General features: G+C 42.6%; 2 protein-coding genes across 4 annotated transcripts; both read right to left on the reverse strand.

The window, feature by feature from the left end:
- Positions 1–2,708: 2,708 nt before the first annotated feature.
- FADD (Fas associated via death domain) lies at positions 2,709–8,552 on the reverse strand. Its single transcript, XM_083863178.1, has 2 exons — positions 8,013–8,552; positions 2,709–7,699 (listed from the first exon to the last, which is right to left on the reverse strand). Exons 1-2 carry the CDS (start codon positions 8,362–8,364, stop codon positions 7,413–7,415), a joined length of 639 nt encoding a protein of 212 aa, XP_083719304.1. The 5' UTR covers positions 8,365–8,552; the 3' UTR covers positions 2,709–7,412.
- Positions 8,553–17,923: 9,371 nt separating this feature from the next.
- Positions 17,924–91,081, reverse strand: ANO1 (anoctamin 1). Of its 3 annotated transcripts, none has more exons than XM_083863489.1 (27): positions 90,987–91,081; positions 59,812–59,990; positions 56,857–57,183; positions 54,375–54,473; positions 53,248–53,399; positions 51,920–51,974; positions 49,433–49,484; positions 46,894–46,959; positions 46,341–46,396; positions 44,838–44,879; positions 41,790–41,854; positions 41,105–41,239; positions 39,658–39,818; positions 37,082–37,164; positions 34,560–34,631; positions 32,620–32,667; positions 31,356–31,430; positions 29,363–29,564; positions 28,192–28,303; positions 27,971–28,028; positions 27,754–27,854; positions 27,485–27,630; positions 26,212–26,364; positions 25,022–25,074; positions 23,259–23,443; positions 21,583–21,688; positions 17,924–20,652 (listed from the first exon to the last, which is right to left on the reverse strand). In XM_083863489.1, the coding sequence occupies exons 1-27, from the start codon at positions 91,036–91,038 to the stop codon at positions 20,392–20,394; spliced, it is 3,096 nt and encodes a 1,031-aa protein (XP_083719615.1). In that variant the 5' UTR covers positions 91,039–91,081; the 3' UTR covers positions 17,924–20,391. The 3 variants fall into 3 exon arrangements, with proteins under 3 accessions (XP_083719615.1, XP_083719613.1, XP_083719614.1); XM_083863487.1 differs by lacking the exon at positions 32,620–32,667 and adding an exon at positions 35,439–35,450; XM_083863488.1 differs by lacking the exon at positions 32,620–32,667.
- Positions 91,082–144,179: the final 53,098 nt, after the last annotated feature.

Raw genomic sequence — 144,179 nt, forward strand, 5'->3', positions numbered from 1 at the left:
AAAGCCTCTGTATCCAGACACCAGCTAGGTCATAGCAAGGTTTCCGAGTGCACAAAGGAAGGGTTTTTCAGCTCCTAGGGTTCACTTTGGTTGCATGATTTAGAGGCTTTTTTTGTCTGCCTTTAATAATGCCACCTTTGTAGTACCAAAACACACGGCCGAGAGAAGCTGGCAGCTCCCCGTGGCCTGCAGCTCCCCCATTCTTTCCCTTTGCATGGGAAAAAAATAACAATAACCAAAGCAGGAAGCTGCCACTGCTGCTGTGACATCTGACATGATAATGTTGCAAAACCGGGATACTCCCTGACCTGCTTACAGGCACCGTGGCAATTCCATCCGTGCCCGTTTTTCCCTAGCCGAGGGTGTCATAGCCTATTTGAATGCATTAAAAACCACTGGAACAGGCTGGCTGAATAACCAGGGGTGACTCAAGAACTGTCAGAGTCCTCTTCAAACCACCAAGAAAAGGAGTGTTTGTCCTCCCTCAGGCCTGCGTGTTGGAATTATTCAGCATTTAATGATGAGTTGGGGGGTGAGTTTGTGGGAAGGAGATAAGGGATGAAAGTAATCTTTTAAAGGAGAAAATGGGACAAGCCTATGGGGCACTCCAGGCATCCTTTAAATAAAAGAAACTGGGATCTGATTTCTCTATAATTCCTTCTCTAATTCCTTTGAATTAGCCTGTGGGAACTTCTCAGCCCTCACGAAACAAATTGAGCTCCCCACAAGTCAGACCCGAGGAACAGACATCAGACTCACTGGTGAGGCCCCTTCTGGCAGAAGGCCTGGCTCAAACCTATTTGAATCACCCATTAGTAAAGTAAATCACCTTCAAAAAAAGTCAGTTTAACCTAAATTCCATCAAACCTAATAGTAATAAACCATAAACCAGTGAAAATACTAACCTAGGAAATGGACAAACATTGTGTGTGCAGCAAACTGGGGATTTTCAAAGTTGTTGGTTGACATTAAATTTGGTTAAGTAGCTGTGTGATGGCATCTCCTCTGAGACTGTTGGTCTAGACACCTCTGTAAACCTTAATTCACAGGAGTCGAATCTGCCTTTGGCTTTCAAACTGCAAAATGATCTGGTCCTTTCACATGCTCAGCATCTTATCTGCTGGAAGTGACTACAGAAGAATCAGGAATTTCTAGAGTTGAGGATTTCCCTCTCTGATGAGGATCCCACCTCCATTCCCAGTTTAAGGCAAATTAGGTGAAAGGAGGAGATATTCCTAGGGAGAAAATCATGATCAGGGTACCTTATGCCATGCTCCAGCTGCTTGTCTTAACATCAAAATAAGGGCTTTAAATTCTTCCTCAGCCACTGAGTCACGTGAGAAAAAGTTCAAATCCAGTCAGGGCTGGAGACCTTTAACTATGAAATTTCAGGAATTAAGGGGGGAAAAGTACTGCATGAAGTGTTTTATAAACACATTCTTCTAAGAGACAGTGCAACGTTTAATAGCCCTGAAAATTCACAGGCCAGATGTGCAATTTGACATTCTGATTTCAATATTCAGACATAAGTTTTTTCACATGAAGTTGAGGGTTTTTTGATTTTTTTTTTTTTAAAAGCAGAATATGGTCTACAGAAAACTGTATGAGCAGGTCCACAGTGAGTAACAACTTAATTAGGTGGCATGTAACAGAGCTGCACGCAGCCGTTAGCTAGAAATGTGCACTTAGCTGGCTTTAGCTCTAATTAGTTTTAATTCATCTGCATATATATTAGCTGCTTCATGCACAAACATGCAGCTACACGCAGAGGCTGGAGCTTTGCCATTCCAGCTGGAAACAGAAATGGAAGCACCATGTGCTGAACTGATGCTGAGGACAAAAACCCCATATGCGTTTCTTAATATTGAGCCCTGCTCTCTCACGTGTCTTGTTCCAGGGAGAAGTGGAACCGAGGGAATTGGCTGAGAAGTTTCATTTCCATTCCTGCCCTCCGGTTCTGGGTTCCTGACGTGGTCAGAGTGGGGAGTGCAGCAAATCCCAGTCAGTGAGAGCTCCCCAGCACTGTGTGGCTGGCTGGGATGGCAGTGTGCTGCAGCCACATGCCCCGTGGACTGCCGTGCACTGGGATTGCCATGGCAACCTTGGCTTTGGGGGGAATTCAGGCTATCCCAGCTTTCCCACGTTAGGGACTTCACAGCCAAGGAGCTGTGAATAAATTCTGCTTACGCTGAGCAGAACAGAAATTAAACAATGTGGGATGTGAGGCACAGACCTGCCAGTGCTGCACCCTTTTAATTCACATTTTCTCGGCAATTTCTGTTCAAAATCTGGCATTATGCCTGGGAGTGACAGAAAGCACCTCTTGGGAGATCACTGGGAGGGAAACAAAGATTTAGCTCAGTTGTTCACATACAGACAGACATTAATGGCAAGAACGGTTTTATAGCTTCATTTTTATGCCAAACCTTTCTCAGACTTTATATGCTCACTGTCTATAAAATCTAGTACCAGGTTTGCATACAAAAATCACTGACTCTTGTACAGAAATTTAAACTTTGTACTTCCCTTTTGCCACAGGTGGCGTGTACACTTGCAGAATTGCTGCTACAACCCTCTTAGAAGCTGGACCACAGTAAGAACTGCTCAGATTAAATTCTGCAAATATTTTTTTTTAAGTTAATACTCCTGCTGCGATCAATAGGATTAGCAGAGTTAAAAAATGGAGAAGAAAACATTTTAAAATCCTGAATATTTTTAATGGCAAGACGATTGCTTTCTGTAGAAGTTCTCCAAAGCCAGGCTCACCTGTAAATAAAACACCTCCCATAGAAAGTCCCAGTTGGGTGTTTCTTACATCTCCCATCACAATGGTCCAGTTAAAACTGTCTTTGTAACTTCACACAGCACCTGTGCCTGCTCTGAAGGCTTGAACATTATGTAGTAAATAAAAAATACCAGTCTGACAGCTTTTTGAAGCATTCAGCAGAGATACAAAGTCAAGATTAAGAAACTTTCCTTAGCAAAGGCACTTTTTTATTGCATTGTGCTGGAGACGCCTCAAGACCTCCCTTGGAGCTGTTATTTTTTTACAGAGCAGAGAACACACACAAACCCCTTCACTTTGCTACAAGAGCTGCTCAGGGTGACAGCTGCCTGGAGTTCTGTGCCCTGCCCCACCACAGCACTATAAACCAAAGGAACAGAGAGCTCAGCTGCCATCCACACAGGAACTGCACACACAGAGCACCTGGAAAAGCCTTTCAGCTTCCTCATCTGATCAAGTCAGAGAAATTACCAAATTCAGACTCAGCCAGGATGGCCAACTCCAAGGATTTTAATGGTGTCTATTACATCATGTTGCACAAGAACAAGCCTGTTGTTTTCACTTCAGCCTGCTGTAAGAGAGGCATGTGTAATGCTCTCAGGAATGAGGCAGGAGCAGGAACGGCTCTGTGGACGGGACTATTTAATGATTAAGAGTTGGTTCCACGCAGATTCCCAGGCAGAGCCCTGCATGACTCTGCCTTTCCCAGCAGCTGAGGAAAGCCTTGCTTCCTCCTCTCCCTGGACCTACAGTTCCCAGCACACATTGCAACACAGCCTGTTCCTGTAAAGCAACCCTCAGCTGTGACAGCTTTCATTGAAACACAGATTCTCAAAAAGCTCCTGAACCTCTACTCACAACTCCTTCCCCCACCCCTCAGCTCACCCCCACACTTCTGTTTTTTATGGCTGAAACAGAAATTCCTCTAAATTCCACCAGAGCACCAAAACACTGGCAGAGAAAAGCAATAAATCAAAGAGGGAAGACGACCTAGAAAAATATACGTGCTGCAACACATTTTAAGGATACAGGTGATTTGTGAAGAAGAAGAAGGGCACAAGGCAATGATTAGAAATAAATTTGAATTGAAAAATACTCAGCCAAAAAGCCTGAATTAAGAACATGCTGAGCACCAGAGAGAGCTTGGAGACACAGTCTGTGTTATTAAGCTTTCTGCATTAAACAATTAAATGAAGCAATTAGATTTCAGAAAGGAGACAATTATTTTAGGAATGAAACAAAGGCTGGAGGAAATGCAGCTGCCTGAGTGTGGAGAATGGAGAAAAGGAAACCAAAGCATTGTATTTGAAATGTTCACAACAACCAATTTGTGTAAGAGGATTGTTAATTAATGGTCTAGAAAACTTCTTTTAACTCAGTAATGAAAATAATGCAATTTGAAAAAAGAAAATCACCTCAGTATGCGATTATAATTGATATCTTCAAAAAGCATAGGCAATGGCAAGGAAGTGCTGAAAGGGACTGAGAAGTGACATGGAAAAACAACCCTCCGAGATGAGAATTCTCCCGAGATGGCGCTTTTAACTCTCCGCATGTTTTGATGTGCTGTTTTCTCAAGGCCTTGAGGAAAGATTACTCTCAGGAGACCAAAAGGAAGAAGATTTGAGTAATTCCTCACAGGCAGATACTCTTGCAGAGCATCCTAAAGGATTTGATAAAATGGGCAATTAAGTTATTTGTCTTACTCATTCACAGCTTTAAGTGCAGGCTGACACTCCACAGAACACCCAGGCCTCTGTCAATTCCTTCTGAGCACGTCCTCTAAAAGCCTGACCGAGCTTTTAGACTAAACCAGAAGCCGGGCTTTTAATTAATTATAAACCAAATCTAACATGCTTAGCACAGCCTGGCTAGTAGAGGAGAAGAGATGGAAGCCTCCCCACAGGCAGCCTGTCTCCCAAGAGCACCGGGACTGCAGTTTAGGCTCCCGAGGGCTGGCAGGGAATTTTTTTTTCCTTACACCTCTCTGAGTGACAGCATTCAAACGCTGCTGCTGCTGGCAAACTGCAGCCTGTTTAGCACTTCTGAGAAACTCAAAACACTTGGCTTTTTGTCTTTCATGTCCCAAGAAAGGCACCGGTAACACAATGCCTGTTTAGCACCACTCCTTGCTTTCAAAGTGATCTTAACATCCACTTTCTCCCAGTCAGAGATCTCACTGCAGACAGCAATCCCACCAAACCCAAGAAAAAAAAAAAAAAAAAAAAAAAACCAAAAAAAAAAAACCTGTTCCATTTATTTTGGGTTTTTTAAGGAATTATTTCTAATGAAATACACACAGAATTATACAATATAAAACTTGATAATTCATGTTATAAAAATATGTCTATGAGTTCAAGGTGTTGAATTTGAAAATAAAAGATTGTCAACTAGATGAGGAAACATTCCCTTACAAATTGCACTCTTTATCTCTCCTCCCAATAAAAAGATTTTGTTCCCTTCGTTAGAGTTGATTTTGCTTTCACACAAACAACACTAATCTCTCATAAAAACAGTCTTAATTGGCCCTGAGGTATGGCACAGATTGATGCAGTCTAGGTCATTGCTTTCAGACACAGTAAAAGGATGTACAAAATCCTTAAAAAAAACAAGAGGTTTTTATCTCCTGAAGCAGAAAATTTCTTGTAGCTGATGAGTGCTTGGCTACAACCAACAGGTTATTCCAACTGATTCCTAAAACATCCTGTCTGTGTGCAGTAGGCAGTCTACTCTTCCCATTCCACATAAATCTCCTCGGTGAAGCAGAAGACTTATTAAAAGTGGGTAAGAAAAGCACTTCAGCAGAGAGACTGGACTTGGAGCTGTTGCAGAGCTGTTTGAGCACTCACATAACTCAATCTGCTCACTTCCACTCTGTTCTGCTCCCAGGGATTGCTCAGAGGCAGGAAGGAAAAACTGCTGGAGCAATCCTTTTCTTTAAATACTGCAGAATGGATAGTCCTGGTGTCTATGAAACAAAAACCTCCAAAACACCTGAGCTGGTCATTCAGTTGAAGCTCAGCATCTCCTTCTGGAGAGCCTGGAATTGACAATTGACAGAAGGAAAGGGAGTAAGAACCTAAAGAACTCTGCCTGCCCAAAAGGCAGACAGGTGGCAACTCCTGTATTACCCTTTGCTCGGATACAACCAGTGATACTTTATATACCACGACTGGAAAGATACTGAGAATCAGCACACAATCCTGGTATGGTTTGGGCAAGGAGGGACCTAAAAGATGATCCAGTTCCAACCAGTGACTCCTTCCACTCGACCGGAATGCTCCAAGTCCCATCCAGCCTGGCCTTGAGCACTTCTAGGAATGCAGAGAAGAATCACTGAAGGGAAAAAAATAAAACCCTGACAGAAATGATTTGTCTGTCATGTGAACTTACAACAGTTTCCACTAATTACAATTAACTATTCAAGCCTGACTGTTTGAGCAAGAGGCACCACATGCAGTGAAAACCTGACAATTGTCAGTGTCACGACGTTTGTGCAGAGCAGTGACAGGTTATGTGCTGACACCCGGCCTCCACAGCAATGGCACCACATAAAAACAACTTGGAAAGGGCTGGAAGTCCCACAGGTGCAGCAGCAATAAAACCTCTTCCAGTATATAGGCAGGCACTTGGGAGATGTTTGCAGGAACACAGGATCCTGTTCAAGCTGTAATCATTTCATGGGATTCTCCCCACTGAGGCCTCTACAGCCTTGGACTGTGCAGTTGTGCAATTTTTCCAGCCTTAGGCCAGGTGTGAAGGCCACTGAGTGAAGTTTGTTGCAGATGAAAGCTGAGAGCTGAACCTGACACAGGGCCATGAATCCTGTTCCCTCTGTGAGGGGCTCACACCTTCCAGCAGGTGACACAGGCCACAGAAGAATTCCCAGCAAGGAGCCCCAGAGCATTCACAGCCTTGGAAAGAGGCTGCTGTAAACATCTGTGAGACACACAATCTCTTGCATAGTTTCAGGAGAACACTTCCTGCAGGATGCTGAAGGCACTTGGTGCAGGCATTTGGTTTCATTTTCAAACCCAGGCACGTTTTTTCCAAGAAAGCCACCACAATATTTAATGTCCCTCTTGTACTGCAGCTTGAGGTCACAGTTGTCTTAATATCCTCTCATGGAGAGCAAATATATTTGACAAATTACCTAAGATATTGTTTTGTGCCACTCCAAAAGAAAAGCTGCACCCAGCTGAAAGGTTTAATCCTTCTCCCTTTCACATTGTATTTATAATAGGCCATTAAAAAAAAAAAATACAACCTCCCTGTGAAATTTTAAATTCCAGTTGCCTCAGAAGTGCCCCAAGGATGTATTTCCAGTGGAGATGCATCTAAAAAGTGTCTGCAGCAAAGCAAATCTTTCCAGGTGAGTGGCAGAACAAAAGTGTGGTAATTTCTATAAAATGAAGTGCAGATCTTGTGAAAGCTAAAATACTTTGAAAGAACCATCAAACTACAAAAAGTTCCCTGAAAGGAATCTGTTTCCATGTGAATTATCACCTGAGCACAAATTAACTTATTAAGGCACATAAATAAATGGCATGAGAAGCAACCAGTGATGATTATTTTGGTTGAGAGGAGAAGAAGGCACTCTTTTCACATTCATAGTTTTACACTGATTTCATCTGGTTCCAGCGTTCACCTGTGAGATCTTTTCTTCCACCTTGTCTGCCACGAAATTCAGCTTGCAGGCCCGCAGGGCTTTTATCAAGTCAGCCACCTTTGCATCCTTCCCCTTCCACTTCTGCCACTCCCGCAGTGCCTGAACGAGCTGCTCGTACAATTTCCGTGGATAGGCTTCCTCTATCCTGTCCAGCTTCACCTCGGGCATCCCCAGCTCCCGCATCAGCCTCTTCCACTCTCTCCCAAGGTTGTCACAAATGACATCACGGGCTGCCCTCAGGAGACCTGAAACACCACAAGCACATCAAGTCAGCCACGGAATTGATAAGGAACACAAGAAAAGTGTTGTTATGAGTTGTTGGTTTTATTTCAGCAAAATGCCACTGCTCTTTGTTACACCGCACACGCTGAGAGTTCTACAGAAGAGAGACTTGGAATCCCAAAAGATAAAAGAAAAGGAAGATTAAAAAAGAGGGGGAAAAATTCCACCCCGGAAAGACGTTTGTGTACACATTTACTGGGGTTGCTGGGGAGCGATATATACGGGGATATAACTATATAAATACATGAAACTACATATTTATAATAATCCACCTACATCTTTCATGCTCATCTGGCTGATCCTCAAGGGCCTGAGGTCCTCCCTCTTCGAACTGCATCACCTGTGACAGCAAATCGCGCCTTTTGATGTGCTGCAGCAGCTTCTTCAGCAGCTCCAGGTTGTCTTTCGTGATCGCCTGCTGCTCCATCAGGATGTCGAAGAGCTCCTGCCCGCTCTGCACCGAGTCAAGCTTTCTCTTACCAATTTTATCGCGGCAGAGGAACTTCATTTCGGAGAGCTCCTTGACCGACAGGCTCGAGGAGATGGAGTGCAGCAGGCTCCGCAGAGGATCCAGGGCGCCGGGGGGGCTTTCATCGCCCCGTCCCAACCCTCCGGAGGGGAAATCCATCCCTGTTTGCGGAGAGACCTCCCGGGAACGCGGAGAGGCTCCGGAGGCACGGCAAAGCGCGGTACCGACCCGACACAACCCGGTATCGACCTGATACAGTGCGGTACCGGCCCAATAGAACCCGTACGGACCTGACACAGCGCGGTATCGGCCCGGCCCCGCCGCGATGGCCGCGACCCGCGCCCGGAACTGACGTGACCCGCGGCTTTCCCGCCCCGCCCGGCCCAAGATGGCGGCCGCGTCGCCGCCCCTGAGGGGGGGGCTGTGTTCCCGCGCCGCCGCCTCGCCCGGGGTTGGGGATCCCCTGCCCCGAGATCCTACTGAGGAGGACTGGCTTGTGTGGTGCTGCTGAGTGCAGAGCGTGTGTTGGAGCCGAGCTCGGCGAGGCCGGTGTCCTGCTGCAGAAGCCGGGGTGGCTCAGCGCCTCAGCCCTGGCCAGGTCACAGCATCCCAGAATTCCGGAATTCCAGAATCAATTCGCTTGGCAAAGACCTCGGAGATTATCGAGTCCAATCTATGACCGAGCACCACCATGTCAGCCAGACCGTGGCCCTGAGAGCCACATCCAGCCTGCTGTTAAACACCTCCAGGGACGGTGACTCTGCCACCTCTGGGCAGGCCATCCCAATGTCTGACCACCCTTTCTGCAAATAAATTCTGTCTAATATCAACCTAAACCTCTCCTGGTGCAGCTTGGGCTATGTCTTCTTGTCCTGTCACTTGTCTGGGAGCAGAACCCGACCCCCCGGCTGTCCCCTCCTGTCAGGGACTTGTGCAGAGCCACAGGGTCCCCCCTGAGCCTCCTTTTCTCCAGGCTGAGCCCCTTCCCAGCTCCCTCAGCTGATCCTGGGGCTCCAGACCCTTCCCCAGCTCCATCCTCTCCTCTGGACATGCCCCAGCCCCTCAGGGTCCTTCCCTGAATGGAGGAACCCAGAGCAGGGCACAAGACTGGAGGTGTGACCTCACCAGTCTAAGTCTGAAGTTGGGGGAACTGTAGATTTCCCGTTTATACTCAATCATTGGACTGGTTGTGAACACCTACCCCTATAATGGTTGATCTCTCTGGGTTTTTTTTTTTTTTTTTTTTTTTTTTTTTTTTTTTTTTTTTTTTTTTTTTTCCTTTCAAAAAGGTGGAAAGAAAAGCAGTACAAGGAGAAAAGGTTCCTCCTGGTCATGAGGAGGCTCAGGGGGTCCCTTCTGGCTCTCCACAGCTCACTGGGACGAGCGTGTAGACAGAAGGGAGTTGGTCTCTTTTCCCAAGGAAAAGGGGCTGGACAAGAGGAAAATCACCAGGAGACGTTTAGGTGGGCTGTTAGGAGAAATTTCTTCACTGAAAGGGTGGACAGGCATTGGAAGAGGCCGCCATGGGGAAATGGTGGAGTCACCATCCCTCCAGGAGGGATTTTAAAAATGTGGCACATCTGTGGTGCAGATGTGGTGCTTTGAGACATGGTGGTGGGACTTGGCAGTGCTGGGTTAATGGCTGGACTCAATGATCTCTGAGGTCCTTTCCAACCTTAATTGTTCAGTGGTTCTATGATTCTATAAAGGGCTTTTTCCACCAAGAGCAAGAAAGGCCACGGCAGAGCCCTGCTCCCAAAGAGATGCCATTCCCATGGTTTTCCTGCCTGACAGTTGCCCAGGGAAGCAGGCTCTGCCCTCCCTGTGTGGCCCCCAGAGACCCCCAGCCTTTCCCTGGAAACACAGGGCACGCAGCCTTGCCTTTGTTCCTCACGAAGATTAATTGTGACACAAAGTACCTCCTGACCTTTAAAAGGGAAGAAATAGGGCAAATGCTAAGTCCTTGTATTTTAGAGGCTACTCTTACACAAGGTGGAAGGTTGTGAACTCTTCTTAAATGGGAAGGATCAAGTTCATCCCATTGTTTTGTGGTTGCAGTTTGGCTTTTCTCCTCAGCACATGTAGATAGTTCAGAGATTTTCCTTGTTCCCTCTGTGAGCACTAGCATGTTGATTCCCCAGGCTACGCCATTCCTAAGTTGTTTCCAGCACCCTTTAATTTATTATCCTTACAACACACTCACAGACCTATGTTTTCTCATCATAAAAAGATTTCTGACTGATAAATGGACTTAAACACTATCGTCTTCCTCATCTCTGTCTCCACTCACATTCCAATGTGAAGGCCAACCCCCAAAACATTTCTAAAACTCCCACAGGCACAAGCCCTCCTCAGATAAACTCACTAGATATTTTTGGTTACTCCCTAAATGCTGCAAACTGGAGGAAATTGTTGCAGGGTCTCATGGTAAAGTAAAGAGCGAGAGGAATCGCCACTGCAAATCTGAGCTGGGACAAGATGTACCTGATTGAAGAAGTTTTTGGTTTGGGTTTTTTTTCAGCCCTGAATATACTTTAAATTCAAGCAAAGACGTTAACAAAAAGGGTAGGATAGGAGAAATACATTTGGTCTGTGTGAGCTTTAATTTATGAAGCAGGAGTAACCCTTGTAATGGTATAGGAAGCATAAAATGAGTTAAATAAAACAACTTCTAATTTTGCCAAGGAAGTTGACTCTACAAAACAGCAGGGACCAAATCACATTGTACCTGCTGATGGCAACCAGCCAAATTCAGAGACAAATCTACATGAGAGAAGTCCAAATCTTTACCTTTATTCTCTATACCCTGACATGCAGTTGAAAACAACATCAGCTGGGATTTTAATCACTTCATAGAAGCCTAGTGGCCAAATTCAGCACTGAGGTACGAGGAGTATGAAAGTGACACTGCACATTTATGTAATTCCAAAGCTGTCTAAATTAGCAACAAATGTGAAACTAAAAGACACGAATCAATATTTTATTAAGACTCCTAAACGCTTTTAAACTCACTCCTAGCAGAAGGCAGAGTGATTGAGCAGGGTCTTTTATTCTGCCCGAACCTGACTTGGACGCGTTCACTGATGAAAATACCCCAGCAATTTGCTTTATTCCAGGGATTTCCTTTGGAAGCAGCTCGTGGGGCTTTGGCAAAGAAAGTATTAGGCGAGCCTAACAGATCGTAAGCGCTCCCGCGTCCGAATAAAACTTAATAGAAATGATTTATTGGAGCAGCTCGGATTTCAGTGGAAGTTTCCCAGAAATTTAAGTGCAGCGAATGATCCGGTTCCTAACCAAATAAACCTCAGGTTTCTGGAGGCAAGACGAGTCCTTGCAAAATACTGCAGAGGGAGCTCGAAGCCCGGGAGTGCTTCAGCCTTAGCTTAGACTTCCCGGTCCCTGCTGGAGGAGCAGGGCAGAGAGAGCACGGAAAGATTAATTTCAGCAGAGCCTTCACGGAGGTGTCAATCACCAGGATATTCAGGCAAAAAAACAAAACCAAACCAAACCAAAACAAAACCAAACCAAACCAAAACCAAAACCAAAACCAAAACCAAACCAAAACAAAAAAAAAAACAAAAAACAAAACCAACCAAACAAACAAACAAACAAAAAACCCAAAAACCCTCACCATTTGGGGACTTCAAAAATGGCAAAGTGTGGGGCTGTGCTGAACTTTGGGTGACTGAGGTGTGTTTGTGTGGAAACTCGGGAAGATCCTCGTTATTTCCAGCCAAGGCAACCAACACTGCTGGTCAGGAGGAAGCGGGTATTAAAGACCTGCCGGGTTTTTAAGTGAAGCAGCTTGGATAATTTCTTTCATTTCCCGTCTGCAGTTTGATAGCAGATGACCCAGGGGGGATTTAAAATCCTCATCCTGACAGTTCTGAGACACAGGTTGGGCAAACACCTTGGCACAGACAGTGCTGAGGAGCTGTTTCTCTTTGGAGACCCTGTACACTTTGTACACTTCTTTTAATATACCTACTCCTGACTCACAAGGGAATTCATAGCACCTCCTTTTCCTTTTGCTGTCTTCAAGATAAGAGGAGATTTTGCACAGAGAAAAAAAAGCAACCTCTCCCTACCAGCAGAATTGGGCTGCTGCAAGAGGTTTTTAGTTTGCTTTTTTACTCCCATGGTGAATAAACTGATTTCCATAAAATTTCATAATGTACTTATCCAATGCCTCTCACCCATTTTTTTGCAAAACCCTAAAATGAACATTTTCAGCAAAGAGAAGACAGTTTCTGTATTTTCTTTAGTGAATGAATTGATCTGTACATGTTTATTTTGTCAGCTATCACCCCCTCTGTTGCTATAACATCCAGTCTAGAAAGAAGTGCTCTGGTAAAGAGACTCATTTGTGAAGAGACTGAGGATCTTGGGAGTAAACTGTCCCTGACAAAAGGGCCTGTAAGAAATGTCAAATTATTGTGGGTTGGGAGAGAAAATTAGAAGCAGAGTGTGGGAAAAGTAAATAAGTACTGAAAAGAGAGTGAACTCTGGCATGACTAGGTTGTATACAGATAAAAGATCTGGCCAAGTAACAACAACAACAAGCAATAAGTTGTTAACAGATGCTTGAACTTAATATTGAAACAGCAGAAGTGTTGATATAATTCTGTTGATACAGTTCTGTTGTGTTATTGTTGGCAGAAGAAGTTAGTTTAACTTTAGGGGAAGGGTAAATTGTAGACTTTTGTTTATTTACTCCGGCTAAAAACCTCTGACTTGACTTTTTACCTATTTTTGTAGCGAATTTTCATCATACCATGGCAGTATGAAATCATTCAGACAAACATTTCACATGTCAATAAGGCTGTGTGTATACATTAGCCCAGCACATCTCATTCTTCTAAACCATATTTATTACTTAAGCTCTGCAACATCAATTTTGCACTTGGCAAAAGAGAAGAACAGAGAAGACAGAGAGCAAGGGTTGTTTGCAGAGGAACGTCATTGTGAAATGACAAAATGTCCCCAAATAACAGTGAATGATCATTAGATCTCTTTTGGGGCCCTTTCTGTTTCTATTCAATTCAGCTCCTGCTCTGTGACTGGCTGAGGGCAAAGCAAAGCAAGTTAAGATCCAAACTGGAAGTTGCTATTCATCCAGGGAAATAATCCAGCAGCTCTGATTGCCAGGCTTGGAAGCTAATACTGATTAATTTCTGCAGAGTATGTATAATTTGTTCTTTATTTTCCTGACCTGCTGTATTGCCAGTTCCTAAACCAGATAAAACCATGAAAAGGTAAATACTTACCACAATAACATTTATTTTCTCTAAATTGAAGTGGTTTTTTTTCATTCTCCATCTTTGTATTAGAAAATACAATATTCTGAGCAGCTATAAAGTAAAGGTTAGGATAACAGAAATAATTCTTTTGCAGAAAATCGATCCATTTTGCAGCACTTTGGAGTATTTCTTACAAGCATGGAATGAGTTCTGTACCACAGGACTTCATCCTCCCACCCAAGGAAAGGTTTTCTTCCCCTTTCCTTACTGAGGAGCAGCACTCCATTGCCTGCTACTGAGCATTGCAGTTGAAATAATGGCAGGAGGGATATATATATTTATTTTTTTTTTTTAATTTTTTTTTTCTGGTGTCTGTGAATATTCACCTCTTATCTCTTCTGCACCAACAGACTCTGCTTTGGACCTGGTGAAAAATATAAACTTTTCCCAACTGTGTCTCTTCATCCAGCCTGCAGAGTGGCCTCCTCAGAGACCAGAAAATATCTAAATGTCTCTCAGAGGTACTGAAATTTTGCTTTAATAAATAAAAAAAATAGTGAGCCAGGTCACACTTGCTTGATTTTTTGAGTTAAACTCAGCTATTGTGAACTCACTGCTGTGACTGGAGATAATGAGAAGCCTAGAGGTGGGGGTTATTTCCTAGAAACAACTATTGCCTTAGAGATCTGTGATTTTCATTCTTCTCAGGACGTGCCAATGCAGTATTTTCCATCTGAGTCACTGTCCTGGAGGTTGGAAGGTGCAAGTTTTTTACTCAATTCCGATTAGAGAGGGAGTGCCCCGTCTGCTCGAACACAGTGCAGTTATTATCCAGTTATTTCCTTTTAAAACATGAATAGTTTTGTGTGATACAGGATATGACTGGGCAAGTTACTCACAGGGATTTAGATATAATAAATAAGAAAGCAAATCTGGTTTCATCATCCCTCTCCCTTGATTCTTTGGGGAGGAAGTATTATTTTCTGCTCTCTGAAGAAAGGCTGTAATTTGAGCTAGTCCACAGTGCTGTGGTCAGAACCAGATCCCAGCTAGGCCTAAACCACAATTAGGAGTCCATTTCCATACACAAACATGTGGGAACCTTGTTGCATTTGTTCCCAGAGATGGAAAGTCTGGGAAGGGAGCGTGACTTCCTGAGAAAAGGCTGGATGAATCCAATCCAGTATATAGCATTTATATATTTTCCCTACCACCTGTATGCTTCAGAAGGAGTGAGGAAATTACACACGCCAGAGTTTGGTGCCAGAAAAGCCACAGAATGAGTTTTCTTTTTTTTCCTTGTGTAGGTACTACCAAAATTAGATGAGTTGTAGCATAAGACCAGCCCCAAGCTCACCTTCTCTGATCACTCAAAGACACATTTAACCATACTTTGCTGTTCTTTACCAGTTTTGGAGTGAGGCTTTTGAAAGGGAGCCTGTACCACATCTTTGCCAAGTACCTAAACCTGGCAGTGATTAATTAATTGCCATTTCTTATCTCCAGGAAGCCCCAGAGGTGATTACCAGCTTTGCTCACCAGCTCTAAAAGGCAAGCCTTGTAAAGAGGCGCAGGAACTGGGTTTCAGAAGTCAAAGTCAGAAAGGAAGAAGTTCAGCAGAAGTTCAGAGCTGCCTCTCAGTTTTACTTCTTTTGCTCTTTGAAGACAGGAGGAAGATGGAGCTGATGCTCATGTTGATTTACTCGCAGGAGTTTCACTGTTCCTTCCCTGCTCACAACTCCCCTTTTCCACTCCCAGCAGTGCCTGAGGAGAGTAAAATGCCCAAACACCTCCAGGAGTCAGAGCCCAGCAGCCTGCAGACACACAGTGCACACACACCATCTCTTGCAGTGAACCCAGAGCAGTCTACCCTGCTGGGATTTATTGCTTCCCCACTTGCTGCCTAATTACTTGCAATTACATTCCTTCTTTACCTGGAGATGTATTTGAGGGATTAATACATTGAGAAATGTGAGCTGCTCCCGTAATTACAGGCTGCTGCCAAGGACAGAGGGGAATTCCAGGCTCATGAGCTCCATTCCTCCCACAGGACCAAAGACTTCCAGCTCCCCTCTCCAGACAGGACCCACAGTGTTTCCTGGCTTGGCATGGTTGGGATGGCACGAGGCTGTGGGAACACTGCCAAAGGCTGCCCCATAACCCACCTACAAGGTGGCCTTGCCTTAGGAATCCATCCTCTTTCCAGAAAAAAACACTCCAGTGGCTGATCTGTCAGCTAATTTGGCTCTGGGAACAGCAGGCAAAAAAGCCTTTTCTTCCTCTCTTCCCTACTTTGCACCATTTCCTCTGCTCCATCTCACATTTCAGTGGGAGAAGATAGCCACTATTTTTTCATTTAACATTAAAAATAGGGAATAACCTTTTCTTCTCTTACAAGATTGCTTAACCACGTGCCCCTTGCTCTGAAAAATGGACTTTATTATACTTAAGCTTGCTCAGAACAAACACTGCTAAATATTTTGTATTTTGATTCTTGTTTCTCATGGTCATCTGAACAGGTATGTTTCCTGTTCCGGTGTGAATTTTTTTTCCCGAGATGGTACTAAGATGAAAGCCATGACCTCAAAATCTTAAATTTTCTTGGATTTTCCAAGGCCTTTGCCTCATGGAAACCAGCACAATGGTGCACCCAGCTCTTTACTCCACTAACAACACATCTGCATTGATTTATTTTGGCTTTAGCTGACACTGAAGGTTAGAAAAGTAACATACAATAACTGTTTTTCTTTTATCCAAAGTGATTGAAACCAATCACTCGATAAGTACTGCTTAACCTCATGCAGAGCACACTGAAGGGAATCAATGGAAATATTTTCTTTGGCTTCAGGTGGCTGACATGGCCTTAAAAATTAAGGATAGAGTTAAAATTCAAAACAGGCACATTCATAGATTTTTTTTCTTCAGAAAGGCCTCTTGGGCTAAAAAAAGAAGTTTAAAAAAAGAACTTTGGTTTTTCTCTGCTATACTAAAAATGGCATGTTGTGTTTGGTTGTGGAATAAATAGTGCTCGAATGTGCAAAGAATTGAACCAGAGTTTGAATGGAATTCATATAAATTTTAAGACAGGGGTTTTTTTTCAGCGGCAAGAGGAAGAGAACATGTTTACTCTGAAAACTTCATAGGAAAATATAAATGCACTAAAGTGATGTATGGAACTCAGGGAGAGGTCAGACTCCGGAGGTATCAAGATGAAAAGTAAATTATTATTGCTGATTGGAAATCACAACTGCCAAAAAGATCATTAATAGCTCAGGACCTGAGAGCGTGGGCGGGGGGTTAAAAATAGAAATGTGTCTGTGCCTTGATGTGAGACTTATTCACCCTTAAGCTATTTAAGACTGCAAAATATTTGTAGGACAGTATCTTGGAAACACAATGACATGGAAATCCAGGAGAATCAGGCTTGCACTGGCAGCACTTGGGGTGGGAACAACTTCCTCCTGGGATGCACCGACTGACGTTGTGTCTCTCCTCCACATGGCAAACGGTAAACAGGGGTTCAGCAAGGGCTCAGTGATTCCATTCCCAGCAGGAATCTTCCCCGTGGTCTGCATTTTCTCTTGGACCAGGCTCATGGATTGCATGACTTTCCCCTTCAATACATTAAGTCCTTGGGTTTAGGACTTTTTTTTTTTTTCTTCCCTTTGATCAAATCGGGGCTGGGAAATGGTTTTGTGCTTAAAGAAGGCATGCCAAGAATGCATGTCATGGCCATGGTGTCACACCAACACAGAATTCAGCTTTGTATTTTCACAAGTAGAATACTTGGTTTGCTATCTTTCATCAAACCTGGTCACCATGAGTCTCATCAAGGCATGTCCAGGTATTCTTTGATCAACTTCCAGATCCCTGCTTCCCTGTTTTAAGTTTCTTTTATCTCCCCCTCTATTCTAGGAAATTCTTTCTAGCAGAATCCTGCCTCAAATTTGCTATTGGTAAGAGCCAACTTTTTTTTTTTTTGGATCCCAAATATGAAAAAACTTTCAAGAAAAGTACCCCAACTGCAAGGCAAGGGTTTTTTCTGGATGGCATTATCTTACATCTAATGAGCTCATATGTACTATTTTGTCTTTAATAACTGACAGCCCCACACAGTTACCAGCTAGACTGTGGTTTACCTGCTGCTGGTGTCCATATCCATTCTCTCAGGACACAATTCCCACCTCCTAACTACATTTCCTGGAGCATTAATATTTTCCATCAAGGAAAGGAGGGCTGGCATGAAGCCTCATGCTTTGCCTCCTCACACAACAGTTAAATGGCAGAGGGAAGAAAAAAATGGCCATCAGCGAGTGAGGTTCTGAGGCCAGCTTTGCTTGGCCAGGTCCCTCAGGGCAGTGAAAATGTGACAGCCACCACAGTGGAACCATCCTGCAGCCAAAAAAACCCTCCCTTTGTGCTCTTGGAGATGGATTTCAGGTGGGATTCACTCATCTCCAAGTGGGTCTCTAAAGCAGCTCAAGCACCAGATCTACCTGGGAGATTTTTAGGGAGATGTTTGGACACTCAGAGCACAAGGAGGGTTGGGAACAGAACCTGTCCCACAGGAGAAACTCTTGGATATTTAAGTTTATTTCAAATAAGTGTTCAAAGAAAAAGAAAAAAAAAAAAAAACCAAAATAAAACAGATTTTGTATATATTTGCTTTTCTTAAAAAATTATTTCATGAAAGAATTTTATAGATATCTAAGTAGTAATACAGATTTTTATATACAAAATTCCATTTCAAACAATTTACTGTACAAAAGAAAGTATAAGCAACTGTTACTATTCCATGATTTCAGCAAATAATGAAAAATTCGGTTAAGTATGTGTTCAGGATATAGTGCCACCATTTACAGGAATGTCAGTATTAAGTTGGGAATACTTTCAGGTCAGTATTTATAGATTAAATCCCCTTCGAGGACAATCCCTAAGATTTCTCTTCAGAATAGGTAGTTTGGCTTTCTCCTGGATCTTTTGGGCTACCAAGGAATGAGAGGAAGAACAAGTCTCCAACAAAATGTGTGGACAGAATTCTGCTTGATTTCTCCCCACTCCCAGTCCTATTGCAGTCAGTGGGCCTGATCTGGTAAACATTTACTAACCAGGCATTACATTTATGTGGGAATAAATCAGGCAGGATTTGGCCCTACAGCAACACAGCTATCAGAAGCTACAAATTTTAAAAATAGTGACATTCCTGCAAGTCAAAATACAACAGAAACAAGAGTTAACAAAATATAAGCCCTTTATTAATAAAAATCTTTGGTTGGATCAATATTTTAAATAAGCTTCAAGGATATTTGGTTAATACCATTTTCTTTCTTCCACATAATTTCTCTTCTGGTACCTTCTTTGGACAGACTACAGAAAAATATCAAGTTTATCACATACTTTAAAACAAATAAATATATCAAAAGCTATATATGGCATTCTTTTTAGAGTTCTAGCATTAATCTTTAAATTAGTTTGGCAAGGACAAAAAGAAAGAAAAAAAGAAATAACTAACTTCTCTTGAAAACAGTTTGGTTTTGTAACAAACCATACAGTAGTTAGACTTTAAAGAAATCTTTCCTTTTTATTTTCTTTTTCATTATTTTATAATGCAAGTGCCATGGACAAGACAAAGCAATAAAAGAAATTAGGTTAATTGCACCAATATTATTTGGAAGTGCAGTTTATCGGTCGACAAAGCAAAACTAAAACGTATTATGCCTAAAAGGAGCTGTACTGATGGGATTTAACTAGTCACGGGAAGTAAGGATTCCCCACTTACACTTCAGGGAAAAGCTCCTTGTACAAAAGAGAGAGGATTTTAAGACAAAAGAAAAGTCCTGTAACTAACTGAAGGTCTGGTCCTGTAGCCCCAGTGCAGGCAAAGCTTCCACTGAAGACAGTAAGTGGGATGCATTTGGGATTTACTCCTCTGGCCCAGCCTCTGGGAAGTGCCAGCCAACAGCAGAAAGTCTGGGGGGGGGAAATTGGCCATGAAACATGGGTGCAAACACTCCCTTCTCCTGCTCCAGAGGGCTACAGGGAACAGCCAGGCTGGGACAGGGCTGTGCTGAAACAACGGGGAAAAGGGAATTCCCTTGGTAACAGCAGCGTCCGAGTGCTTGGCAGGGCAGTGAGAGTCACTGGAGCTCTCCGTGTGCTCATTAACTCGGGGCATTTAACAAAATGCTCCCTGACCATGGACCTGCTGGGAGGGAGGATCTCTGGAATTGTGCTGCTGTTGCTGCTGCCAAGAAAGTACTTCCCAGATTCCCTGTGCTGATGTTTCTGGTGGCAGCAATGCCCCGGGGAGGGTCTGGGGGACACAGCAGGCTGCCTCCCACACCTGTGGGACTGCAAAACTCAGATTCACAGAGCTAAGCCCAGCCTTGGGAAGCAAGTCAGGCTGGTAGGCTTTATGGAATACTAGGGAATACTGATTTTGCATATCATTTAGCGAGTTACCCCATGGACCTTCGAACCTGGGTTTCCAAAAATAGTTCAAGTTAGCATTATCATCATTATTATCATTATTATTATTATTATTATTATTATTATAATTGTTATGACTTCAAATTTACCTTTATTTCATTAGCTAATTGATAGGCTAAGATCAGATTCTCAGAGAATATCTCTAGCAAGACTATCGTGAGTACCTGCATTTCTTAATGCACACCAACGTCGATAGTGTTACCTAAGGATGAAATACAAAAACTCCCTGCATTACTGCTTGTGCAAAAGAAAAAAATAAACAAAACAAATAAATCCAAGGTTGTCAGAAATAGAACGTGGTCCTCCATGTTTGCAAGAAGGGCATTTCTCACAAAGATGGGAGTGAATTGGCAGCACATCCTTCGACATGCAGCGGCACATCCGTTACCGGAGTCCTGCCCTTGGCGCCATGGCTTTTGTCTCTGGAATGCCCCGACAGACTCAGCTCCCTCCTCTCCTAAACGTCCAGAGGATAGGAATGGCAGGAGGACAAGCTCCCGCTGCGGCTCCTGGAGAGCCTGGGGCTGTGGTTGTTACAGTTTTCCCCTTTCCTCTTGTCCTTGTCTTTCCAGGTTTCCAGCATCTGCAGCTTCCCTTGCTCTTCCCTCATGAAGACCTCCACCATGAGAACTTTCTCCTTGTGAATCTGCTGACTAATGTCCTTAGGAATGTCTGGGATAATCCAGTCAACGAATTCACTCATGAACATGACCAAATTCTGAAAATGAAGTTGTGAGAAGGTGTCAGCAGGGGTCAAATGAAAGGGTGGCTGTAGGGAAAGGAAAGGGGCTGATTTTGGTGCACTTAGAAAGGAAAAATGAAGAGAGGACAATATTTGAGTTGGACTGCTGGACTCAATTCCCCTCAACTGCTTTGTGCATGCTAGAAGTAGAGAAATTTATCAGGCATGGACCTCTAGGATTTATGTAACAATTCCTGACACTGCAGCCACTTAAAAATCCAAAGGAATTTGCAATTGGTGAGTGGCTCATGAGATTTACATCAGGAAGGCAGAAGTAAATACAAGAGGTAAAATGGTAAAATTTGGTAGAATACATTGCAATTAATTTTTTCTGGTTGAAAAATCTTGATTCAAAGAAAGGGAGGTCTTTCCCCAAAAAAATATTTTTTAATCAAAAAACCCAATAAAAGTTTTGAAATAAGTTATTCAGATAAGGCAGACTTAAAACATTTGTCTCACAATAAGTACCATCACTGTTGTGATTAAATAATGTCTTTTAAGGACAGATTACAAGATTTCAGCTTCTTATTCAGATGCAAATTAAACTTTACCTCAGAAAACTTTGAAAATCTCATTTCTTGGCTAGCTCTAAAAATGATTTTAGATTAAACTTATGCTGCTTCAGTGAAATTGTTGTTGGCCTATGGGAGAAATTGGTGGGACCTAATTAGTATCAGCCTTGTGCTTTGCTGGTCTCTAAGGTCATTAAGTTCTTCTGCATCAAACCAGTTCAGGGAATCCCTGGGGATGAATTTTTCCACTGAAGATACACCAATGCCTGAGTGAGTGGGACAAAGAGGGTGATGAAGATGGGCAAATTTCTTTGGATTTTCCATGAAGCAATTGAGAAAGAAGATATTTCTTTGGTCCAACAACTTATTTCCAAGTGCCTGCAGTGTCACCTACCTGGAAAACTATCACAAATGCCAATCTTGCTGCTAGGACAGCCCAGAAATCCTTTGAAATGTCATATTTGTTTTCAGACCAGGGAGGTTCTCTATAATCTTTGTACCTGCAAAACAAGGCTCAGTAAATCAGGGGTGCAATTCAGAAATGTTAGCACTGGAAGGAGTTATGAACAAACAAACAGTTAATGGAACTGTCTAAAAGAAAGTTCACTGTATTAACCTCTCAGAAACAAGACACAGGTGAATCTCTCCCATAGCCTCAAAATTAAAGATTAATACATCTTATTACCCTCTGACTACTAAAAATAATATCAATTTTGCATAAGACAGAGTAAACTACACAGCTCAGGTGATTTATTTTAATACAGTTAAAAAGGCAACATATATTTTTCAGACTGATTTTAAAGACAAAAATACTAATCTCAGATTCATAGAACATGTTTAACACATGATTAGCAGAAGGTCGAAGCTAAATTTTGCCATGTGGAGAGAAGAGAATTTTTCCTTAGCTGTGGCTTATGGAAAATCTATGTGTTGATAAACAGGACCAAGAAAAATACATTAAATTCAAAACCACAGCATCCTGTCAATATTTTGAAAGAATTAGTGCTCTGCATTTTCAAATGATTTAAAAATCCTTGGGATATGGATGGGATTGGAAAAAGACAGAGGCTGGGAGTGGAAAGCAAATAAATCTGGCATTTTGCTTTTGGGTGACATTGCCAACACCTCCATTCTGTGCTGGAACATATTTGCCAACCTTGCTTAACCTCTGCCCAGAGAGCAGCAGGAGGAAACCAGGAGACAGTAAAAGCAAGCAAAGCTACTGCAAATGCAGTTTGGGTTGGTTTTGCTTTCATTTCTGAGCAAATTTTCTGTTTAGAAGTCATTTCACAGTATTAACTTGCACTATTCAAATGCATAAAGAATATAATGTTAAAAAATATGATTCAAAGGCAAGGTTTTTTACTTGGTCAGTTTATGTGATTTTTTTTAGTGTATCAAAGTCAGGTTTGTGTTTTTCTCCTCTGGAATCTCTTCCTTCCTTGCTCTCTTCTCCCTTTTCCTCCCTCCATTGTCCCCCTTTCAGCTTTGCTGGTCTAAGTACTTTCAGTGGCAATTTGGATTTGGCCCCCAGTTGTAATAATTCATAAGCTGAAATAGGTAACCATAATTGGAAAGAATAGATTGAAATTGTCAAAGGCAATGCAAGTTTCTCCTGTGTGATGGCACTTCGAATAAGTCCTAAATTCCAGTGCAGATAAGGATGCTACTGCACTCATCAGGAATTGGAAACTGGACAAAAAACAGGGTCATGTTCATTATATCATGACATGACATCAGAGTGACATAATTTTTTTCCCTTAAAGCACCATTGTGCTGTTTATGATTATTTGTTTCCTTTCCTAGAAAAGGGAGTCCATAAAAATAAAAATCTTTGCATGGACAAGCATGGAATTTAACTAATGCTAATCTCCATTTCCCAAAATAAGCAGTAAATCATATTCAGGTCTGTGATTACTTAATATGTAAGCCAGATATTCAAGGCAATGGATCCGTCTGATATAAAAGGTGCTTAAAAAAGGTATTGAAAATACAAGCAACCTGCCCCAGGAATGTCAGAATCTGCCAGCTGTGGAAACACTTTGCGTTAGGGATCATTCAAGAGAGTACCTGCATATCTGAACCTCGTAGCCAAGATCCAGGGGGTCGTTGGGAGCTGTTCCTGCTTGGAAATCGCTGACATTAAAAGAGGATAGTGTATGGTTGACGAAGCCATGCATGGTGCCATTCTCACTGTACATGTACAGGTACACGAGGCGTGGAATGAAGTCGGATGTGAATGAGATCACAAATGCCTGAGCCACAAGAGTAAAGAGTGAGCGCGGTACCCGGGCAGAGCTCGACTTCATCATCACACCCCAAACAACTCACACAGCTCAGGAGAGCCTGAGGGCCCTCAGAGTGGAGCATTCACTGCACCAGCAGGGGATTGTGCAGTGCCCACTCTCCCGAGGTGCAGCATATTCCCTGCAGTAGTGCCACACCAGCTGAGTGGGTGACAATCTGAGCCCCCCCAGAATGGAGCAGCTGTACCCCCCACAGCACGAGGGGAGAGCTACCACAGCTCTGCTTAGAGCTACCACAGCTCTGCTTCCCTGTGTCCCCATCACAGCTTCTCCCTGGTGCCTTGCACAAGGTCCAATTGATTGATTTCCAGCTGCTTTTCCGTCCTGCAAACAACCCACGGTGATTTGACTCTGTTCAAAGTCTCCTTGCATTGCATGAGGACGTTAACTGCGTGTGGTTATGAACTTCATCAGGATAAAAGGATGAGGAGACTGAGCCCAGTTTTATTTTTATGGTCACAAAAGTTGCATTTCATCCAGTTATTTAAAATTTTCTGAAAAGATGGTGGAGAAAAGGCTCGACAGCCAATTGGGCTGAGTTCCTCATGACTTTAGCCTTCCTCATTTATCATCATTATGAAACATTGCCACTGGCATAAATCTCATGTACATGTGGAACAAACACAGTACAAAATGTTTTACTTATTTTATGGTAAAGAGGAGCAGTACATTGATCAAAGAGGGAAAAATAACACTGGGTATTGACGAGGAGAGACTACGGAGAATGAAAGAGAAAAACAGAAATTATTTCCAAAGGAAAAGAGGAGAAATGGGAAAGACAAACTAAGGCAGCACACCAAAAGAATGGGTTTGCCATAGCACAACAGAACCCTGGGGACAAAGTGAAGGGATTTCAAGTCTGGATAATGTAACAAAACCACCAAAGGAGTCCATGGCCATGTGGCCATAAGCCCTACAGGGCCCCTGCTTTGCTGCACTACAAACATATTGAATTTCAGCTGGCCTTTGTTTTCATCTTTCCCCAGCTGGGGTGCAAGGAGGATGATCATTGTGGATGTCTATTCAGATAGAACAGTTTAGAACTACATGCTAAAGGGGCCTGCTAAATTTTTGTGAAATGTTGAAATGAACTTTTTTCAGGATTTTCCAAGCTCTCTGAGTGGGGACAATGCAGCTCAAGGGCAGATTTTCAATGGATAGCTCTGAGGAGCTGAACTGACTCTCATCTTGCCTAAAATAGCAAATTAAAAAACACATCTCAGCCCACTGATAGTATTTCAACAGAGTAAAAGTAAGCAGCTGTGGTCATATTTGTTTGAAGGACAGAACTGTTTTATGAAAACATTCTGGAAAAAAGCAGCCGTGACTACTTACTATTTTATATTATTGCTACTGCTATCACAGCTTGAAAATAAACACAGCAACTCATCCTCAAATATTTCCAAAGATTTCACAATCATATACTTCCACTTGATTTAAGGGCTTTTGTGCTGAAATAAAACTAATGGAGCAGAATGGAAAAGCCAGCCTATTGAATTCAAATTTAATTCATGCTGATTTACTTACATTTATGATGACAGCAAGCTTTCCAATACCTCTGAGGATATTATACCAGATTCCTAGGGAAAGAGACAAACAAGTAGATGCTGTTCTAGTCCTTAAAATTAGATATATTACATCTTTGGTTAACAGAATTAGGAGCATGTATGATTGTGCTGAGCTAGTTATATTTTAAATAGAAAAAGAACAAATTATAAAAAATTAATTTAATGGCTTGTAAGCAAAAGGAGCCCAACTTTTGGCACCTATTTTTTTGAGGTTCTGAAGAATGGGACTGAACTGCAATGAATTGCAATGAACACATTCTCAGAAACAAATAAAGGAAAATAATCAAAATCCCACCACAATCAAAAAAATCAGCATCACCCCTCCCAATCATGTCCACCAGCAACCTGAACCTGCAGCATCAAATCAGGGAGCCATAAAACATCCTCAAAACAAAGTCATGGCAAAACATGATTTGTTCTTCAAGTCTAGGATGATCCCAGGGCACAAGGATGAGCCCAAGGAAAAACTCTGCCTGTACTGCAGTAGAATGAATGTAGAGTTTAATAACAGATAAACCTCTCTGTTCTTGGCTCTGTAACAAGGACAATTATTTTATTTCTACTTCTATTTTTATTTTAATGAGCTTTTAGGTCGTAAGTAACCAGGTCTCCCATTACAAACACCTGTAGGTGTGAGCCCCCCTGTAAGGGCAGGACTGGGCTCTTGTCAGAGCCCAGTTCCAGCTCTATCTACTGCCGTTCTCATCCTTCTGACATTCCTGCTGAGCAGGGACAAAGGGATACATTTACAAACAGACTTTTGAGTTTCCTCTCATTCCCAAGGGGATTTCTAAGGCCAGCACAGCGTTATTAAATGTGGAAATTTTTGCTTCTGCACGAAAACTGGGCTGCCAGGAAGGGCTGTTGATGTCAGAAGCGTGTGAGATATTTTGCTATTGCATTGATCATTTTGATTTAAAAACTGATATTATTTACTGAATGAAATATTCATCTGAATTTATAGCTTTGGTCTTTCTATTTTAAAGGTAAAGCTTCAATAAATTACGACAATTCACAGGTAAGCCACAGCCGAATGTTTTGACTTTTCCTATAAATACCTCCCTGTTATTGAAACTAGCTCAGCATAATTATATCCTGCCATCAATCCAGGAATAAACAAACAGGGATACAATAACAATATCCACTTACCTATATCCTTTGCTCTCACTGCTACCGGTCTCCTCAGCTCAGTAACAAATTTTTTGGCATCCAGACGGATTTCAATTATGTTGTTCAATAAAGCAAACAAAGGTGCCAGCGGGAAGGAGGCAACAAACAAAGTTACAAACCCAAACTGGATAACTGAAAAGAAGAAGAAGACATTTCAGTGCCTGTTGTCAGTATTTAACAAATGCACCCAACACCACGTCAGTGCCAGCCCCTAAAACTTCTGACAAGTTGACAAGACTCAATCCCATTTTCTGTGTCAGGCACAGTTTGCATGATCTGTTTGGGCATGGAAGGGCAATTTGTCACCTTGTAAAAGGCAAGGCAATAGTAACAGAAGGATGGGGAAGCTCCTAAAACAATTTTTCCGTGGGCAGAGCTGGCACAGGAGTCACCTGAAGGAGTGGGATTATGGCAGTGACTGTGTGGGCTCTACCTAAAGTTGCCATCTTCCACCTGGCAGGTTTTTGGCCTTCACCAATCCCACTGGAAGCTTTGGAAAGGACATGGCTGATTCCTGCCTCTGCCAGGAATAACTTGCTTCCTATAACCTGGGATCATATTTGCTTTTTGCATGGATGTCACACTCATCCTGGTACTGCCAGTGCTCATCTTTCTCCTGTTACTTCCAAATGCTGATCTCAGTAACCGCATCTTTTCTTATTTTTAGGAACTGGCAGCCTTGTAGTTTGTACCATTGTACCCATCTGCTTCAAGTACTCTGAACATCAAGGTCACCAGATATTCTATTTTGTCTCACTCAACATAAGATATTAGTTGAGAAAAAATAAATTCTGTGTGATCTGTCAAGTACAACCAGGTCTACAGACTTGCATCACTCTCATAAGATTTAGTTCAGATATCAGATAAAAGACTCTGGTGTGGAAATTATCAAATCTGAACTAACTTATTTCCAGTGAAGGGTTCAACTGATGGTAAAATACGCCTCACAATCTCAAGTAGATGCCACTTCATCATTTGCATTTGAAACCTGACAGTGATGTGTTACATGGTTTGAAAGAAAACATCTAAAATATCATTCTAAAGTGAGGGGTTACAAACAGCAGAGAGCACAATTTAGCCCTCCAGCAGCCAGAGTTGGCTGAAACACGCTCCAGCCCAAGACTGCACATGTTAATAATTCAGTTATCTCATATCCACTGTCTGCTGAATGTACAGTCTGAAAAGCTCAGCTCTCTGTCCCAGTTAGTCACAATAATTATGGTTTGAAATGCCTTCTTTCCACCTCACTCACTCATTTCCATGTACTCAGGGGTGAGTCCAGCAAAGGGCTCGAGGTTATAGTCCACTTCATAGCGCTGCTTCTTCTTCATGTGCTCTTCATGGTCTAGAGAACGCCGACGCTTCAATTTCAAGTATCGTATAAACTTCTTCATTTTTCTGAGGGAAATGGAGACAATTTGCTGAGCATTCCATTTTGCTCACCCAGTGCTCATTTCTCAGTTACTTTACATTGCCAGGCACAATAATTAAAAAGAAGAAAGCAAAGAAGTTGCTACTTACGGAATGCCAATCTCAAACAAATTGTTCTGGATCAGCTGCTTGCCCAACATGATAATACTGAGCTGGATACACAACTCCATTAGGCAACCTCCTGGGGCACACTGGGGTGGACAGAGCAGAGGTCAGTCAGAACATCTCCTCCACCCCATCCATCCATCCATCCATCCATCCATCCATCCATCCATCATGATCCCAGACAGGATAGAAATTCAATTACCTCCTCCATTCGGAAGGAATGGAAAATGTAGACGTAGTCACCTGGGCGTCCAACAAATCTAGGGCACAATGGTTAGAGTTAAAAACATCAGATGGGTTTTATACTTTCAGTACTTGATTCCTAAAGTAATTTATGTCTTACTCCAGGCCTCTGAGTGGGATGTTTAACCCTGAAAAGGCCTCCAACAAGCTGAAACCCCAAACAGCCCTCTCATCACTCACCGGCCTTTGAAGAAAGCCACATAGAAAATGGGGGTGTAGGCATTGACAAATTTCAGCAGGAAAGCCTTGAAAATCAGCCGCTCCTCGAAGTTCTTGTCTGTCTTTGGTACCTCTGGAACCAAAGGGACATGGATGAGAAACATTAAAGAAATGATCTTACCTGGAAACATCTCAAGATCTTATAAATGTGGGGTTTAGAGAACACTGGCCACCTTTTAAACAGAGGGATATATATGTATATTGATATATGTATATATATATATATATATATATAAAAGCAGTACAGCTGCACTGAGGTCAGTGGTCAATCTGTTGAGGATCCCATCAGCCAGACACGTTACAACAGCAATTCCAATTTCGTTCCACACCTGCCTTATTGGAACCCTGGGCATTGAGAATTTCAGACTCTGTGCTGACAAACACTGACCCCCAAGAAAACACTGCATTGGACCTGAAGCCGTGGAAAAGGCTTCCAAAATTGAGTGACAGCACTGGGATTGTGGGTGTGCAATTAGAATTGAAGTGTGTAACATCACATGGTGGAAAACTTAAGAGTTTAAGGGTTTAGAATATAGTAATAGATATATAAAGCAAGATGGAGGTTTTAGGGTGGAGGCTGAGTCCTTTTTCACCTTCTCCTTCATGGACCTCGGTGGAATTTTGTAATTGGACAGGAAAGTCCACATTGTGGGCCATGGGTGGTTGGTTATTGTGTTAAAAGTAAAAATACTTTAGGTGTCATTTCTTAACTGGACAGTTTATCCTCAAAAGGCTTTATAGAGAAGGAGATACGGCTCCATTTTTACTTTGCTATCTAGAAGTGCTGTAGAACTCAGGCTTGTGAGACTGTAATATAGATAAGAATTATGAAACACCTGAGCCCAAACAAGAAACACCGTCTCATGCATTTAATCCTGACTCTGGAAAAAAGAAGATAAAACATAACACTGCCTGGCCTTCATGACAATCACTTGTAGATGAGCAAAAACTTAACCTGAAAAGATTTCAGGACCTTCTGTTACTGACAATTTTTTGGAAATTATAATTAAAAAAAAAGCTCTGCAGTGGAATTTTAGCTACAGCTTTGACTGTCCCCAGCTTTGCTCATGAGCCCCGGTGACCTGGGTGCTCTGATTTAACAGCCCTGTGCAAGCTGAAGGCTCCAACGCACCGATCTGTGTGAGCCACCTGGCGATGCAGCCGTAGACCTCGTCCAGGATGATGATGACCACCAGGTTGATGATGACGGCGGTGGCAGTGACAGTGACGCGGACGCTGGAGCGCCCTGAGGGCGTGGAGCTGATGGCCAGGGCAGCAGCCGTGGAGATCCTGTAGATGATCACTCCGAACACGATGGCAAAGGTCAGCCCCACCTGCAAGGGAGAGCAGCCCAAAACCTCACCAAATATTTACCTTGGTTGGGGATTTAGGAATAACCTTAAAAATGGGGTCACGCCCCAAGTCCGACCAATACTGCGTTAAGGGTTTGATGAACTGTGGGAATGGAGCCTTGTAGTGATGCACCCCACACCCCCAGCAGTGCTTACAAATAGGGAAAGAGGTTCAATTTACCTATGGACATGTTTAGCTGGAAGATTCTGTGGGTTTCTCATTGTAATTGGCTCGGAGCCAGCACAGAAGTGTGGATTGGACTCCGGGAATGTTACACAAAGACTGTTGTTACTCTCATTGGGCCAAAGGCCAAAAAGCCCACCTAGGTTGTTAAGTACTAAAGACAGAGAACAAAGAAACTCCACGCTTTTGGAGGTGCTGGAGCAGGGTGTCTGAGATTTCTCAGGGACCTGTGAGCAGCTTATTATTTGTTTTCTGTAATGTTTGTTATTTTGTTATTTTTTCTTTATTAAACATTCTGATTTACAAAACACCTTTGAGGAGCAGTCTCACTCAAATTGATTATAGCCACTTCTCTGCCAGGCTGGCCCTCTGAAGTGTGGGTCAAACCCATACTTGAAAATCACATGAAAAAGAATGACACCGTGATGCCACAATCGCAGGGAAAAGGCTTTTTTTTTAAAGGCATCTAAATGTAAATTCCATGCTTAGCAGTATTAAAAAATGCTACATATTACTAATAAATTCTAAAATACTACATATTACTCATGAATATAAATAATGACTGTCATTAACATAAACACTAATGTTAAAAGTATTAGTGGGCTTGCTTTCAGCCCTGACATGGTATTTCCTCTGTGATAAACAAAAAACCCCAAATTTGAAATAAATGGGAGTATTTCAGCTTTACTCTACATACCGGCCTTCAAATCCCTTACTCAGGCTCGCCATGCTCTCATAATCACAAACTGAAATTTAATCTGATTAGAACAACACACTTCCTGGCACAGTAAAATCTCTCTCAATTTTTCATTGCTTAAATAGAAGAATGATTTTAAAACATGATTCTCAAAACATACTGATACTGAGCATGTGAGATTTGCTGCATTTCTCTTCTTTGAAAATACAAATATTAAAAAAACTCCAATGCTAAACCAAAAGCCCTACCACAAAAAACCAAATTAATTGACTTAGTCTAGGGAATTTTACCTTTGGAAAGGGTTTAAGCTTTTTTTTATGTATCTGCCAACCTGTTCCATGACTTGAATTATTATTATTTCTGTCAACATTTGTTTAAAATGCTGATGCTTTATCAGCAAATGGAAGAAGGCTGTTCTCATCATTATTTTACCTTTTCTTTGAGTTAAGTGCTCTGTTTGCAATTCTCCTGTTAGATGGGATAGCTCCAAATTTGACTGATTTATTAAAAATCGTTGCAATTATGATTGCAACTGGCAACATCATTTCTTTCCTAAAGTTTGATTATAAAACTGATGTTGGTCTCTACTTCCTGACCACCTCCTGAGAGAGCTCTCTGTACTTTTTAAGCTTCATCCCATCAGTGATGTGGGAATTTCCATTTCTGTGCCCTCACTACCCTATTTTAGTATTCTTTTTTTCTTTATTGGAAAGAGGCAGCAAAGTAGAAATTCAAGCTCTTGAAAAGATGTCATAAGCCAGTAAAATGCTTGAATTTTTTTCACTGGGAAAAAGCCATTTTGAACCACATCCACCTGATAAAGTTTCTATCACTTCTCTTCCATACAATGACTCAGTAACAGAAATTTCAGGTTTTGCCAGGCAATGCTTACCATGAAGATGATGCCAACAAAATTGGTTAAATAGGCTGGAAAACGGTCCTTCCACGTCAGCTTCTCTTTATCCGTCTGAAAAGAAAGGTGCATTTAATAAAGAAGGAGAATGTGATTCTGCACATGTGATGAAAACAAGAGAGGGGGAAGAAAAGGTTGGCAAAAGCACAACCACTTAGGAGATGCAGACAACAGTGTTTACAGTCACAATTCCACACAGGCAAATTGTTTACTCCGTATCCAGGTTCTAGTTAGTCAAGCGCCTGCGCTGGGAGTATAAATAAACCAGATTTTTCTGTGTACTTTTTGAAGGAAACATGCAAATAGGCTGTCATAAGCCATGAAGTAAGGTCTCTCTTGCTGTTAAATATTTTCTTTTGCTTTCCCTAGAAAAAATCCCTGTCCTTCCTCTCCTCCTCCACAGTTAATATCTGCAGCTCTGCTGTTGCACAACTGGTTCCACTGAAATACAGGTTTAAGTATTAAATTAATTCATGCTATGGAGTAGTTCCAAGGTGAATGTTCTGTTGACAGGGAAGATTTAGTTTTGGTGTGTGGTAAGACTTGAAATTCCTTTGATATGAGTGATTTTTAACTTTACCTGAGTATTCCCACGGTATTCAATGTACTACTGTAGGAGGAATTATAGAAGGGGAGCTGGAATGAGGTGATCTTTAATATCCCTTCCAACCCAAAGCATTTTGTTATTTTCTATATAACAACTCCCTACATTCTCTGAATTCCCTAAATCCAGTCAATCAACCACTGCCTGAACTTTAGCTACAAAATATTCATCTAGAAAAAGGTTGCTCCTCTGGAGTCCTGCACAAAGTTGGATGTCTGGAATTGTTTTGAAACACCAGAAAATGATCAGCAAAAGGAACATCGCAGAGGATGATGCACATGTAATGCACATAAAATATTGCTCAAATTCTATTTTTATGACATGCACGTTGTCTCAGGGAAGTGCAAGCGGCTCTTTCAACATGTGGCCCATGCTCCTCTGCAAAACATAATATCCAGGATGGGAAATCTAAGATCAGCCATGCACTGCCATTCCCAACTCATAGACCAGCGTCCCAAAAAGTGCTCAAGGAACCAGGGGAGGAAGGGGAAGGAACCCAGAACTGAATGGGAATATTAAACAAAGGTTCAACAGCCATAACCAAATTGATTTGTGTCTTCCATAATTACTCATAATTTGAGTTTCTCCATAAGTTTGAATAAAAAGAACCAATTTCACCCCAGCCATGACTGTCTTAACTCTTTGTCTCCATTTGTTTGCTGTCTCTTCTGGAAAATATCGGTGCTTCTGATGGCAGTCAAAGGAAACAGAAAAGGGTTGGGCAATATGGCATTACAAAGCACTGCTCAATTAATTCCATTATTTAACTCCATATTCTCCACTGACACAGCACTTTAGCACAAGTGAATGCTCTGTTAGTTTGCTTAAGGCTTTATGTTTCAGCTTTAAGTTAATAAAATATAACAGCAACAAAAGAGAAATGCTTGCCCCAAATCCTAGCGAACATCAGGCAATCCTGCAAAGGATATTCCCTTTTTAATACAGGATTGTGCTCTGTTTTCACTTTTATGAGGTGTAAAGAATGCCCAAATTGTTTTTCTCCTTTATTTTTTTTTTCAATTAGACTTCTCTTGAAAAAGCTATAAGCAATTTTGGTTTAGCTTTAGATATTTTTTCTTTAAGAAGGTTTCCCACTCTTACAACTGTCGAATTTGAACTTTAACACACCAGATCCCAATGAAAGATAACCACCAAGTCTTTCAGAAAAAACTTCTTTTTCTCACGTTTCCCAAATTAGTAACATCCAAATTGAACACAGCCCAAAAACTTATAAATAGTCTGGTTAAAAAAACAATAATAAAAATCCTTTCTTAATTGCTCAACTTTCATTCTCCAATATTAGAGGGCCACCATTCATTAATTGTCTGATTAGTCTTCCACATTTAAGACCCAAATTCAGATTATACTCAAAAGTACAGCAAGTTACAGGTTTTTAGCAGAATACAGTAAAGTCTGTATCCACAATTGTTTACCCATCCTTTCACAGTGCAGCAACCCAAATTGTTTCTCTTCTGCAAGGGATTTAAAAAGGGATTTGATTTGCTTATGGCCCTGAACCACTTACACACAGCATCCAATAGATTAATGGGAACACACCACCAGCAGCTCTGCAGCATCTTTTTAGAGGGGCCCAGTGGTACTCAAGTATAAATTTACTTTAGCACTCATCTATATGTGTTGCCCCTAAAGAATGTAAATGTTACTGCAGTTGTATTTTCACAGACTTGTCATAAAATCCCAGTTTAGGAAACGGTTCCATGTTGTGGCGCCACTGGCAACAGACACGAGAAAGGAAATTCTGCCAAGTTTTATACTGGAGTTTTTACTTCTTTCATTAAAACCACAGCACACAAACCTACCTGAGGTTATTCTCCCTTGCAATGAAGGGGGAATAACCTCAGGAAGGATGGGGGCATCATTGTGCAGGGGAGAAAAGGAGCTTTTCAAAATCTTTCTGCTGCTGGCAGGAAAGGAATTCCAGCTCCAGCAAAAGGGCAGGGAAGCTGCTTGTAGGGATTGCACCATCCCTTGGCAAGAGACAGGTGCTCCTGGGGTGACTGGCAGCACCTTTCTCACAGTGATGTAAAAGAGCAGGTTCAGAGCAGAAGTGAGCACTGCCTCGTTCAGTGGGATAAAAGGGGAAGCTGTGTTTTTAAAAGGCAAAAAGTTATTGCCAAAGCTGGAATTCAGAGTGGAAATCGGAGTTAGTACTCTTCATTAATATTTTTATTTGCAGAGAAAGTCCAGCAAGATAGAGAACTTCTCCTGAGAGGCTTTAGGTACTTTTACTGCACAGAACAAGATGTTTCATTGCAGTTTTCTCAAACTTGATTTATTACAGTTTTCTCAAACTTATTAGCATTAGAGGAGCACCTCTTTGATGAGGCTCAATTAGATTCCCTGAGACACACTCCTGAATCTAATTAGTAAAGACATTTCTAGATTTAATCAGGTCTTGTGCCTGGCAGACCCCGAGCATCTCATGTATGGATGAAGACATGTGGAATTTAAACACAGTGAGCATTGACTATTTGTTACCTATTTCTTAATCTTGGGTCACTGCCTGCTGTAACAACCTTCTTTTTCATAAGTGAAAGAAATTAATGTTGTTATCATACCTCTTTATGTTTGTGTTCTTTTCTCAATGATTTTTCTAAAACTTTTGCTTCGTATTCTGCTCTTGGATGATCCTGTAAAAGAAGTCATGTTTAATAAAAAAGCAACATCACTTATTTTCTCTATCAGCTACAGATGAACTCTCTGCAGGTCGATTTCCTGATAATTTCTGAGTTTTCTAGCTGAATTCCAATTCACTTGGTACGTCATTCATGTCAATTGATAGTTGGCTATAATTTAAAAAATGTTAAATCCTGTGTCTACAGGAGCAACTGCAGAACAATTTGGACAGCAATATGCAGTGATCTGTAGATTAAATTTAATGTATGAAATATGCAGCACAACCTGCAGACAGCATGGCTCATGGTGCTTGAATTATAGTTACCTCTATTTTTGATAAAAATGTCATTAACTAATTTCAGTGATCCTCAGCTCATGAGGGGATTAATTTTCTGCTGTAAGTATGCAAAATACTTGGCTTTGGGATCCTATAAAATTGTCATTTGGGGTGTTCCCCTAATTCTGTCCCGGACACCATCCACAGATTCTCCATCTGCATTGCAGGAACAGGTGCAGGAAACACTTGGAAGTAAGAAACAGCCAAAAGATTGAGGAAGATTCATGGATTCAGAATTCTCGATAATTACGCATTCATAGAAGAGTCAGAATTCAAAGTTATGCATTGGATGGGAAACAGAACGGAGCTGAAAAAAGTCTGAACAAGTGGAGAGGGGAAGGGTGTAAAGGCAAAGCAATCAGTGGGAATTCCAAAGAAAATCTGATGCTTGAAAAAGGAGAAATGGAGATCAAAAGATGGCATTCATCAGTAGATATGGAATAAAAAAGGTAGGAGCGATTTAAAAAAAAAATGTTTTCCAAACCTTGACTGCCTCCTTCAGGAAACCAGAAAAAAACCACGAAAAACAAGAAAAAACAAAAACAAATAAACAAAAATTTGATTACTGAACTGTTGCAGGTCATATTGTATTTATATATTAAAAGTTACATAAAACAAACATAGGTACAGTGGGTGGTTAGACACTACCAGAGAAAACCCAGTCTATTCATGTTCTATATTAATTAACGTTACTGCAAGTATTCTGTGAAGCAGGCATCCCTAAAAACACCAGAAAATGAGATCCTTTGTGCTTTAGCATTTCACCCAAAGCCCTGACTGATTCTAGCTTAAGTTTCCACCAAATCAGCAACAGGAGAATCTTAAATTCTTCAATTAAATCCATGCTAAACTCATGACTATATTATTAATCACTGAGCACCAAAACCACGGAATAAAATATACAGAATTGACAGCTGCTGGTTTGGCTGTGCAGAGCTCTGAACTCAGACATGAAGCAGACATTGGAAAGATACACTTAATCCTCTCCACTTTCACGGATGCTAACAAGTTACCAAAAATAAAGGAGCATATAGCGTCCAGGAAATAAATCCCTATATTCTCCCCCAGAAAACAGGTATGGACCAGCACAGAGCCTGCTGACACAGGGCACCTAAATATATTATGGAGGAGATCAACATATTAAGGGGAGATAATTCCAACAGAAAGGCTCTGGGAGCGATGGCTGTGCCAGGCTAAGCGAGCTGCAGGGTGTCAGACCCAGGGAAGGCTGCTGAGGTTTGTGGTTCACGTGAGCAGTATTTGTTGTGTATCTGTTTGGGACATCTAGAGACGTGACAAGGGAGGTCATACTTCTTTTAATAACAACAGCAGGGCAAGGCTGGGGGCTGGGACTGTGCTCTGCTCCGGGGACGTGTCTCCTTTATTTTCTGTAAAGCGGCAAAATCGAAACCAAAAAGGTGGGAAACAGTTTCTCAGCTGACTGAGGGTTTTCTCTCCTTTCCTTCTAAAACTTCATTGATTTTGAAAATCTTTTTTCATACGGATTTGGCCCTTTTCTCCTTTCTGCCCCTTAGCAGATTTAGTATAAAACTGGTGAGGGATATTAATATTTTTTTTTCAGCCACTGCAAAAAACTCCACCACCTCCACATGGTGTCCCTCCCCATGCCTCAAGCCCACATGTCTGGCAATGCTTTCTGAGGTATTTTCCAAGTCAGGGCTTGATCCTGCATCGTTAAAGTTAATAGGAATTTTTCAGTGCTTTTTTTTTACGGCGCTGTAACTTTATCGGCTTCAATGCACTCATTTCTGATTTACAGCAGTGTGTGATGAATGAGGTCCTTGGCTCTTGGCACCCTGACTTCAGCCCAGCAGAAGGTCTGAGCTGTATATTCCATGCCTACACTGCTAGGTGTGACCCCACTGCACACTTCAAAAAAAAAAAAAAAAAAAAAAAAAAAATCACATTTTGTGGCTATACAATTACGTTCCCATGGCAACAGGACCAGACTAGTCATGCCCTTGCTGCGAAAACCTCAAATGGTTCATGTATAGGGATTTTCCTTCTTCCTGTAGGATGGAACCCTCCCAGGAACATGAGGCAAAGTCTGTAAGGTCAGGGCAACAGCAGGGTGGAAAGCAAAGAGTCAGAACTGAAGGAACAAACCTCCTCCTCTTCAAACCCAGTCAGGTCCCACCTGTAGTTGAGGCGCATCTGTTTTCTCTTCCAGTGCTCCATAAAGGTGGCAGCTGAAACAACACATTAACATGTAACACAGATTACCACAGAACTTCATTTCTCTTTTCTTTCATTCAGCAGTCAGGTCTGGCTGGGAAACACTGATGTGCCAGAAGCCAAATGTTTTACCCAGGTGAGCTGAAAAAAGGGCATTTGTTATATCCACAGCTTCATGTAGGAAGATGGCTGCAATTTTTAAGGGGTCAAAGGAAGCCAGCCAGCCAAACTTATTTAAATATTTGTATGTGTGACTAATAATATTATTGGTCTTCAACTGCATATTGTTTCATCTCTGAGTCAAAAAAACCTGAATCTCATCTGTACAAAATAGGAATGATTTCCCTTGTACTGGTGGCAGAGTTATTCCCTCAAAGGTATCAAAAGAAAGCATTTTAATATCGTTATAATTACAACCATCTAGTGGCCACAATAGTGTGGTTGGCTCTAATCATCACACTCAAACTCAAACACTCTGAAAGGTGCATGTGGGCAGGCATGAAAGAGGAAGCCTTTAAGAGTCTTAATCATTAAACACCCAGCCATTTTCTTTTTGATGGAGAAGGCTCAGAGGAAAAAAAAAATCTCGTCAAAGCAATTCTCAAGTCCCCATGAATGATCCCAGCCTATATCAGTCTATCTGCGCCTGAGACCAAGCGAGTTCTCAGAGGACATATTTAGTTGCTGGGAATACACCAGTGTTGTATAATAAATAAGTGATTATGAAAGAGGCAAGTCTACCAAGAAATGGTGTTCCCAGGGGAGCTTCCCACAGTGAGTATTAACAGATGTGCTCAGAAATGTTCATATCCAGAAAAAACAGAGGCAGGGAGAGGGTAACAAAGTTGAACAGAGAGGAAAGGACACCCTCTTGACTGGAGCCAGGCTGGGGCCATGACATTCATTCGCCTTCCAAGTGAAACTCTGATGTGGAAAAGCTACAGCTGAGCCCCTTCACAAGCCACAGGCTTCCCGTGAATCAGGGTGGCCAGAGCTGTGTCTTCAGAGGGTCCCTGTCTCAAGGACATGGAATTGCCTGTCCTCTCCCTGCCACCAACAGTTCTCATGCTGGGTGGGGGCTGCAGCTTCCATTTACAGCCACAGATATGGCAAATGAACCAGATGCTACTGGAAATCCCCCTGTGGCACTGATTTACAGCAGGGCAAAAGGAGAGGACAGTGTCAGTATTGTACCACGTGAAACTTTGCACTGACTCCAAAGAGCTTGAGGAGTTTGACATCCCAATTCAAAACCTTCTCAGATTTTGTGCAGGGCCCAGAACCTGGCTTCTGCCAATCTGCCTTACTTTGCACAAGAGTGTGAAAAAATGGATGAATAGACCCACAGTTGCTTGCTGTGGGAAGAGAGGCAAACTTTTACTTTTTGGATAACAAGAGGATAACATGCCAAGATCCATGTGGGGCTCACACTAATGGTAAATGAGGCAGACCAAAGCTGACACTTGACTTTCCTAATGGTACTTGATAATAAGCTCTCAATGCTGTATTTAAAACAATGTTATCCCAAACACAGACTCTGGCCAAAAATTAAAATTAAATTATGTTGACTTTTACTTAAATCAGTTCAGATGAATGGTAATGTACAAACTGTTCCCTACGTACTGGAAGGGATAAAAACTCAGGGTGTATTATTAAGATGCAATATAATCCAGAACAGGTTATGTTAACTCACTACAAGGTGTACAGGAAGGCTTGTGCTGCTCTCACTGCTGCTGGGAGTACGTGGCCATCAAAGCTCCTCTCCCCTAGAGCCCATTCCTGGAGCAAGGAGGTTCCCCACCCATCCCCAGCAGGGAGGGGAGAAGCCCTCCACAACCATTCCTGAAGACATCCTCACACAGATTTCATGAGAGGGTTCACATTTTGACCCAAGTGCTACAGACATGCCCAGAAAGGGCTCAAAGCATGAGGGCAGCATCAGGATCAAGAAAAATCCCTCTCCACCACTGTTCCCTCTTCCCAGTCTCCTTGCATGATGTCTGCCTGCTGATAAACCTAATTGCATCTCACAGCACACTCAGGAATCAATGTTGGTTTGTCCTGAAGACGCTAAAGGCCATTACACTTCCCCCCAGAGCCCTCCCCTCAACCCCAGAGTACATTAATACATTTCTTCTGTAATGTTCTAAAGTGGAAGCTGGCTCTGTAAGGACTTTTTTTTTTTTTTTGGCAAGCTGTGCAATCCCGTTAATGAAATTTTGACATACCACGCAGCAGTTTTATGACAGATGCTTAACAATTTCATTTGCTATTCAGCTTGAGCAACTTTCTGAATTTTAGCCTCCAGACCAGAATATAAATTTGGGTGTGACAGTTTCATGGGAAAGAAAAGAAAAAAAAAAAAAAAAAAAGGGAAGAAGAAAAGAAAGAGACGTTCTTTGTATCATTAACTGCCTGTGTATAAATATACTGCTTTATCTCCTCTGTTTCTTCCTGTTGTGTTTTCAATAATTAAAAGCTTAACATCAAGGCATAGATCTTCTTACCCCAGAGAGCCATGAAGACTGAGAAGAAGACAGTTGCAGGGTTATCAAACAGATGACTCGCACGGGCAGTGGCACAAGCAGAGCTCATCTTCCAGTAACTGCACGTTTTGTCACACAAGGGACACATGGTGATGTTGTTTCTCTGGTCACACATCTCCATACTGCAACAAAGCCACAAGAGAAGGGAAAAGCACAGTCAGGAGCACACAGGAGCACACAGGCTCCAGCTCTGTGCTCTGGTGATCTTTTCTCCTCTGGACAGCAGCTGTTTCTGTAGGATCACTGGATACCATCCTACATCACTGCAGGGGCAGAAATCCTCATGTCATGCTGTCTCCCTCCCTCCTTCCTTCCCCAGCTCTGTTTCCATTCCAGGGAATAAGAGGGAACATTAAGAAAGCCATAAGGCTCAATGCTTTCCACTCTAAGATCTTACAGAACAAAATAAATAAAAATAAAATAAAACACTCCTGTTTTGAAATACAAACTACAGTAATAGATAAGGTACAAGGGAAATGCTGAACATCAAGAGACTGGAGTTCAACCAATTTATCTCCTCTATGCTCCATCTGTGAAATAGCAACAGTGACCCTCCCTTTGACTTTCTTCAACTGTTGGACACACTACAAAGCAGTCTTAATGAACAAAAAAAAAATTAAATCTATTTTTTGGTACCCATTATCTGCTTGTTATTCAGGGGGCTGGTGCTTGTTGTACAAACCATGTAATTTGCATCTCCATCCGATGATGCATGCAGGGCGAATAATGCAAAATCAGAGGACTTTAAAAATGTTTCAATACAAAACTTGCTGAGAGATTAAAAGTAGGAGGACATCCAGATTTTGTTGATGTGATCACAGTAGCTTATTTGAGGGATGTATATTCTTGATGCATCTCTCTGTCACACAATGCCCTCCTCAGCACTCTGTGCTGGTAAGCACCAAACCCCCTCATTAGCAGAATTTTGCTGGTTTGTTTTAACATAATGATCCAAGTTTGGGAAAAAACCCAACCACCTGAGCAACTGGCCAAGATTTATTTTTAGGCCATCAATGCAAACTCCCCAAGTAATATTAACAATGAATGCTAATGAGATAGAAATGGGCTGTTCTCTGCCCTTGGGAGAACTCTGTGGCTTACTGGAAGCTGAGAACAGGGGGGGCCTGTGGAGGTGGATTAATTTTAAGCACAATTTCTTCCAAAAGACGAAGCGTGAGGATGGAGAGTTTTAGGAACACACCATCCTGCTGCAACAGCCAGTTGGCACAGATGGGAACAGGGATTGGGGTCTTGGGATGTGGGTGGCACAGGAGAAGACCCAGGAACAAGAAACCTCAATTTCAGCTGTGCTTGGCCTACATATTATTGACAAAACACTTCTAAAGTGAGACAACTTTGAGCTTGAAGTGCCCTCCAACAACAGAATCTATTTATTCTTCCAATTTACCTGGGTATATTCTCATCCACAGTTGCACAGCCATAGAGGAAAACGATAATCCCTACGATTGAAGCTGGAATGAGCATTTGTGTATAAACTCCCAGCCAGGCAAAATATAGCCCGATCTTCTCTCCAAAGTATTTTCTGAAATACATTTAGAAAAAAAGAAAAAAGAAATGAGAGTGAGAGAGAAATATTTCCTATTTCTTAAAATATAACGTGGCTAAAATTATGAATCACATCTGGATTAGGCATGGAGAAAGTAAGATCTGATGACCTGTGGGAATTTTTTTCTTCTCAGAGGACTCTCTTTCTCATGATGCTTGAAGTCCATCCAGAGATACAGGCACCCTGAAAACAAGTTTGTCCCACTGGTCATTTTTTCCCCCCACTGTGTTTCTGCTGTGCAAATTGGTATCTTTAGACCTTAAAAAGACACCTCATTTTCTTCAGAGAGTCTCAGGTCTTATCACGAGCAAAGAAAATTAATTAGAAATATATCCCCCGCAAGCTTTCACACTGTGTGGGATATATCAGCACATCCTAAACTCACAGAGAACTCCTCTTCTCCCAGTGAATTTCCCATTCTATGGAATCCCCCCACTGAGGGCAGCATCCCCCCAGGGGCATGAGCATCCCTGCAGAGCTTCATCTCTGCCCCGTGGAAACTCCAGGCCAAGGGCCAAACTCTCACCTGACCAGGTCGATGGGCTGGTATTTATAAAACACTCCGTAGCTCGCCCATTCCTCACACAGGAGCTGGAAAACAGAAAGGCAAGAGAAAGGTGAGAGCTGAGGTTGAAGCACCTTCTCGCCACGCCAGGGTTCCAGCCCAAATCATGCCAACACACTGCGTTAAATATTAAAAGTAAATGTGATGGTTTGGCGTGCTCCAGCACAGGGATGAATTCCAGCAGGTTAAAAGGAGCTGGGCTGATGGATACCCACAGCAGAGACAGGGATAACAGTGCTGGTTTTGTGACTTGTAGGCTCAGTTGCCCTTTTCCTGACACTCAGCCTCCTCTGGCACAACTTCAGGCCATTTTGCTATAATTCAGCATCCAGCAAAAGGTGCTGGGCTGAGGTGCCTCAAAGGGCTGCATTTAAATTTTTTGTCAGCTTTAAATCACAAGAAGTCAGTGATTTCCACTCTTCCTTTTTTTGTCAGGATGTGGGCCAAGGAAAACAATGATCCCCGTTACTGATTTGCAAAACTGAATGTCTCACAAAAATAGGTTCCTCTGAGACCTTCAACTTATCCTTCATTTTGTAAAATATATAAATAGTGCTTCTCAAACCTGACTTTTTTCCCCTCAGTCAGTTCAGCCAACAGAGTGATATAAGAAATTAAACTCAATGGGGAAACGAAGAGCGAAACCAGTATCAGTACAGGGAGGGCAACAGGATTAATCTTGTTCCTAGACCAAACAGGATGTTATTCCCTAAACTCCAGGCTATTTTGCCATGGGAAACTTGACAGATGTCAAACTCCTACATGTCTCCAGTGAAATGCAGCAAAAAAACAAAGGGCAGACCAGAGCCTGGCCACTGCCCATGCCCATTCCTCCTGCTCACACTTGATCACAGAGAAGTCCCACAGCAAACAACGTTCCTACAGCAATTTTGGAATTCTCCTGCCAAACCATTAATGGAGAATTTCCAAGCTGAACTGCTGTACTTATATAAATGGCTTGACTCGTTTAAAAAAAACAACCCCAAAAAACAAAGCAACTTCTCAGCTTTTGCAGAAACGTGACGTCAAAAATGTGAGTGGGCTGTGGGTTTTCCCTTCTGCAACCCCAAATCATTCATCATTATTAACTTCCTTACAACAGTAAGGGCAGGAACTGAAACTCAACAGCAGGCCTTTATTAAACAGCAACATTCTTGCAAATTTTATTTTTATTCTGCTTTAGGTGCCTTTCAACCACATTTTCCAAAGGTCTAAGGCCAAATGCCTGTGTCTGGGAAGGAATGATCTGGGACACCTCAACATCCACGTGCAGCACTAGCTAAACCCCTTCTTTTTATAGATATATGTATTTTTAATTTAACCTTTAAAACTAAGTTTATGCTGGAAATCAGATTCCTTTTCTGTGATCTAAGCTGGTCAGGCATATCAGGAAAACACTGAGCTGAGGAGACTTTGCATGAGTGCCATGTTTTAGTTTTGTGCAATTCGAAACCAGATTTGTGCCTAAAGTACAAATGAATTATCTCATTTATCCTGACATTTATCAGCCTGATATTCAAAGCACAGCTTCAAAGACATGATTAGAGGAGATCAGCACACTAGACCTAAATATTTACTTCATTTCTAGGCCTCAAATCTTTAATTTTCTTGTTAAAAAAAGGCACAGGCCTGGCCTAGTACTGGATAAGATTAAAGAAAGCTTCAAGAAACCAGAAGAGACCATGCCAAAACACACCAAAAGATGGAACTGAAAGTCAAAAGCCAAAGTAAACACTTCCAAACACATGATGAACTTGTGAAATTAGTGAAGTTGTGAGGTTTGAGATGTCAGTAATGAAGAAGATAATCTGGACACTTTCAGAAAACATGGACTCTCATCCTATTTTTAGTTGAGCGAAGTGTTGCTTAATAATGAAAAGACAGATGTGCAGTATTTTTAACACAAATCAATAGAGGGAGGGAAATAACATTCACTGCTTTTTGATGAGCCATTTGCACCTGAAGGACCAGCACACTGTCAATTTTGAGAACCTATTTTTATATATAAAGCCTGAAGGTCTTTAAATCTGCTTTTCCTACGTCCTGAATGTTCTGAGCATTTCTTGGGGGAGGGGGGGGCGGGGAAATAAATCATGAAACAAACAGGGAAGGCAAAGTTTCAGGTCTGAAAGCCCAGCATATACAACACCCAAATTTAGTAGCTCCTCCTGAGAGAACTGGTTGTCACCTCTCACTTCACTTTTTGTCTGATGCACAGACAAAAGCCACCCTTCTTTGGGGAAGTGTGATGGGGACTGTTCAGTCACTGAGCTTTGAATTTAAGAAATCAGCATTTCCACAAAGAGTGGAAAATTTGGTTTTCCGTTCATACCTCCTTACTATTTCCTACTTAGGAAAAGTACTTCCTTAGGATAATTCCTACTTGTTTTACCACAGTGAACAAATCAGTCTTTCACTATACAAACAATAAAACCTCAATTTAAAGCATCTACTTCCGCAAAAAGTGATGCAGTGCCTCAGTGAAAATCCACAAGGCAGCTTCTGGCTGCAGAGTACACATTAAAGCATCATTGAGGACCTCTTAGGCCTGATAAATATTCAATATTTATCTTTCCCAATCATTTTTATGCTTATGTTTTCAACTGCCTCTGCCTCCCACTCCTCCAATTCTGATCCTCATTCCATGGAATGAAGGAGGATTTATCCCCAATAGAGAAAGCAGAATATGACTGAGCATACTGTCCTCAGAGCTGGCCTGAAATTACATCACCTGAACTTTAGGAGTAGTTATATGTCAATATTCTTACCAATGTGGCATGACATGTATCATTACTGAGCTGGGTAGCTTATACATATCCCCACTACATTCCACATTCGGGCAAATTTAAATGCTGGAAAGCACTCTTTTCCCTAAACTGCTTGGCATTTAGTGCCTTTTTGCAGCATTCTCTGTGGGATCTTGGCAAAAACATGCAGATTCCAACAGGCGACTCTTCAGACTGGGATTCTTGTGAATATGTTAATGCCCCACACTGGGCATCGACTTACTTTTCTGTCGTTGGGCTCCACGTTTTCACCTTCATAGTCACCCTTTAAAGAGAGAGAAAATCTGTGTCATCCAGAGGGATGTGCCAAGAGCTGCTCTGCATCCTGCATACCCACGTCTCCCACTCACTTAATGCATCAAAACCAGAAAAAGCAATCTGTAAAATAATGCTGTATTTTAGGAGCCCATTTGTCACGGCACACTTTGTCTTCTGTCGTTGGGCACATTAGGAAAGAGCAATAGTGTCTGTCATTGGTGGGGGGGAAAGGAATGAATAAGTGATAAAGGTGGCCTAAAAATGTCAAGGGAAAGGATGCGGTATTGCCATGGTATTTGGGGTTCAGCTCAGTCCGCTGGAAAGAGAAGAGACCAGCTGAGAGAGCTGTTCCCTCTCCAGACTCTCCAAACACTCAGGGCTGATTAGATTTGAGGTTTTAATTTGGAGCTATTTTTTGAGTAAACTAAGACAATAAATAACTTCTGTACAAGACTATCAGCAGCTGTCTGAAGATGTGAGGCGGGAACAGGAAGAGAAGTTTATTTAACCTTTCCTTCTCGATTTCTACACAGCACTGCTGTAGTTTGAGAGCCCTGACATGTATGACAAACATCAGGCAAAGAGCCTGCTCTTCTCTTGGGTGCTCCAAGATAAAGTTCTCACAGTCCCATGTAAAACCAGTGTGAGTGTGGGGAGCAAAAAAGACACACTTCACCCTCAAATCCTAGAATGGAAAACCAGCACTGGACTCGACAGCCCTTGGACACTCACACCTCAGGAGCGAGCAGCATGACTGCCAGTCCCTCTGACATCTGCCAAGCTTTTCTGCAGGCTAAGAGCATGTGTTTGTCAGTTCTAGTTGCACCCTGAACCCCTAAATCAGAAGGACACCAGCACCCAGCTGTGTGACAGGATGGGGGTCCCCATCAGGATGGCTTGGCTTGAGTGCCACCAGAATTCCTGAGCTCTCACTTGATGAGCACCACAGCTGAACACTCTCTTGACATCTCACTGAGCTGCTCAGAAGCAGATTTCATCAGTAGGAAGGTCTGCAGTCACATCCAGCCCCACGGAATATGTGACATCAGACCTTTGCTTATGGTTTTTCCTGGTTGCAGGACACACAGCTACTGACACCTCTGCAGGGAGATGTGGCCAAGGGAACCAGCTACTTGGTGCCCTGGGAATGAATGTGTTTCCTGGCACTGCTGCCAGGGATCTTGGGGACAGAAGGTCAGGAAACAACAGAAGAATTTCATTTGCTAAAATGCTGTAACAACTCTTCTAATGTTATGTTCAGATTTATGATCATCGGATGTAGAACTGAGGTGGGGAATTCCTTAAAAGCGAGCAGAGGGATGGAAACAACCTGCAGAAGTTACTGCAGTTGGGACACAAGTGAGAAGAAAGTCAGTCATGTTTGGGATGATGCCACCAGCATGTCACACATGAGGGATTTCTTGGTGACAGACAGCAGACGTGTAAAATATATTGCGAGATCACTTACGTCATGCAGGGGATATGCAGCACTGTAAACTCCATTGGCAAGCAGGCTGGTGATCCCTTGAAAAATAAAGGCATAATAGTTATTTATAATTTCAAGGTTAGACAGCCTCACTTCATCATCCTTCCTGGAGATTTCCCTCAAAATAACAGCCATTTGATCAGGTAATGATTTTGCTGCCATCTCATTCCTTCCCATGTAGTTTCATTTTTAATCATATAGGTTATTATACATGACTCATTTTATGAAATGGAAAACTGCAGAGAGCAAGAGGAAGTCATATATATTTGAGAATCAAGAATTAGAAGCCAATGACTTGAAATTAGTCATTAAAATAAATTACATTTTCTGAAAAGTCAGTTTGATTTAAGGGCAAGCCTGAAGATTTGAAAGTGTAGCAGAAGGCTGGATCACAAGGAGAATATGGCTGGAATTGATGGCACAGGGGAACCCACATCCACACGCAGCACCCACACAAAGTTTTGAATTCAGGTTTCAAGATTGATCAGAGGAATTGTAGGGAAAGCCTTTGCGAAGACCTTGGCGTAATACTTACCATATTTACCACATTTTCGTCTTTTATTTAAAAGGGCAGTTTCCTTCTTTCTTCCCTCTCCTTTCCCTGTTTACACAGCCGTTTATTAGTGACATGCATGAGGCTGAAAGCATTTAGTGCTTCATCTATTAAATGTCTGTGGCACAGGGGACTGGGAGGAGTCCTGCCTTTCCCAGGGGTGCTGTGCCTCCTTAACCCGGGACAGAGGGAGAAGTTGGTGTGTAAGTCTGGAGGAGCACTGCACCATTCCCAAAGGTGGCTGGACCTAGCCCTTTGGAGGGCCCATTAATTCCCTAATGTTCTTTCCAACTGCAGCTGCTGGCTTTAATAGAGCTACTTCCAATTCTGTTCACCACGTCTGGAGGCGTTGTGTGAACATACATTTGGGGATGGGATGAACCACTTTTGGGTGCTGAGTCAGAGCTAAGTCAAGCATTTGTCTTTGTGCGGGACAACACTGATTAATGGCAACTGGAAAAAAAAAAAGCATATATAAATCTGGCCACTGGCATTGGGGAGGATTTGAAAAGACTTAAAAAGAAAAGAAAAATGAGGTGCTCCAGTGTGCTCCTTGCTGCCCATCAGTTCATGGCTAAGAAAAGAGTGTGAGTCTGGGTTTGAAGGAACAGAGACTATGAACCAGGGACCAGCTAACTATAGAGTCATTTTTGATTGCTCTTGAAATGAGGATTGTTCAAGTTCATTAACATTTTCGAGATACTAATCACCTGCTGGAGGAGCAGCTCCAGGAGGGCTCAGTATCTTGCGGTATCATTAATTTTCAAAGCCCTATTTAAGATTATACAGGTCTATGAATTGTCTGCAAATGTTTCCACACTCCTGGCAGAAACAACCGGTGAGCAGATAAATTATTTTTCTAGGGCTGTGAGAAGAGCTGCATGGTCCCCTTCTACTACAGATCTGGATTTAACAATGAAGCCAAATTCACACTTTCACAAAATTTTCCTAATAAATAACAAAGGCTGCAGTGTTCCGCTGGGCAGCTTCTTTTTTTCCTGCTGGGCAGCAGTGCTGCAGCATTATCTGTGTTTGTTTAAATCTGTTTGCCACCTCTGCTGGGTTGTAACCCAGCATTCCAGCACTGGAACAAAATGGAGCTGATTGAGTTATGCTGGGCTGGCCTGATGGCATTTTTATGAGCAATATGGTGTGGCCTTGCCAGTCTCAGGTAGAAGAACCATCCAGGAACCCTAACACACTCCCATCCATTAGTGTCTTCCCTATTCAACTAACCCCTACTGTGCTTCCCATTTTCTCGACCCAAAAAAAAAGGAAAAAAATCAACTCCTAGGCAAGAATTCAAACTGAGCTGTGTGACCTTCCCCTTTCAAGAGTCCAAAGATGTCATTTCCAGTGAAAATGATCCAGCAGCAGACTTGAAAAGGGTCTTAAAAGTCACAGAATAATTTGGATTTCCCATGCTACAGAGAGCAGTACTTCTATTAATACTGGCTGGACACCAAATTTTAGTGTATATAAGGAGTCAACAATTGTGCATTGTATGTTGTTACTTCAACACAAAAGTCAAAGCATGGAAATAATTTGTGGCGTAATTGTTCTTCTATTATTTGATGTCTTTCTAAGCAGCTGATGGGTCAATATTGAACAGAACTACCTGTAATTCAAGTTCCTATTGTTTTATTTAACTGCTTGTAGGCAAATAAATGCCATAACAGATTTCAACAGTTACCAAACATTTTCTTCCATGTTCATGCACTTTTCTCACTTTGTTTGAGAATTCACCCTTCCACCTTATTTGTTTGGATTTACCATTAACTATTTGTTAACTTTGGTCTCACAGTCGAGTGTATATCTGTGTACCATGTATGAAATAAAGTATGTAACAGCTGAGCAGGATCAGCTGCCAACAAATCTTTAGGGTGGCCTGATTTGCAATTTATCTTTATTATGAGTTTAATTCTTACAGCACAAACCCTAGGGCTGAAATCCTAAAACTCTTGGTCGTGGCAGTACAAACTTCACATCTCCTGACTTGCAGCACCTGCTCTGAGGGCTGAGGTGCCCAGTTCCAGTGCAAGCCTTGCCTCCTGGCTGTTCCAAGTGGCTCATCTCAGTTCCACTCAGGACAGTCACTGGTCAAGACCATTCCACCCAAGTCACTGGAAAACCATCCCACTGTAAAATGTGGGGGTTTTGCTTGAACGAAGTGGGCCAAGCCACAGACTTCCACTGCAGTTACTGGATTTTATGGACATACCCTCATCCATTTTAGGGAGTGCAGAACACAGAGCTCATGTCATCTGGTTTATGTCACCATCCATCCTAAGTCACATCTGCAGGGGCTACATGCTCACTTACCATTTAATTTAGAGTTTAATCTATCAATTCCCATTTGAAAAAAAGTCAAACAGCTGCATAAATTGAATCAAATTTCCAAATAAAACAATTACATCCACATACATCAAATTAAAGAGCAGGGGGAAAACCTAAACTCCACAGCCATTATTTTCAATACCTGAAAAAGATATTGATCTTGAAGCTAAATAAAGTTCCTTACCCATGCTATATTTTGCTTTGGTACATGTCGTTCTTTTCAATATTTCATAAACCTACAAAAGCAAAAGAAAAGGAAGGGTTACTTCAGACACCGCCAGTGAAAAAGCACAATCTTTTTGTGTGCAGCTCAAATATTGGCCAAACCAAGATGCTGATGAAGTCATCACTCTTTAATAAAAGTCATGGTATTCAGGAGAGCAGGGCTCGGAGCTCTCTGTGCTGTGCTTTCTGTACAGGAGAGAAAAGCTTAACTAAATAGTCAGCCACCAGGAGAATTGATGGGGGCAAACAGGGTTACATACATCCCCTGGCATAACAGAAATGCAATTTTTGCTCATGCCAGCCATCGATCAAAGCTCAGGGGTGTTCTTCCACCTGGAGCAGCTCCTGCCTCACCTCCGAGGGCGCAGGCTGGCTCCATCCCAAGGAGCTGAGCAGGGCTCCAGCCTCATGGTGCGTACACAGCACGCAGCCGTTTATCAAACTGGACTAACACAGGCTGACCTTAACATCTCTGAGCCTGCCTGACCTCGGTGGCAAAACAGATGTATTTATTTTGGGATTTATTGCATTTATTGTCAGGTAACCTTTGCACAGCTCAGCAGGCTGCCCGCGAGGTTCAGCTTTTGGCTGCTGCCGTGCAGCGATGCTCTCCCAGCAAGGCGAGCTGGCAGCACAGGGAAACCTGGAGCAAAGGCACCTCCTGCCCTCTGCCTGGCCTGTCCGGGGAGCTGGGGACTGTTTCCCAGCTCCCTAATCCGTGTGCTAACTTGACTCTTGCCCAATTCACTGGAGGAAGCAAGTGAGGGCATCCGGGGCAAGTCCCACAGCTCATCCGTCTGTCGTCTTGTAACCCCAGTGAATTAAAGGGCTGTCACAGAGAGATTTCCAGTTATATAATTTATATTTTTTTATTTTCTTTTTTAATAACTAAAAGGTCTTTGGCTTAGTTTCTATTCATCAAAGACTCACGGGTAGTGACTAGATTCCTGTTCATTTCACAGTAGGCGGAAGGGTCAATATTTGCACTGTGGTTCAAAAATACATATGAGAAAGGCAGGGGAGAACTTTAAGAAAGAAGAATACAAACAGCAATGCACACAGAATAAAATGATGTTGGGAAACATTCAATATGTTCTTCATTACTGGGTGATTTGCAGGGATTTCACACAAAGCAGCACAGCACCAGCATTATTCTTATGTGCCCAGTGTTTCTTCAGTCGTTTAAAAAATCCTTGTCCCTCCTTTTCCTCTCAGCCTCTGCTCTGAGCTCCTGTTTCAGCTTTTTTCCAGTCACTCTCATTCACCTTCTTGTCCCATGGAGCCATTTTGTCTTGCTGCCTTGCTCAGCCTGTCATGAATTTTAACTCTTCATTTGTTGAGTTCCTTGTACTTACAAGATTTGTTTTTTCTATACATCTGGGCATATAAAAGAAAGCCTACAAACAAAACCCAGGCTTTTTTTTTTTTCCCAATTTCAAGTTAAAAGTTCTATTTGCAAATAAACCAAATCAATATTTGCCTTTTCCTTCCCTATTTCTGTGTTTCTGCCTCCCCTGGTCCAGCTCACTATGCCCCTGTAACCAGTGCTCACATCAAACCCCTGCTCTTCAGGCTGGCAGGGAACTACACTGTGGAATAAGCTGGAATTTCAGAGCAGGAAAGGGAAGCTGGATATCTTACACCCCTTATCACCACAGCAATGAAAGGCAGCTACGATTGGGATATAAGCTCTTTTGGAAACCACTTGGCATCTCAAAAGGCTGATGTTAAATGTAAGCTAAAAGCAGGCTGGCAGTCACATTCCAAGGCACCAGTTAGGAGCAGTGGAATGGGGCAAAGAGCCCGTGTTATCCTCTGAAACGTGGTGCAGCCAGGGCTGCTTGGCACAGCCCCTTCCAGCTGCCCTGGATGTCACACAAGCTGGCCTTTCAGTTCCTCCTTTGGTGGCTACAAATGAAGCTACACCTTCTTTCCCCAAGTCTATTGCATGTTCTCTAAGTCAGGTAAAAGCCATCAATCTCAACAATTCCAATACCATTAACAGAGAATTTCTCCCAAAAACTATAAATACTATTCCCTGTAAATACCCGGCTGTTTCGTTGGAATCTGTCTCAGGATATTTTGTAGCATTTTGCAAAAACAACAATGCAGAGCTATGAAAAGTTAAACTACTTGTGGGTGCAGGCAGCTGGTGGGCAGAAAGAGTGGTAAAATCTAAATATTCCCAGCTGGTGATATCTCTACTAAGAAAACTACCCATGAACTAGAAAGAAGATCCAAATTATTTTCCAAAAGGCAGCAACCTGTTAGCGTCAAGCACTACTCAGCACTCCATCTGGAATTATTTATAATTTCAGTGCCTGATGGCACAGGAGATCCTTGGCATTTGGTTAAGAAAGATAAACTTGAACAGGCATTGTACTAAAGCTGTTAACACCATGACTGAGGCACTATCCACCATAAATTATTTATAGGCAGTACTTACTATAGTGCTTCTCGTTTTACTGTCGAAGAAGGAATCTTTGTCAGACAAATCAAATCTGTTAAAAGATTAGAAGGAAGCCCATTAGATTAAAAAAAAAAAAAAAACAAACCAACAAACAAAAGTCAGTTGACTCCTTCAATATTTTCATTTCTCCTGAGGATCCCTCAGAGCTCACATTAAAGAACAGCTTGTTAGAAACCCTGTTAAAAGCAAGTCCTACCCAACTCTCACAATTTACAGAGGCTGCTTATACATTTCACTGGTTTTGTGTCTTTGTAGGTTTTTCAGCACAAAAGAGAGTGTTGATGCTCATTTAAGTTGAATCCCTGACTGCTGCTGGTCTTGAATTTCCCCCCATAATCTTTAATTTTCCCCGTGAGGCTGCTGTTTCCTCCCTCATTCAGCAGAGACACAGGTGGTGTCACTGGAAAAGCCACCTGCACACAGTGGGAGGCCCATCCATGTCTACACTCAGGAGCATCTTTTGGACTTTCTCTAAACCTCCAGGAACACTCTACACTCAGCAAACACACCAATACATTTCCTGCAAGCCCAAGGAAATGGCTTGCATGTCACACACACACTGACTGGCCCAAGCCCATCAATGCTCTGCATCTCTGGATGGAACACTAAAAACCCTGTGGGTGCAGGGAAGAGATCCTGCCCCAGGACTGCTGTTTGTTCCAGCTGGCACATCCATAAACATGGCCTTCAAAGCAACTCCTCTGGGATGCTGGCCAGGGAAGAGCAGCAGCAGAGCAGTCCAGGGCAGTAGAAGCTTTGGCTGGGCTCTACCTCATGATTTTTTCCCCTCCACCCACATTTACAGCTGTTCTTGCTGATCTGAGATCAATGGCAAAGCCACCTCTGACTTCACAGCACTTCAAAGGCAAGGCTTGGTTGGCACTACCTGTGTCAGCTGCCCACACCAGATATATGAAATTATTCTGAAATTTATCAACCCACATCTCTGGCTACGAGTTTTACTGAGCATTTTATTTAATGTGGAGAAGAGACTGTTACAAACCACATTATAAATCCCCTTTTGGCAGCTTAACAGGTGAATTGGATGGTTATAGAGATGCACATTACGTGCCACTACAGCAGCTGAAACACAGAGATTTCTCTGCACAGACTCATTCCTCAACAGCCAGCCAAAAAAAAAAAAATCCCCCAAAACCTAAATTTACTGCAAAAATGGAAATATTCTTTGCAGCAATGCCCACCAAAGTGTTGGTGTTCATGTTCCCTTTCACCCTCTGGTGCCTGAGCTGCTGTCAGAGAGGCTGGGACATGGACATGGACATTTAAGGAAGGCTTTCACTTACAAGTGCTGCTTCTCTCTGGAGAAGGGGTAGGAGAGGCGCTTCACCGTCTGAGGTTTGTGTTCTGCTACTTTTGGCTGGATGGGCTCCGTGATTTTTTGAATCACAGAATTAATCTTTTTCAGGAGGCCGTGGGTCTGGTTGATCTGATACACCTGAGGGGGCAAAGCAAAAAAAGAACAAAACGGTAAAACTTTTACTGCTTTTTGGTTACTCATAGGACAGAGTGGACTGTAAGGAATAAACCAGCAATTAGATAAATATATCACAATAAGCTGTTGAGGAGTGTGGTTTACATTCTTGAAATCATCCAGAAAGAAAGGGATGAGAAAGTCAAACCAAGGGTTAGGGAACCACAGGATCGCAACAGACTTTTTAATCTAATTGTGCTTCTGATTAAAATCCCTGGGAAGTGAGGCAATAATGGGGATTAATATGAAGTCCAAACCAAAAGTGTGGTTTTAGTGTTGTAATAAATGATGCTGGGCTTGGAGACTGTCTCTTGCTCCATTATGGACTTCCCTGTGCAGTCTGGGACCTGCACTTAGTCTGTGTTTAAATATTAATCCATCTCTGAGCTGTGCTCACTGAGCAGGTAGCTATCTATCTATCTATCTATCAAGGGTGATTTAGAATTGATGAAAATACACTGTCATTCCTTTAATGATATTTCAAATATTCTGAAAGGTAATTTATTCTGTGGTGGAGTGGCCCCAGCTCCTGCAAACGTGACTGACTGTGTATATGAATAGTCACTAAACCCAGCGAGACAAATTCTTATCCTTATGCTCAGTTTTAGCAGTCTTCAGGTGAGAAAAAAATGTCCAAAAGGCACACAGAAATTTCACCATCAATTGAAACCTCTTCTTTTAAAATACACTGAGGATGAAATCACTCTCATCATGTACAGACAGCGGTAGCAGCCAGAAATTCTTGATTTCCGTTCTTCCTTTCACTTTTTCTCTCTGCTGCCCCAACCAAGTAAGTTTGTGACTTTCGTTTCTGGGGCACATCAGTTAATTGTTTTTAAAATGCTCGTGGAAAGAGAAGTCTGCATTTGTAAGGTGCTCTGAGAGGAACATATGTTTAATGCATACCTTCATGAGGAAAACAAGAAAATCAGGACTCACCTTTTTTGTGGGCATCTTGAGTTTAAGGAATTCTGCCTCTCGACACAATACATTCCATGGTGCATGTATTTTTACAAATCCAATCCCATGGATTTTAGTCTTAAAAAAAAAAAAAAAAAAAAAAAAAAAAAAGGCAGGGGAAAATGTTACTGATGAGAGGAAATGAAATACATTACCCCTTGTGATTCATACATATTTAAGGAACAATGAGTCCATTAGGGCCAACATGATAAATCTCATTTGTTTGAGAGAGTTGGTTTCTAACAACAGGACAAACACTGAACACCTCACTGTGCTGAGCTGCTATAGAATATGTCTCAAGAAATGATATTGTCTCCCAGAGCAATTACCACAAGGTTAAACAGATAAAAACTGTTTGGGAAATAAAAGCTAATGACTGTGGACACAAATACAGGCTGAGCCAGTTGAATTTGAAGCAGAGGCATGGAGCCAAAATGATGTGATTTGGTGAGTGTGTTGTAATTGCTGGGGCTGAGAGAATCCCTGCTGCTCATAACCTCAGAGGAGCAGCCTCAGAATCAAATGTGAGCATCTCCATTAAACCATTATAATTAGGAAAATTGGCAGGAAGAACTCTACCAAACAAAGCAAAAGGAGGCTAGAAGTTAAGGGCAATATCAGTGGTTTGCCTGCAGCCCAGTAATTCTCTGAGCTGGATTCTAGAGGGCCGGACATGGATGTTTGCTCCTGGCACTCCCACATACACCCATGTTTGCTCCCCCTGGAGCAACCCTTCCAGAGGCACTGGGCAAACGATATCTGACTAGGAGGCATTCAGCAAACAGAAGAGAAATGAACTTCAATGAATCTTTCTAATCTTGCTGCTGCACCAACTCAGTTATTATAATAACTAGCTTTCACACAGGTGTATTCTTACTGGCCTCCTAGGAACTGGTTACTCAGAGGACCATGGAATGGTTTGGGTTGGAAGAGAGCTTAGGGATCATCCAGTTCCAACACTCCTGCCATGGACAGGCCAGGCTGCCCTGAGCTCTGTCCATCCTGGCCTTGTTTTAATCAATTATTTGTGGACATGGAGCCACTGACCACAACCCTTTGTGTATGACCATCCAGCCATTTCATTGAAAAGAGCTTAAGTGATTTACTAAACACCATCTGTTCAAGAAACCTTTGCTCTTTTGGAATCAGTGAGGTCTCCAATGCAGCTCTGTGGCTTTTCAGGCCCAAGTGATTGCAGATCTTTCCCGCTACATGGAGGTGCTGGCTGTGGAAGCTGATGTAAATCCCCGATTCTTGTTTTCATCTCTACATTTTCACCTCGTCTGTTTTGGTGTCTTGCACTGAAAGGACAGGGTTCCCTCTCTTTTACAGTGTCCTGGCTTGACCCCTGAGCCCTTCTGCATCATTTGAAATCATATTACATGTCATAGGTGGAACCTCCCATCTGGCAAAGGATTTAAATATCTATGACTTTGCACATGCAAACTCCCTGTTTGCTACAGGAACCTGAAAGTTGAACAGAAAGCAAATCTGATTTTCACTGGGAGACAGAGGAGAAAGGTTTTTGGGGTTTTCTTGCACTGTACCATGTTAAGTATATATATATATTACATATACATAATATATAAAAGATGTAAATTGTGAATAATAGGTGACAGATTTATTTTTTCACAATCTGTTCCCAGGTCGAAATGAATCTCAACTTGTAGATCCTGTAAATAAAACAAGTATAAATGTTTACCCTCTCTCTCAGGAGTCCCAGGCACATTGGTTGAGTCAGATAATTGTAGCAGCTTTCTTTGAAATGAATACTGCTGTGTCTATTTCTACTAATCACACACTGGCAGCACTTCACATACATCATTTTTTACATGGTCTAATGGGCTTTTAATAGAATATCCTGTTTTCAGGGTGCAGGTGGAAGATGTTACAAGCTGTACTGTTCATGTCTAAGAATGGAAAGAGCAAACTGTAACACAGACCCATGTGCTCCAGCAGGAGCGTGGACCAGAGCCTCCTGAACAAATTTATTCTCCTCAAGCCTATATTGAGGAATAAAGATGACACTGTCTTTATTGGAATTCTTTTTTTTTTTTCCATCAGAACTGGAACCGCCAGAGGATCCAAACCACTGCATACTGTAAACCCACCAAAGTGGGATTAGGGTTCAGAGCAATTTAAGCCTCACTTCCAGGTAGCACAACACAGCCATGTGGCAATGGTGGGTGTGCCACAAATCCTGGCCAAGAAAAATCAGGAACTTCACCTCATCGGGGCATTTACAACACCATGGCACACTCCTGTACATGGTGTTGTAAATCTCAATTAAATCTCAAAGTGGGTAAGGATGGCACTGACTGCCAGCACTGCAATCAAACCCTGCAAGAGCTGAGCTTGTGCAACCTTGATCAGAGCAGGCTCACAGGCAGAGCTCAGCATCCCCCAGGACCTGGCCACCAGTCTCCCTCTCTCTCTTTAACCCTCCCAAGCAGATCCTTACATCCTCATCTCGTTCCAGCTCCAGCCCGGCCTCCACGAGGTTCCCCTCATACTCCTCCCTGCGGAACCTCTTGTCGTCCTCGTGGTAATCCAGGTGAGGCTCACTCTCCCCCATCTCCAGCTGCACCCCCTTCCCTGGGAGGGGCTGGTCCTGCTTGGTGCTTCTCAGGCTGGCATCGTTGTGCTGAGCTCTCCTGGCCAGAGCCTTCCCGGCCGAGGATTTCTTGTAGTGGTACACCAGGATGTAGTCCACCTTCCTCTTGCCATCTCTGAAGTAGAGCCCGTACTTGCAGTCAGCATCCGGGTTTTTGGACAGGGAATTTAATAACTGGGAGTGGGGAATGGGGGTATGGAGAGAAGGAGAGAGAAGGAGAGAGAAGGAGAGAGAAGGATAATGAATGCACAGCCCAACACAAGCACCAGACAGACCATCTTCTCCTGTCAAAGCTCCTTTTGCCTGGAGCACACAATGCCCTCTCTCCAGACGGCCAGCAGATGGGAGGGGTCCCCCCCCATGCTACTTACTCCGAAAAATTTTTGCAAGTTAACACCTTTAATTTTACTGATAGCCAGCTGGGATTTTATTGGCCAGAAATAAATAGATTGCATGACTGGGATTTAATCTAATCACCAGCATACTGGTTCATAAGTCAGCTACTTGCTGGGTATGGTTTTCTCCTTCGGGGGTTAATCGCCACTAAGATCGTCTGTCCTTTTCCACCCATGACATCTGCAATGCTGCAATTCTGACAAATAGATTAATATCGTGTGGAAACATTTCTCACTTCTCTTATCTATCATTGCAAGTCCATATCATCTGAGAAAGAGATCATCTTAGATACAGACTGAAGGGAGCCAGCTGCTCCTGTGGCGCGGCCAAAAACGCCATGGAAAGGGGCCAGGGAAGTGGGGTCACTGCTTATTGAGTTCACCACTTCTTTTTCTCACTTATAAAACCTATGTCACTATGCAATCTGATGGTGGCAAGGGCTTTATTCCCAGCCTGAGTTAATGCTAGGTAAGTGTTGCAAGATACATGAATGGTAAGGCTCAAAACACAATTTCCTTTCCAAGCATTTATGTGAAAACTGTACAGGGCAACTGTAGAAACAAACAAACCAACAAACAAACAAACAAAAGGTACTAAAAATTAATTAATTTCTACTTTGATAACACTTCTCACGCACAATTCACAATTCTACTCTTGGAGATGCACATACTCTTAAAAAAAAAAAGAAAAGAAAAGAAAATTCACTAGTAACTGGCTTTTTTTTTTTTTTTTAAACCATCAAACATCACAGGAGTGGCTTTCCAGTGACCAGGGAACTTTGGAACTTTTCTGGCTTTTAAGTTTATAGAAGAATGTCCATCCTCCATGGAGGGAAAAGGACTTGTGCTCCAAAAGAAAGCAATTGGTCATCAGCAGCAAAATGCTAAAATCTATTTGGGATGTGCACACCTGCTTATTTCCTACATAAAACACTAAGTGTAAGTTATTTTAGGTAGCCTTTGCTATTTGCTTCTCTCTCCTTTAGGATCTCTTTCCCTCTTTTGAATTTACTCTAAACCCTTTACACCAAGTTAATAAATCTACCATAAAATAATTCAGCATTTGGAGCCACCATGGAGTTCACTCATTGTCCTCTTGCCTCTATTCTCTGTTCTATGAAAACAAGGGAGGTTATTTAGTCATGTCAAACTCTTCAGGGCACAGTCTGTTAATGTTTGTGCCCTACCTAGATATTCTCATTTAGTTTGTAAGCATAACTTTGATTTAAAAGACCATTAATAATGATTACCTTCCAACTGCATTATGAATAATGGCATGCACCTGTGAATTCAGAACTTTTTTTTTTTTTTTTTAAAAGCAGTCTGCTTGTGGCAGGCAACTGGCATGCAAATTTCTACAGAAACAAAATATTAACAAATGGCAACTAACTGGATTGTGTTTCATTTTTTTTAAGATGTGTTGATCCTACTAATTAATTTAACAGCAGTTTCTGGAAAACCAGGCTGAACCACCACTGTGGCTACTAAACCCTCAACAAATACATTTAATATGTGAGAACAGCTACATCCCACAGCAAGCACGAAGCAGCCAAGAAACTTGGTTCTGTTTTAGAGAAATTAATGGTCAGATTATTTTAAGGAGGGGGCATAAATGCTGAAAGATACTTATGGGCCAGATGTTCTCTTGCAGTGCTGCTGTGCTTAAATGGAGTTGCATTGACTTAGACCATGTAAAGCTCATGTCTCTTCAGCTGTGAATGAGACTGAGAAAAGACATTTCAGTTTCACCACAGCAGGAGGATTTTAACACCCTGACAGAATCATTCCTCCATGCTCCATCCTAATTTTAAGCAAAGCACAATAAATCACACGTTGCTTTTTCTGGTACCTCTCTCCCCAGTGAATCTGTTGTATAGCCCACTCCACCTTAATAAACTTCTTTTTATGTTTTAATTACATAACCAAGTCATAATCATGCCGGGTATTCATATTACTAACTTCTTTTAATATTTGTGTTAAAGAATTTAACTGAGGAGCAACCAATGACACTGGGAATCTAATCTCTATTGTGTGCTACAGAAAATCAGTTTAATGTCACTTAGGTTAACAATGGCTTTGGCATGAAATTTTAGACATTCTCTTCTGTTCTTCTCTGCACTGGCAAGAAGATGTAAAGGTTGGCACAGCCTTGGTGCCAGATTCTTTACTCTGAGAAGAGTCAGCCCCATTTTTATGCTACAGGTTAAACCAGATTCCCTTTCCCACACACCCAAGGACAATCCCCAGCACATCAGCACAGACTGTGCCTGGTGGCAATCCTTCCCAGCACCTTGGAAAAACAGAGGGAGAGGATTTCAGAGCATCCTGGGAGTGGAAAGGATGAGAAGTAAGCTGAGGGGCCAAGTGCAGGGGGCCAGTTCTGGCCCAGCAAGCTGTGGCTACTCACTGTGCTCTCGTGCTGGTCATAGCCGATGTCCTCGATGGCTCGGATGTTGATGATGTGGATGCCCTTCTCCTCAGCAGGCAGACAGGAGTACTTCTTGTTCACCCTCATCCCTGTCTCCTCTGGAGCCTCACTGAGATCTTCTGGCAGAAAATCCACCCCATGAAACTCGCTGTCTGCGTCTGAGAAGGAACAGAACAGTTTTATCAAGACACTTTAATCCCAACATTTGCTCCTCCCAGAGCCACCCAAAAGCTGAAACGTATCCTGTTCCTGCCTTCTCCTGCCAATGAGCCCTTGGGCAGGGCTCCCACCCCTTCTCCCTTCCTCCCTTCTCGGCTTTCCTCAGCCCTACCTGGGTCTCCTCCTCTTCCAGAGGAAGAGTGCTCAGTTAACTTTTATCCTGCACTGGTGCCTCAGGAGGTTTTCACTCTGTGGGCTCATGGAATGATTGTGTTTCTTGGCAAGAGGAGGAAAAAGGGGGGAAAAGGGAAAAAAACTGCTGGTGATGACAGGTGCCATGGTGCCTTTCCCTTTTCAGGAAACATTTTTTCCCTTAGCTTGTTTATGATTTCACAAAGTTAAGGGTTTCCCTTAAAGTACCTACGTCCTGCATCTGATTTACTGAACCATTCTTATTTAAGTAGTCTTGAAAATCTGGAGGTTTCTCCTTCTCAACCTGCTTCTGATGAAGACATCAGAACTGTTTCCATTTCCTGTTTAAGTATATAGATAGCTAAAGAATTTAATATAAAAATTTATAAAAATTTCACTACAAACTGAGCAACCAGATTAGTGACAGAATGCAAACTGGTGTTTCCATATGGGCACTTATGCAAGCAATAGAAGGCTAATTTTTCCGAGACTATTAATTTTGACACTGAAATAAAATACTGCAGCATTGTGCCTTTTTTTTTTTTTTTTTTTTTTTTTTTAACCATACAGGAGCAGGGCTTGCTCATCTAAAGAGTGGAGATAAAGCAAGAATAGTAGAATTTATGGATACGAAATTAGCTTTCCCCAAAAACAGAAAACATGAAACTGAATTACACTGTCTGGGTCTGGTTGAACTTCAGGGATAATGTAGAGAGAAAAGACAGGGAAAATCCCACTCCCCAGCAAATCTGCAGATGATGTGAAACCAAGGAACAGGATTGATAAGCTGCAGGGCAAGGCTGCCACTTCAAGGCAGTCTTGACAGGCTGGAAAAATGGAAACCCAAAAAAGCCCCCCACTTATGCAGCCCAAAGAAGGGAGGGCAAATGCTGGAGGTCCCATTCCTGCCTTTACCTACCAACTGAGGAGGTACAGACACAGAGCCATGCCAGATTCCTCTCACAGGTGCATGAGGAAAGGGTGAGAGGCTACAGACACAAGTTGCAACAAGGGAAATTATGATCAAACATTAAAAAAAAAACCCAACAAAACCAAACCTTGATTCTCTAACAACAACAAGAGTGATCACACAATGGGGAAGGAACCAGTGAAGCTACAACTCTCCCTCCATCCCTGGAGAAGGTCAGAGTTTGACCACACCTGACCCCAAGCAACCTGAGCCAATCTGAATGTTGGGAGGGCACTGCAATAATCACTGCACTTCTATCAGGCTCTGTGTGGGGACAACAACCTGCAGCAGGCAGAGGAGGAGGAGGATGAAACTGAAGCCTTGGCACATGTCCTGAGGTTACCAGAGAAAGGTAAACATTACTGTTATGAAAGCCATGCTTCTGTGGAATTTGCAGTTGTGCACCTCTGGAGTTTGCCAACACCATGAGTCTGTGGATGTTGATTTCAGTCCTGGGCAACCTGCTGCCCCAAGCTGCTTTCCTAGGAAATCCAGTGCTCATTGCCATCATCACCTTACCATAAAACCTGGGCAGCAATCACCCTCTCCATATTCATGTGCACATTACACATGTGTAACACCCACACCTTTTTCAGATCTGGGCTGCTGTTTTGCCTCTTCTTTAACACTCTCCTGTAGTTTCTCCCAGGACAGACAGCACTTGTGAAATCTCAGGGCATCATCACCAAACTCAGTGAGCCACTTGAACAGCAATTTGTAACAGCTCAAGGAGCTTTTTTTTGGGGGAAATATAGAGAAGCAGCCAAAAATCTGCTGGCTCATGGGAATGTCTGTAACAATTCCCTACATGTGTTTGGTCTCTTTTCCCCAACACTTACAGGCACATATAGGCAGGCTCCCTGAACATGGGGAATTGAAACAAGTGTGGGCAGCTGCAGAATCCTGTGTACTAAGCCTTTATTCTGTGGCTGCAAAATACTCATAAAATAATACAACTTTTGGAACTTCATAACCATGACAACCTGCATTTTTATTTGGAAGGGCGCTTGAGACAATTTTTGTAAAAACAAAGTGCCGTAAAAGTCCTCTCTTCTTTTCCCTCCTTTTCACAAGTGTACTAAGTAAAACCCAGTTATTTCAGAATTTTGCAAAGGCCATTAGAAGAGAAGCACCTTTAGCTGACTGTGAGTCTGAACTGAACTGAAAAGTGCTAGTTTAAGAATCACCACTGGGCTCAGAGGAGAAAATCACAAGCCTCATTGGGCCCAAAGGACCTCCCTGCGTGCAAGCAGCAGTTTTTTTAAGTCCCAGCAGGGAGCAAGGAGACCTGCTCAGATGATTCAGCACCATTGTGCAAGCCCAAACAATCCCTCCCGACCCCGACACCAGCAGATATTTACATTTCTGTTTACACATCAGTATCCTGGCAATAATGGAAAGAACAAGTGCTTCAGGTAGGCAATGAATCACAGATTTTTGGTTTATTATGGCTACTGGAAAATATGTGAATTGTGAGAGCTTTCTTGATATGATCTTAATGACAGCAAGTTTGATTTCTGCACTTAAGGATGATGTCAGGATTTAACACTAAGTAAAGCCATCCAAACCACTTTGGTAATTACAAATACTCAGGGATTACAAGCAGTTCACTTGTGCTGATTTGGCAGAGGGCAAAGCCTTCCGTTGCAGAACACAAAACCTCTTTTTTTTTTTTTTTTTTTTACATGGAGTAGAGCATTTCAAAGGCTTTAAACCATGAATATTTTATGTTAATCACATTAAATAAGAACAATAATTTAATCTCAAAATAAATTCATGTTCAGAATTATTTATGGCAAGATAGAAGAGGAAAGGTGAGGAGTGCAAAGAACATTAATGTCCTAATTCAGCTAGACTGACATCCTAATCTCTTTGTTGGGAGCTGAAAGAGGAGAGCATTGTGAAAATTGCTGGCTTTGCTGCCTTCTAATGCCGACTAACCCACCCTCTTCTATTTATTAGGCAGAAAACACTACAACAAAGACTTGAAGAAGCGCTCAGTGTATTTCAACACAGCCATAAAACCAATCCCAAAACCCCATGGATTCTGAGTCAGCAGAAGTCCCTAATATTCCTGGGACACAGAGTCAAACCCAGGCTTGAGTCTCTCACTCTGAACAATATGGGAAACAAGACTGAACTAATTTAAAAAACCCTCAAACTCGAAACCACTTCCTCCTCTGTTCAAATTTCAGTCGCATCTGTTAGAATTCCCAACCTCATCTTGCAAGAATTAACACTCATTAATGATCACTTTTCCGCCACTGAAATTTGGCACACAGTGTGCTGCAACCTTTCCTCATTCAGACAAATGCTTCTTCACGGGATGTTGAAGACCAGGTGAATCAGAACCAAAAACCTGCTGTAGAAACCAATGTATTTTCTCCATTATTCAATCAACCATTAACATTATAGTTATAATGATCCACAGCCACTGAATATTCCCTGGCTAAAAGCCTTTTTTTGTCATTAAAATGAACTTTAAAATTGCACTCACATAATGCAACTCTTAAAGAAATTTTAAGGAAAACCCTGCACTTGTTCTGAAAGTACATGAGTACATCTAAACAAATGAACAACTATTTCCCTGCTCAACCTGAAAGCAATAATGTCACTGAAACTGCCTTCCCCTGTTTTCTTTTTTTTTATTCCTCGTTTCCTCTTGTTTGTTAGAGAGTAGGTTTAAGAAAGCAGTAGAACAAAGAAAAGTCACAAAGACAACTGAGGTAGCTGTCCCAGCTGTTCCCAAAAGAGAAGCAGCAGAATAGTTACAAGACCATGTGATTGGAGGCTTTTAAATGTCCACATCCTTATCTTCTTTGCTTTATGTAAACTATGATATGTCAGAATGAAAAATTAAGAAGCATGCAGGTAACGTGGAAGAGTATTAAGAAAGTCATGCACACACACACACATATATATATGCTGAAAGAAACACACATAACTTATAAGTAAAGGTTGAATGTTTGTTTATAATATGCTCTTTCTGCGGAAAAAAATATTAGTGTGTACTAATGTTGTAATAAAATGTGTAATAAAAATGTGTACTAATGTTATAATAAAAACAAAGTTGGATTTATGTTCTTTTCTGGAAGAAGGAGGTTTGGTAAGAGGTAAAACGCCTTTAGTGGGGTTTTGCTTGCTGCACATTGCCCCCTAGCAGCAGGATCCTCCTTCAGCACGCCCTCAGCCAGTCCCCTACCTCCTCTATCTCCCAAATTCCAACCTAGAGCTCAATCCTAAGAAGAGAAAACCATTATTCCCACAAGTGACTCGCCTATGGCTTCCCCTTTTCCTTCTTCCCCCACCTCAGACACCCTCCAAGGCTGCCAGATTCAGAGGCCAAAAAACAAGGCAGGATAAGGCCAGGCAAAGCCACCCCAGCAGCAGGTCGGTGATCCCTGCTGGCCCCAGGAGCCGTGCCCAGGAATGCCAGCCAGCCTGCTGGAATGCCAGCGAGGATACCCGCTGCTGGCAAAGGAGGGCAGTTCTTTTTTTGGGATGCTGACACCTGTTTACGAGGCCTTGGCCCTGGCCCAACAGGAGCTGCTGTGCTCTCCAAGGAGCACCCGCACACGTCCTGAGCTTTTGTTCTGTTCAAAGTCCTGACGTCAGGAGCTGATTAGCTCCACATCAGGCACAATTTGATGTGAATTCCCCCTTGCCCGTCCAGCTGTGAGCAGCCAGATGTTGCATCAGTGCTTGTGGAGAGGTAGAAGGTCTCACTTGTACCTCCAACCGGCTGCTGGAAAAGGCAGCCCACCTCCCCTGGGGCAAATTTAACACCTCTGGGGATGCTGGTACCTCCTGTCCATCCTTTCAGGGGTGCAGGGATGTTGATATCTCCTGCCCTTCCATCTGCAGAAAGGTGAACCCTGTCTCTTCCATCTTCTCCAACACCAGGCTAAGTAGGATGCTTTGGAACTCGCCCACCTCCTTTGCTTTTCCATTTATTTTAAAACTTGTAGCCTAGGCCTGGGCTGGTTATTACCTTAATGAATCAGGCATGATGTTATGACCCAATCCATTAAAAAAAAAAAAAAAAAGAAAAAAAAAAAAGAGCTCAAACAGTGAAATAAATCTTGGGTTCCATGGACAGTTTCCTTTGCAGAGGAGAAATGCTTTCAAAGCAGGATGACCTTGATGTGCCTGATGCTGACAACTCACACTGAAGGGCAGAGCCCATTCAGACACTTTATGTCCAGTCACACGGGTGGAAAAACTTCAGCTCGTGGCAGGATTATTTGGATGATCAGCTGGCTTAGCTCTGTTCCTCACTACTGAGAATGGTGGGGCTCTGGAGTGGGGCTGCAGCTTTCCTGGAAGGCTGTCTACAGCTTTAAAGTTATTGATCTATTATTATCAGCAACATACTCAGAGCAGGTTAGAAGGATACACAGCTATGACATCACTTTTTATTTATGCCTGTCTATTTTTGTTTTTAAAGATTTATTTACCCTGTTTGCAGGAGGCAGCCCTGGGCTTGAACACACATGTCTGACCTGACACAAGCCTTGTGAAATGTAAAAACAAAGAGCAAAACCACCTAAACCCAGTAAAGATAATGAACATTTTGATTCGAAATGGCATTGTCAACACCACGTAAAGAACCAGAAAACACAAATTCTACCATAACACTACTGCCTGTTTTTCTTTAGATCCCATCAAATCTCACATTTTATGAAAACACATAAAACCTCTTCCCATCTCAAGACAAATTTCACATTTTTTTCTCCACAATTACCAACAATTATTTAACGGTCTAGTAAGTGAATCTGTTTTCAGACATATTTCTAATACACCTGAGTTAATCACTCTTCTTCTGCCAGGCACCAGAAAAATATTATTTGCTTCTGCTGCTCTTGCACAAAGACCAGCACTAAAACTGCTCAAGGTAATGGTCTACATATGGGAGAACCACTGAATCCATGTTTTGTGAATCCTGTTAAAAATGTTTTGCAGGGTTATGATGCTCATTATTTTGTTTGTGTGTTTCAAGGGAAAACAGTTTTTATCAATGGGAACAGTAAGATGAAAGGAAAAAAATAATAAAAGAGAGATTATGGTGAGAGAATTGGTATTTATTGGGACAGTAGATACCTGAACTCTCACCAGAGTCTAAACAGAAAAGATATCTAGGTACATTCAAAATATGACATATTATTTTCCTTTATGAGGCTGTAACAAAAGGGTCTTTATACCAAACATGTGGAAATGAGGATCCAAAAGTAACCAATTTTACTCTAAAATCTCAGTCCTGGGCTGCAGCCTGGGGCTGAGGCCATAGCACACGTGCTATCTGGCAGAGCTGCTCTTTATCCCTCAGGTTTCCCATTTAGAGTCCTAATCTTGAGACATTTGCACTGGTGTTTACATTTCCAGGCAAAGCCACCAGGGTGTTTGGGCTGCACACACCCAGTCATGGATGTCCTGGAAGGCTTTGCTCACCTGATAAAGAGGGTTTGGGCCACAGGCATCACATCCAGGAGCTGCTTTTCCACATTTGAGCTGAGAGAGGCAGTCAGTGGGACTGGGTTTTGCAGGGCAGAGCTCCACCTTATTCATATATGTTTTTGGGGTGTGTCCAGGCAGGTGGAGCTGATGTGGTGGGGTGACGGAGGTGGGAGATACCCAGCCAAGGTCCCAGCTCTGTGCTCCCTGAGGAAATCCAACTAAATCCTGCCCTGAGTAAGAACTTGGCTCTCTTGATGGGAGATGCCCAGCCAAGGTCCCAGCTCTCTGCTCCCTGAGGAAATCCAACCAAACCCTGAGGAAACCCAACCAAATCCTGCCCTGAGTAAGAGCTTGGCTCTTCTGAGTTTTCTTCATAGCCCCGCAGTTTTAACTTGGAGCAGCACCAACATAAGAATATAAAGGAGGCAAGTTCCACCAGCAGTGGGAAGAATCTCCCTCCCTGAGCGAGGGAATGCAAATCAGGGAGTGGGAAAAGCTCTACCAACTCCTGTCTATCCATGGAAATGCCATTCTCTGCCTATCCCAATCCTCAGGAAGGAAGCTGAGACACACCAGAGGCAGAAGCCCTAAGGAGTGTGGATGCAACCCGGCACTCTGTGCTCCTTGGTTTTCAGAAAGAGCTGAGATCTGGGAGGGTGCCATGTCCCAGCCAGCTCTCTCCGTGCCAGGGGATGCAGAAATGCACACTGCAGGAAAACAGAACACCCCTGCTCAGGATTCCCTCTGGCCCCATGCTGAGTGGCAGAATTCTTGGAGCAGAAAGCTGATCCATCAGCAATGACAGCTTCCCTTTGGGGCCAGCACAGGGAAGGAGTGGGCCAGTGCCTTGGTAAGGCTTCTTGAGAGCTCCACACTTGGAATGGTTGAGGGTGGACATTCTTTGCAGTTTGGACTTTGGCAGGGCCGTGCCCAGGCTCACCAAATCTCCTCCTTAAGGAGCTTTTTACAATATTTATTATCTAATACATCTTCATATCAAAAAAGCAGTCAAGATCCAGTCTAAGTATTAACAGCTGCCCTGTAGGTTTTGTAACAGGGGACAGGCTTACTAATAAATCTGGATTATTATCCAAAGGTACACTGGTCAATCCACATCTCCTGCCCAAAAACAAAGGAGAGGAAATTGCCATGAAAGTGCTGTCACGTGTACAATGGGAAGAAGGAGAGTGGGAAGGACTCTCTGTGGCTGCTGCAGGTGCTCAAAGGCAGCTGGGCCAAAATCTCTATCCAAACATCTAAGTTTCATTCCTAACTTGTTCCTGTTTGTTCTGCAGCAGCACTTTTCCAAAAGGAGCTCAGAATCCATCCCAAAGGCGTGGACCTTAAAGAGGCAGATTTCTACATCAGGATGTACGTGCCTACCACCGCTCTCCTCCAAAAGCAAACAACAAACCCAAGTAGTTCATATCACAAGAACCTAAGGCAGACCTATTTTGAAGGATCATTGTGCTCAACCTGTGTATAAACAAGGACATCTTGGCAAACCCAAAGAGATGTCCTACAAAAAACACCAAAACCAAACCAACCAAACAAAAAAAACCACCACCAACCTTTTTTTGCAATTATGATGACCATGTAAAACAGTAATGAAAACAGAAATAATAAAGGGCAACTCTAGTCCAGTATTTTATTTCAAGCAGCGTGAGATAGGATTCTCCTGTTTTGCCATCTCTCTGTTCATTATTCTTTGAGAAATCACCAGACCATCACGAGCATCACCAGAGGGGCATCATTCTTCCCACAACAAACCATCAACACTCTCTCTTTAGTGCTAGAAATGAATCCTCCTCTGCTGAGGAAACACCTCAGAGCATCACAAAAGTAAGGCCCAAACAGGCAAAACTAGAAATACTAGATTTTCAATTTTCTAGATTGCCTTTTCTGCAGCCAAATCTTTTTTAAATTCCCCAACTGCAGCTGTTCCACCATGAAAAGGCCCAAAATTCATCACAGGCACGTGGTCGGTGATGGCCTGCCCAAAGATATTCTGGGTAAGAAAGGAAACAGCAGCTCCTGCCAAGAGCAAGCATTTGACATCAACACAGAGAGAAAGAGAGAAAACATTATTTGTTTTCATATTTCCTGAGAAAGACATTGAGGATGTAACCTTGTTATTTATGCAAGGTCAAGGTTTCATCCTAGAATTTAGGAAAGGAATTTATTTTCCCCTAAAGTGTGATTAAGTTTATAAGCCTAAGACAAGTTTTGATTGTGGGTTTTTTCTGTTTTGGTTAGCAGAATAATATTTCACTTTCTGTCTTCTCTTTTTTTTTTTGAGAAAGGAAAATGTGCTGTTCATTTATCTGGTAAATGTTTATACATTCTGTGTTTAAAACCCCTAAACAATAGAATAGAATGGAATTAAACTTTAATATATTGCTTATCTTCAAGCCCTGAAACACTTAGAAAAACAATACTCTGCATGAAAAAAAAAGCCCCATGTTTTACCAGAACGTTTAGAAAAGTAATTTTTTTTGGATTCACTAAAGGACAGTATCTGTTATTCCACAAGCTTTTTCAAAATACGTTGTAAATGGCTATTTACAAACTTGATTGCTTTTTAATAGCACATACTCTATGCTGGTGGGTTTGTTAAACCAGTTCACAAAACACATTTTTGTCGGCTAGGTTTCTAGTCTCACAGTTTTAATTTTGGGGTGTCTTTTTTATATTTGAGCTCTTTGGAAATTACCTTGAAGTGGTTGCTTTTAAACCTGTAACAAATGTATTGCTCATGGAGAGAAAGGAAAGCTCTGACTGCGGAAATGATGTCAATATTGGTATTTTAAAGGAAAAGAGGGCAACTAGCTTAATAAAAACAAAGGTATTGCAGTTCTGATTGATTGCAAATCTGACTGAGATAACATGCTACCAACATCCTTGGGCCATTTGCTTTACTGACCTTTTGGCTGTCTATGGCCTGTAGCAGTTGCTGGTTTTTATTATGATATTGCACAATGCATTTTTTGTGTTTGGGGGACAGACGATATCTAAAATATTTGAACCGGTTGCAGAGGGTGGGGGAAAAAAAGTGTTTAATAGGGTAAATTAAACAGACTCCAGCCCAATTCAGCATCAAGGCACCGTTCCATGGGGGTAAAAGGATGGACAGAGGGGTGGGCACCTTGCCACAGCATCCTCCTGAGCCAACACACACTTGTGATGTTTCTGTATCTACTTGTTTTCTTTGCCTGATTTTAACACAGGGTTTTTTTTTTTATTTAGGTGAAACTAACCCTTCCTCCCTGAAAACTTTCATCTCTTAACTGTATTCCTTCTGGAAGTGTTTGTAACTCAGATCAACAGTTTGAATTCTTTGTGCCTTTTCTCCCTGCGGACTGGTTTTTGCCTGTCTACGGGAGCAGAGACGGGCAGGACAGCAAATGCCAGCACAGCACAGCCCCAGTCCAACAAGACTCTTCAGGGAAGCTGCAGAGCACAAAGCCAAGTCTTCTTGATTAACATCCCACAGTGGTACAGCACAAAAAATGAATTTTGTGAAAGGCTGGGTGCTGCAATGTTACTGGGAACTGGAGCAAGTGTCAATGTAGGTGTGAGTTGACTCCGCCCGAAGCTTTTGGAACCCCAGTTCTCCCAGGAGGAAATACCTACAGACCCAGGATGTCACTCCTGAACATGATGTTCCAGTGGGAAAAATCATTACATCATTGCACCTGCTCCAGTCCAGGTACCAATTCCCAGAGCCCCCATCGGGATCTCCCCAGACTACAAAACATCGAGTGCTTCCTCTGCTGATCTTTACACTAATCAACCATCAGGCTCTTAGAAAGGACTCAGCCTATGACCTTTTAGACAAGATTTAAGAAGCCAGGCAGCAAAAAAATCAGCCATTTGCAGAAAAATGTGTGTCTGAAATGCTACTTTTGATGGTGAAACAATGACTTGCTGGTTTGACAGAAAGGCACACTTCTTGCCGATCCGTGAGTCTTTTGAGCACTTATATCCTGTTTGGCTTCTCTCCTTTGTGACGATTTATTTGGGAAACTCACGGTGCAATTCCCAGAGGTTCGGATGCTCTATCACTTATCCGCGTCAATAAACAATCTGGAGCACTGTTTAAATATGGAAACACTTTGCAGCAGCACAACCAAAGGCACTGCTTGTGCTGCTGCTGTGCCTGAGGGGAAAAAAAAGAAAGGAGGGGAAAAAAGGGATCTTTTGGTGAAGACAGTCATTTATCTTTCATCAATCCACCAACACCACTGGGCTGGAACACATACAAATCCTTCTCATCCTGCCCTTGAGCTGGACTCTCTTCTGGTTTGGGTACAGATATAGCTGGTTGCACCATTTGCTGACAGTTCTGCTCTCTTCTTAATTTTTAGATGCCAAAACTGAATCTGTTTCACATCCCAGTGTCTTGGTTTTGGGAGACACTTAGCGCTACCAGCCACCACTGGCGGCAGAGGAGCTCTCAGAGCAGAGCTGCAGAAACCAAGTGTCAAACCAACTGGAAGCCAACACCTTAAGGTCAAACTGCACACCCACTGCCTGTCCCACCCTGTGCTCAAACACAGCACGGCTCCTCCGTTTCAAGGAACACCCACAAAAATATCTTTGTCATGAGTGTAGATCCTCAATGAGCCCGTCAGAGCTCCCAGCACGGTGTAATGTGTCCTGCTCAAACACAGGCTGCTCCTGATCTGCTCCAGAGTTCTCACCTGCCAGCACCCTCTGCTGCCTCAGGATTCCTTCACTGTGTCAGTACAACTGTCCCTCTGTGAGAAACAGCTCAGAAAAAGGAAAATTCCAATTCAGGGTATGTCCAATGAAGATGAACAAGCAACAAGCAGCTTTTTTTTCTGGGATGTTGCCTGCAGCGCTCTTCACCCGCTGTGTCAGACACAGGAATTCAAATTTAAACAGATGCAAAATGACAGAGGGGGTTGTGGCAGTGATGGAGGGAGGAGCTTCTCCTCCTAGAAGACAATAAAAGAACTAAAACTCTATCCCCTCATTACCCACTTTCCCATCCTACACCAGATGGTCAAGAAGACAAATGGCAATAAAGAAAAAATAAAATGCACAAGTGATTCATTAACATTTTAAACATTCAAAAGCAGTCATTAGAGATGAGGCTCCAAAGCAGAGGTTCATGCCAGGGTAATAGTGGCAAAAAAAAATTTAAATAAATAAATATATAAATAAAGTCAAACAAACTATTTTTGTAATGGTACTTGAGAAATTTATGAATGGGATTCTGTGATGTGGTTGCCCGAAATAGCAAAGATTTGGACATGGTAACCCCAGGAGTTCCTGAGAGCAGCTGGCACAGAGGCCACACGTGAACAGAGGGTTTCGCACTGTTCCCTCTCCTCTCCTGTCAGGATGGGCTTTTCCCTCTGAGTGACAAACAAAATCCAGCATCAGCACCTCACACTAGGACAAGGATGATAAATATTGCCCCCAAACCAACAACTCTACCCAGAAACCCAAAAGGAACTCTGCAAACCCCACTGGCCAGATGCCTCTCTTACTCTACTTTCTTCCAAGACGTATTTCCCTGGATTTCATTTCATTTTTGTTGCTTTAGGCTGTATGCTACACATTTTTCTTGTGAAAAGATGCTTGAAATGGGATGAAGTACTCCAGGTCAGGCTTTTCCAGCCCTGAGCAGTGTTACTACATGTTCCCCACACAGAGATATTGTGGATTTATGTTTAGTTTATGAGTCCTTATGAGGGACTGCCATTTAACTGGCTAATTACCCCTGCCCAGATGGAGGATTTTGCACTTGTCTGGTTCTCATCTCCCAGTCCTGGGAGCACATCCTTTTCCAGGAAGATAAGCAACAACAAGTCTTCTTTAACAACGCAAGATTTAAGGCTGCTGGTACCAGATCCAAACCTCCACAGGCACACACACAGAAAGCTGAAGGAGGAGCGCACCGACATCACTGGTTCAAGTTTCAAGAAATTTTTGGTGGGGCAATCTGTCATCAGCAGGCTTTATTTTAGATCTTATTATCAACTGTCCTGCCATGTCCAGCCTGAAGTTGGCATAGAGGAACAGAGCTGCCATTAACCCATCTGGGTGCTTTTTTTGGGAGGAATTTGATGGAAATACAAACCATATGTGACCGTACTCAGAGAAAATGAAGCCAGTACTTTTGAGTGGCCTGATACTACACAGATCCAAAAAAACTACCTAAAACTGTGGAATCAGGGCAGAAGTTTGGTTTTTTACACAGCAAAACTTAGGAGGAGTAAACCTGGAGGAGATTCTTCTCTGTAAACATGAGAGCACATCTGACATGGAGATCAAAAGGAGAACTTAGACTAATTATACCGAAAAACAATCAGTGCTCCAGAACAGATAATAATGAGAAATGAACACTGAAGGAAACTTTGATGTACTTCTTAGATAACTGTGGTACTTTAAAATTGGATGCAGTTCAAACATTTAAAACATGTCAGTCTGAGATCTACATTTCAGATTGAGAATGTGTTGATGCACAAGTAGATTTTAAAATAAACACACGGTGGAGCAGAACACAAACATGGATTAAAAAACCCCCCAAAAAACCTTCAAACCCCTGCTCTTCAGCTAAATGTCTCCTGTTGAAGAGGCTTTAAAACCACTTCTCCTTCACACAAGCTAAACCCAAACGCCAAATTTTACAGAAACCATTGTTAATAATTCAGTTTGCAGCCTGGATTGGCTGGGGTGCCTGTTGACTCAGTGCAATTTGAGTCACGGGCACAGCCCAGATCACCGTGCCAGCTCCTGCTCCCACCAGTGAGCACAACACCAAGGGCAGAACGTGTCAGTCCTGATGGAGGAGAACACAAACCTGTGGATATTTCAGCAGGCCATTTGTCTAGCTGATGCTAATGAAGATTTCTCAGGATGAGTAGGTCTGGTTCATTACTGACTAAACTGTGGGATCAAGCTGAAAAGGTGTTCTCAGAAGCATCAGTAGTGACAGGATGAAGAATAACACAAGGCAAATGGACTGAAATTTGGAGACTTTCAAGCTCCTCTAAGCATAATTCCTTACACTCCTGTTTAGCAGTAAAATATTTTCCTGTAACGCCCTTCACCAGAAAGTCACCTACAACAAAATAAAGAACTAAAATGACAGCTAAAGGCACAACTAAAAAGACAGATGAAGTTTTTCTAAAACTGCAGATGAATAAAATATGTGAAGACAGAAGCCACCACAGGGTGGGAAAGAACCATTCCAAAAGTACCATCAATCCCTCCATTTACACAAGAAATAATGTTCATGTGATACACTTCATTTTCACTCTCTGCAGCCAAGCCATGGGAAGTGGATTTTCTCAGTGTCATGATGTGACTTTTGATGGGCATCAAAAAACATGTGATAACCTTCAAAGTACCACGAAAATTCAGAAATGCTATTAACAGCAAAAAGTGTTTCCCCCCTCCCCACATTTCCTATTTACATCTCCTGTATTACAAAGTTTAAAATTCCCATGAAAGTCCCATCTGGGGGCACAAAGAGCATAACTGAAAGAGGTCCATGAGCTCCACAAAAAAATTAACATAAAGATAGATTTTTAGAGCACTCTCTCTCTCTAAACTACAAGACAGCACGTGCTGCCAGGATTACCCTTCAGGAACAATATGTGCCAGCACCTATTGGACTGTTTATGAAATTGGCCATTAAATTTAAACACTTTGGAGGATGGAGAAGAGCCTGTGGCTTGCTGGTTTTAATTACTTTGCTGAAGGGGGGCTAAGAGAGTCTGTGACAGCTCCAGGGATGAGCACACAAAAAGCTGAAGGGGGATCATACTGGTATCAAATTCAAGTTTCAATAAATCTTTTCTTGGGAAAAAAATTCACACGGGAACAGCCTTGGATGATGCTGCTCATGTGCCCTGTTATATCCACACTCCAGGGAAGTACAGCTTTTCAAATTGAAGCAAATTAACCAGCAGTCCTCATTAATCTGGCCACCTTTAAGGACATTTGACCCAGGGGCACGGCGTGGGGCATCAAAGGGGACACGGGGCGCTCTCATTGCAGGCATGCACAGGCTTGCTGCCACCAGAATGTCCTGACAAGTGTCCATCATGTCATTTTCAAAACAGCTGCTGCCCACTGGCACTGTTGGAGTGTTTAATTACACGGAATAAGCACTGAGAGCCAGCCCAGTGCTGCCCCAGACAGTGGCAGGGCCACCACACTGGGCTCCTCTCAGCCCAGGTGACAGAGCACAGCTGGCACCTGCAGGGTGGCTCCTTCCTGGTGCCCACACAATTTATGTCCTGTTGGAGTCCATCCCCTGGCCTTGGAGTGCTCCTGGAGCCAACCAAACAGGCAGCAGATGAAATCTGAACGTGCACCACCACAAACATTGGTTTCCTTTCCTGAAGAGGCAAAGGAAACAGCTCTCATTTTATTTTCAGGGTGCAACAGGAACTGGCACCAAAGAAAACAGAGGTTAAAATATTTTTCTAAAGCTCAAAAAACCCCACATTTGCCATCTGTGTGCTGGATGACTGACTTGTCCACACACTGTGTGATTCCTGGGGCAGATTTCAGGGATTTCACAGTTCCAAAGTAGTTGGGAGTAAAATATTTTCCAGCCCATATTTCTTTCAACCTGCCTACTGGTTACAGAAATATTAGAAAACCTACAGTCCATAACTCTTAAGGTCCAAATTCATTATTTGAACATATAAACCTGATGAGACAACATGCACCTTCTCCTCTATCCTAAAAATGGATTCCTGGAGCCCATGCAGCAAACGCTCAGGCAGCAAGGCCTGTTCACATGGAAATGTTAAAGAAGAGAAACAATATCAGAGTGCCCCCCCTGTGTTTATAATAATAGCTTTAATAACATTCCACCTCCTTTCTAATTTTTCCCCCAGGTTCCATTTTTGGCCTGTTCTCAGTGACAGCCTCTCACAGGCATTTCCAAACTACAGCACATACTTTGGTGAACTATCAGTTTCACTTATTCCACACGGATTTTTACTTGGTGGCAGCATTTATTTTTCCTGGTGAGGCTATGAGTTATTCCCTCATAACAAAGCACTTAAAAGGCTAAGTGCTCTCAGAAAGATTTAGCAGGTTTTAGCCATCCAGGTACACATCCATCTGTTCACTTTTATCTGGAGTTTTTGATGGGTTAAAGTTTTACATGGATAGAGGAAGGAATGACAGGATTGAAGTTTTAAGCTGTAAGACTGTGGAGTAAATTAGGGTGGAATGAAACAGCACTGGCAAGTCCAAGGAAAGGTGAAGGCTGCATGGAGCAGACTCAATCAATAAGTGATTGATCAAGTGTTTAAGCAAGAGAATGTTGAGGATGGGGCAAGATCTTCCAATGAGCTGAAGCTGGTATTGCTGTAAGGTCCCTGCTCCTGAAACCACACACAGTGGAAGCAAAGCACCTTGTTGATGTAAGGACTCAGAAATGCTGCAGTTATAACCCTCATGGGCCAAGTTCATCACTTTACTGCATAAATTCAGTGAGGCAAGATGAGTGTTTTCTTGGTTGTTTTTTTTTTTTTTTGAGGGTTCCTTGATCCTATCTCATACTGCTGTACACCACCACTAAAACACAGAAAATGCAAAGTGAAACCCTTGTTCACACAAATTTTGACAAACCATCACTACAAAACACCAACCAAAGCAGATCATAATGGATTCAGGAAAGACTTTGGGGTGTTTTTAGAAAAACAGCCTCTCAAGCCACACTTTACCCACCAGTGTGGAACCCAGAAGTTATGAATATGAAAGAAAACTCTTCAGAGCTAGGTTATCCTCCCTCTGTTTGGGCTTAGACTCCTTGCTCCCTCCTCAGACATGCCTGGAGATCCAGCCTGTAGGAATGCACAGGTTTCCCACAGGGAATTTCTGCCCCCTCCAGACGGGGAGAGCAAATATTCCTAAATAAAAATTATCTGTCGATTGTGCCACAGATGTAAAACAAATCAGGCTGTGTAAGAAGAGAAGCTGGAAAAGAGAGATCACCCAGATTTACCCTCTTTCAACAGCTTTGAAAAAAGATCCCTTTTCCCCCAGGTGCAGCCTCTCTGGGCTGCCCTGACGCTCCCACAGGGGTCCCAAGAGGACTCTGACATTCCTGGGCACAGCACGTGGCTGAGGGATGGGAGCAGGGGGCACACCTCCTACATCCAAGGAACTGACACTCCAACAGCATCCAGCTGCTCTCTGCATCCACTGCTTCCTCCCCAAATATAACCAGCTACTTACCCCAAGCTTAACAAATAGCTGGGGCACTGTGGCTTTTTTTTATGAAAAAGGAGAGAAAAAAGAGGAAGAAACAAAGAAAGAAAAAGAACAGACACAAAATTAAACACTCTACCTTAAAATAAACTCTGCGGTATTATCTGTCTCTTGTCAAAAAGTTACTAGGGAATACAAGTGACAGACTGTCTACTAAGATACATCCCATGACCAAGTGACACACCTAAAACTTGTCAAAGACTTCCCTCTGTTGATGTGTCTGCTTATCCTTAGTGCCCACACGTGTTACATTACTGTATATTCTTGGAGGGTGGAAGATCTTGATTTATTTGTTGCAGGGAAAGAACACTTCTTTCCCCCACCCCATTTCACCCTTCTGCTGTGACAGGTCTTTGTCTGTTCCTCACATAAACCAGAGAAGCCCTCGACTAAAACCAGACTTCACGTAATTATTTTCCCTCAAAAATCAGGTCAATAAAACTGGCAAATGTGAACAAAACTGGAACTGATCTATCAAAGAACTGTAAACAGATTTTCCTCCAGCGCACATTCTTCACCTTGAGGAATCACTACTGGTCAGCACTAAAACCAGACAAATGATGTGGTGCTTTGGTGGAAGAGGGGATGACACAACTCATGTGGATAAGTCACAGAGATGGGTAAAGGAGGTAGTGCCTCAGCCCAGACAGCAATTAGCCTTTGGGAACTCGGTGTCTGGTGTTCGGCCTCTGCCGAGCGCTGCACGTACAGAACACATCGCATCCCAACTGAAACACCAGGCCCGGCCAGCTCCGCTGGAAAACTGGGCTCCCACCACAGCTTTGATGTGGTTGTGCACTGGGTACGTTCCCATGAAGTTTTAATTCCTGCTAAAACTGTGGGAGGGTGGAGCAAGGACACCGGGAGGGCTCAGGAGGAAAGCGCTGCTGTGGGGGCAATCTGGAAAGGGTTTCCTCTGCAGTGCAGCCAAAAACAGTCAGAGAGATTTAAAAACTGTTTGCAGATGAATATCTGTACTTTTTTTTACTCAGAAGAAACTGTAAATGAAAATTAAACTGAGCAAATAAAGCAAGCTACAGCTATTGAAATAGAAACTGTACAGATCACGGGAAGGAGAAAAGAGCAAAAGAAACACTTCACACTGGAAGGTGCACCAGGAGGGCAAGTACACGAGTTTGAGTCTGAGCAAGAGCAAACTGTGTGTCAGAAACCAGTGTACAACATGTCAGCTGGACAGATGGAGAGAGATATCACCTGTTAACACTGCTAAGACCAGATTTAGCACAAAGATTCATTTTGTTTCTTCATTATCTCTTCCTGGAGAGCAGCTGAAACTCTCTTTTCCACACTCTGAGTATCTGCTTTTTTTGGATTTGTCTCAATGCAACCTGAGTGATGTGACAGTAGCCCAACAACAGCAAAATGTTTCTTTCCCAATGCTGTGAGGAATCTATAGCCCGGGGAACCAGAATTCCCTGCCTTCCTGGACTGCTCCTCAGAGCATCCCAACACCAACACAGCACAGCTTCATGGGATTCTATCATCCAGTGGTGTTGAGTCAACCAGAAAAGGAAAGTGCCTTCAGACACGAAGTGAAGAAAAATTTCTGGCCTTCCCAGAAGGAAGTGCAGGGGGCACTTCAAAGCTGAACCCTAAGAAAACCCTGGTCACAGAGGGTTTTGCCTTTTAATATGGTTTAGATTAAAATACTATCTGTCCCCACAACTTTGATGGAAGTCTTGTTTTCCATGTCAACCGAGAGCAAAGAACTAAAACAAAGAACTTGACACATGTACACGTCTCCAACATACAAACAAACATTTCTATGGCTGTTTCCATAGATAAAACAGAGAACACACTGAAATAAGTCTAAAAAAATGAATTCCTGATTTTGTAATAAAGGCCACATGGTCTGCTCAAGTGAGTGCAGAACTGGAGAAGCAAAACTGATGGGTTTTACCCAAACACCAGTACCAATTTCATCTCTTACTTCATCTCTTCTTCATCCCAGGATACATTCCTGTGGAAACTGCAGGACTCACCTCTCACTCAGCAGAGCATTGGCAGAATTAATTATTGAGCATTTAATCAAATGAAACAGTGAATGAATGTACCCTGAAGTACGAGTTCATGGAAAACACAAAGCAAACCCAACATCATCGACCGAATTTTTGTGGTTGAATGCAAATCTCTTATCTGTACTCATTGGTCTGGGCTGCACACAAACTTATTTTGTACACCAGAGTCAAACACAGTTCAACAAAGCAGAAAATCAACAGGAATGCCATTTGGAAGTTAGATATTACAAACATCTCTTGCGAGATTTTAATACCATCAGACTCCAGATTTTGCCCTGATTTGGGAATAAACTGATATTCTGAACCCCATCTTACAAAGCCCACAAGCCCAAACTCAACCCTGCCTCCACTGGGCACCACTATCAGCAAAAAGTCACTGATCAATAACGCTGGCACTGTAAGTTCATGCAAGGAACAGCATCGGCAAAGGCTTTGGATGTGAGCTGGAAACTCATTTAGTTAAGAATATTTTATTGTGGAAAAGGACGTGGAAACAGAAAATAAGTTAAAATGATAAAGAGACCTGAATAGAAAACCCGTGGTTATAAATGGAACAGTCGCTGTGAGCAGACAGTTCTGTACATCCACATCTGTTCCAGTTCAAAGCAGTTCATGTGAACCAGGGGAAGGAACTATTTTTTCCTTCAGTGCTGCAAACCTATCGGCAGTCTGGCCAGAGCACAGGCTAGGAAGAGTGAGAAACCACCACCACTGGCTCAATCCAAGTTTCAACGAGATGGAGCTGCCACCAGCATCTCTTCTTGCCTGTCTCTATTTTCCCTCCCATATTAAAATGCACTTAGAAGAGAACAGCAACATTTGCAAACACTTGTGGCAATTAAAGCTGTTTGTTTTTGCTAAAACCAAGCTTAACAAAAGCTCTGTTTTTGTTCCTCTGCTCACAGATAATTTCTGTTTCACAACTGTCTCTTCTGGGGCCACTTTGATGATAATGTGGGAAAAGCAGGCAGAACAGTCAAAGAGGGAAATAAATATATATAAAAATAACGGGGCTGCTCCAGGACTCATTCAGGTTCCAGAGGAGCTCAGATTTCCTGCCTGTGCATAGCTTAAACATTTTCTCTACCCAGTTTGATCTTTGTTTCTGTAATACCCTCTTTTTTCCTTCCTTTTAATCTTAAAAATGTTTTGGGTTTTTTTAAAAATAAAGTAACAAAGAAAGGAGTGGCAAGAAAAATGTGGTGCAAAGAAACAGAAAGAGCACTCAAAAAAGCTGGAATTAGCTCCTTGTTTCAGTCTGACAGTAATACCATACTTCAGAGGAAAGATATTTCCCTGGAATCATCTAGTCATAAAAAGTATTTATTTTCCTACTTACATTAATAGGAAATACATTAGTAGACTACACACATACAATCTGTGGGATTTAAAAGCTTTTTTTTTTTTCCTTTAACATCAGACTGTTCACATTGAAGTTGAAATATGTTTATGGGATCCCTGAGTTTATTTGCCACAGGAAGAACATGAAACTTCCCGCAAACAACTCTGCTCCTGATGGAAAACCTGCTCAAGTCAGTCAATACTGAGTAATTGCTGGACTGAAATCAATCACAGGCTCCCAGGAACTGCTTCAACTGGGTTTTGCTTTAAAGATTTAGTGCTGTGACCGGTGAGGTGCTGAAATCCTCAACTACCATTAGACAACTGGTTCCAAACCGGATGGCAAAGACTCCAGTGGAGCAGAGCTCACAAGAAGCTCCCCAAAAGGCAGAGATCTTCCACTTCAACTAAATAATTCTTAAAACTCCTTACTCAGATGTGTGGATGAAGGAGCAGGGTGTTGGAGCCCTGGGTACTGAGAATTTCAGGCTTTCTGTGCTCACAGGCACTGACCCCCAAGCAAACACTGCATTTCACCTGAGGCCATGGAAAAATCTTCCAAAATTGACTGATAGCACTGGGATTGTGGGTGTGGAGTGTGAATAGAAGTGTGTGATATCACAGGGTAGAAAACTCAGTTTAAGGGTTTAGAATATAGTAATATATAAATAAAGCAAGATGGAGGTTTTAGGGCAGAGCCCAGTCCTTCTTTTTCACCTTCTTCTTCATGGCTCTGGGTGGTGTTTTGTAATTGGACAGAAAAGTCCTCCTTGTGAGCCAGGGGTGGTTGGTTATTGGGTTAAAAGTAAAAATAATTGAAGTGTCATTTCTTATTGGACAGTTTATCCTTAAAAGGCCTTGTAAAAGAGAGAGAAAGGGGCCATTTTTAGTTTGTTAGCTAGAAGTGCTGTAGAACTCACAGTTTGTGAGACTATAATATAGAGAAGAATTAATAAACATCTGAGTCTGAACAAGAAACACCATCTCGAGCATTTAATCCCAACCCCGGCAAAAAGAAGACAAAAAAGCAACAGCAGGGCTGTGTTGTTAAATGCTGCTCATGTGTGTCAGGTGGAGAAAATGCTGTGGAGGGTGGGAAACTGCTGCAGATTTCCCTGGGACAGAGGCAGGGAAGCCGTCGGGACACACAGGAGGGTCTCCTGCTCAGCTGCCCAGTTGCCACCAAAACCAGGGATATTTGTACACTTAAGTGCTTCTCTGGATGGGGGCCAGAGGGCACAGGGAATTGCAGGACACAGCCCACAGGAGCTATTCTGAGAAAATGTACTGAAGAGAGACAAAAAGGAAAGCTTTTGTTAATTTATATTATCCAGACAGCAAAGATCTTGTTTTGGAAATGATAATGTGGTTCTTTTAACTGAGAGCTTCTTAGCAGGATGCTACAAAGAGAAGCTTTAAAAATTAAATTATATCCTCTGCCATTTAGAAACTATTAGCTTTAAAAGGCTTAGGTTTGATTTCTATGCCTCTGGTATGTAAAAACGTTTAAAATCTAAACCAAAACCTGTTTCTGCTCTTCCTCTGATAATTAGTAGATGGTCTCTGGTTTTCACCATCCAACTATTCATTTAGGTTGTCAGATGGGCTTAAATGGCCAAGGTAAATCAAAAATACCTTATCACAACACACAAAAGATAAGTCATTATGGCACTGTAACAATGGTACCGGTAAGCACAATTTCTCGTGCAGCCAATGACTTGTCATTATTTTCAGTGTGTTTGAGAGAGCAGATTCATTCTCACAAGAAAATGATCAGCTGCAAATTTACAAAATAAGCTATTTGATTTTTACAGTGTGATGGCACTCCTCAGTCCCCTACAAAGCAAGCAGCAGAATGAATAAGCACAGCCTGACAGTCCAAACTCCGGTTCTGAACTAAAGAGCACCTGGAACGGTTTTACCCTGTGTGATCTGGGGCAGACACAGAGCACTCTGCTTCTTCCTTACCTGCACAGTGCACAGGGTCTCACCCTGACAGGTGAATCCATTTCAAGTGAACTAAAACGACAGCTCTTGTTCTCTGTTGCGTGTCAAACCCATAAATTCAACATCTTCATTCTTGTCATATGCCAGAAGTTCTGCAACTTGAACGCAGTGCAAATGGGAGTGATGGGCTATCACGATGTCTCCCTAAAATTTGTGAAGTCCTCTAAGATGTGTGGATACAGAAATACCTTCTAAAGCATATACAGAAGGGCTGGGCCATGATTTTGGTGTGCAGCGTCTTAAACTGGGAATTACAGGAGGATCTCCTGTGTATCCTTGAGGACCATTGTTCAGAAATGATGAACAGGATCTGTTCCTATTCCAAAAGCCCAAACGTCATCTAACACCCCAGGGCACATGAAGTCAAATATTTCTCCAAAAAAGACTGAATTTGAAACCCATAACACAGGAAGAGCTGTCTCTGTTAGCTGGAGTGTGTCCTGGCAACGCACCTCAAGCTGCTCTCTTATGCCTTTAGCTGGCCTCAGCTTCCTGGCAAATGGATTATTGACAGCAATGAAGATGTAAAGATGAAATAACATTTCAAATCCATGTCCCTGTCGATGTCAATGCTATACCCTGAAAGACAAATTGCAAACACAACCCTGCTAGTACAGGCTGATACCCAAAACCACAGAAATCTTGAAATGAAAGTTAAGGATTACTCAGTTCACACTCTCTGTACAGTCAGTTATGCTGATTAAAAAAAATGGAGTATGTAGACACTCACTCTTCATTATTCTGTTTGCCACTAAGAGCAGTACTCCCAAGATATATCCTGGCAAAGGAAATGGTGCTCAGCATGTTTTAGCTTAGGTTACTTGCCATTTTTTAAGGAGTGAACAAAATTACAGCACCTTCTGCCACTGTTGTACAGAAGCAGCCTTAAATTTCAGTAGGCAACCACCCAAAGGAGACCTCTAGCTAAAATTCCTGATAACAGTAATTTGTTTTCAGATCTGTTTGATTCAAATTTATGGTTGCTTTGGGGCAGCAGCATGATGAATGGACTGTATGCCCTAGGAGACTAAATTTGTGAAAATACTTTACTTGAGCTGATTAAAGGAAAGCAAGTGCTGCTCTGGATGTTGGTCTGATGAACCTTAGGGATAGTGTGAGAGGAATAATCTCAAGAGACTGGAATCTCTCTTTTTTACTTTAGTGATAAACTAACCTTAACAATTCCACTTCTAATAAAATATTTTTTTGAACTCTTTGCACAGAGCTGCAAGGTCTTCCCTCATTGGAGGCAGGTGCAGAAAGCCGTTTTCCCCTCCATGCTGCCCGTGTTGGGTATGAGACCCCTGAGGCACAAACCCCAGAGCAGCCCTTTCCCTCACTGACCCCGGAGCTGCAACTCCTACACCTGGCTAAAATCCTGGAAAAAGCCTGGCTCCACATCCTTGCTTTCTGACTCAGGCTCCTTTCTGTTTATACTCTTGTGAGCTGAAGAATGATGATGACTAGTAGCTATATAGATAAATAAAGTATATTAAGTCACAGGAAGTAAAAAGGGAAAACCATTAATTTATTTTTAGAAACCTGTTCTTGCCATTCATCAGAAGAAGAGCATCCAAAAGTTTGCAGTGAGATACAAGCATCTGGATGGGGTTTGCTGACCACATACCAGCATTCAGACTACTCACAGAGAAGCACTTGCCTTCTTTAGACCAGTCCCAGACTCCGTGCCAGGAACACAGGATACAGACAATAACAGAGTAGTTTCCACTAGCAGGAAAGGGTGCTTTCACCACACAGGCTACAGCTGCTTGCTCTCCCCCTTCCAGTGGTCCTACAGCAGATTCCTCCCTCCAGATGCACCATGGCACCAGCTGGAACATCCCAAACTGCTGCCCATACACCTTCCATCAGCAGTGCCCACACCAGGTCAAACACCAGGGAAAATGTCCCAAGGTCCAGATTGCCTTCTCCAGATGGACAGACCAAGGTGCTGCACCTTGGTTGGGGCAATCCCCAGACACAGAGAAAGGAGTGAGAGCAGCCCTGAGGAGGAGGACTCAGAGTTGTTGGCTGAAGAGAAGCTCAATTTGAGCTGCCAAGGTGTGCTGACAGCCCAAAAAGCCAAACATGTCCTGGGGTGCCACAAAGAGAGTGTGGCCAGCAGAGTGAGGGAGGGGATTCTGCCCCTCTGCTCTGGAGCACCCCATCCAGCTCTGGGACCACAACATTGAAAGGATGGGGACGTGCTGGAGTGAGTCCAGAGGAGGCCATGGCGGTGCCCTGAGGGCTGGAGCCGTCTATGGAGCCAGGCTGGGAGAGCTGAGGCTGTTCAGCCTGGAGAAGGAAAGGCTTTAGAGAGACCTTAGAGCCCCTTCCACTGCCTAAAGAGGCTCCAGGAGAGCTGGAGAGGGACTTGGGACAAGGGCCTGGAATGCCAGGACAAGGGGGATTGGCTTCAAACAGGGAGAGCAAGTTCAGATGGAATATTGGGAAGGAATTGTTCTCTGTGAGGGTGGTGAGGCCCTGGCACAGGTTGCCCAGAGAAGCTGTGACTGCCCCATCCCTGGAAGTGTCCAAGGCCAGGTTGGACAGGGCTTGGGAGCAACCTGGAATAGTAGAAGGTGTCCCTGCCCATGGAAGGGGGTGGAACAAGATGATCTTTAAGGTCCCTTCCAAACCAAACCAGCCTGGGATTCTGTCACCGTACCAATGCCAATCAAAACCAAAGAGGTGATTAAATCTGGAGCTGGATGCTCAACTCCCAAACACTGAGTGAATTCAGTACACTCACACACCCCTTGCTCCCCCTGCCCTTGCTGGTTTGCCAAAACAGCACCAATCCAAGAGTGGAAATCCTTTTGAGGCCAACAGTGCTGTGCCGCGCTCGTGATGAATTTAAGGGATTTGCATAAAGCTTCCATCTCTTGCAGCCACAGAAAGTATTTTTTTTTCGGGGCAGTCATACCACAAGCATCGAGTCACATCATAGTTTGAATCTTTGCCTTCCAAAATCCGGGAAGAAAATGCAAAGCACACTCATTGACATGTCTTGTGGTGCGTGGGCAGCCAGGATGCCACAGTGCAAATGGTCAGACACAAACACGCAAGAGGTTTTTCTCTGACTGGTAATGCTGCTCTGGACCAGTGTCTGTCACCATCCTTACTTCAAAGTAGTAAAAACCCTAAAATTTTTAATGATGCTTAGCCCTGAAACTTCCACCTTGGCTCCCTTTTCACTTCTTAAGAGAAAAATTATAAAACTCCTACAGTATCACGTTGAAAAGTAACATTTTAAAATGTATTCAGAGTTCATTACTTTTACTTCCATGATGTCATTGAAGTGACTATCTGCCCACTTTTCCTATTCAATTTTTAACAATGTGTCCTGAATCTGCTCTGAAAATGTAATTTAGTTGCTAGACTTTCCCCTTTTTTCCGCTAATTGAATGCTGTGAAATGTATTTCACTCTCCCTGGCACATTTTCTCTTAGTAAACCTTGCTTATCAACACACGGATCCCTGTTGCCCATTGAAAGCTTGTTCTGCAAGCAGGAGATCAGCTGACGTCAATGAAGATGTACAAGGGGCACCAAATATTTTGCAATGTGTTTAGAAAACAGAGATTTATTTTTTTTTTCTTGTTTTAGTATGTGCTCATCAGGATACAAGTAGAGGGAGAGGTAAACCAGCAGGACTTGGAGCCAGGAATACATAACTCAGATTGTTGTGTATCACTGATGTCATGATAGAAGTTCAATAATTTATAGGATATGAAAAGAGCAGTTAATGCCCGCAAACCACTTAGGCTTCTCATAACAGAGTTCAGGCTTTAAAACTCCCTCAGAGCACTCACAGTTGTGTGGAAAAAGTCATAGGTGTTTGTGTCAGTTTAAAACACGGAAAAGTTCTGCCTTCCAGAGCTGCAGTCTGAAAGGCCATCTCAGTAATTGTATACATTATTAATATACCTCTGATAGGAATAAGAATGCACATCCAGGTCCTTGCACAGATAGAGGGCTGCCAAGAATAAATCAGATATGTAGATAAGGTAAGCAGGCAGAGATATTAAAGAGGAATGGCACTGGCTCTGGTGTTAGCACTATCTTTCCATCAGTTCAAATCTGGAAATAGTTTCCGTAATGGCTGGAAGGACAGTCTGCCAGCAGAAGGTTCAAAAAATGTGAACTGTGGGAGTCTGAAGAAGACAGCAGACACGGGCATGTGGGCCAGCCACAGAGGAGAGGCTGGGACAAGGCACTGGAAGGAGCAAAGGGAGCTGGAACACAGAGCACAGGGAGCAGCACAAAGGCTCAGAACAAAGGCGAGGCGAGGATGGACCAGGGACACGGGTCAGCTGCTGCAGAGAAAGGCTAAAGGATGCAGGGAGGTTAGGGGGCAGGGAGAAGGGCTGGCCCTCCCACCAGGATGTAGTACTACTTTCAGAAGCAGAGGGGTGAGGGATACAAATCAAAGGCTAAACCAAATAAATAAGAGTCTATTTCCCTGGAGGGCATATGGGCTCTCCCAGGACGCGGCAGTGGTGACTAATGCAGGCCAGCAGAGGAGCTCTGCTTCCTGCGCCTTCCCAGCCGGGCAGACACTGTGGTTGTTGCTAAAAGGCCCACATTTACCATAAATTGCCTCGAAGGAACAACGGAGACACCACTATCTGTGTGCTCTTCAAAGCCCCAGAACAAAGTGGCGCAGTGTTAGTGGCATTGCTCAGATCTAACAGCTGGCACAAGATGACTTAGCACCACTGAAAATAACCCCGTGAGACAGGGCCCCAGCAAAGCTGCCAACCCCTGAAAATTTGTCATTTGTAAAACCCCCTCCCCTTGGGATTTGTGCCTATGACAGAACTGCAAGTCTTGTTCCCATCTCCAGTTTGGCTGCAAACATGGGTGAGGTCAGGGAGGTGGATAACCCCACGCCAGCTGAACACCTTCTGCAGCCTCTGAAATCATACAGAGCTCTCTCATCCCACCCTTGCTGACTTGGCTTGTGTAATAGAACACGAGGCTGTGAGCAAAGGGCTTTGTCAGAATCCCTGGGGACACTCACAAGAAATGAGGGGAGTGGTGACTTCAGCTCCTGGAGCCCACCCGACCCGTGGTGCACCTACACAGCGACCCAACAATTCTATATGAAATGCGTGTTTTGACAGATAGATACTTCAAATTTCCAATCATCCTGCCCGAGGACACTGCCAAGGACTTCAGACAGGCTTTCCTCTGGAGCCTGCTCGGTGACTTTGGCTTTCCCAGGTCTCATCCCTGTGCTGAATGCCCTCTGTGGCAAATGAGGATATGGCAGAGGGATCAGCCCTCCAACGCACAGGGCACAGATTCGCGAGTACCGGGACAGCAGGGAGCAGGATGCTGAGCTCTGTCTGGAGGCTAAGGGCATCTCTTTCCCCAGAAGTCACAGACCTTGCTGTGCAGTGTGATAGAAGTACCTCTCCAGCACTGTGATCTCAGTGAGAACAGCTCCTTCCTGCTGGAGAGGTTTCTGGTCAGGAGCACATCCCAGGGGATCTCGCCCAGGACCCAGCTGTGTCAGATGCCACGCGTGCCCCAGCTAGTGCCAAGTGTCCCCAATAAAACAGGAAGTGGGGCCAAACTTGGCATTCATCAGCCTTTCACACAGTAAAGTCCTCAAGCTTTTCATGCCTGTCACAGCCCCTTCCCTTCTTCCTCTCCCCAAAGTGATCCTAATTAAAAGTGAGCTTTATTTTCCAACCACAGCACGTCCCCAAGCATTTCCTTTTCTCAAAACTGCCAGAACCCAAAGGGTGCAATCCGAGTCAAAAGGGACATTTTTCCCTTCCCGATGCCAACAAACACTGCTGCTTCCCAGGCTCACTCTGCTGCCTGCCTTCTGTTTTGGCACGTTGCTTTCCCCCCCATATCTCACGTCACGCACCCGTGCGACCTCAGCCTGTGGTCCCAGAGCTCCCCACTGTCATCCCAGCACATCCCCCCACACCTGACTCCACAATGCCCTGTTTCCCACCAGCCTGTCAGAGCTCGCAGTGACTGCCCTGCCTGCTGCCAGCCTGGGACAGGACAGGGAATGCTTCCCATGGCACGTGCCTGCAGCCCAGCACAAAGTCGGAGCCGCTGCCCCGGCCGTGCTCAGCCCCAGGAATTAATAAGTTATTACCACAAATTAAAATATTAAGTTAATGATGTGCATGACTGCAAGTTACAGAGCTGGAAACGAAGCCCTAATTAAATCAATACTGTTATTAGTCCCTTGTCATCTCTGATTAATTATTAGCTTAATATGCTCCATCATTTTCACTGTTAATGGAAAGAGCTGCAGCGCTACCAGAGGAAGCTGGGCAGTACACACCAGAAACCCATGGAGACATGCTGGAACTCCCAGCTCTGGACTGAACAAGGTCTTTCAGAGAAGAGGGGAAGAAACCTTTCATTTTTGGGGGGTGCTGGTCTGACAGCATATGAGTTTGTTTTCAAAGGGGAAAACGTTTGCTCAGGGAACATTTGACTGCTGGAAGGTTAAGAGGTAAAGACTTGACTCCTAAAGCTGGGCTTATTCCCAGGCACTTGTCCCCATGTCTCCAAGCTTTTCTTTGCAGTGACAGGGTATCGCCACGGTCCTTTCAGGAGCCAACGTGCCCCTCCCTTGCCCCCAGAGCCCACCCCAGCTTTGCCCCTCACCCCATCCTCACCAGACGCCCTTGTTGCCCCAGGGCACAGAGGAGGAGTGGGCACACAATTGGCTGGCAGGCATCAGCTGTGGTGCCTGGCTCCTCGGGGCACAGATGTAGCCCAGGACACCTGTCCTTTCATGCCACCGACAGGGCCAAAAATAATGTGCTGAGGTCACTTTTCTCCTTGGTAGTGATAACTGAAACAGCACTTTGGATTAAGGCAACAGATAGTATTTACCCAGAGCTTAGGGGAGCACAGTTTCCCTTTTGCTTTGCTGTCTTCCATCATCCTTTTCACTGCCCCCAACTTTTTTCTAACTCCTTGTGACAAGCAGGTTTCCTTTGCTGTCTGGATTTTTTTGAGCGTGAAAACTTCAAGGATGGGTCTCCACATGCCTCTCCAGCAAGTCACAAAGCAAATTTGTACCACAAATGCTGCTATGTCAATAGACAGGAGTTTTGTCTTAGAAACAGCTTTTCCAAACAAGCTCTTTTGGATAGGTTATCAACAGAAATACAAACACACGCTGCCAAGAACAAAACTGCTCCTTGAACTCATCAATGAAGCTGTTCATGCTGCTGAGGGGTGATTCAGTAAATTAAATAATGTCACTGTAAAAGACTGTGCTTCTGGAAGATAAAAAGCCACTCAAATGATTTCTCAGGACTCTCACCACCCTATCGCAGCGATTACCTCGTGATAAATTGCCACCTGCCCCATGAGTAATGGCAGTTCCCAGTGCCATTTTATCATTTAGTCCTCTTACTGATATCTCTGTTAATGTACTGCCACAACACTTCAGCTTCCCATGCTCTGCTTGCCTTGCCCTGCAGTTGTGCAAAGCTGGAGCTCCTCATTTCCAGAAGGACGTTAAGGTGGGACAACCTGGGTCATGCAGAAACCCCGTCCCCTGCTCCTTAGCTCTAAAGCCCACCTGTTTTGTGCCAGACACTAAAGAAAAAAGTTTAAATTCTGAGTGTCCTGGCCAGCCTAGATTTGATGAGTAAACAGCATTTCTTCTAGAAGTGGGCTGAACTCCAGAGAAATACTTGGCTATTTAATGAGCAGGCTCCAGGATAACGGTTTTCGTGGGAATCCAAAAAGAGGGAGTAAAGAAAAGGGCTCCCCGCGCTATTCTTAGCCGCAAACAGCTAGATTTGGAATTTTGATTGTAAAGCATGGAATTTATAAATGGTGCCATGCTAAATTTACTTCATTTGTATACAATTCAGCCGGATAATCAGAAGTGTTCCAGTATGTTCCTGGTTAGCATCTCGGTCCGGGTTTTATTGTCTCCAAGCTGGTAGAAAAAAATGCGCTCAGTAAATAGTGCCTGCAAAATTTGTGTCCCAGAGCGTGTGCAGGAAGGTTTTCTGTACACAGATTTTATATAAAGGCACATGTGGGTGCACATGCATGCACACAGACACCGAGCTGTGATTTATTTCCAGAGGGAAGCCAAGGAAATTCCCACCCCCTACCATTTAAACGAGCTGCTCTTTGGCTCCAAACATTCTGCAACTTCTCAGCCAAGGAATGTATTTTCCCCTTCCAATATATATATATATATATAATTTATTTTGCTGCACACATCAGTTAATGATAGCGAGATACACGGTTTAGTCAGCTCTGTAAAAACATTACTGACAATCTCAGACAGATCCATTTCATTTAGTAAGTTGGGGTGGGTTTTTTTTAGCTCGTCTTCCCGCAGCACGGTGCGAATTAACAGCAATCATCAACTCAAGGATTTGTCACATACACTTCGTACTCCGGCAAATTTTCATAATTAGATTGGCTTCCCGCGGCTAGACGCGCTTTTAATTACGCTATTAATACAGGTTAAAAGGACTTTACACTGTTTTACGCTTCGCGGAGGGGAAAGGGAGGCGGGATACGAGCTATTTAATTTCGCCGGTACTCCGCCGCCGATTATTTCTGGATTTTTAAAAATAGTCGATGAACCGCTAATAATAAATCCCTTATCGGGGCAGCGGCGGCGGGCCGAGCCCGTCCCCGGGCGGGCAGAGCGCGTCCCCATCCCGCACCTTCCCCGGCGCGGCGGCGGCCGAGACTTACGCGGTCCCCAGGGCGCGGGCAGCCTGCGCAGGTGGATCTCATCCTTCTCCATCGCCCGTCCGAGCCGCGCAGCCCTGCTGCCACTTGGTACCAAAGTGAACTTGCCAGGATCCCTCCTCCCTCCCTTCCCTCCCTCCCCGCCGCTCCTCCTCCTCCTCGCTCGTCCCCCCTGCTGCCGGGGCGGGCGGCGCTGCTCCCGGAGCGGCTCCGCGCAGCGCCCGCCGCCCCCGGGCACACTTTAAATACGGGCGCCGGGCGGCGGCCGGCCCGGCCGGGCCCTCCGCGGGGAGCCGGCCCTCCTCCCTTCCCTCCCTTCCCTGCCCTCCCCCGGTGACGCCGCGGCTCTCCCCGCCCGGCCGGCCCCGCGCAGTCCCCGCGCTACCTGCGGCGGTGGCGGGGCTGACCTTGGGCGCGGGGCGGCGGCGCCGGAGCGACGGCGGCAGCTGCGGGCGGGGACAGCGCGGCCGCGGGAAGGTCAGCGCGCCCTGCTCTGTGCGGGAGCGCCCCGCACTCGCCGCCCGCCCGGGAACCCCCGCGCCGCCTCCCAGTCCTGGTCGGGTTTTTAATAGAGGTTCCCGCACCTTTCCGGTTTTTTTCTCCCGAGGTGAAAAGGAAAAGCGAGGCTGGGTCTGCTGCCGAAGCCCCGAAGTGCGGGCTGGCCACTCCCCGTGTTTCTCACGGCCCCGGTGGGAAAGGTGACGAGATTCTCAGCTGTGAGAGCGGGGGTAAGGTTCTCCACCCCGCCGGCACACGGGCTGCCCGTCTCCCGGGAAAGCTGCTTCTCCCGGGTCTGGTGCAGGAGGGATGCTCCCTGAAGGTCACCATAGACACACCAACCAACCCTCAAAAAATAATTTTTTAAACTTTTTTTTTTTAGGAATGAGGTGTGTAAAATAGCTGGCACTTGCTTTTTACACCTCCCGCTGCATGGGTCCAGTGTTTGTACGGGGGTTTGAGTAGGATTTATTCCCCTTTGAGTAGGGTTATTCCCCTTTTCAGTGCCCCACAGGGATTCCCTGGTCTTCTCCAAAGTTACAGCCTGAGCCCGTGCTGTGTTGTAGAAACCCACTCAGGTAAACCTGATACACAGATTTATCTGCACCATTCTCTGACTTTTTTCTCTCTTTTTTTAAATTGTGATCTCAGACAAGCACTTAACCCTCCAAAATGCAAATCCACCAGTGTTCAAGGGCTCTGCCAGAAGGAAAGAGGCTCAGCAGGCTTCCCAACCTCTGGCAGGCAGCCCCCAAGTGTCCCACATTTGTGAACTCCTCTCACTGCCATGCTCCTGCTGTACCCTTCCCTGTCCCCTTGCATCCAGGGAAATTACATTTCTGAGTGGCATCTTGCTGGTGGCACTTGCCCCCAGGCTACAGACCATGGTTCTAATTCCACTCTGAATTCCCCTTTTTGCTACTGAAAATGTAGTGGGTTATGGCTTAGGTATCTCTGTGGGGCTGTTTTTTGGAAAACTGCAACAGCATCTTTCCTGGGTTGGTTGGAGGGTTGATGGGAGAGGCAGAAAACACAGTGTGGTAAATACACAAATGAGGGAATTGATTCATATGGACTTTCCCTTCATGGAATATAATCCCAGAGGCCCTGAGTCAGGATGGTTCCAGGCTACATTTCCTATCTTTTTTTGCCCCATTTTAACTTTTGGGCCGGTTTTGGGCCAGTTTGGATGGGACTATTTTTAAAGTGCACATCACTGGGTTTAATTTTAGCAGGGGAAGGGGCGAGTGGATTGTGTTGCACTGAAGCCTCACTCACCAGCTCTCTTAACCCCCAGATCAAAGGCACTTGGGAACGTGCTGCTTTCCCTTCAACTCTAATTAATTTATTTTGGACAAAGATCTGCGACAGACCCAAGTGTGGGCACGGGACCAACACATATATTTGTTTTACAAATGTGAGACACAAAGAGAGATCTGGGAATCATGCTGGATTCCAGTATCCCATCTCATCCTGACCACAAGCTCCTTGAGCATCTGCTGGATAGAGCTGGGGTGGGAATTCAGCCTGGATTTATGCACAGGGCCTTCATCACTGAAGTGCCACCTCTCCTGGGGGTACTCCCTGCTGAAAGCCCAGCCAGAGGTAGATCAGCTGATTGATGACATCATAGACTGACAAGCCAGATTTTGAGAATTAGGTGTGCATTCCAGTTCCATGTGTGGGAAAAAAAAAAAAAAAAGCTGAACTTACTGCCTCATTTGATGTGTTTAAGTCTTAATAAGCCATAATTTATCTTAGTGTCCTGAAGATTGAAATACATTAATTGCCTGGGATCATTTTGGAAGGTCCCAGGCTGACGTGGCCCAGATTTGAGTGGAAATGGAAAAAATCTCAGTGCAGTGTGGAACCTGTGCTCCACCCGTAGTACTGAGAGGCAGGACAACAAATTCCCATCCCACACCCTTGGATGAGCTCTGGCAGATCCTTTAGCTCCTCTGGAGAAGCCCAGTGTTGGAAACTGCTGTAAAGATAACAGGGAAACCACGAGTGTGGACAGAGCCTGCCTGACCTCCATCCCCCTGCGCTGCTTCCTTACACTCTTTCTTTGACCTGTCAGCATTCCCTCCTCCGTGTGGGCATATGGACTGTGTAACTGGGCTAACAAGGGCTGGACCACTCACCTGAGGTGACAGAGCTGCTCTGTGGGACTGCTCAGGCTCCAGCAGGCACACAGGAAACGCCATTTGTCTTCTCAAGAGCCCCGCGAGCTAAAACAGGCTGCTGGGATGACAGGAAGCAGAGCCTCCAGCTCCAGTGCTCTTCCTCAGCCTGTGATAAACCTCAGCCGTGCCATCTCAACACATACTTGAAAGAGGGGATGGAGCACCCGCCGTCTGTGCAGTAAAACAAAAATGCTCTCCCAGCAGTGAGGAAGGCGACAGCGGGGCTTGGCACCCACACCTCCAGCCAGTGCTCCTGCTGGAAATATTTAGTCTGTGAAATGAGTTGTGTGCCTTCTGAACAACAATCATGCAGCTCTGTGCTGCTGTGTCCGGGAGCCCAGTGGAGGCTCTGGGGAAGTGCCTGCCTGTGGCAGCAGCCCCACCACCCCAAATGGCAAACACCCGCCCACCCCTCTGCCTTGGAGCTACTTCTGGAGGATTTTCCTGCAGCCTTTCACACATTTGAGGGGCGGTCAGTGAAGGCAGGGCTCCAGTGCTGCCCTGCTCTCAGCTGGGGCACCCAGAGATAAGAGCCCAAATCCCTGGCAGGCGCCCGGAGCAGCGTGAACACAATCACATGATGGTGAAACAAGGCCTGGCTGTGACAGCAGCACAGCCCCTGCCCCTCACCTTCACCGCACACACACAGCACACTCCTGGGCTGCCACGGCCTCACGGGCAAAAATAAAAAAAGAATCTATTGCATGGAATCAGGTTCCAGAGAGCCCTGAACCCGCGGGCAATGCGGGGAAGATAAAGAGGGAGTGATAAATCACAATATAAAAGCTAAGGCGTGCCCAGAGGAATTAGCAGGTGGCAAGATTAAATAAATAGGATGAGTGGTTTTTTACATGTAATGCACTGAAACCCTTATTAAGCAAATTACTATATGCTAGTAAATAGAACAAAACTATGTACAGGATACAGGACATTGTTACATTGTCATGAGCTACAAGTCAAGCCAGAAGTTGGGTTTTTTTGGAAAGGGATGAGCAATATTTTTTAAAAAACAGCTCCAGTGGTGTCTACTGTACAAAGGAGTCTGGCTGTAATTTTCATCTTATTAAGATCTCAAAGCTCTCTGATGGTTGGTGAGATGTTTGTGGGGATGTTCTATTTCTAATCTCCTTCCTTGCTGCTTACCCCTGACAGACAGTGGGGTCCTGGGTGAGATGAGACTATGGCAAGTGCTTTGGGCTCTATAGCACTCAGCATTTATGTAGAGCTCATGTGCCTAAAGCACAGACGATTTCATTTGTCTTGAACTCAGTTAGGTCTGTTACTTCTGTGAGCAGTCTCTGCTTCTTCTTCTTCTTCTTCTTCTTCTTCTTCTTCTTCTTCTTCTTCTTCTTCTTCTTCTTCTTCTTCAATTTTTTAAAAATTTGTTTTATGATTTAATATTTTGCAAAGCTCAATGAGAAAAATATTACCGCTTGCAAACAGCAGTGTCCAGGAGGAGCAGGACTATTCCCTTCCTTAGATTCCCATGAAATGCTTTCACTCGCTGCTGTCAGCCACGAATCTGGGAAACACCCCGGGCTTTCCCATCGATGCTGCCGAAGTTTCCGAGTGTCGTTTTACAGGAGAAGCTAGAGGCACCTCCCACTTGTTCCCTGCTCAGTTTGCAGCTGAGAGGAGCAGCACCCGAGGAGCCAAGGCAGGCCTTTGAAGTGGATTCAGGAGATGCTGTAAGGCGCGCTCCCGGCAGCGCCGGGGAGAAGCATCGCCCCAGCCCGGGTGAGTCACGGCTGGGCCCGCTGCTCCCCGCGCCGCTCCGGGAAGGAAAGTCTGACAGCTGTGCCACAGCTGCACCGGCCAGAGGGATGGGGAGGGAAATAGAGCCCGCTCTTAATTTTTTTAAACCCTCTGCTACTTGGATGCAGCCTTGGATGCGACTTGGATGCGGTCACCCTCTCCATCCCAAAGGTGATCAGAGCAGAGCCAAACTCCTGATGGTGTGAGTTTCCTCCTGGTGAGATCACCGCCATCCATCCATCCATCCATCCATCCATCCATCCATCCATCCATCCATCCATCCATCCATCCTCCAGCTCCTGGGAGGTTCTGCTGCTGTGTTTAAAATGATCCATGCACTTAGGAAAGTTTTCCCTAATCCCAAGCACTTCTTGCTGTAGGGTAAGACAGTTGGTCCCGTAGCCATTTCCATCAGTGTATGTTCCCGTCTCTTTGGTCTCTGTGACTAACAGCAGCACAAGTTGATTAACTTCTTGAACTGAATCTTCAGGTAACCATGAGAGGAAAAATCAGAGTGGTTTTTAATGGTTTTGTTGTTGTTGTTGTACAGTCCAAAGCAAAAAAATCAGCCCACAGCGTTTCCAATCTTTTAGCGTGCTACAACATGCATCTGTGTCTTTGGTCTTCAGCAATAAAAGTGAAAAAAAAAAAAAGATACCAAATCGCTTAGCAGAAGTTACCTGTAGAGCTTTAGTCACTTGAATCACAAAAAAGAAGAAAAGGTAAAGCATTTACTTGTGGCTCCTCTTGCCACTCTTTGCATTTATAGGAGGCAGCACCTCCCTCAACACACATTTAGTCCAGGTGTTTACTGCGACTTCATTTTGAGCCTGCAATGGTTTCACCATTTGTAATTGAGGCTGCAAAGCCTTTTGTTGTCAAATACAAAGAGGCACAAGCAGTGAGTCAGGTTAATACTTTAAGTGGCTTGGATGCTGGAAGGCTGCAGCCCCGTGTGCTACAGCAGATTTAGCATCCTGCACACACTGAGAGACAAGGTTTTAACACTTCATTAGCTGTGATGGGAGCTTTGCCATCAGCAGCAATGGTTTTCACATGCCAGGACCTAAATATTTCATATTGTCTGTGCCTATTAGCAGATATCCACTAAAACAGCCCAAGACTTGTTAGCCACTGGAGATTAGAGACTGTAAAGCTCGGAGTTTTGACAGCACCTGCCAAAGGAGGTGCTGGTTCTTCCAGCCCATCCATGAGGGCATCTGCTCACCAGGATAACAGAGATCACACCCAGAGACCCAGCCCATGGGGTTTTGCTCCTTGTCCATCCCATCTCCTAAGCAGCCAGGAGCCCAGGCTGATCTCCCTTTCCTGAAAAGCCTTCACAAAAAGTAGCCAGTTTGTACTTCTGTAAATGAGTGCCGACCTGAAGCCACAACAGCACCAGATTGTGGGATAACAGCAAAGAACCTGTTGCTCTAATACTTGGATAATATTTCACTCATATATCTGTTTTCTCTGATTTGAATTATGGCAGTGCAGCTCTCAGTGGTCTACATACAGCAATTACCTGCAAATATTGTAAGGCCTTTCCATGAGACATTACAGATGAAATTACACATAAGACTGTCACTAAAATGTAGGCTTAAATTCTGAACTTTCATATATTCTGTTGCAACTGGTGGTTACAGCTTTTTGTGTGTTTCATTGTTTGGGTTGTTTTGGTATTTTTAATATCCATGGTTTATCTCCAAGGTGTTTGTGGTTTAAACACATGAATCATGAATTGAGTCGGGATCTCTGTGAAGACTCTCTGGAAACAAAAGCACAATGATCTGAGAATCCAGTCCAGGGCTGAGTCAGAGGCAGGTTCAGAGACACTCACCAATATTTTCCATAATACAGATACCTATGGCCTGCTTGAGAAACTGTGACAGCTTTGTTCACTTTTTCAGCCTCAGACCTCTGTGTTTCTGCAGGACAGGACAGGTACTGAAAGGAAGAAATAAAGTTGAGGAAGGATGTTTCAATACACAGTCACCCCCCTGAGATGAGACGCATTTTGGCAAGAGAGAGCATCACCTGCAGTAGCTGAGTCCTGGTGAGGTAATCAGGTATGGCTGTGTCCCCACATGCACGTGTTTGAATATCAAATGGATCCAGGAAAGAATATAGACCTTTTTATGTTGTGCTTTGGATCCATATAAATAAAATAATGCAGCAGTGATTGTTTCCTGGTGAGGCTGAGCACCTCATACCTTCCTGCATAATATCTGTAAATACGAGTAGCCTGTCTATATCCAGATGGATAATCAGGATTAACAAAGCCAGGCCATTTGTTACTGTACACAAATGTGCCATAAAATGTGCACACTGGGGCCTGTGTGATCCCAACAGCTCCAGGAAAAATCAGGGTGGGAAGGCAAAGCAAAGCCAGAGGGGATGACAAAAACAAGGTGACACAAAAGCCCAGAGCTGAGGGCTTGGTTTAGTGATAAGAAGGGAGGGCTGGGCAGGAAGGGATTAAAATAAAAAAAAAAAAAAGTGATTAAAAAGGTTTGTAAAGTCCTTGTGCCTTATTCAGTGTGATCAATCCGAAGTCAAACTCCTCTGATGAGCAGTTGCCTGATGTCAGGGTAGCTGTGACATCCAGGCCATTCCTTCGGCTCTAACTCCACCTTCTCCATGGAATCTCAAGAAATGTTTTTAATTGCACCACTTAGGAGTGAATCTGTCATGAGAGGTTTTTTTGGTAGCTCTCCCCTCCAGACTGTCAGATGTGTCTGCAAGAGAAGAAGAAGAAGGGGTGTTCCACTGCTATTTTCGTCAGGCCCGAGATCCAAGAGGTACCACAGGGAGGAGTTTTATTTTTCAGAGGTGAGCTGACATCACAGCAGCCTCGTGCTGGCCACAGATGAAAACTGAATTTGAGTGGGCTCAGGGAGTTCTGTGTGCATCATTTATGTAGGTCAAGGTGGGAAATAGAGACACATTCACACAGATTTCTGGGGTGATTCTGGTGATTTCAAGGGCAGCTCTTGAATGCTCCCTTTCAAAACACAGGGTTTTCAACAGGTGTAATATTTCTTTGGCCTATTTTATCAGCTATCCCAATGATAAAACCCGAGTTCTTTTATATATATTTTATATATATATATATATATATATATATATATATAAATAGAATTCATTCATCTTACCAGCAGGTTGAATTCCCATGGGAAGGTGCAGGCACATACCCTGAGGATGAGGATATCAGCAGCTGTGAGGTGAGAGAATTGGCACAAGGTCTGAAAGGGACCAGTGACACAGGAGAAGAATTTCCAATGGCTCATTCTCTCCTTCTTGCCAGGTACAACCTGAACACCCAACAATTCACACACCTCAAAATATTTTTATGTGAGAACAAGTCCTCAGATACCTTTCACCATCAGATCATGAGGAGTGTTATTTAGTTGTTGATTCTGGACAATAAAGCTGAACGGAATAAAGAGAAGAAATCTCAGCATTCTTTTGGAATATTTTTAATAGTTTTTAAAAATGCACTTATTGTAAACTTATAAGTAACTTTAATTTATCAGTGGGTTTGGGAACATCTGGATATACATAAAAACAATCCTGAAAAGTTACAAGACAAAATTCTGGTTTTGAGTCTGAAAAAAGAAGCTTTTAAAGTATCTTTTTTTTCCCGATGCCCTAATTCTCACTTCTTAACTCACAGAGTTAAATTTAAGTTCTTCTCCATGGATCTTGCATCTTAAAAGACCCAGAGATGCAATTGATCCTTATCACGTTCTTTTAAACACGAGGGGGCACCAAAAAGCCAGAGGAGCAAGATAAAAACGCTTCCCATACAATAAATCAGAAAAAAACCCTGTTACAACTCTTGATAGACTTGTCAAGTGAGACAGATTTTGAAGAAAAAAAAAAAAAAAGTTAAGCAATGCAATGTTTTATCATTCCTCCATCTCAAGGGACTGGGAAATAATCCCTGCCATGTGCATCTTCTGCTGCCTCATTTCTTTTGCTGGCTGGAATCTGGATTATTTCCCACCACAGATGGTTCTTGAGGAAGATGGAATCCTGTGTCCATGGTTTTATAAAGGAGGAATCCAGCCTTGAAGCAAAAAGATGCCAAACACCCCCTAGAATGCAAAGTTGAGACAAAGAAACATTAGATTTGTCTTTTAAATTCTATTTTTACTATAGAAACATCAATTATGCTTGTGTTACTAAAATTTCCAGCCCTTTTTCCATCAATTTGTGTGTCCAGGAATAAGTTGGCTAGAAAGGAAGCTTTGATGTTTAGATTAAGACACTTCTTTAGTGTCTAAACCCTAATGTTTAGATTAAAACTTCTTAATGCAGCGTGACACCATCTCTGAAATAAGGGAATTTTCCTGGTCCTGGGGGTGAGCAGGAGACCCAACAGGGTGCAAACCCCCAGAGCAGAGCTGTGGTGTGAGGAAGGGGCCACCTGAGCCCTGCTCCATCACCTTTGTGACTGCTGAGGCTCGGCTGAGCTTTTCCACAAGCTCTGGGTGTGACAGTGGAAGGGAGCAGAATTCAAAGGAGTGCCACGTTTTAGTGCAATGAATGGAAGCAAGGCTCCTCTGGGGCTTCAGGGAATGCCTTTGGCAGAGTGTATTTCTTTCTAACTTTCCTAACTTTTCCTCTTTTTTTCTCCTCTTTGACTTCAGATACTGAAGGTTTCCTCCCGAGGAGTCTCCTGCTCTCTTAGGCGCAGTCTCTTTCTTCTCGGATTTTTTTATGTCCTCTTAACTCTCAAGGCAATTATCCATCCAGCCCTTCCCTCTTCCCAGCCTAAACAAACATTCATAGAACGAGTTTTCAAAGGGATTAACACTTTCAAGGTCAACATGATTTCTCAAGGGAGACATCCCTGACTGAGAGCTCCTTTAGGTGGATTCCTTAAGTCAGCAGGTAGAAATCACAAGGAGAAAATTTTTCTTGTTTTGTTGCAAGTGTTAAGCTGTTTTAACTCATTTAAAATCCCAGCTGAGCCCTGCATGGAGTTAAAAATGTCTTTTCTGTGTAGTCAGACCATAGACAGGTCAATTATTCCATCCATGAGAGGATGATCCAGGTATGAAGGTTTCAAGCTCCTGTTATTCTGCCTGGGAAAATGGTTCTACAGTGACACAGATCTCCTGGTTAAGATATTCCTGATAACTGACTGTGTTTGGACCTGCACTGGGGCTGCTTTTCCCATCCTCTGTGTTCATCTAGGTTCTGAACTCCCTGTTCACTGCTCTGTTTGTTACCTGCTTAATGTAGGTATAGCTGTTTATGAATGGTTTCCAAAATGAGAAAATTCTTCGAGCTTTGTAGAAAAAAAAGGGATATATATATATATGTTGTGTGTGTATATATATATATATATGTTGAAGACATGATTGTTCTTTAAATTCAGCACAAACTCAGAAGGATCCCCTGACTCAAAACTGGATTTTTGGATAAAACAGCAGAGAAGGTAGCAATGAGATGTGAATCCTTTTCACACCATTACCTTTCTTGTGAGTATGAGTCAGTGAACTTGTCTGTGCTTTACTCTCATGTGTAAATGTTCACCTTACTGTGCATTACTGACACAGTGACTGAAGCCATGAGGAAAAGCCTCATCACTTCTGCAAACTTGAGACCAAAGCCTGGCTTGTCCAATCTTGAACTCAGAGCTTCCTCTGCACTTACCAGCCCTTGAAATCAGGGGAGTCTCTGACTAAATGAAGTTTGTAGGTGTGTGAGGGGCTTTTTATTCAATCACTTAAATAGGTGTTGGGATGGAGGAGAGTTGAGTTAGTTTAGGAGTGTCCAACTGTTGCCTAATCCAAATGTTTTTCTCCTTTTGCTTAATTCCAAAAATACTGGAGGTTCTGCTTGCACTATGCCCCAGGTCTCTGAGCATTTCTCTGTGTGTGTGTGTTGGTTGCAGCATTAATTCCTGCATGTTCCAGAGCTGGAGTTTTGCTTGTGCTGAGCTGCACGACATCTCTTCAAGCAGATCTGCTCCTGTCTGACACTGCTGGGACATTCCACAATCAGCTCTCTCACTAAAACTCAGCATCCTCACCTGATGCTTTTGTTCAGGTCTTCAGTGTGCTTTGCTTACTTTTTGGGGGTCATTATTCCTGCAATTGTGTTTGGCTTCTCTTTTCCCTTCGCACTTTATTCTTTTTGCCTTCCTTTCATTTGTCACCTTTCCCTCTTTTAGCTGCAGATATTTGCCCAGTAGTGCTGAGATGCCTTTGCTGGGTGCTTTTCATTAACCATGACTGCAACATCTCTCCCTGCAGAGTTTCCAAACCAGGCACAGCACCAGGGAAGCTCTCCAAGGACACCAGAGCAGCCTCTGTCATTGCCAAAGCTGCCCTGGGATTTTTAACCTGCACACCAAACGTCTGTTTCTTTCTTAACCCCCTCACCACAATTAATAAATCTCCCTCAGACATATGGATCAGCTCTCTGGGGGTTTGGAATCTTTGATTTAAGAAACTTTAGGTGCCAACTCTGGCTCAATCCATCCCTCTTCCTGCTGGGCCTTTTATTGCTGCACTCACTCCTTCCTCTGAACTGTGGTTCTGGAAGCCTGTGAGGAACAACCCAGGCAACTTACCTGAATGAGGGGAAAAAAAAGAAAAAGAAGATTTGGAGTTTTGTTCAGTTGAGCCAGTTCCTCAAACAATCTCTCAATGACAACACACATGTCAGTGATGGCCCAGAGCAGGAGGCAGCTCGGAAGAAGGGAAAGAATTACTTATAAAATCATAAATAATCATGCTGTTGGATGTGGCACTGCAGCCTGAACTGGAATCAGTCAGAAAAGTTAAAACATGGCCCTTCGTGAATACTGAAACTTCTAATATCATGAATGTCAGGTCTGATAAAATTTCCTTTCAGGCAGCAATGAAAACTTCCTGAACTTTATTTCATTCACTCTGTCAAATACAGCATGTAGTGTTTCAATCAACCTGAAATATACTGTTCTTTCCAAAGCACAGACCTTTCCTGCAGACAGGAAATTCTCTTACTAACCAACCAAGTAGAAATAAAGTCAAATGATGAATACAACCTGGCTTTCTCGCTGTTACATTTAAATTTCCACCCAAGATAATAAAAAAAAGAAAAATAGGAAGAAATTGTACCTTAGCCTTTCCAAAGTGCAAAACTCAAGCTCAAAAGTAAAGCTTTTGAGCCATGGTGCTGTTTCTTTTCTGTGCTGTGCAGGTGTGCTGCAGATTTGCCCTTCATTTTGCAATACTCAACTTACATTGAGGCGGAAAAGGAACTTTGATCTGCAAAACCAAATTTTCTCCGTCAGCTCTGGAGCTGTCGTTTAAAAGGAATTAATGTTTCCCAAATGCATTTGACATGTGCAAAACCCAGAAGCAGCTAGAAACATTGGAGATACTATAGATGGATAATGGAATCCACCAAGGAGTCAAAAAGTGTTGCTAACCTGAGTGGAGAAGTGCACAGAGCTCATGAAACTGGTGCCCATTCCTACATCTATCCCTTCTCCCCACTTGGAGACCATCAGCACACAGAACACTCTTTCCAGTGGCAGAGGAAAGAGCTGCCTCCTCCTCAAGTGGCTCTGCTTCCATGGCACATGGTGCTAGGAACAAAACAAAGCACTGATGAACATTCACTCCTCACCTTGAAAGAGCCCAGCTGTGAAAAAAGGGAGGTGCCAGCAGTGGTTTCAGCCCTCTGGGAGTGCAGTGGCTGTGCTGGTTATGAACATCCAACACTCAGCTGATGAGAAAGAAAATCTCATCTGGCAGAGCTGTACCAGCATCACCCTGAGCCTTGCGAATCTGGAAAAATTATAATAGAAAAAATAAATAAAAAATAATAATATTAAGTAAAATTCTCTTGATTTTTGTCAGTGTGGAGGAAGACATCCTTTCCTCCTAACTGCACACCATTGCTCTTGCTGCCTTAGGAAGGCTGACCTGAAACAGAGACTGGACAGAGCTGGAGAATGAAGTAGGGATTTATTGAAAGGCCTTTAGGGTACACCTTGGGCAGGACAGGGCCTGACCAAGGTGGACCCAAAATAGACTCAAAATGGTCACGAGGTCTCACGTTTTTATAAGTTTTGGTCCATTTGCATATTGGGGTTTAATTGTCCAATTCCAGCTCCAGGCTGTGAAGTCCCATCCTTCTTGTTCCTCCCTCCAGCTCACCCTTGTTTGTGCTTTTGGGCCTGAAAGTTGTCCTTGGTGTTCAGCAGGAAAAGGATTTGTTTTGTGTCCCTGCTCTGTGCAGAGCTGAGTGACACTGACTGTGAGCTCAGAACTGCACCCCTGGGCAGCACAGAATTTGAAAAACATGAAAGCTGAAACTTAAGGCATCACCCTTGTTTGTGGGGAGTGAGCACCTGCTGACATAGAGTTTTGGTTCAGAACAGAGCACAGACTAGAAGCAGGGAATAAAATCCTGGGGATGTATTTCAGCTGCTGTGGCCTGGGTCCGGTGCCAAGAAAGTCTCCAGCAGGATGAAGGGGGAATCAGCTCTAGGTAGGAATGGCACCACCACCAGGAGAGCCCAGGGGAGCTCTGAGCAGCAGCTACTGGGCTTGCAGGGTGATAAAACGTAGGAAAGAGAGATGTGTGATGAGGATTTTGTGGTTTGGATCTGTCTCCTTTCACTGGGGTAATCAAAAGCAAGTCTGGCTAAGTCAAAAGTTGTAATAGTAAGAGGGGATAGTAACAAATCATTAAAAAAACTTAAGGATGCTGTCAGACCATCTAATGTTTAAGTTTTAATAAGAGGCTAAAGCAGCAGTTTAACAGTTGCCTAGTGTGGGGTTTAAAGTATTTATATGTATTTTATTAACATTCATTGTATAATTACCAACATGTCATTGTGCCAGAGGTATGTTTATAAATACCACAGGACTCACTGTAGCACCAACTTCACTTGTGTGATAAATATTGACATGTTTGTGTTAGAAAATGATCTCCTTTGCTTTGGAGTCTTTAATTAGTTCCGCTTTCTGTCATTCCCTGGAATTGATTTTTGCATGTTTACTCTTTGGGAGCTGTGTGTACAGTCCTTGCATAGATGCCAGAACTTGGGTGATGTGTTGTTCATCTCTGGAGCTTTGTTAAAGTGTTTTGAAAAGTGAAAAACTGAGGTTTCTATAAATCTGCCAGAGAGCTGTAGCCAATTATGTTATTTTCTTTTAATTTTTTTTTTTTTTTAGAAGTTGAAGAAACTTGGAAATGGACAGGAAAAGTTTAAAAGTGTTTTCTTTAACAGCTTGAAACCTCGTTTTTCATGTTGCTATTATAAACAGTGAAATGCCCTGTTCCCTTATTTGGTTAAAAAAGCAGACAAGCTATATGCACTGGGTATTCTGCCTTTAGGACCTTTTTTAACAACAATTATTAATTACAGTGCATGCTGGTTGGCATCTCAGATTGGTGCTACTGAGCTGAGAAGCCAAATATTGAAAGTTTCTGTTTGAAGGTTCAGTTCGTAACCCCTCTGTTTGGATTAAGAGCAGAATGTTTGTGTGAATTTTTTTGTAAAAAAGTTGAGCTTCCAATGTTTAATGGAAGTGGTATTATAACACAGGCCATGTCTCCAAAGGCCTCTCAGAGTGAACAGCAAAACAGTTTTAAATGCAAACATATGTTTCATAAACTTTGGTTTATTTAACTTTTTTTTTTTTTTTTTTAATTAATGAGGAGATGAATTTTACAGCTGACAGGGTCGAAATTAGGCAGCATTATGTTCAACAAGCATTCTATCCTGAGGGGTTTTTTCTTTAAGCTTCACAACAAAGATTTCTGTTTATCTCAGATTACGCAACATTCAGTGACTGGAAGTCTAGTCTGTGTCAGAATTCTCACATTGCTCTGCATCCCATCTTCCAGGCTGGTTATCTGTTGCAATCTTAGCCTAAACTTAGCATTTAAAAGCTTTGTGCTGGCCCACAGAGCTCAGACATGGATCACTACCTCACTTCCCCACTTAATTAATTAATTAATAATTAATAAACACCCCAATAATGGCATTTATTCAGGAGGAAGGAGTTGACCTCACCCCACACCTGCCACTGCTTGCCCAGGACCTGGGTGGCCACTCTGCTTCCAAGAGCTGCTAAACTATCAAAAAGTAGGGATGCCTTGAGATGAGTGTGTCCTAAATGTTTTAGATATAAAAGTGGAACACAGGAAAAAAGAGGAATTGTGGAAGATTGAGGAGAGATGATTTGCCCAAACAGACTCTACTCATCCAGGTTCCATGCAAAGCAGAGTGTGCCGTGCTGAGAGCAGAGGGGCTGTAACAATGCACCAGGATTTTTACAACACAAAATGAGGCTGGGATGGGGGCGGTCTGCATGTGTAAATTCACTGTGAAAGGAGAAAGTTCGATCTTCAGACCCGTGCACAAAGGCACTGGAATTTACTCCTTTTTTTTCCCCTCACAGACCATCTAGGATCACTCCAAACAGAGACATTCTGGCATGCTCTGACTAAGTGAAAGACTGTCTTTCCCCTAAAAACTCCCAGTTTTGGGTGGTTTTGGGGGGCTATGGGATCAGGTCTACCAAGAGGTTTTTAGTACTGGACATTATCTGTCTCTGTAAGTGCCTGACACTGCCAGGCAAGTAATTCAAGGTTGTTACAAACAACAACAACAAAAAAGCCAACAACTTTAAAAAAGAAACAGAAATCATCTTTAACCTTTTGAAAGTTCAAAATGGAGCATTGTTTTTCCAAGTTCAACTCCAGTAGAGAGTTCAATGATTTGAACTTGTTTTAATTGTTCTTTGCTGCTCATGGGCATGAGAAAACACATCTGTAACAGAAAAATTCAGACTACCTGTCCATTGGGATAAATTTGAAATCTAAACTCTGAGTACCTAACCCACCCTTTATCACTCTGGAGAGAACTGAACTTCATATTTTAAAAGAGAGTGCTTTATTTTTCTGTCTGTCAGCTTTTCCTGTAGCTGGTGCTGGATGCAACTGAAGAGCCTGGTGGGGAATTTAACACCTGCAGTCACCAAATTCTCACCCTTGGGTGGAAACTGGGGGGCTTATGGGTCATGTGGAGAATAAAATACAGGAAAATATGAGGTTGTGCTTCTGTTTGGAACATCTGGAAAAGTGTCAGTGTGTGGAATGGCTCCATCCAGGAGGGGCAGATTTCACCCTTCTTCGTTCCTGCCAAATGGGAACAACCAGTAAAACGAAAATATTGATCCAAAAATCTCTCCATACACTGCACATAATCAGCAGAATGGCTTATTACACGAGTACATTTCGCATTAATAGAGTTCCAGGGATTAATGAAATTAAGAAATATCACTGGAGACACTGGGCAAACTGGCAAGTCTGTCCTTTCTCGTGAAGCTGTGCAATTAGAAATGAATCATTCTTAGATCTCAGACTGAGATTCTGCAGGGAAAGAAAAAAGAACCCCTATAACAAGCAGCTCAATGCCCCAGGAGCCATTATAGCCATAGCTGAGATAAATTCTGACTGAAATTTAGGGGAGTGGATAAAATCTTCTAGACACAAATCTAAGGTACCCCCAAAATAACAAAATACATTCAGAATTATATCCCCAAATTTTGGTTGTTTTATAAGGTTTATTCAGCACCTGTCTCTAAGTCTTACTATGCAAAATCCAAACCTCATGAACTAGAAATAGAATCAGGTTAAGCAGATGGGTTTTTTCTTTTCTTCTCTTAATTTGGATTATGTATGTCCAGCAACATGATCTTAATTATTTTTATGTGCACCACAACTGTTCCAGAATTAGCAACAGAGGGAATAACTGAATGGAAAGAAAAGATTATCAAGTGAGTGGAGCTGATGAAGGCAGCTCTGAATTAGTTTTGTCAGCAGCATTTCTGGCTTCTGAGAATCTGAAGGGTCTCGTTTCTGAGATGTCAAGCCAGCAGTGGGGGAGTTGCCAAAAATAAAAGACAACTTAAGAATAAATATAAATCCCATCTAGTTTAGAAGAACTCGTCATAGGGTAAGAGTTTCCCACAGGACTGAGCACAGCCAGGGAAATTGTCCTTGTGAGGATGTTTCCGTTCTGGAGGAATCCCCCTTCAAAACTCCAACATGTTGTCACAGAGCCACTGTCCCCAGCTGCCAGGAAGAGTCCTATGAGAAAATGACTACCCTGACATTTATTTCCTTCTGAGGTCTCTTCTTTCTCATTTTCTGACTGCAGAGCCTCTGCCTGGACATGTGAGTCAGTGGCACGGGTGGGATTCATTCCTCTGAGGTAGAAACACAGCTTTTCCATGGATTTCTGTACCCCATTTACTACTGCTTCATCCCAATGGCCTTCAGCAGTGTTTAAAAACACTGCCACATGCCTGCTCCCTCCTCTCCTTGCCAGTGGGAGAAGTGGGAACAGTGGAAGGTGTCTTACAACACGCCCTCTCCCCCTACATGTGCATAAAGGCACGCAGAGCTCTGCCTGTAAATTAGGGAAAGATCAACATCCCAGACATGCTCCCTGAACTTTGTCTGCAGGGCTCTGACGTTTAGGATGGTTCTGCTGCTTGGGAAATCACCAGGAGATGGGGAGACGTGCAAGGAGGTGAATTTTTGCCCTCATTGTGGAGCTCCACCATGCCAGGGATGAACCCTGCATCACCCTGACCAAAGGTATTTCCTCTGTTACAAACAGCAGCTGATAATTAGGGAATGCTCTTGAAAGTCCAGGAGCATTTCTAAAGTTAAGGCAAGCTATAGGCTTGACTGACCAGTTTTAAGACCTTTAACCCAAGGGCATTAAAATAAAAGATTTTGTGACTTCTGTCACATGAGATGAGCTGAGCTTTGAAAAAACCCAGGTTCCAGAAAACAGTGCAATATGAAGGAGCTACTTTACAGTACAGATGGGCTGGATGAAGGTAATCAAATGTAGGAAGTGGGTATAAAATATGGTCAGTATTCAGAATGAAACTGTAAGAAACCTGTTTTGTGCTCAGGCTACTCAAGATTTTTATGCTGTCCTTGAAGTGCTGGTCCATGGGAGTTTCCATGTCTTGATTTTCCAAGGAATCCCAAAAGTGCAGCAAAAGTTGCAGGGAAAAAAAAAAAAAAAAAAAAAAAAAAAAAAAAAAAAAAAAAAAAAAAAAGGACAGCAGGATAGCTGAACTCAGAGGACCTAATTCCTGTTATTCACATAATGCATGATTCACTTTATCATCTCTCTGTGCCTGTATCTTTCTCTATTCTTGGTCTGCTTAGACTGAACCTTCTCAGAAACCCCAATCACATTTGGGCATCATCACTGCCACCTGCCAATAAAACTATTCTCAGCTTTGAAAAATGAGTGGGGCACTAGGTAGGGGACTCAGGAAAATGGAGTTCACTTCTCAGGTGCAGCACAAGGTTCCTGGCTGAGCTTTTACAGGTCTTCAGCTGGGCTTCCACTCCTCACATGGAAAAAAAGGAGTTTTGCTTACTTTCTGCATCTTGCCTAGTTGGATTTGAAATTCTGTGGTGCACAGACCTTTAACAAAGTGTACTTGTCTACATGCAGGATGGGAAAAACAGGGGGAAGGAACTCAGGCAGAGTTTCTGATGTGAGGCTGTTTTACATCTACTGGTCAGGACTGAGTTTTGCCCAGGGTTGAAGGTCTGCACATTGATTTGCAGCTTTTTCCCAAGTCTGGAAGAGAATCCAGCTTTAGAATTCAAAACCCCCAGGTCCAGGTTCACCAATGCTACTAATTTTTTTTTTTTCCTAAGTCTGCCTCTTTAGACAGTGAGAAAATGTGAAATTAGATAAACTTAATCTCTTTTTGTATTTTGCTATCAGAACTTTACACAGCTCAGATTTTGACTTTACATCCATGACAGATAAAATTACCAGTCTGGATTCCCTACTGAAGTTAAAATGTTGGCAGAACTGTTGTCCAGGTATGGATTCCTGGATTTAGTCCCTGTTATTCACTCTTAAGCATTGTTACACACGTACCAGTGGGGGCAGAAGGAAATTCTGGCATTGAATCAGCTTTCAAATCACCCCATAAATACAGAAGTTTTTACCCCACAGCCAATCCTTTTGCTCAAAAGCAGAAACCTGTGATTCAACAAATCTAACAACAAACCTCCACACAGGAAAATTTCATTTGAAGCTTAGGTGGCAGTTGTTATTCCCTCTTCTCCTTCTTCTGAGCCTTAGAAATTGCCCTTCTCTTCCCACTGCAGAGAGACCTCCTTTTAAGTGCATTTCCCTAAGGAAATGAGAATGTGTATCTACTTAATTTAAAAAAGACTGCACAGAGCTGTGTTTTGGAAATTTTCTAATCTGATGATGAGCTGCAGTCCCTCTCACTGTGCTGCAGACACTGTACCAAAACAAACCAAGCTTTTGCTGACACTCTTTGCACTCCAAGTGGATTCTTATTTTCAGAAAGGATCAACACATCTTACACTACAAAAAGGTCAGTCAGGTCCTTCTACCCCTCAGCAGATGTCTGAGCTTCAGTTTTTTGTTTTAATGGGAATTGGTATCACCAGAAACTGAGGCACTAGTTTCAGCCATTTAGAGAAATGGGAGGATTTAGATTAAGATTTCACACATTTCAAACTAAAATTAAGGTGCTGAGCAATCTTGGTAGAAGGAGAATATCATGTAAACAGAGCTGGGGGCTAGTATTTAGTACTTGCTGAGAGCAGCTGAATGGTAAACAGCTGAAATGCACCTCTATTTGTCAGGAGAGCTGAAGAAAACCTCAAATTATTCCTCTATTTTTCATTCCCTTACATCATGAAAAATGGCCCATTTATTTAAAAGTAATGGGTGATACTGTGTGGGAAACTAGCAGTGATGAAATGCTTAGACTCCCTGAAAATCAAAATCAGCATGGTCTTATTATTTCCTCACTTCAATCCTTCAAAATACATTCTGTTCTCAAACTCTTCAAGTTAAATGATTTCATTAAAAACCTTTAGGCTTAGAAAAATCATAGTTGTCTGTAATATTCTCAGCTAAAATTAGTTATATGCTGTGTGAACTATGCTACAATAATGGTGTGGTCATGTGTACTGTTCAAACTGCTTTGCAGATGTGAACTGTTTTTCCATCTGAATTATAGTAAATATCTATTTTTATACTTAATTTCCCTGTCTGTGATATTTTGCTTAAATACAGCTGTATGTATTTTTTATCCAATCCTTCTACCACCTCACTAAAATTTAAGACTTGGATACAAGAAAAATAGCTTTGTGGACCTGTGAGTGATTCAGAGTTCCATCCTTATTCCTATGCATATTTAAAAATAAATACTCCATACTTAACTTTTTTTGAAATATATCAGTGATATAAATGCTAAATAAATTTAGAGTGTTTTTCCTTTGATGAAATAATAATTAAGCTCTCTTTTTTTCCCATCCTTAACTTTATTTCATTGCTGAAGGGGGTCTTGTACAGTGGCTTTATAACCCAAATAATTCCAATTTAGCAATCAATATTAGTCATATATTGCCAAAACATGGGAATAATATCCTACACCTGACATTAAACTGAAAACCATCTAGGACATTTATTTTGATTCAGGATTTTTTTTTCCTAGCCTGCTGTTGCATAGCTAAGAAAAAAATCTTACAAAGATGTCAGATTCTTCTTCATAGTTCCCTTTGTCTAAAGAACAAATATAATGAGTCCACTGTGCTACTGCTCAAACTTAAATCCAGTGCTGGGTAAAACCAGGTTTTCCACAGGTTCCATTTTGATTTTTCAAAAGTGAAAACACTTCCTCCCATCCTTTCAATTTCTCCATGGCAGTCAAAAACCCAAACCAGGAACGAGTCAACGCGAAACAGATCGCGCCAAATCTGCTCCGTCCTTGTTTGAATAACTTTTGCCTGGAATTCCCACCGCGGATCTCCCGAGGCCTCCTCACAATCACGTTGACATTTCCTCGCCCTGCTGGGTCACAAACAGAGCACTGAATGTTCTGGTGCACTTCTGACCACCACCAGGCAATGCAAACAATTAACACCAGCCTAAAGGCTTGCTAAAGCTCCAAAAAACTGGAGTACATTCGGTTGGATTTGGGGTCTACAGTTTATATTCTGTAATTTTAATCAAAGACCAACGTCCCTGTTTTCTCTGACAAGGAACTGTGGCCATGATTTGGAGGCTTTAACCTCCATTCAGTCCTTGTTCAAACAAAGAACAAAATGATGGCCAGGAATGAGGGAAGAATTAAAGGACCCTTTAAAACAACACCTAAATAAGCAGCAAAGTCCAAACTGGGCACAGCAAACTTGTGGCTTGCCTGGAGTTCAGCTAGGCTGAAGTTATTTCCTACAGATATTGAAAAAAAACCCCAACAAAACCAGCTTGGGAACTTCAAAGACAAGTCAAACATAAACTGTGTCTTAAGGAGAAAACAACTTCCTCTTTTTATTATAAGTACTCTAATAATGTTTAATTATATCACAAGTCCTTCTAAGGTATCAGAAGTAAGGGGGCCAGAAAAGTTCTGCAACCAAATTTTGCTTTTACAGTGATGAACTTCATCACTTTGCTCCTCTATTAAACACATCATGCTTAACAACCATCAGTGAAACACAGATGTCAGTTTAGCAGCCATTTCTAAACATAATTTTGGTGACAAAAGCAACTGATTTTAAACATTTTAAACATTTTTCCTGTTTCTGAGTTTGAAAGGCTGAGATGTGTCTGCAGTATGATCTCAAGCACTAAATCCAGTTAGGCACAGGTTTATTTACTACTGAAATCACTGTAGGAGAAATGGAATTATTCCTTGCAGGGAAGCTGACAGCAGAGTACAGAAATCTGCTCAAAGGCTGAGAGCTTTTTTTTTTTGATTGCTGCAAAGGAATCTGTTGAGAAAACAGGATATTATTTGCATAATGCATCAAAATGACTGTTAGTTTTCCTTTATGAAGGCACAACAAACTTCCTGACACAGATAATATCCTAGCAACTCCTTGTGGTGACAGAGACACCATTCCAGCAACAGAAATATTTACAGTATATTTTTATGGCATATTAAGTCTCAGCTATTTAAAAAGTTGGAGGAATTGTTCTGTATTTCTAAAAATGGATGCTTGAGAGTAAGCTTTTAGAACTATGCATAGTTTAGAATCCAATTGTTTCTTTTTTTGTGAGATGCAGGTTGCTTTTGGAGGAATATTTTTAAAAGACAGGATATTCTTGTCATTTTATGTTGGTCAGTGTTTTCAACAAATTTTCAGCAGAGTGGTAACTTTTTGTTAGACAAAGATTGGAGAATTTGGAGTAAGAATAACTATGTGGCAATATTCAACTTTTACAAAGTAAATTAAGTCATGAACATATATATTTAAAAAATTTGAAAATTTGTATTTAGAGACCCAAATATTCAGCTTCCACTTTATCTAAAACATCTTTTTTTAAGAATAGCATAGCATATTGATCATAGTCTATGTATACAATTGATGGCATAATCTTCATTTACATACACAGTTTTAATCTTGAAAATTTTTATACCTTAGGAAATTTGCATGAACATGAAAGTCTTAAATGAAAAACTGAAGAATTTTAATGGTAGAAGGCTGGTTTCTGAGCTGGCTTTACACTCTGGGGTTGGTTACTTATATCTGCCCATTCCATTACAGTCAACAGGACTCCATGGGTGAGGAACTTCCTGAGGCCCCTTCCTGAAGAGAGTTTTGGCTGGAGAAGGATGATTAGGTAAATGTGGACGTTTCTCCTGAGCAACATTTTTCCATTTCTATGCTGAAATATCTTCCGTGGTGCCTTGCCTCAAAAAGTGAATGTGTAACCAGTCTAAAACTGCATTAAATGGGTGTGAAAAACCAGCTGGAAAGTCAAGATTCACTTGTATTTCATAAAAACCTTTCCCTTTAGTTGCAAATCTGGGTACTTCATTGTTTTTATGTTTCAAAACAGGTCAGGAATATCAAATAAGTGGAGAAGTGCAGCCCTGTTTCCTGTGAATGAGCTCTGCTGTACACATTTCCCTGGCATCTCTAAGACCTGATGATATCTCTTTGGAGGACACCACATTAATAACCCAGCATGGCACACACTTGTATATTTATGCTTTTGCAGCTTTCTCATTGAATGAATTGAGTGATTCGTTTGCCTGATGACCCAAGTCAGGAAAATGTGTGTTCAAAGTCCCCTGTCATCAATCATTTTCTTAATTTTAAACACATGTCAGGTCCCCATGAAGCTGACCAATCCTTTGGGTCACTCTGAAAACTGACTTTGGAGCAGCTGAAAGAAGTGGGATGTAGTTTTAAAGAGTATTTCAACCTAATCCTCCATTCCTCAAGATAAAAAATGTCAAGCCTAGGCCATGCAGATTATGATTTTTTTAGCAAATGGAAAAGAAGGCTCAGCACGCTCAGCTACCACCACAACCAGGAGCTGCAAGAATTCTGCAAAGTTTTCTGTGGACGCAGGAATCTGTGTGGAGTTTTGCTTAATTTGTTTCATTAACTCTGTCAGGAAATGTGATATAGTGCCCAGGAACGTAAACACTCTGACTTACGGGTTTGTTGCCATACAAGTAAAGGCCTTTTTCTCAAAGTCATGGCAGACATGAGTGTACACAAAGATATTCTGCATAGCAGGGGAGGCCACCCACAAAGTTATGTGGATTTAATTTTTGATTCACATTCTTCCTCTCCCATAAAAGCCAAGGTGGGCCATGGCTCTTTTCCCATAAAGCGCTGAGGACGCTCAACCCGAGTCATTTGGGCCTTGAACAGAGAACAAACCCACACACAGCCCCAAACCCCCCCTCAAAAAAAAAAAAAATCCTCTTTTTGTACATCCCACAGGGTAGCAAATTCCCCAGAGGAAACACCCAGGCCGAGGGAAGCACTGCAAGGACGTTTTCATTCTGCATTTTAAAAGAAATTCCCTGGCTGACATCAGACCTGGTCCCCAGTGCCAGCCCAAGGCCCGGCCACAGGAGATGGCAATGCTGGAGAAAAAAAAAGGCATTTTTTGGCTCTTGGCACCTTTTGTTTTCCAGCTGCTGAGGAGGCCCCGTGGGTGGTCGGAGCCTTTGGTTTCCCTTCGGCAGCCGAGGAGAGACAGAAGGGAGATAACAGCCGGGGAAAAGGGGGAGAGAGTGTCACAGAATGGGCAGCCTGAGACATGTGGAGCCAGATCCTCTGAGAGCTAAATCAACCTGTCCCTGGTTATGCCAATTTATGATTTTGGTGTCTTTGTGAAAAGTGCATTTTGTGTCATGAAATTAACAATGGAGGAAAATCAACCCCTAACCCCAAATTTCTACTGACCATATTCTTCACCTTCCACTTTAGGACAAAAATGTACTGAATCAAGAACAGCACTGGGCGTATTTTCTCAACATAGGCTAAAAACCTGTCCTTGCTCCTTTATTTACTTGTTGCTGTGTTTACCTGGAATTTGAACAGACACATCTGTGTTGTATGGCCAGCAAGTGTCAGCTCTGGGGTGTGTGGAGCCAGCCACCTTGTTCTCTGAGTGGTTCTAAATCCATGCAAAGCAGTTTCTGGCATTCCAAATACATAGGCATTGTCAGGTTGTTTCTTTCTCAAGTTACCACTGGATTCTAACAAAACTGCTAGGAAAAGGCTCACTATAATTCTTTGCAAGTATCATTGATTTAGGAAGGTGGAATTGGAAACTGGGGTATTCCTCTCTTGGAAGAAGTAGAAAATAACTGAAGCTCAGCAGATCTGCTTTAATTCTGTCTGTGTTTTGTCCTGAAAGCAAAGAGAAAATATCCTTTTCCTTATCCTTTCCCCATCTTGACAGTGTTGGTCCCAGATCTGCATCAAATAGAAAATACACAGATAAATATTGTGACCAAGCAGAGGCAAAATGAATTTTTCTGTTCCTCACTTTATTTATTGGGAAAAAAAAAACCCAAAAAAACCCCAAAAAACCCCCAAAACCCCCAAAAAACCCAAACCAAAACCAAACCAAACCAAACCAAACCAAACCAAACCAAAAAAAAAAAAAAAAAAAAAAAACAACCAAAAAAAAAAAAAAAAAAAAAAAAACAAAAAAAAAAAAAAAAAACCACCACAAACTTTGAGGACAAGCCTGTGCTTCTAAAGGAAGCTGTGAGGTGCATTGACCTTTACTCAGAACTAAAGAATCCAGACACAACACAGTGATGGGCACTGTGGATAAAGCACAGGGAGGAGGATCCCTCTTTGTGGGCAGATCATTTTTCCCAGGTGATGCCTTGGGAAGGCTGACCTGAAACAGAGACTGGACAGAGCTGGAGAATGAAGTAGGGATTTATTGAAAGGCCTCCAGGATACACCTTGGGCAGGACAGGGCCTGACCAGGGCTGCACCCAAGGTGGACCCAAAATGGTCACAAAAGGGACAAACGGTCATGAGGTCTCACACTAAGTTTTGGTCCATTTGCATCTTGAGGTTTAATTGTCCAATTCCAGCTTCAGGTTGTGTCCCATCCTTCTTGTTTCTTCCTCCAGCCCATCATTTGTGCTTTTGGGCATGAAAATTTTGTTGTCCTTGGTGTTTAGCAGGAAAAGGATTTGATTTATCTTCCTACTCTGTGAAGAGAGATTACCAGCACTCAATATAAGGCTCAGAACTGCACCCCTGGGCAGCACAGAATCTGAAATACATGAAAGCTAAAACTGAAGGCATCACAGGCATGCTCATGATCAAGGCCAAACTGCTTTTATCATCACCTTGTTGGAGCATCTTTTCATTTACTACAGCAGGACCTGAAGGTTCCCTGTGGAACTTGAAGTTGGCTCCCCATGGGGCCATGTGCGATCTCCAGGAGTTAACATCCTGAGGCCGAATTAGCTTTAACACCTCTTTATTGAGTGGGTAAATATTTACATCAAATTGTCCAGACTTTAGCATAACAACTTCAATTCCTCCTGGCAAGAAAGCCAGCACAGGTCACTTTGTCAATGACAAGGCCTCCAGATAATTAAACAACACTCACTGGCCGCTAATTTATATGCATTATAACTCAGACTTAAGAACCCAAATAGAATAAACTTCATGGACACTAAACACTTATTTGCTGTGACACTATTTACATTCGGGTCTATAGAAAGCAGTAAATCAAAAGAGGACTTTAGAAGAGGAAGGAGAGAGAACAGTCTTCCTTTTCCCAATATCAATATTTAATAACCTTTCAGACATATGAATTTTTGGATGCTATTCCTAGAAATAGGAGTTTTACATAAGGATTTGAGTGAGCCAAACAATTAATGGCTAAAAATGCTATAACTGCTTTTTCTGGCATAGTGGCAGGGCCTACTGTGAGATTTCAGGGCCTGGTGTGAAAAGAAGCAAAGGAAGATGTATAAAAACTGTGTATTAGAAGTGATTGTTCATGAGGCAAATTCGCAAATTTAATGTTGCAAAATTATTTCCAGGAGTGCTGTGAATTCTTCTTTGTGGGAAATAAGTCAAAGAGAATAAAGAATGCAAATAATATTCAATCAAAAGGGCACTCTTCCCAAAACTAGGCCAGAAAAAACAGCTGCATAATCAAAAGATTTGGGGATTGGAAGTGTCTTTTTTTCTTTTTTTTTAGTAAAACTAATAGTGAGCCTTGAAAACAGGGAAGCTGAACAGGCAAGTACAGCTACAATTCCTGGGCTCATTCATCTCTGCCACGGGGAAATAAATAAATCAATTTCTGTTAATGTTCCTGGGTTTTAGTGTCTGCTGCTCAAATTTTGTCACCATCTTTAATTTTCATCATCTGATTTTAGTCAAATGATTTTAAATGATGCAATTTATAACCATGTATGGGAAAATCATTTCCCATTCCCTTTTCTGCGTGTAGCAATATCCAAACCAATGTACAAGTTGGTTTGGTTTTTTTTTTACTTTGTGCTTCTGTATTTCCCAAGGTGCTTTATTTCAGGAAAATGATCATGAAGATAGGTTGCATTCTTGATTGCTTTTGTATTTCCTTAGCTTGTTGTATCTTTTATTACTCCTGGCAACAAATCAAAACCAGCAGAGGTGTCTTTTCACTTGCAAGCAGAGAGAGTATTGTGTACACCTTATCACTTCATTAAATCAATTGTGGCAGTGATCCCTCGGCTTTTCTTGGCTGTTCTTCCAGCCGCTTTTGAGTTTTCCCAAAACATCACAGGGTACAATTAGTGCTAATAGTCGGCCATTATCTACATCATTTTTCAAAAGGGAAGCATTTGATACATTTCGATCTGTCGGTGAATAAAGCCAGCCGGAAATGCAGGCATTTTTTTCTCCCTTCTAAGTTTTATTTATTTTTTTTTTACCTTCTGTTTGGTGTTGAGTAAACGCTTAAATGCGGAGTTTATTTTCTGTGCGGGCACACGAGAAGGGAAGGTACAAGCCCAGATGGATTTCTCATGGCAGCAGACTTAGCAGATGTTTGTATTTAATTCCTCCCAGGGCACTGAGAGAGACCTCGATGCCTTTCAGGGCAGACGCCGAGGTGCTTCCTCTCCATGCCAGAGGAATTTTCACTCTCATAAATAAGAGGCCTTATCTCCAGCACTGAAAATGAAGGATATTTTCAAACCGGCCCTATCAGATGGGATGCAGCAGGAGGCAGGCTCTGGGCTTGCCCCGGGGGTTGTCAGCATCTCTGGTGCTCTATCACACAGCCCAAGGCTCCAGGCAGTCGTGGTGCCTCCTTTCCAAGTGCTGCTCCTGCTCACTGCTTCCCATTTTAGGCAGGGCAGCCACGAGAAACTGTCCTTCTCTGGAGCTCTTAATGCAAAGACAATGTCCTGACGGGTTTTTTTTTCAGCTCTGTATTGCTACTGGATCTGTGTACTTGTGTTTATATACATTTTGGATTCAAAGGGCTCCCCTGTGCTGGAGTACATCCAGGCCCACAGGCGAGGTCACATTAGGGAGAGTTTTCCTTGACAGCTTCTTGGGGAAAGGCATTTTCTGCACTTTCTGTGCTGAGCCCGGGGCTACAATTCATCACCAGAGGAGTCTTTGATGGGGACGGCCAGATCTTAAAAACATGCAAATCAAAGTAAATCTTTTGGAGTTATTATGGTGTAAGAAAATGTCCTCATCTAATACTCTCTCATCCTGGGAGCTGCGGAGATAAGAAGTCACTCTTCTACTCCAGCCCAGAAAAATTGCCTCTGACAAAGGGCTTATAATCAAAATAGAAAAGAAGAGGCAATGCTAAAATCCAGTGTGAAAATGGAGAAATTATAGGGCCAGTGTTAGTCACAGGGTCCTGACTGCACTCTTAGACACCTTGACACTTTCAGGTTCTCTAAGTGATGTGCAAATCAAGATGAAGCGATGCTGGGGATGTCTCCAGTACAAAGAATCAAGCCAGTGGCAGCCCTGTTAAGCTGGAAGAAGGAAAGCAGGATCTTCTCAGGGACATGCTGAAGGATCGACTGGAGGTACAGCAGGAGGGATGGAATAAAAAAGAAATTTTCACTGGTAAAAGCTAATGGAGGCCAAGATTTCTAAACCAATATTAATCACCTCTCTGAAGGCTAACAGACTAAGGAAGATTAATTAAATGCAGTAAATAATTACTGGCTGCAGTAACATCATTACAAATATTGCATATCACTGGAACTGTCTCCTGGTTTTTCATCATCCAAGTGAAGATTCCACAAGGAAATAGATTTACAGCTACCAATATCTTCAGGTGACTGAAGCATTGAGGCTCTCCCTGAGGACTCTGATGGATACTGTCATGGTCAGGTCAAATATCTGTATTTAAATACCTTTATTCTGCCTGGGAAAGTACATGCTGGCAGTGAGACTAAGAGAGACTGCAGGGACAAAGGAACTGCTCCTCAAACTCACTGGAAAATTAGTTGTTGTACCACCAGTTGTATGGTCTGACACTGAGCCCTGAGTATTTTATTCTCTCCAATAAAATAAGGATTTGAAGGCACAGCTTTGCTAAGTCAGTGTCATAATCAGTCCACATAAACTGAGCCTAAGAATTTTTCCAGGGAATTGAATTCCCACTGAAGAAATGCTGAAGCTGCCCATTTTCCGTGTGAACTGGGTAATCGTTTTCTTTCCTCTGCTAGGGAAAACTGAAGTCACTGAAACAACTAAAAATCCTATTCTGATAATAGACAAGCTGGCATTTATATAGATGCAATTGCAATTTACCTCTCAAAAGTTCACCTGTAGATTAAAAGGTTGATAACACTCTTTAGAACACGAAACACACATTTGTCTTTTCCTCTCTGCTGAGGCCTTTAGTAAAATAATATGTGCAGAAAAACTAATGCTTCTCCTCGAGGTGGGAGATGCATGAAAGTGCTGGAGCTGGTTTCATCTGTGTTGGGCTAAAGCAGGGGCTGTTGCATGTATCCATGCAGGTATCCTCTTGTTAAAATATGATCTCTACAGTACAAGAACAAGTGCCTTGATTGCACTATTTTATTTCAGCCCTCCTGTTTAATGACTTCATAATAGCGTGGGGTAGATCCCAGTACTGCTCAGTGTTTTTCTGCACTAACTCACTTTTTTTCTTTGCTCAGCTTTTCCTGACCAAACCAGATTGGGATTTAATATCTTCAGTGTTTCAAAGGTTGCTGAATAAGCACCAGCCTGGAATAACTTGAACTATTATTTTCTAAGGCCTTCAGATTTTTCACTGGGAGGCCAAGCAGTGGAATGACCACATTCCAAACATCTTTAAAGCTAAAACAAAAGCCACAACGCAAATACATATGTCAAGGACTTGTGCTTTTTCATCATCCCGCACACATCTGTTGCTGTTCCAGCTGTTCTGAAACCTTCTCCCAACATTTATGTAACACAAGCAATTCCAGTTTCTGCCTTCCATGGGATTGCCTCTGTGCCTCAGGTCACCACACGTTTGTCTTAGTGCTTTGAATTAATTGTATGTGAACTTGTGAATCGAGAAAGCAGTTTTAAAAACTTGTGTTGTTTGCTGAGGGGATTACAGAAGCAGACCAAGGGCTCTGTGAGAACTGAAGTAATTTGGGAATTGGAAGGAAAGGTCCCATGAGTTGTGTTTGTCTTTCAGGGCTTTTTGGTGATGGAAATTTGAGGTGCCTGAAGTCCACCTGAGTCTTGGAGCACCCAAAGACATCGTTAGGCACACAGATCCAGTGACAGGAAAAAGGAAAAAAAGCTGGGGCTCAAACAAGTGTCAAGGAAACAAGTGTCACTCATGCATCTCGAGACTAGGAATTAAGAAAAATACTCAACTAAAAAGAGGTGTTTATCAGACACATGCTTCAAATCTCAACATAAAGAGTATCTGGTGATGAGCAACCACAGAGACAAACATCAGGTATTTGTACCTCTGCTTATACAGTTGCCACAATTTCTCTACTTTTCTATGACTCTGCAACTTCCTTTTATGACAATGGAGAAATTCATTTGATAGCAATACATGTTCTGAGAGCGAGCACTTGGTTTCAAATGTCAAGTGCCACAAAAAGAGAGGCTTATTTTAACAATTTATTGCCAGTGGAAATGGGTGAAGACCCAAAAGGCCTGGCAGGATATTTATTGGTCTATCAGGCAATCTGAAAGTAATCAGTACAGGCACAATCTCAGATTCTATTGTTGTTTCCAGTAGGACATTTAAACCACCGTCCACATTTTCCAAAACAAAGAGGCCAATAACCTTCCCCTTGAATTTCCTATCACTGAAATAAGCAGATTTCAGCTGCTCTCAGCTTCACCAGGCTGAACTGAAACAGAGCAGTCCTATCTGTAATTAGAAATTCATAAATCACTCATCCAGGTTGTGTATTTTTTGTAATTCAAGGTAGGCAGGATGTGTTATGCTAACTTTTAAATCCAACCCATGACCTCCTGTGTTTTGAGAACAGGGCCAAGGATGGAGCTGGAAAATGAGAGTCTTGGTGTTACAAGACACACTGTGCATTTGTGAACTACAGTTTGGAAAGCGTCGCAGAGTGGCAGCCATGCACAGGAAATTTGATATGTAACAGATTTAGAACGGTTATAAGGAACAACTTCCTTTATGATGACGTCTAGGAAGTCATTTATCATCTTACAGAGGAGTCTGGCACCTTAAAGTGTTTATCTAAGGAAAGGAAATGAACCCCTGTCATCTAATAGAAACAGTATTTGATCCATCTCACAAAGAAGTACACTGGTCAAAGGAATTTTAAATAATCCTCAGCTCCAGCATTTGGCCATACCTGCTTCTTGTCTCCAGGAAGCTCTCAATCCCTTACTTTCCTGGTGTTTTCCTTTCTTTTCAATCCTTTCCTTATTTAGACAATCTCTGGGTGCTTGAGCATTATCCAAGATTTATTCCTTTTCAGATTAAATTAACAAATACATCCAGTTACATTGAGTTAAATGGCGGGTGTACTTTAAACACACCAAAAATTTAGTTTTCAGGAAGAAAACTAACTTAGATTCACTAAATATTCCTGAAACTTATTCCACAGGCTGGGACACAAAGGCAGCCTCAGGGACCACCACTTCTAATGCATGATCCAAAGTCCATTAAAACCTTTCCACGGTCTTCAATGGGGCTTTGATTAAGGTGTGTGGGTGGGACCATCACTGAAAGCTTTGCTGAAAGAAGTGTGTGTTATAAGGAGAAATTTATTTAAAAAGAGCAGAGAATGAGGAGGCAAACCTGGAGGAGAGGCAATAAGGAGGACGGGATGGGAACAGCTTTGATGGGAAGTATAAAATTGAGTGAAAATAGCAAGAAAGCCCATGAGGAGAAATGCGAGCCAGAATGCACAAAATAGTGGATTTATTGGTCTTTTGAGATGGAGATTTAAAATTGATTTGTGGGCTGAGAGATCTAAGCAGGAATCCAAATAAGACACCAAGAACAGCAAGAAATAATGATGACTCTTCCCATAGTATTTAGGGATGGATGAGAAAATAGGTAGGGAGGAGATCTGGGAAAAAAAAAAAAAAAAAAAAAAAAAAAAAAAAAAAAAAAACAGAATCCTGGAGCTTCAAGTCTTATTTGCTAAGCCTTGGTAGTGAGAGCTTTAACTGGAAAAGGAGTAGCCTAATGCAATCCCCAGCCTGCTGTCCTGAGTTTCCATGAGGGTAAAATGAAAAAAAAAAGTGTGAAATTTGGTTTCTCACAGAATGTTTGCACCTTTCACAGCTTCTTCTGCCCCAAACAAGCAGATGGACGTAGAAATGTCCATTTCACAGGACAAGTGTGCTCAGAGTGATCAGTACTGAAAGCTGTAGTTAATTCTCCTAAAAATATGAAATAGGAACTGAAAAAATGGTCCTGGTCTGGAGTCCAGAAAAGCCGAAGAAAGAAGATTATAGGGAGACTAAAGGATATGATTGTTTTCTCTGTGGAGGGGAAAAAACTACCCATGATGTGAAAATAAAAATTGAGCAAAAGTTATTGTCAACGATCAGCTTCTGGTCACGGAGTGATATGGAAACAGTTCTTTAGGGTTTATTTAGAGATGATTGCTCTCTAGGGCTTCAGACACAAAATATTCCTGCAAAGTGACCAATAATAACTGATACAGGTGGAATTTGTAGTTTGGGGACAACGTTGATTGCCTCATCAGGTAGTGGAGGTGAGTTCTAGACCCTCCAGTTTTCCCTTTCACTAGGAAGCCACTGCATGCATAAAACTTTCCTTGAAAAAAAAAAAAAAAAAAAAAGGCAAATAAAAAGAAAAGAAAGAAAGTTTTTTTCTGTTCCCTTTGACCTAAATCTCTCTTTTCGTGACGGTTCATCATGACCACCACTGCATGATACCTTTGAGTTTGTCACCTTTAGGGATCTGCAGAGTTCAAAGCTTGTGATACCTGGCCTGTCCTGACTGCCAGGTTCAGCTGCCCCCTTCAGCACTGCTCTTGGCTTCCCCACACAAATCTCCCAGGGATTTACACCTCCCTGGGCTCTTTGCCTTCCCCCATGGCACAGGGAGCTGCTGGGACAGATTTCACTGCTTTGTTCTTGGTGCTGAATTGAGCACATTCCCACACAACAGGATCACAGGGTTTCTTCTGGCAAATTCCACTTGGTATTCCCTGCCTTCTTCCTCTCCTACCTGTCGTGGGACATGGCCATTGCTCTCATCTGCCTTCCACCTCCCTCCAACTTTCAGTTAATGGGTTTGTGAAGAATGTAATTATCTGCCTGAGGATTTTTCACTCTGTCCATAACGCATTTGAACCCCTCATTAAAAACATTTTTAGGAACTGCCAAAGGAAGGGCAGGGAAAAAAAAAAAGGCTCCTTCCCTGTCCCTGGGCTTGGAAAGAAACTCTCCACTCCAGGTGACAGGTTTTAGCTATTGACATTTTTTATATGCTGCATCCTTAATTTGGAGAGAGTGTTACCTACTTGCAGCACAATGACAAATCAATTCCAATTCCTCTCGGACACAACTTGCTTTCTTCTCTTACTTTCAGTGGGTTTACACTGAGACCTCATTTGGCTTTGCTCTCCTGCCTGAACTGTCCTCCCCTGACCCTGTGCTTGTCTTTGGAACAGCACATCAGAGGCAGGAGCTGAACAGGCGTTGCTGGACAGGAAAAGGAAAAGTGTCCTGGGTCCAACAAGCCTTTTACATTTATCTCCTCTCTGTATTTCTGAAGTGCCAGTAAAACCTTAAATCCACTCTCTCAAGTACAGAACATCTGTCTTCCCCACAAGTCATCCAAGCTTTCTTTCCTTAACGACCTTGCTTGGCAAATTACTCCTGTGTTTACTACCTTGGTGAGATCTTGGAGTTCGGATTCCCAGTCTGGCCTTAATTTTCCAGCTTCATTCTGCATGTGCCATTCTCACAGTAGTTTCCTGTTCAGTTTTAGGATGATTCATCACACATTTTCACTACTTCTAGAACTAAACCTCTTTCTTTCAATGAATTAATTTCTCTTCTTGAAATAAATTATCTGATTCTTTCCCCCTCTTCTCTTCAATTTATTTTTTCCTTTTCTCTGCATAGACCCTGGCTTTGGCTGATTTGGATCAACAAGAAGAATTCCTGAGGAAAGCTAATTCCTCTACAACTGTGTGAAATAGATGCTATGGCCAGGCTGCAGATTATTGTTACTTAAATCTACATAAACCCTGACTAATACCACAGAAACCAAAGGAAATAGATTTCAAATTACCTATCCTGTGTTATACCTTTCAAGCAATGAGTTTCATGTAATTTCAGAAGAAAAGAGGCCAACTTCTAAAGTAGTCTTGCTCTTACTGTAATTTTTTTGTAGGAAAACACATTCAGCCTGCTAAATTGTCTGAACTAAGATGTAAAACCCCTCTCTTTACCAAAAGAAGACTGGCTCAGAATTGTGTGATAGCACAACCTGCTGTATGTCTCACGACCTCTCCTGATAAAGCATTTGATGGCAATTCACTACAAATCCCAGTCAGTCCCTCTGAGGCCTAAATGTTATTTTTGGTACAAACTATTTTCATCTTTGGTGTAAATCCATCAATTTTATATAATTTCTATTCTGCAATTCTGTGACTATAGTGGAAGTGGGACTCTCGTCTCCTCCAAGGATAGTGTTTTATGTCCCCATGTCATTTCAACGGAGTCAGTCAATAAAATCACTTGCTTCCCCTTCACTGTTGTCTGGCTTTCAACACATTCATCCAAAAATTTCAAATCTTTTAAAGTCTTGTACCATCCATCAACCTTTCAGTGCTTCCAATTCTAGCCTCTGCCAGCTCTGGATGTTGGCACTCTCCCATCAGGATCATTTCTGCTCTGCTCATCATTCGGCCCTCAGGAGTAAGGGATTAGAGAAAGCCTAAAAATATCACCAAGGATGTCATTAATTTCAGTCACTTCCCTGGAAAGGCAGACACTGCACATTCTGTTCAGACCTTTGTCCACCTCAGCCTGTTCAGCCTTTCCACAGCTGCCTCCAAGCCGTGGTGCTCCTCCTGGGGAGCTCAGGGAGCCTGGTGAGGCTGTCCCAGAGCCCTTCACACACTTTCCTGCTCTCCAATATCAAAAGCTAAATACTACTGAGATAATTCTGTCATTGCCTGGTGGTGCCTGAGAAAATTATTTCCCTAATGTTTTGGTTCCTCATCTACTTTCTGCCTACTCTGTGTCTATAAATAGGGTTGGTGTCATTTGAGCAGGGAACTGCAGCTTGGTGCTCAAGGTTTATTTCTGCTCCTCTAATCATCTGGTAATGGACTATGTTGTAACATTCCTCTGCATCAAAAGGAGTAGTCAGCATTTATTTTTGCTCCAGAGCCTGAAGACATCCTAACTGCTTCAGAAAAGAGGCAGGAAACCCCTTGCCAAACACATAACCTGCCATCACCAGATTGAAGGGTAGGTAATAGCACAGAGTGGGTGAGTGACAGAAAATGAGGAGATTAAACATCAAAAGATAACCAAAACAACAATGGGATAATGGGCTTTCTGAGCAAGGCCATGATCCAGGGTCACTGCAGCTGTCTGAATGAGCAATTCAAAAAAAGATGTACATCTGAATATTTGCCTGTAGCATTAAGATTGTTTCCTGTGAGCTATGGCAAGAAAGGAAATAACCTCTGAAGAGACTGGGAAGTGGTAAAGGACAGAGCTTAGCCCAATGTGATTTTTTTTTTCCAAGGGAGAAGGACAAGGCACAAGGGACAGTGGAGTTGCTTACTAATGAAGCAGAGAACTGTATCAAGGGCACCCACTGGTGCCACTTGCTGAGTACCCTAAGCAAGATCATTGGGATGAGCTCTAATAGTGGTTGGGATTTCTTCACGTTGTTTCTTGTCCTTATTCACAGAAGTTTAGTTGAAAGAATTTTTTTTTAAAGTATTTTTGGTTCCTCGCAGAGTGTCCTGCTGCAGTGGGATCGTTTGAGGTCAGGACTATCCCTGTGTAACACGGGGCTGTCTCTGGAGGTGACTGACACCAGGCAAGGCTGCACAGCCTTGGCAGAAGGGCCAGGGCAGCACTGCTGCATTATCTGCAGGAACACGGCTCCCCATTTCCTCATGTGGAGAGAAAGTTGGGAATAACAACTCAGGCCCTGCTCAGCAAGGCCTCAGCCCTCTCACAGCCTCTCTAATCCACACCATATTTAAAGAGCAGACCACCTTCAAAGCATCACTTGACCTTATCTCTCCTTGTGTCTGTTCACACTGTCCTGGCCAAGCTGTTTTACTGCATTTTATCTGCAGGCTCCCTGTGACTCATGGGGAACGTGGCCACCCTCCCACTGCCACGGCTGTCCCTGGCCTGCTGCAGCCTCATTCCCGGTGTAATTCCATTACTGGAATTGCAATGGCATGTGCTGTGGCTCAGGATGAATTACAGCTTCCCACAGCAGCCCTCAGTTCTCATAATTTCTTGTGCATGTCTCATTGTGGGCTCCTGGGCCTGGCATGAGTCCTCTCCCCACGTCACTCAAGATGGATATCTGTGGTTTCAGAAGGGAAAAGAGATAACCCACACTGCTGTGGCTGCCACACCAGTTGGGATCAGTCTCCTGCTGTCCAGAGGACCAAACACTACTAAATTATTCCTGTGTGAAGGGTTATGTACCCAGAAAACAGCCTGAAGTAGCCATCCTATAGGAAAAAACACACCCAGAATGTTGCAGCAGCCCTCTTGTTACAGGGTAGAAACGAGCCCAGACACAGACTTCTTGTTTATCACAGCATGAAAAGGGTCCTGGTTTATTCCCCTTTACAGCTCAGCCATCCTGACCCCAACCATTCCCTGACTCTGCTGCAGCAGCTCCTGCTGTGGGTTTCCCTTGCAGCCTCTGACTGCTGGTTATTCCCTGCTGAACTCTGACTGCAGGGATTGGTGTGAGACTGTGACTGCAGCTTTTACCCAGCCAGACTGTGACTGCAGGGATGGGTGTGAGACTGTGACTGTAGCTTTTACCCAGCCAGATGTGACTGCAGGCTCCAACAAGAGGCTCTGACTGCAGCCCCAGACTGACCTCACAGCAAGGATTCTCTCTCCCCAGGATCCTTCTCCTTTATGATCCCCTCTCACCAGCTAACCCACTCCCTTTCATCACACTTATCCTTGTTGGATATTGCTGTGACTCCTCAGGGGGGAGGCTGAATTCCCTTCTCCTGTTTTCCCTTCTCCTACACTGGAATACTGAAAATGAACACTGCTCTACTCATAACTACAAGGTGGGAGAGCCTGTATGTTATGTTACTAATTCTGGAGGGGGAGCAAGTGTGTTACTAGTTTGCACTGCACAAATTTTGTGAGGTGTTTCTGAGGACAAAAGGACAAGACAGACAATCTTCAGACAGACAACCCTTCTGATTAGGACTTATTTTAAGATATGTGGACTGAGAGATGAATTTTCTATGTTTACGAGAGAGAAACCTTCCTATGCTAATCAGTGTTTGTTAGTAAGAAATCAGACAAACCAAGGCCAAGATCAGTAAAGCATATAAAGCTTTGCTCAGTTCTATCCTTAAGCATTCAGCTTCCAGAACATGCCTTCTTTAGCCCCACACTAAGTCCTGTTGCTCTCAGTTTCACATAAGCACAAGACTTCTGTTGACTCTCTGTGGAAAGTTATGCCAAAAAACACAGTCCAGAACAATTCAGAGGCACGATGCTTTTAAAGCAGCATTAATAGGCTTCCCCTCTGTATTTCTGCACAGTCACAGTATCCAAACCCTCCTTTCAACAGGTGATGTTTGGACAGTATTTTTCATTATGAATCTTATCCACAACAGCAAATTAAGCTGAAAGGAAAAGGATAAAAATTACTTTTCTGTTTTCAATAAGAATTCCCATGCTGTACTGATGTGAGGGGATCTTGACAAGAAGTGTCAAGCTCCATCTACTGGCATTAAATTGAATTTATAACTGAGCACGCCGAGTTTTCGGTCTATCTACAAGAAACAAGGAGGCAATTTCGCTGTCTCTGTAGAATTCTAGTCCAATTCCATTATATTATATGTTAACCCATCTTATTTAAATGTCAGCTGTACTTTCAAACTCCTGTGACATTTGCTGAGTTATTTGAGCACAGGAGAAAAGTCTTTCACTGCGTGAGGTGCTGGGCTGTGCATAAATAACAATATCCATACAGCAAAACCAGAAAATATTGTAGGGCTCTGTTTAGTGTGGTGCTCACATCCCAAAGATGTGGAAAGTCACTTTTTAGTGGTATCCAGGAGGACAAGAAATATCTGTAAATACTTTCTCAAATGATTAAAAGGAGAGAGGAGGTCTCACTTCAGCTGCCATACATGAGGGAGCAGGGAACAACAAATGTGGGCTGCAAAAAGAGACACATCATCCTTAAACCAAGGATACAAAACTGATTTTTTTCTATCAGTATTTACCTCGAACTCGTAATTTCTATTTATACTCTGCCTTTTCATATACACTCTACCTACTCTCAAGTGTAAAATCTCAGAGACTGGAAATAAATTCAATTATTATTTTGAAGAAGGGCAACTGCTTCTTGTATGTGTGATTTTTATGTCAGGTGGCACTTTTGATAATGTAGAGACAAAAATGCATCATGCTAAAGTCATACTGAATAAATGGGCACCATAACAATTGTGTGTATTCATGATAAAACAAAATCAGTCAAATACAGACTAGCATGGCTTCTGTAATAGAGCATCACACAAATTCAAATTACTTTTAAGATATTGAAGATATAAAAGGCTTGAAGAAGTGCATTTCTCCCTGACTGATGTACAAGAAACAGGTTTGTTTGTTTTTTTTTTTTTTTTTTTTTTTAATGAGATTAAAACCTATTTTTAATCTCATTGAGAAAAAATTTAAAAAAAAAAAAAAGAAAAAGAAGGAGAGAGCAGGAAAAGCCTTGACAGAAATCTGGTGTTCAGAAAATTCAACAATCATTGAATTAGTGTTAATAGAACATAACATCCTATCCGTTTCATGTTTATTTACTTTTGAGGGAACATTCTTGCCTGAAATTGCATCCTGTTTCCAAAAAAGACACTATGCTGAAGCCTTACGTGTACCAACATGAGGAAAGTAGGTCGAGCAAGTCCTGTTAACCTGCAGTGGAAGTCAGCCGAGGGGATGTGTGAGTTCCAGCTGCCCCCTGCTCACCTGGCCGAGATGCTGCCCTGCTCCCTTTCTCTTGGAGCACTTTGCAGAGCTCATCCTGCATGGAACTGGAAAACCAAATCCCTTCCCCATTGCCCCGTGCTTTGTGCTGTTGACCATCAGCTCCATGCTCCAAACGTCTCCTCCCTTAGCTTTTCTGATTCTGCCCTCTCCTGGCTAGTTTCACTCCTTGTTAATTGTTTCCTCCTTCCTGAGGCAAGAATTGAGGGGAGCCTCACAAGGATCAGCCGTCCGTCCCCACTCTGTGTGTTTCAATAGATGTAGTTATTAGAAAATGGTTGTTTCTGTTTCATCACACCTGAAAAAATGCTGGTGACCACATAAATAATGTATCTGCTATTTTACAATCATCTTTATTCTCTGGGAAATCCCATTCCAAGGCGTAGGGTCATTAACACAATCTTCCCTGTTTTCTTTACTGGAGCTTAGGAACAACAGTAATGTAATTTTATGACACCATCCACAGGAAGATTAACAAAAGCACTGACTGAAAATACTGTGAAAACATTAGCACTTTTTTGTTTTGGTTTGAGGGTGTTTTGTTTTTGTTGTATTTCTCTTCCTCTTTTGACTTAGACACTCACTTCAACTAAAATTGATGAATAATTAAAAAATCTGCTCTGCCCAGCTCTGCGTTTGGCAAATGCTCTCCTGTCACCCCGAATCTGTTCCAAAATCCTTGGCAAAGTCATGACCCTGGACTTGCTCATGTCACTCCCTTCATAGCCTCACTCTTCCTCCTCCTTCAGCCTTGTTCAAAACCCCTCCTTGAAATTCCTCCAATGCTTCTTACACCTGAGCCTGACAACTTTTCTCAGACAAGCTGCAGAGCTGTGTCTCTCACAGAGGTGTCCTTGACAGTCCCATTCATTATTTTTTTTTTTCATTTCTATTTTTATGCAACTGTTTGTTACTCTTTTGGGGGAGATTTCCACAGAAATCCCCTCCTCCAGAACCACCCTAGGCCATAAAGTGTGTAAGACAAAATGTGATTTTAGTTAATAAGTAAAATATCTGATGTATAAAGGATTTGCCTGTAGCAGCCTCTGACTGCCTGAAGCATCCTGGAAGATTTTAATCAACTGTAAATATGAGGTAATCTCATTCAAGAAAATGGGACCAACCAACTGGGACTCTTAAGTTTAATACTGAGGTCCTTAAATAGTCAAAACGTGAAATAAACCAAATAAAAGAAGCATATTTTGGTACTTTCATCACATTAAGACAGTATTCCAGTCATTTTTCTCAGAGTGCTCAGTGGGAAATGTTGGTATCTCAAATCACATAATTTGTCTCTACTGAGAGCAAAATTCTCCTTTAATATTTCCTGGGGCAGCCTAAGGCACTGATAACTCTGGAAAGAAGAGAGGTCATGAGTCAAATATGGGGAGCAACAGTGCTCCAGTATCCAAATAACTTTATGCTCTTTATTTTGCCTTGCCAACTTGTCATGAGCAGACATTTTTCTTCAGAGAAATCTGTGTGAGATAGAGGCAGAAATATTTGGGGAATCTGGGCCTAAAGTCATCTGATAAGGATGCAGAGGGCTGGGGGCAACATCTTATTATTTCTGAACTGGGAGATGACACATAAGTGGGGAAAAGCCTCTTCTCTCCTGCTCCCTTAAGTCCAAAATTGCAGTACTTTGTCCTCACATTCCCAAAGGGGATCTCTAAGCTGGGCATGGGCTTCAAGTACCCTGACAGGTCATAAAAATAAATGCAGGGTGATAAGAGGAAAAAAAAAAATACAGAAATAATTCAAAAGTCTTTATTCTTCTTAATTTGTTCTCCGGTTATTCCTGTTATCCTTCTTTCCCTTGAAAAACAAGGGTTGTGAAAGCTCTACCTAATACAGTAAGACATAACAGGGTTTACTACAAACAGAATTTCACTCCATCCTACATTTTGCTGTACTGATTTTTATAAATTTTGCTGTATTGGTTGGTGATGCATATTTTATTGGGTGTATTTAAATGTGCATAACCTTTCCTCTGCAATTACCCTAACAGTTTTCCCTGGTGGAGCATCTGACCCTCCCTGAGCATTGCCACAAAGCTCCCCTCCTATTTTCCTACTGCTCTGTCCATGGCCCTGCTCTCTTTGAGCAATCCCACATCTCTGCTGTATCCAACAAAGAAGATTTGTTGTCTTCACCTTGAAATCTGCTCAGAAATGCACCTTGCTCGTCCCTGTTTTCTGATGAAATACCAGCAGGGAAAGGCAATACCATGGACATTTGGAGACTGAAAAATTCCTTTCCCTGTGAACTGGGATGGAGTAGAATCTGCCCATGTATTCTCTCTCTGCATCTTCTTCACACTTTCTGATCAAACTTTCCCTGGGAAGTTTAACTCAATTTCCTTTTTTTTTTTTTTTTTTTTTTTTTTTTTTTTTTTTTTTTTTTTTTTTTTTTTTTTTTTTATCTGATGCTCTGATGCGAGATGTTTGACTCCAGTTAAGAAAACATATTTTGATGGAAATGCATTTGGCTGAAACTATTACAAAGCATCAGCTCTCTTCACCTCTGACTTTTAATCAGTCAGATGAAAACCCTGATATCAGTCTCCCACTGCAAACTTGGTACTTCTTCAAACTCCAGAATGCCCTGCTTCCTCCCATGGTGGCTTTTAAACCCCCACAAAACTACGTCATCCTCCTAATCTCTCCCTTAAGGAAAGCTTGTTAAAAAAAAGGATTCTGCTGTACAAAGAAATTAATAATTCTGAAGAAAAGAAACTAATGCAGCAAAACAAGTGAATGAACAAGCAACTTCCAAGTCAATTTTTTAGAAGCTGCCTTTGAGTGAAGCAGGAATTTACAGTTGAGCAGAAACTTTCGCTGGGAGAGATTTCTCCGGACAAAGATGAAATTTCTGACTGAAAAGACAGGCTCAGAATACTACAGGCATGTTTGTATTCATAGCATTGAATTTCAGTTCCCTGCTTGGCCTGATGAGGAGAAGCAAGTACACTGGATGCTGGGTACATTTTGATTTCGGGTATCTTTCTTTGTTTCTCCTTAAAAACAATAATCGGTGGTTTTATTTAGGGCAAACCCAAACCTTACCACGAATCTGCAAAATATTTTGAAGAATGAGAAAGAGGATTGTTTTTCTAAACCTTCAATTTAAATTAATTAAACATGGGGTTTTTTGAGGCACATTGCTCTGAACTGGTTCCAGGCCCCAAACACCAATATGTTGGAATAGACAACAGAATGAGCTGCAGAAATATTTCACTATTGCTCACACATATAAAAAATCATATCAAACCTGTAACATGTCCTCCTTGTACTCATAAAAGTTATGCTTATATTACTAAAAAAATCACCCCAAACTATGGGGATATGTGACCATGCAACAGAGAAATCAGTCTCCTCTGACAGTAAGAAGCTCCACTAATTGTAATAATTTTTTTTCTTCTTCAAAAGCTTTTTAATGAATCAATCCATTTTCATTTCCAAATATAGTATGACTGGTTGGCAAATGCTAACAAGAAGCAAAGATTTCAATTCCAAACTTTTATTTCAAAGTGAAATACTCTTTTTGCATCCTTCTTTTCACTTTATTTTTGTCAGTTTAGGAAATGAAAGTTTATGTTGAAGTGTAAGTTTGGAACAACAGAGGTAAATGTTCAAAGAAATTGTTTCAACATTTCAGACAAGAAAGCTCTCAGTTCTAGCTAAAGATTAAGTCTCTATTAGAATTGAAAGAGGTTAACTTTGAGACGACATTATTCCAAATATTATTTGAAATAACTTTATTGTTGGTACCCATGCTCTTCCTGCTGTCAGCAGATGGCAGCCTCGACATATGTCAGTGAAAAGGGAAGTTTCTTATGTGAAGTTTAGTTTGGCTTTAGTCAGCATTTCCCTTTCGAGGTGATTCCTTTGCTCTCCACCCTGTGTCCTGACCTTCTCTCTATCTCAGGGTCCTGCAGTCATTTCTAGCTGAAGCCAGTCAGCCCAGAGCCACTTTGTTGCTTTAAAATCAGCACCTCTGCTTCTCAATTGAAACAGAATTTGGGACTACAGTAGGATTTCCTGGGCTAACCTACAGCAGGTGAGCCCAAGAGCAGGAGCCCAAATCCCCTTCCCTGATTCATGGAGTTTAATTTTGGTTTACACTTTAAGGTGACCCAAGTATCGTAAGCAAATAATGCTCAGCTAGACAAGGATTTTAAGACTGAATTCCTGGCTGTGCTCCTCTGCTCTCCTGCCCCAGTTTTACATGAAAACGCCAAAACCTTCAATTCAAAATTAGCATTTCCATGATGGCTTTTTTTTTTTTTCTCCAAAGAGCTGGGTACCCATTATCCTTCTTGTTTCTGGAAAAAGTTTGAAAAATTATTTGCTTAAAACTCCAATATTTTAATCCACTTTTTGAAGTTCTTAATCCTGGTCTATAAAGAGAGCAAAAGAAACATTAGGTGTAGCATTGTCTGCTGCTGTTGCCACCACAGTCGTGTTGCTTCTGAAAAGAGAAGGTTAAGTTTGAGATGAAATTAGGGACTCAAATGCCTGTGAGCTTTCGAGAAGTAGCAAGAACCTAAATCCAAATTTTGGAGCTGGTTTCATAACACTGGGTCAAATCCTGTTGTCAGGAATATACTTAAATCATTGGGGTTTCTGGCACTTGAAACTTCAGTCTGGGTTTGGTGCTTCAGCCCTCCTTCATTTGCTGCTATCAGATGTGAACAGGAGGAGATTTCCCTTACTCCAAGCTTCCTAGGCCTTGGATGAGAAGGCAGAAGCTCAGAGCAAATGCCACTTACACAAGAGTATGAGGTGAAAAATAACAGTAAAGCCCTCAGTTCATGATGATCCAGAGTATGTGGTCAGGATCTCAGGTTTAAAACTTCTCATCCTGAAGACATTTATGCAGCCAAGTGCTTTTTTTTTTTTTAATTCCTGAAATTCATGCCCAAATCAATTTCAAATTGAGTACATTTTTACTTTAGAGATATCAAATCAACACTTGCAGGTCTTGGATGCTACTGCTAGAGAGTGTTGTTCCTCGCTAATTGGGGGTGATATGTTTGAGATCGCTAATTGTAAGATTTGAAATGTGTAATGAGCTCCAGGTACTCATGCAGGTGGTTCTCCAGGAATACTGCCCTGATTTCCTTTGTCATTTCCTTCCCTTTAATTAGATAATCTGACAATCAAACCAGCCTGAGGCTCGATTCAGCGGGTGATAACTCACACTGAAGCTCAGGGAGAGCCTGAGGTGAAATATGCTGAGATATGAAAACCACACAGGTATCTCCCCTCTTCTGTTTTTACTGCCATATCCCTTGGTTTGTTTGAGAAGTGAGCGCAGGGCTTGTGAAGCCAACATCGTCTTCTGCCCAGAAAGGGGCTCTCCTTGCCCTCAGACCCCACTGACAGCACAGCTCCTCACTGAGGGATGGAAATGCCTAGCAACAAAAAAATCTATTGATGTATTAAAATATATGTGAATGGAGGTGAAGATATTGGTGTTGTTCAGGACTTTATTTTCTTTAAATCATTGTGCAGTTGTTGACACAGCACTGTGGTCATCTCCTGTTGAGCCTTGCCTGACTGAGGCATTTATAAACACACTTTGTTTAGTCTCAGCCTGTGTCCCACCATAAAAGGGGGAAGGAAGAAAAGAAAAAGAAAAGAAAAGAAAAGAAAAGAAAAGAAAAGAAAAGAAAAGAAAAGAAAAGAAAAGAAAAGAAAAGAAAAGAAAAGAAAAGAAAAGAAAAGAAAAGAAAAGAAAAGAGAAAAGAACCAGCCCCACAAAGGCACAAAGGATAGGCTCCCAAAATCAGGATGCTGGATGTTTTACTTTGAACCCCCCGGCTTCAGAGACTTCCAAGACCTTTCAAAGCTCGAACTAGAGGCAGCACATGTGTGCCTGTGTGCTGAGGCCAGCAGAGCCGCCTGCCCGAGCCGGGATTAGGCGTGTGAAGTGATGCTGACACTGTGTCAGTCATCAGCGCCCCGAGCCGCCGCAGCCACACAGGGCACTCGTGGGCTCCTAAAGATAGCAGGGCGCGGGCAGGGGGCTTTGCTCGGCTTTCGGCCTCATTAGATGAGTGATGACAGCCCACAGGAGTGGTCCCCCGTGGCCAGACAACCAGCAAGGCCCCCCACCGCTGTTGCCCACCCTGATGGCAGCTGAATTTTGCCAGCTGTCGTGGCCACCGGGATCTCCCCCCGTCTGTGCTCCCCTGGAGCCTCTCACTCCTGAGAAATGTGTCCCCCCCCCAACACAGAATTCTGATTAAAAGTGGTTTTTTCCCCTGTTTCTCTTTACAGCTCTCTTTACCAAAGATAACCTGAAGCAGACATAAACACCCTCAGTGTCTCCCCCTCGTTTGAGCATCCCCACCTGTGAGGTGGCTACTCGTCCAAGAAAGAGTGTTTGCTAATTACAGTTTTAATTTTGGTGTCTTTTAAGTATCAAAACCACTACATGGTGACCTCGGCCTAATCTGTAATAGGATCTTCACGGGCTCATTTAGTGCCATTGGCTGTAATCTTATCTGGGCTCCAAAATAAGTTAAACTCAGAGCACTTCAGTTTTATGGTCCTTCCCTGCATTCTGAATTTGCTGAAATTTCTGAATTACTATTTTCTAGTTCTAAACTATTTTCTGACTTACTGGATCATAACTAATTTTGTGGGCCTATGAAAAGGCTATTTTTCAAGCCTGTGTTAGCAGTTAAAGCTAGGAAAGCTTCTTGAATGATCTCCAGTGTGCAAAAACTCCTCAAAAATTAAGGGAAAGGATTTGTTTCCGTACTGTAAATGTGTTGATTCATTGCTCTAACTATTTCCTAGTGAAACATCACACATCATTTGGTGCAGACGAAGGCAAGGCAGGGAGCCAGGCATGGGGCATGGTTTGAGAACATGATGAAGCCTTTGTGGTTCTCTAAGTCATACTTTAAAATAAATCGCCTTCATAACAATGAGATATTGAGACATTGCAAGTGTTTTCTTAGTACCATCTCTTGCTGTCAGCTCTCAGAGAGACAAGGATCTTCTTCTTTCTAGAGATATTGTGATGCGTGAAACATCAAGAGTCACTGAACAAAGCACTGATCTGAATTCAAACAGAAAAGAGTTTTTTTATGGAAAACTCCATCACCACTCCATGCAGTGGCCAGAAATCTGTTCCTTAAATGGCTCTGAGTTAATACATTCTGTTATATCTTAGTGATTACTGACTTTTGTCCTAATTACAGAAGTCTTTTAATGTTTCAATGGAAAGCTATTCAGTGACAATTTTAGGCCTTTATTTCATTTTCATGATTTCCTCAGCATTGATGTGTTCTTCTAAAGAGAACTGCTGTCCTGGTTGTCTTTGTTTAGTGTGAACATCAGAACATGCAACACTGGCACATAATGCACACTCTGTATTTGTAATAGACACCAGAGAATTAATTCTCACTCTAGAGGAGTTAAATGCTGGGATTTGCTTGTAGTTGTTTACTTCAGATCTGAAATATTTAAGCAAAATATTCTTCCTCCTTTTTTGATTTTGTTGCACAACTCAATTTCCCTGACGTTTAATTCATTCAAGATGTAAAAAATTTTCTCCACTCTAACTCAGAGGCATTCACTGAGGCCTCAGTGAGCTGCACCACTCTTCAGAGACTGGTGCAAATTCCTCACACATTCTTATGATGCTTCTCACTACAGTAGCTGAGTGCAACACAAACAGGAATATTTGTCTTTTCACAAGTTGTTTGTGAGGTGAAAAGTGATGTTACACTGCCGCTCTACAGCCTTGTGCCCCAGAGAGCTGCATTTAGAGCAGGGTAAGTCCCAAAACTCGCACTGAGCTGCTGGGCCTTCATGTAGCTGCCAGAATGAGAATTTCTGGCTCCACCTGTCAGATTGGGAAGGGAGGATGTAGACCCAAAGTCCAGTACCCAAGTCACAGGATCATTCTTCTCCACGTGGATAAAAAATGGTATTAACATAGGTCACCTGCAGAGTAATCAGTAAAAAGATGATCTGCAGTCAGGAGCACAACAGAGTTATGCAGAAACACCAATGAAACGATCTGTGGTAATTCAGAACTGTTTATCACCTTCATTCACTTCAAACATTGTTTCAGCAGAAGAAGAGGAAGGACAGGAGCAAATGTTGGGTCTGACATTGTTACTCATTTCCCTGGATTACCCTGGTGCCCTGAATTAAACCCCCCAAAACTAACAAGAAACTATTTCCCAGAAAGAAAGAAAAAATAATAATAAAAAAAAAAAGGTCTCAGCCTGGTGTGTTTTTTCAGAGCTATTTTCACTGGTGTTTATTTCATGTGAGCTGATGAAAGTCCCGAGGGCTTACCTCAGACAAAGAGGGTGGGACAAACACACGAGTGCCCAGCAGCTCAACCCAGCTGTGGGGAGGCTGCCAGAGGAGATAATTCTGCCAAGGCAAACAGCTTCCAGACTGTGCACTTGTGTGTCAAAGTGACATTAGTGTATTTTGACATAAGTGCTGTCTTTTATCAGGGATAAGCTTCAAAGCCATGGAGATGGAGAGATGGGAAACTGGAGGTTGACAGGAAAAATAGAAGCTGACAGAAAAACATAAAGAGAATTTGTTAAAATAAACCAAACACTCCAAGAGCCAGCGATACCCTCAAGCATCAAATTCAGAGCAAAGGGTGTTTATTGCTGTGAGACCATGATAGTTTTGGCATGGTAAATAAATTATCTCTGCAAAATGCAATGGAATTTGAAAAGCCTTGTGTTTGTTCTGAAGTCTGGAGCTGCTTGCTGGTGAGGGAAACTTTAGTCACAGAGAACAGAGGTAGTTAAAATAGACTGACATGCCTGTTCATATCTATTTTGATTTAAGTTCTGGACAACTCAGGTCCTTACCTAAATAAGGTTTGGCAAGGAACTCTGCAAAAAGCAGTGGAAAGAGCTTCAATCCCACAGCTTGCTGGATGGATACTTTCAGAGGTGAGATTATTTGCCAAAGTTTACATTCCCAGCAGGCCAATAATGATACCAAGACCAGAATAAGGCATCCCCAGTCCTCCCCTGGGGCTGGATCCCACCGCTCAATTCACACGTGCAAGCAGAAGTGTTGTGGATTGCTGATAGTGTGGGTGAACTCACCCTGGGTCAGCCAATTCTCCCTGCTGGGTTGCAGGGTGCCTGGGGAGCTGGCTTTGTCACAAAAAGTGCAGAAAGAGGAACACAGAGCTTGGTTTGTAACACTTATCACTGGGGTTTCCTGCCTCTTTGGTGAGCAAGACAGAATTTCCATCCAATTCCATGGGCCAAAGCCTTTGCAGGATGGGGCTAAAGGTTTCTAACTTCACATCAAAATTTCCTGCCAGGCTGATTGTTGTGTCCAGCAAGGTAGGTCATTTCCCTCTTGAGTGTTTTCCTCCGCTTATCTCTGGTGGCTCCCAAAAGCACATAGGTCTCACTGGAGCTCAAACTAAAACACCCAGCATCTGGTAAATCAGGACATCTCTGATCTTTTGGTCAGTCCCCTTTGACAGCCACAAAGTCAATAAAAGGCTCAGAGGTGCAAGTAAGCTGAATCCCCCTATCTATTTCTTTCCTTCAATCCTTGAGGCCTGCAGAAGACAGAAAGACAATTTTCAGCTTCCTATCCGAATTTCAGCAATCCAAGAAGAATCTGCCAATTAAAGGCACCACGGCTTCCCCTGACAGCTGTCCGTCAGCATGACTGATGTCTGCTGGAGTCCAGAAGCTTCTGCAGGGCACACATGAAGATCAAAGACTTCTATCTAAGTCCCTTACATCAAAATATTTACTTGCTGTCATCTGGACAGATAAAGAGGAGTCATGGCCTCAACATCTGACAACTCTCCTGTGATGCTACTACGAGTGTGCCCCGTTTGCCATTAATGTCCTCGGTGATATAAATAGGATATTGCAATGCCTACAGAAGGGTGGTTTCCAGACAGAGATAGCCAGATCAAATTTGACCTGGATAAGGCAAAAGGAAAACAGCCAGGAAGGAGGGATCACCAGGAAAATAGCCCTGGTGGAAGTAGATGTACAGACAGAACAAGCCCTTTAGCTGAAAATTCTTTTTTTTTTTTTTTTTTTTTTTTTTTTTTTTTTTTTTTTTTTAAATTCAAAAAAGGGCCTCTGATCCTTTAGCCCAGATCTGTGTGCTTAGATTTGATTTAGATTTGATTCTCAGCTTGTTGTTACTCCTTAATGCCACACAGTCCACCGTGATTTAGTCACTCCAGCTGCACAAGGCTGAAGAAAACATTTCACCACCTTGATTAGCAACATATTTATAAAACTGCAATATCATATCTGAAGAAAGCCAGGAATCACTGAGGGAACAGAGAAGCTCCACAGAACAACATTTTGAGACAAATAAAGAACATGAAAATAAAAATAAAAAAAAAATCATAAAGCAATATAAAAATATTACAAATATCAGCACAAAAGTAAAAGCTGTATTTTAGAGAGCTCCTTGTTTTCTCCCTTCTCCAGGCCTTTTTAAGCTTCTCATAAACAAGACTTTTACTGTACAGGCCAAGGAACAGCACAGCAATGACAACAGGAGCTAAGGGACAATTCTGAATCAGTGTTTGCTTACAGTTCTATATGCTGCTGCAAATATTTCCTGGCAACTTCTGGTACTTTAAAAAAATCACACCAGCTGCACAAAAACATTGAGATGCTTCACTCCCATTAAAATCACTGGAGAAATCAGCAGGAGTTCAGCACTAATCAGATCATTGGAGCAGCAGAGGCTGGTGATAAACAGTGAGCCCTGCTGCTACAGATGCATCTGAGAAAGGATGACAAATTTTAGGTCCAGTTGATTTGCAAATCCCTAGTTTTATGCCTCCAACAACAGCCCTGGTTTTGTTTAAATGATATTTTGTTAATTGCTTTTCATGACTTGGCAGTCACTGAACATGAACTGGAGACCACAAGTCAAGATCCTTAAAATGTGCTGCTGCCTGCAGTGTTTTAATTTCATGTGCAAAACCAGGCACCATGAACTGAAGGAATCTCTTACACAGCTCCTTAGTGAAGCAGTCCAGGGTTAAATGTGTGATCTGGATACAGTTTAGTGACTCCTAATAGCAATTTTGCCCTGGTCTTTCCCCATCCCAGGGAAAGTGGCGATTTTTCAGAACATTTATTTGGAAGCGTGTTGAACTCATATTCCCATACTTAACTCACAGGTTGCAGAGGTAATTTTTGCAACAGCTCATGGAAATAGAAGTCAACCTGTCTGTTGCTCCCAGTGCATTTTGCAGCACTTGGAGTTCTGGATCTTTTCCAAAGTGTGGCATTGTTCACGTCCTTAGTCTTGCCATTAATGTCCCTACTGTTACAGTTTTGTCTGTTGGGTCAACAAGATTAGATTTCATTAGCACAGCAAACTGAAAAAAAAAAAAAAAAAAAAAAAAAATACAAGTTATTAGATAATCATTAAAGCACATCTGTTGCCTTTTTCAGAGTGCCAAAGTCTGAATTCCATTGAACTACTGACATGGCACTTGACCAGCGCTTAGTTCAGCTATGGGCAATGAGCTGCAAAAGGATTAAAATATTAGCAGCCAGTGGATTCAGCCTAATCCCTGGCACTTTTGTTTGGATTGCAGGGAAAGGTGCCCAGAGCAAGGGAGAAAGAAACAATTGCAGTAAGAAAATGCCAGCATTTCTGAGGGCATTCCACAAATTGTGCTCTGCTGGTGCTCCACTTTGGTGCCACACCAAGACATCAGTTCCTCACTTCCAAGCTTTCATCTGCTTCCACCCCGGGTCAAAACCCCCTGAGAATTTCCCAGCCTGAAAGTCTGGCTGCTGGAGAATGGAAACAGGTTTTCCACCCATCATCCAGGCCTCCAGAGTGACAGCAATCTGGACAAGGAACAAACATCACGTCTCAGCCACCAGCTCCTTTTCTCTTTCTGAAACATCACAGGGCAAATACTTTGAGTCATAGGAGCTGCTTACATATAACTTTTATTTATTTGTTAAAGAAAACTTGTATGTGTTGTGTAGATCTCTTTGCAAAGCACTGGAAGCCACATTTTTTGTGGACAAAAATGAGGTTTTCCAAAGAAGTCCTCATGGAAGAGGCACCCAGTTCCCAGGAGATGTCACTTGTGATTTCAAATTAAAGTGTTATCATATAAGCACTGTAGATGTTTAATAATGTGCCTGTCTATGACTAATTCTACAGAATGATACAAGAATTTACAAAGGAAGAAAAGGAAAACAAAACTTTAATTTTAAAAAAATCACATATTAGAGCACACACATTTAGGAGGATTTACTTCCCTTAGGGAATGGTCTGGAGTATTGAAGCCACTGTTGCTTTGGTGTGGCTGTCAGCAGCTATTTTAGGCATTGAAATCTTTTGTGATTTAATATGAATTAAGATATTTTATGATTTAATACAGGATTCCTAATTTTTTAGAGGTCAAGCAAGATACACAGGGAGGGAAAAGAAAATTCTTGGATGACTTTCTGCCATTCCTGATCACAGCAAAAATTGAGAGTCCACTTCTGACCTACACAGAAATTCACAGGTGGTAAAGACACAATCTAAAGACACTTGAGGGGTTTTTTAGTTTTGGACTTTTTTTGCCTAAGAAACATTTGCAAAACCAAACTACACTGAGGAGCTTCACTCCCTGGATTGATTAAACTATCCTCTATGGAGCTGGGAATTTTTTACTAGCTATTAACTGCTACATTTCAAGCAAATTTGGGTGGATGGAAATTCTATTGATGATGATTTGACAAAGTGTAAGACACGTACACCGGGGGGAGAAGGGGGCTCAGAGGCAGTCAGCTTCAGCCAGAAATGTGGATATTTATACATTTACGTTTACAAATTATTTACATTTGTAAATTATCTCTTTTTTTATGCTTAATCACTGTCCTTCTCTCCATGACTATTGCCAACCCTACTGCCACCCTCCCATGCAGATATTACTGTCCTTGCACTCATTAATCCCAATAAATGGTTGCTCACACAATTCCTCTGCATTGTACTCCTGGAATACGCCCTCCCATGTATTACTCACCTGAGATATCAGTAATAAACAAGTGAATTATGATAAGCCATCAGATCTGTAACAGGTGGTGAAAGGCAGAGAGGAGATAAACCCTACAATTAGAAGTTTATCATTGATGATTACTTCATCAATTGTTTTGTTTTTAACAATTATTTTTCTTTCTGTGGCAGACTTATCTGATGGAATTCCTCTCTTAATGAGCAGGAAGTCGGCAGGATGACTTTGCTACTTCTTAACAGGCTGAAAAAGGCATGCCTAGGAAAACACAGTGCCTGGGTAATGTTCCAGAAAAAGCAATTAAAGAATAAAACCCACGCAACTCTGTACTCGTTGCCTGCATAACAGGTCATATTTTTGATTGCTTTTCCTAGGGTAGGTTCTACCCTGATTCCAGTCTTGCAACATTCAGGGATAAGAGATGTGTCTACATATCCTGCTGCTTGACTGTGGTACATGTTCTACATGTACAGCAGCAGTCCCTAAAAAGCCACCAAAAAAAGGTCATTGTTTGAACTTGATGGATAAAATATTTCCAGTTTAACTGATTGATGGACTTGACAGTCCACGCATGAAGCTCATCCATGAGGCTCATGCCCCTCCTGTGTTGTGGAGGAGCTTGGAAGGACTTCCACTGACTTGGAAGTTAGTTTATGCACCTGAAGAGTCTGCATTGTTTATCTCAGCTTGTCAACAGCAGCTGCAAATTAATCTGGAGAGAACCTGGCTCCTCTGGCTTCCTCAACAAAATGAAAGTCAAGAAATTGCAGATATTTGGCTGTGAGGGTGGTTTGAGGTTGTTTTTCGTTCCTTAGTTTGGTTTTTCTTTTTAAAAATCCAGAGCATTTCCCAGCCCTTTGGAAGGAAGAAGGAGAGCAAGCACCCTGGACATGATGCCTAACTTCAGCTTTTTTTGGTCACCCTAGGAGGGATCAGCCCCCATGTTTGGCCTTCATGTGAGGTACCCCAGCTCCCAGAGCAAAGGGTAAAGCTGTGCCAGCATTCAGGAAAGAATTCAAAATTCTCAGGACGAGAATTGCTGTCTCATGCTGTCAAATGATGGTTCAGAAACTCATTGAGGGTGTGAAAAATTCAGATTCTGGTGTCCCCTCCACCAATGGACAGAGCATTTTCATAGAGTTAAAGAATGATTGAATGGTTTGGGTTGGAAGGAGCCTTTAAAATGGGGGGGTTGCATTTTACAAGGTTAATGCAAAATAGGCCAAGGAAGGGACAGTTTTCAGGGCTCTCCTTTTCTGTCTGCTTACTAGAGGAAGCAATCACACAAAAGCAGTTTCCTTGGCTTGACAGTTCCTGAGAGGTTTTTTTTTTTCTGAAGAACAGAATAACGTTAGTAGAAAGCAGAGAGCACACAGAGCAAGTGACAGGGCCTGGAGCATCCCTCAAACAGGGAAAACTCTAATCCAGGCCTTCCACTCAGGCATTGTGCTCACACTCCATTTCTGTATGAAAATGTCCCAGTGAGAATGGTCCTTCCATTCTCTGCCGCTGACCCTCAGCCTCTTTACATATGTTCAACAGAGCCCTGAAATGCAGATCTTCTGTGAGGCCACTGCCCACCTCCCCAGTGCTTGTTACAGCTATAAAATGGGATTGGGGCCAAAGTGTGATGTGATCTGGCAACTGCAGCCAGCAGGATAGTGCCCTGTGGAGCCCCGGGTTCCAAAAGCAG

Source organism: Zosterops lateralis, assembly GCF_965231275.1.
Source record: "Zosterops lateralis genome assembly, chromosome: 6".
In the NCBI taxonomy this organism is placed as follows: Eukaryota; Metazoa; Chordata; class Aves; order Passeriformes; family Zosteropidae; genus Zosterops; species Zosterops lateralis.

What these genes read in the sequence shown, in the direction of transcription:
- FADD (XM_083863178.1), bottom strand. Translation starts at nt 8,364, where the DNA reads ATGGATTTCCCCTCCGGAGGGTTGGGACGGGGCGATGAAAGCCCCCCC. An exon ending in GCCAGATGAGCATGAAAGAT is followed by an intron (nt 7,700 to 8,012) that starts GTAGGTGGATTA and finishes GTGGTGTTTCAG; the next exon opens with GTCTCCTGAGGGCAGCCCGT.
- ANO1 (XM_083863489.1), bottom strand. Translation starts at nt 91,038, where the DNA reads ATGGAGAAGGATGAGATCCACCTGCGCAGGCTGCCCGCGCCCTGGGGA. An exon ending in AGTCTTCATGGCTCTCTGGG is followed by an intron (nt 37,165 to 39,657) that starts GTAAGAAGATCT and finishes GTGTTGTTTCAG; the next exon opens with CTGCCACCTTTATGGAGCAC. An exon ending in CATTTGTGATAGTTTTCCAG is followed by an intron (nt 20,653 to 21,582) that starts GTAGGTGACACT and finishes CTTCATTTTCAG; the next exon opens with AATTTGGTCATGTTCATGAG.